This window comes from Sinohyriopsis cumingii, chromosome 7 (genome assembly GCF_028554795.1).
Source record: "Sinohyriopsis cumingii isolate HCF-2022 chromosome 7, ASM2855479v2, whole genome shotgun sequence".
NCBI classification, from domain to species: Eukaryota; Metazoa; Mollusca; class Bivalvia; order Unionida; family Unionidae; genus Sinohyriopsis; species Sinohyriopsis cumingii.
Window position 1 is genome coordinate 95,857,414 of NC_142967.1, and position 144,179 is coordinate 96,001,592.

General features: G+C 37.1%; 2 protein-coding genes across 2 annotated transcripts; one reads left to right on the forward strand and one right to left on the reverse strand.

Moving 5' to 3' along the window:
* The first annotated feature begins 19,615 nt into the window (after positions 1–19,615).
* On the forward strand, positions 19,616–42,062 carry LOC149795758 (large ribosomal subunit protein bL35m-like). Its single transcript, XM_089965664.1, has 3 exons — positions 19,616–19,701; positions 33,096–33,294; positions 41,631–42,062. Exons 1-3 carry the CDS (start codon positions 19,674–19,676, stop codon positions 41,992–41,994), a joined length of 591 nt encoding a protein of 196 aa, XP_089821790.1. The 5' UTR covers positions 19,616–19,673; the 3' UTR covers positions 41,995–42,062.
* Positions 42,063–52,849: 10,787 nt separating this feature from the next.
* Positions 52,850–112,294, reverse strand: LOC149795759 (protein O-GlcNAcase-like). Its single transcript, XM_089965665.1, has 14 exons — positions 112,068–112,294; positions 105,476–105,527; positions 101,076–101,173; positions 97,158–97,288; positions 92,233–92,401; positions 84,272–84,370; positions 83,601–83,885; positions 79,386–80,131; positions 74,833–75,007; positions 72,634–72,687; positions 69,313–69,398; positions 67,513–67,617; positions 60,676–60,960; positions 52,850–58,417 (listed from the first exon to the last, which is right to left on the reverse strand). Exons 1-14 carry the CDS (start codon positions 112,147–112,149, stop codon positions 58,121–58,123), a joined length of 2,664 nt encoding a protein of 887 aa, XP_089821791.1. The 5' UTR covers positions 112,150–112,294; the 3' UTR covers positions 52,850–58,120.
* Between the last annotated feature and the right edge of the window lie 31,885 nt (positions 112,295–144,179).

Sequence of the window (144,179 nt, forward strand, 5' to 3'; positions counted from 1 at the left end):
AACATATACATACATGGAAAGTCACATGCAACATATGCAGGCTATGGGAAAAGGGTGTGGGAAATAATAGAGCAAACAGAAAATGACGACCTTGCCATTGGTACTGTAAACGTTTCAGTAATGCATTTAGCTCAAAAACTAGATTGGATGCATTTTAGGTCAAATGATCAGTCTAATGTCGTTCAACGGACAAAATGAATCACTCTGCAAATTAAAAGTGTCTCATTAAACTTATAAAGAATATGTACATTCAAAATAAGCAGAAGATGGTATATGAGATTGCACGCACACTTGTATTTTTTTAAATTATTACCCTTTAATGGGGGTAAGAGAGAAAACCCCGAGCACTCAAAATACTAGAACAGTCCGAGAACACCAATAAATTCTGAAAATTAAGTTTCTCGTAGGGGATTTCGAGCACACTTGTAAAATTAAAACGGTAACTTCTTCATCATGGACAATGAATAACCACTTTGAAAAACATTTTACACAACAATAATAATGGCACAAAGTTATACTGCGATAGATTCTACACATTTCTGAGAGGTCATACAAATATTTCACTAATTTATAAAGTAATCATAAATCTTAGTAGCAAGAGATGATATTATTTGTTCAGAAGTATGAATTATATGAAGAAAGCGTAGTCCAAAGTTAGTGGTATGGCTAGCAAGTGAGATATACATACGCATACAAAAATAAATTATGTGACTAGGATGTTCAAGTTCCTAGGCATATAAGTAAATCGGCATTGTTCTCCTTACTCTCCATGTTCTCCTTGAATAGTTCTCGTGTGCATAGAATGCATCCACGCCCCCAGAACAAGCGTGATATGCAATACGTATCCTTGGTAACAATCTATTCATCATATAAGACATTCGGGCATTGGCTTAAAGTTGTACAAGACTATGGCCGGGCGTAAATTTTTATTAATCCATATAGACAGCCAGTGAAGGTTGATTCCCTAAGTTTCCAAATACATCAGAAAACAAGTTTCACTTTGAAGCAATAAACACTGGAGGCTAAACAGTTCAAGCTTTGTTTAACGCAATCTTTTTTGTAAATTTTTTTTTTTTTTTTTTTTTTGGTGTAGGATCTGTCTTGGTTTACAAAATAAACACAAAGAGTGCAATATCCGCATGAGCCCATTGTGCCCTAAGGATGTGCATAATCTTCTGCAGTGCTTCGAATTTTTCTCAGTTTTCACAGCTGCCATCTCAAATATCTACCATCTCAAATATCTACACCCTGTTTTCTGGCCAGTCTTCCATAACTTCAAGCTCCTTTACTGGTATGTTTAATACGCCCAGTAATGGCTCATATTGATCTTCAACATACACACTGGGAAAGGACCACTTTATCTTCTTTCCAACGGGTGTACAGTGGGTGGTCAACAGTTTGTGCTAATACTTGTCCTGGACTGACATAATGTATTCATGCGAATGACTTCCATATGAGTACGAAGAAAGGTAATAGTCCAGTAATGTGGACAATGATTTGAATGATGCTGACTAGAAACGTATGTTGCCCCAAAAAGTTTGTTATGATTATATTGTCTTAAATTAAGTAACAGAAAAGAGCTAACACCAATACGTTTTGTAAAATGCATCAAATAATTTAATTCCTTCGAATACAAAGTAAAAATAAAAGAAACTTCCATTACTGTAAATTAAATTCCAAGTAGTCCTAAAAGTTATATCACAAATCCGAAAGTATAGAGTGTTCTGAATGAATTCCAGTAATGTTCCAAATGAATTTAAATTCTGAATATGCTGATTTACCAATATTCTTAAATGTGCTAATGTGCCAACAGTCTTGATGTATCTTAATGATATAATCCAAAATGTTCTTGAATGAATTCATAATAATATAAAAATAGTGATGTATTCCTGAAGTCAATGAGTAGTACATAATTCCAATGAATAATTTAAATAAAGTTATCCTCTCAAATTATAACTGAACACATCCAAAAGACTGATTTCGCTGTAGATGTAAAGATGGCGTAACTAGTTCTGATGTAAACAACCTTAAGATAAAACCTTAGATGACCAGGATTAGGGTCAAAAGTTATGATAATGAGATGAGAGTTATCGCTTGTAATTGCGCATTAATAACTGAATTGTAATTAGCTAATACGGCTACTAACTTTGCGGCACAGTATAAAACCAGGTTGTTGTCGACTATGCGGCAGAGAGGGCGACGTCAGCGTTGATATACGCTGTTAATTGTGCTCCTACACATTTTGCCAGTCAGAAAGCACTGTTATGTTAGAACCAATCTAAATTTGTCAATGCAATCATTCACGTAACAGCCGTTATTCCTTTACAGCCGATTTTGAATTATCAGTGCATTGATTTATCCTTGATGCTTCTTAATAAAACTGAGGACACCTTTAGAACGCAAACTGATGAAATCAGACTGGTCTCTAAATCAGGAAATCACCTCATTCCCTCAATCAGTAGCTCTTTGCCTATAATAGGTTTCTAGCAACCCCCTGAGGAAAGTAAAACTATGTCAATTTAGGGCTTATCCCAAAACACGTAAACCATCATGATCTTTCCAACACAAACGCCAACTGGCGATACTAAGATGAGCAGTTCCGTCAGCTTTTCAGTTGCCAGGAAGCGGCATGAGACACAACACACTTAGAGTTGTACTTCCAACCAGTTTTAGATTTGCATGAAACTGTACAATCTCAACACCAATATCCCCTCAGAGTTAAGATTCCTGAGTGTGTGTCTTCTACTGTATCAGGGGTCATGACTGTTCGGAAGGCGCCTGGCCTGCTCATTCCAACATAACTGTTTCAGATGTCTTAGCAGGCACCCTTTAACATCATTCAGAAAAGCATACCGCAGCCTTTCAAAACCATCCGCCGCTACTCCCCTAGGTTGGAACCAAACGGTCTCTTGCTTTTTCGTAGAACCTGAAAACCAGTCTCTTCGCTTTTTTTCTATGCTAGGTACAGTCGTCTTTCGTTGTCAGTAGTAAATAGGGGCACTAGAGCCTCAATGGGAATTAGCATTACAGACCCCCCCCCCCCCGGCAAATATAGCCTCAAGGGAAATTTAACATGGAGAAAAATCGTGGGCAAATATAGCCTCAAGGGGAATTGAACATGGAGAAAAATCGTGGGCTACTCTAGCCTCAAGGGGAATTGAACATGGGAAAAAGTCTTGGGCCACTCTAGCCTCAAGGGGAATTGAACATGGGGGAATAAAGTGTGGGTCTATCTAGGGACAAGGGGAATTGAACATATGGAAATTGAACATGGTGGGTCTGTATAGCATCAAAGGGAATTGAACATGGTGGGACTGTCTAGGGACAATGATGGTAGAGGGTCAAACACAACAGAGACAGAGACATACATACAGTAGTACAAGCGTGAGATTTATATATAAAGCATTACCAAGACCTGAAATCTTGATGGGGTGTTCAAAAATTTGCATAATTGTAATGATGCTATAAATAGCTATAATCAAGGAAATGCTCAACGACAAAATGGATGTGACTAAAAGTAACGCTAAAATGACGAAATTGTCCCAGAATTTAAAGGAAAATAAACATATCCCCGAAAATTAAGTTACAACGGTTTAGAATAAAATGGATAAAATTAGTAACTACTTACAAAATCAACTTGTGTCACGATCGTCGATAAACACCCATGTATCTATTTATAGCTATAATCAGCTAAAATTCCCATGAAATTCCACTATCTATTTATAGCTCCAACTTGTGGGTTATTCCTTTGGAAAATCCCACTATCTTTTTATAGCCTCAGCTTGAGTGACGTTCCTGTTTATGAACTCTAGTATGTATGTATAGCTACAACCTGTGGAAATCCCCAAGTCCATATTTATAGTCTCGAAATTTCCAGCCTCAGTGACGTCACTGTACTGAACACTAGGGGATAAGTGTCAACAGTGTTGCAAGTGGCTGACCTGAATACGCGCTACTGTAGGTAGCTGGGTAGAATGTATTTGATAGGGATAAAGGGAGTTTTATACGGACAAACAGAGACCAATAGACACACACACACACACACACACACAAACACACACACACACAACGTACGCGTGCAGACATACTCACACACACATACACACATACACACACAGAGGGAAGAGGAAAAAACAAACCCCAAATATACTATCAACACAGAAGGGAGATAATACAAACCCCAAATAAACTATCCACATAAACGTACGCGAACGCATACAAACCCCAAATATACTATCCACACAACGTCGCTAACGCATACAAACCCCAAATATGCTATCCACACTCGGGAGGAAGAAGAAAAAAAACAACCAAATACACGATCTACACAACGTACGCGAACACACACACACACACACACAGGGAAGAGGAAAAAACAAACCCCAAATAAACTATCCACACAAACGTACGCGAACGCATACAAACCCCAAATATACTATCAACACAGAGTGATGAAGAAAAAGTTTTTTGAAAGCACCTAAGCCCTCACCTGCAATGACCAACTCTGCCAAACACCTACACCCCACCCCCTACTCCCAACATTACAAAACCCATTTAACCCGTTATTTTATGGCATCAGTGTGTGATTTAGGAAACATCAAGACACAAAATGATGGATGAATAGACTGACTATTGTTTACGGACTTGCATGCCTAAAGAGCGTGCGTGAAGGAAAACGTCCCTCCATTTCAATTCTAACTAAAACATGATCCAGAGGGATAGAGAGAGGTGAAAGAGCACAATTTCATAAAGTGTGAGTAAAGACAAAACACGCCATCCTTATTATACAATGTCAAGACCAAGAGACACTTACGTTTTCTTTCTGGTCTATTCTCTTTTACAATGTAGTATGAAATTTCACATCAGGGCCAACGCATCGGATCACATTGTCAATTTTTTCCATTTCCATGTCTTTACTGCCACAAGTTCTTCATCATCTTCAATTTCTTCTTCTTCTTCTGAATCCCTCTTCTCTGTTTCGTCTTGTTTCTGTTTCTTCTCTTTTCTCGTAGGACACTCTGAATTCCAGTGTCCTTTCTCCTGACAACGATATTAGGTATCTTGACTTTTGTCTCTCTTTCTTAGACGAAGCAGGTATTCTGGAGACAAATACCCATTTACCTTTGCAGATATAGCAAACTTCATTAGCACACACTTTCGTATGACTCTCATCAAATCAACGACCAAAAGAGTAAGTTTTGTTGCCACTTTCGCCTGTGAATTATGCTTTCGTATGACTTTTAGCAAATATTTGACCAGCAGGTCGATCTGTGCTGACTCTTCCATCTTCTTGATCGTTTGAGAGTGGAATGAATACTCTGACGCTAAGACACTCTCCTTATATACAGGGACCTGCTGCGTATGAAACCTAGTCAAATGTAATTTTGCAATAAGATGAAACGATTTCATTGAGGAAGTAAAAGGCAATGATATACCGTATCGCCTCACACAAAACCTGAAGTGTTAGCTCAGATCCGTGTCAGCGATTTCGAAGACGACATAACTGAGCTTTCATCAATGCTCTCCATTTATGCCACAAAACCGCGAGTCCTGATTCACGCCAAAAGAAATTTCGTTCGGTCCATAAAAAATAGTATCACATCTGAGAAACGCAAAAACGAACTTCCAGAAAACTGAGAACGACGGCTTAGACCTACAACGTGAAATGTATGAGTTCAAGTAGTGCGTAAAACTTAGTCAAATTAAATTTTTATAGTCAAGACGAAACGATCTCTTTTCGAAGAAGAAAGCAGACACCAAGCGACAATGGCGATCCGTGTCACACAACACTTTTCAAAATGTATATGATCAGAGGTTTTTTCTAGCGATCTGCACGGTTAAATTAAATGTTGATGTATTTTGCAATAAGACGGACACAATTTCCATGGGATCGCCCATGGAACCATTGTTCGTGCATTAGTTTAATTTTTTTAAATTTTTTTTATATAAATCGCCTATAGGATAGACCCAGTAAAGCATGGCCATTCTCGTCACTGTGTGAATAGCTACTCAAGTCAATTCGAAGTGAACGCGGTAAGAAAATAAGTATAGCCAATGAAATGGCTTACAACGGGTGATGCATTGTTTTGTTCTAGGACTGTGTGGCATAATAATCCCTATGTTCTTGTGTTGTTACCATTACAGTGCAAACAGACTGAAATGTGAACTTACAAGCCCTCTTTGTGTGTGTTGTACCATTTCTTCTTACCACATCAAAATACTGAGCGTCACAGTATTGGTTCGCGTTTTCAAGCTGACCATTTTTTTTTTATATCTCACTTACACATTTTAACATAAACGCTCACACTCACATCGGTAGAGTCAGAACAGACGTGTTATAGTATTGAGGGGCATGTTATCTTTTTTTTTTTTTCAAACTAATGAATTTGGGGTTTGTATGAAGTAAAGAACCGAAAGTACAGTGAAACTCAAGGATGATGACCCAATCTGTATGTCTATTGATGTATTTACTTAAGAAGAAATATGACCTCTAAAACACAAAGAGATACGGCAAGCATGATTAGAATGAACATAACGATGTTTTCCTTCACGCCAGTGTAATTTAGAGTTTCAATCCTCTTTGAAGACAAACTTGGTCTCCTTTTGTAGGGCTTGAAATAATAAAAAAAAACCTGAAAAAATCTTAAGCACTTTGCTATAGATAATTTCATCAACAGACTAAACAACATAAATACCGTTACAACACTAGAAAGCCTTAAATCTTCTATCAAAAAGAAATGCATCAAAAAATTAAAGATTAACGATAACTAACCAATGAAACCGAATTTAACAAAGGCAGTGACATGTGAAGAAATGTCTCTCACTTTGGAAAGGTAGGCGAATGTACTCTGTCATGCACCATCAACTTAAAAGAAATTATAAACAGAGAGAAACCTGAATTCAAAATTCAGTTGTTTTTTTCTTCAAAACTGTTTCGTTTTTTTTTTTCTTTCTTTTTTTGGAATAAATCTAAGCACTAATATAGAGTGGAAAATGGAAAATGCACATACAAGCTTTGATATTTCTGAAAAAATGAGGGGATATTCCTAACGTTCATAACCACCTATGGACTTGGACTTGTCTGTGACTTATCCACAAAACAAGATGTACATATTTCTGGTCAAGCTGCAAGTGTGTGCGTGTTTTTTGAAAATGGTAAAAATGGGATATACAATTTTCTCGTGACACTTATAAAGTGAAGAGTCTGTGCAAGTGTTAAAAGCCAAAGTCATATAAGTTTTGTATTTTGTACGGCTTGTAAAGATTTCCACTTTAGAAAATGTGAAGTATCACAAGTTATTATCACAAACAGAAGTGGAACATAGGGGCTTGCAAGAAAGAAAATAACCCAGACAGTTGGTGTCATCAAGAGTGCTAGAGACGGTACCCGAACTTGCTTGCTTGCTTACTTGAATTAAAGTGATTTCCGCTCTAATGGAGCATATATCACTGGTTTAATAACGCACCGCGTGATTTTTAATTACTCCTAGGGAAGGAAAGAGAGCCTCATCTCCCAGGCTTTTATGTACTCACAGACTACTTTTAAATTTAGCCACTCAGGTGTAGGACTAACTAGTCCTTAACAACCTGACTGAAAGGCTTTAAACATGAGTGGGAATAGTCTCACCACACACTCATTTTTCTGTCCGAGCGTGGTAAAGGAGGAAAAAGGTGCTCAAAAAGACAGCCATGGGTGTTAAGTACTCAACAAAACGCTAACCCGTACTTATTTCAAATCAAGTCGTGTCACCAAAAAAGACGACGTGTACGACATCAAAGGCATTGTCAAACGCAGAAACCGTAAAGTGGGCAAACGACGTGTCAAAGAAGTCAAAGGACGTTGGAAAGGATATCCACCCAGTTTTCATTCTTGCATCGACGCTTCGCACTATAAAAAGAGGTGACCATCATGCCCTTTCACACAGATTCAGCTACTGCGATCACTCCTTCACCCAATTCTTCTCTGCAAGATTTACAAACACAACCCTTGTGGGTGTGGTATGGAAAACGTGTGCCTAAAACGCAAATCGTCTTTTTCTGCCAAACCTTCGTGGTGTATTGTGTCATCGGTGCAACCATTGCCAATTTGAGTTTGCAACAAGGAGACAAACACTTGTGGACCATTGTATTGAGCAGTTACATCGGTTACCTGCTTCCTAATCCCTCCCTGAAATTCTCGTCGAACGGGAACAACGAGAACCTTGTGTCCAGTGTCAGTGCCAGTCACCACTCCAACAACAACCCCATTTTGGGCGGAGACACTCCTCTAACTTCCAGTATCGCCTCGGAGAGCCACAAATCTCTGGAATTATGAGCAATAACAACCAATTTTACTTAACCTTACCCAGTGACAGTTCCATGGAGGTGTTTCCCAAGAACACGTTGTGCTGTTACACGGTCAAATTACCTCAGACCATCCAGTTAGATCACGAAGCCCATTGGGAAGTGACTTTAGTGGAAATCATTCACCCAACACAAATCAAAAACATCACAGAAAAGCAAAACACTTTCGAGGTGGAAATCCTGAATGCCCAATTGGAGGAAGAAATCAAAAAAATCGGGTTTTTAGGGGACACAAGACCAGCCAGCAATCCAGCCTTCATTATCTACACTTTGAAAATTCCTTCAGGTTATTATTTTAGTGGTGAACATTTGGTGGACACTATTGCGGACAGGTTCAACTTAGCCTTTGGCAAAGCACTGAACAGAGCCAAAAAAAGTGTGAAGATTGAGTACAATAAAGTGGCTCATCGTCTCGTGATCAAATTTCAAGATACGGACACATTGTCCCTCAGGTTCAATGGTAGTTTGTTTGAAATTTTGGGTGGACATGCAGAAATGGTCGCAAACAATATGAGCCCCAAGATCAAAAGTAATATAGATTTTTACAGAGCTTTTGGAAACCCGGTAGAACTGAACCAAGGACTTAATTTGATCTTTGTGTATTCCGATGTGGTGGAGTACAACGTGGTGGGACACACCTCTGTTCCGTTACTGCGTGTCATTCCTTTCAAAGTGGATAGTACCACAAACAATGACCAGGAAGGTGCAAACACCTATCACGTACACCGTGAATTTGTACATCCTCACTATTTGCCCGTCAGTAAGTCGTATTTAGACACTGTCAACATTGCTATAAGAGGAGATCTGGGACAAAATATTCCATTCTCCAAAGGGAAAGTTACAGTGAAACTCCATTTTCGAAAACGGTTCTCTAACGAATTGTAAGTCAAGACAGCGAGGAGGGACCTTTTCACCCTATAAAATCCGGCCAGATTCGTGTGGAATTTCAGTTTGCAGAAAACCTACGCGCAGATAATACGGTGAACGTCATCCTGTATGCTGAATTGGACAATACGATATAAACCAACAGTTTGAGAGAAGTCATTCTAGACTATTAGAAGTCATGGAAGACTTTTATCAATGTTTGTATAGTAGGGATTCTTTGGACATGGAATGTGAAGATCCCTGAGGAAGGAGAACCCCAAGACAAAGACGAAGAAGTCATCATGATGAAGTCTAGATGGCCAGAACAAGAATCACATTTAGTTTCCTGTTATGCTATAGTCTTGACAGAAAAAAATTAAGGAATTGATCAAGAAAGATTGCTATGGATGTCAAAACGATCATCCCAGTCAAATTCAACACGATAAATGCCTGATGCTGAGTCAAGAAGAAAAATTGGACGAGTATCTGGACGATGCTTGGAGTCTCATCTCGGACTAAGACGTGTTGCATCAGTGGTATAAAGACTTGCGTGAACATTCTTGTCCACCATTAACCACTCAAGAGATCGATCGTATCGAAGCTCTCCTGAATCAAAGTGAGGAGACGAAACGAAGAAACGGTTATTTGTCAGACATTTTCAAGGAAAAAGTCAGGATCGAATTGATGACTTATTATTACCTGTGAAGAAGAAGAAGAAAACACACAAAACAATGGATACCTGGGAACTTTATTACCTTTTGAACCACAGTTCGTACACGGCTTCTTGGAATCCTGTCGTCTGTGCTAAAGATGAACTCCCTCATCGCAAACCTCAAGACCATCAAGCTTATGTCATCAACACGGACGACAGTCATCTCCCAGGAACCCACTGGGTGGCCGTTTACTTTCCTCAAGAAGGATGTGTGGAATATTTTGATTCGTACGGATTGCCCCCTTTGGAAGACGATATCATCGACCTTATGAGAAGAAATGCTCAGACCACCCGATTCAATAATGTGGAATTACAAGGCACAGATTCCTTGGTGTGTGGACAATATTGTGTGTATTTTCTGCATCATCGCAGCCTGGGCTATTCCTTAGAACATTTAGTGACTCATTTTGATCCTCGTTCTTCTTCTAGAAACGATGTGAAAGTAGATCGATGGTTTTGTGACCATTATGCTTATCTTTTGTCTCAAGCTAGGAAACGTAGTGTCCATCAATGGCCTAATGATTTCCAACAGTGGAAATCACAATTTCATTCACAACGTTGTCAGCCCTGTTTAAAGTAGAGTGTGAATTGAAAAAATGTTTGGTATTTGAAAATAATGTTTGATGTTATAGTGTTGGATTATTGTTAAAAAAAAAATGTTAGAGTTGTTTGTTAGTATGAATAAAAAAATGTTGTGTTTTGAAGAAAAAAATGCCTTTGTGGTTTGTTTGGCTATAAGAATCTTTATTCATGCTCTTTGACTTCTCTCTATCCCTCCCATAACACTATTTGAACGTTCCGGCTCGAAAACCGTGTAGTAATGTTTTCCTTCACGTCCGCGCTTTGACCATAAAAACGGGGCAGTCTCCAGTCTGCCCATCCATTGTTAAGTCATGTTCCTACGAAGATGTGCTCAAGATTAGCCAAGTTGAACGAAGCCTATGTGAATTTGCATAGGGTCATGACAAGTCTGATACCGAGACCTGAAGAGATAGACAATATCATAATGTTGAAAGTCACTGAAGACCTGAAAGAAGAGCTCTTCAAGGAGGAATTCAAAAAGGAGAAAGAAGAATGGATGGAGAAGTACAGACTTTATAAACAGCAGAGAGAGCAGCAACAGCAGCAGCATGAACCTGACAGGCTTTGTCAACAGTTGTATCGACACCAAAGAGTTCTTCTTCTCTTTTCCGAAGAAGCAGACCTTATCCTGTGAGAAAGCTTGTCGTCAGAGGAGGCCGCCATCTTATAACCTAAGCGATCGCCATAGCTTCAAGTTCCAAAAAAAATTTCAGGGCTACCCCATACTCTCGAAAAGAAATAACATTCCATTGCCTATGATATGTTAGTCAGTTAGAAGAAAAAATACAGAAGTGAGTCTATCAGCACATGATTTCTTTATCTTGGTTAGAAAGTGCAACTCTAAGTCCTTCGTTTCCGTCGCTTATCAAAATTTTAAAAATAGTAATGTTCTGTAAAAAAGTGAGTGAGTGTTTCTTTTAGGTTTGTGCGGTTTTTTTTTGTTTTTTTTTTTTTGTTTTTTTTTTGGTGATAATATGGACAATGTAAGTTCGGGTACAACGAAATTAAAAGAATTAGGCCCAGAACTCGGTGTGGAGGGAAGAAATATACGCAACAGTAGCAGGAGCAAGAAATGCAGACCTAGCCAGTTAGCACTCCACCCACCTCGAGAACACAAATAGCATCTAGTCAACAGCCGACTATACCTAACAAACAACCTGCCCCGGAAAGAGTGGTGGCAAAACAAAGGGCCAATTATGTTAGACAAACGGTCTGGCAAACTCAAATGTAATTATCGGAGGCACTACGTTCTTTTCTGGGGCCCCGAGTGGCCGAGTGGTCTAAAGCGCTCTGAGTTACGGATCACTGTCATCTCACCTTTGTCTGCGTGGGATCGAGTCTCGGATTCGGCTAATGTGGGTATGTGAGAAAGCTTACCAGTAGCTTCTCGTGGGTCTGTGGTTCTTTCCGGGTTTTTCCCGGGTTCTTCCTCCACCATTAATACTGGCCGCCATGTATAGTCTATCGCGTGCTGAAAAATGGCGTTAAACCCTACAACAACAACAACGTTCTTTACTCACTCCGATACTACAGGCAATCTCAGCTGAAAGAACAACCACAACAACAATAAAAGCGACAGACACCATAGCGGCGGATTTGAAACTATCTACCTCAACTAAAGAATTAGTATCAGAACCAGAAGAGGAAATTGAGGCGGTTGAGGAGGAAGAGGGGGACGCTGACCCTCGTTGAGAAGTACACCGAAATGGGACTAGATCAAGCATTGTATGACGTCAACAAAGCAGGGCAATTTATTAGAGCTATACAATACGTTGCCTACAAATCTCTAGACACCTTTAAACCAAGACCTTCTCAATGGGGATTAGGGTCAGAGTTCTTCCCCAATTCTACAGACAAACCTACACTGGATACCCCCTCAGTCAACTGGTAGAAGCCGCTGCTTACATTGCCGCCCATCATGGCTACGCATTTCCTGATATCAAGAATCATGAGACTAGGAGTGCGGGAAAGAACGTGAAAGCAAAAGAGAGACGTGTTACCTTCTAATAGAAAAAAGTAGCCTTTTTAGGGCTCCAAAAGATTGCTTTTTATTAAATAGGGAACCATATTTGGCTTGGTATCCCTCCTTGACTAAACTATTCTCGAAACAAACTTGACCCATTGGAACACTGCAACAAACTTAACTTTTTAAACCTAACAGTGACCAAACTTGTATATGTCTCTTAGAATAATTTAAATAAGATCAGTATGGCTATTTTTATGTACACTAAGTACTAATATTAGATAGATATGTTAGGAAGTAGGAAATTTAACAGACTCGTTAGATTTGAACTAATTGCACAAGTGGTTAACACATTATTGGTACTTTTTACTGTCCATTAACAAAAAACGGGACTTGATTTGAAATAAGTACGGGCTAGCGTTTTGTTGAGTACTTAACACCCATGGCTGTCTTTTTGAGCACCTTTTTCCTCCTTTACCACGCTCGGACAGAAAAATGAGTGTGTGGTGAGACTATTCCCACTCATGTTTAAAGCCTTTCAGTCAGGTTGTTAAGGACTAGTTAGTCCTACACCTGAGTGGCTAAATTTAAAAGTAGTCTGTGAGTACATAAAAGCCTGGGAGATGAGGCTCTCTTTCCTTCCCTAGGAGTAATTAAAAATCACGCGGTGCGTTATTAAACCAGTGATATATGCTCCATTAGAGCGGAAATCACTTTAATTCAAGTAAGCAAGCAAGCAAGTTCGGGTACCGTCTCTAGCACTCTTGATGACACCAACTGTCTGGGTTATTTTCTTTCTTGCAAGCCCCTATGTTCCACTTCTGTTTGTGATAATAACTTGTGATACTTCACATTTTCTAAAGTGGAAATCTTTACAAGCCGTACAAAATACAAAACTTATATGACTTTGGCTTTTGACACTTGCACAGACTCTTCACTTTATAAGTGTCACGAGAAAATTGTATATCCCATTTTTACCATTTTCAAAAAAACATGCACACACTTGCAGCTTGACCAGAAATATGTACATCTTGTTTTGTGGATAAGTCACAGACAAGTCCAAGTCCATAGGTGGTTATGAACGTTAGGAATATCCCCTCATTTTTTCAGAAATATCAAAGCTTGTATGTGCATTTTCCATTTTCCACTCTATATTAGTGCTTAGATTTGTTCCAAAAAAAAAAGAAAAAAAACGGAACAGTTTTGAAGAAAAAAAACAACTGAATTTTGAATTCAGGTTTCTCTCTGTTTATAATTTTTTTTAAGTTGATGGTGCATGACAGAGTACATTCGCCTACCTTTCCAAAGTGAGAGACATTTCTTCACATGTCACTGCCTTTGTTAAATTCGGTTTCATTGGTTAGTTATCGTTAATCTTTAATTTTTTGATGCATTTCTTTTTGATAGAAGATTTAAGGCTTTCTAGTGTTGTAACGGTATTTATGTTGTTTAGTCTGTTGATGAAATTATCTATAGCAAAGTGCTTAAGATTTTTTCAGGTTTTTTTTATTATTTCAAGCCCTACAAAAGGAGACCAAGTTTGTCTTCAAAGAGGATTGAAACTCTAAATTACATTGGCGTGAAGGAAAACATCGTTATGTTCATTCTAATCATGCTTGCCGTATCTCTTTGTGTTTTAGAGGTCATATTTCTTCTTAAGTAAATACATCAATAGACAGACAGATTGGGTCATCATCCTTGAGTTTCACTGTACTTTCGGTTCTTTACTTCATACAAACCCCAAATTCATTAGTTTGAAAAAAAAAAAAAAAAGATAACATGCCCCTCAATACTATAACACGTCTGTTCTGACTCTACCGATGTGAGTGTGAGCGTTTATGTTAAAATGTGTAAGTGAGATATAAAAAAAAAATGGTCAGCTTGAAAACGCGAACCAATACTGTGACGCTCAGTATTTTGATGTGGTAAGAAGAAATGGTACAACACACACAAAGAGGGCTTGTAAGTTCACATTTCAGTCTGTTTGCACTGTAATGGTAACAACGCAAGAACATAGGGATTATTATGCCACACAGTCCTAGAACAAAACAATGCATCACCCGTTGTAAGCCATTTCATTGGCTATACTTATTTTCTTACCGCGTTCACTTCGAATTGACTTGAGTAGGTATTCACACAGTGACGAGAATGGCCATGCTTTACTGGGTCTATCCTATAGGCGATTTATATAAAAAAAATATTTTAAAAAATTAAACTAATGCACGAACAATGGTTCCATGGGCGATCCCATGGAAATTGTGTCCGTCTTATTGCAAAATACATCAACATTTAATTTAACCGTGCAGATCGCTAGAAAAAACCTCTGATCATATACATTTTGAAAAGTGTTGTGTGACACGGATCGCCATTGTCGCTTGGTGTCTGCTTTCTTCTTCGAAAAGAGATCGTTTCGTCTTGACTATAAAAATTTAATTTGACTAAGTTTTACGCACTACTTGAACTCATACATTTCACGTTGTAGGTCTAAGCCGTCGTTCTCAGTTTTCTGGAAGTTCGTTTTTGCGTTTCTCAGATGTGATACTATTTTTTATGGACCGAACGAAATTTCTTTTGGCGTGAATCAGGACTCGCGGTTTTGTGGCATAAATGGAGAGCATTGATGAAAGCTCAGTTATGTCGTCTTCGAAATCGCTGACACGGATCTGAGCTAACACTTCAGGTTTTGTGTGAGGCGATACGGTATATCATTGCCTTTTACTTCCTCAATGAAATCGTTTCATCTTATTGCAAAATTACATTTGACTAGGTTTCATACGCAGCAGGTCCCTGTATATAAGGAGAGTGTCTTAGCGTCAGAGTATTCATTCCACTCTCAAACGATCAAGAAGATGGAAGAGTCAGCACAGATCGACCTGCTGGTCAAATATTTGCTAAAAGTCATACGAAAGCATAATTCACAGGCGAAAGTGGCAACAAAACTTACTCTTTTGGTCGTTGATTTGATGAGAGTCATACGAAAGTGTGTGCTAATGAAGTTTGCTATATCTGCAAAGGTAAATGGGTATTTGTCTCCAGAATACCTGCTTCGTCTAAGAAAGAGAGACAAAAGTCAAGATACCTAATATCGTTGTCAGGAGAAAGGACACTGGAATTCAGAGTGCCCTACGAGAAAAGAGAAGAAACAGAAACAAGACGAAACAGAGAAGAGGGATTCAGAAGAAGAAGAAGAAATTGAAGATGATGAAGAACTTGTGGCAGTAAAGACATGGAAATGGAAAAAATTGACAATGTGATCCGATGCGTTGGCCCTGATGTGAAATTTCATACTACATTGTAAAAGAGAATAGACCAGAAAGAAAACGTAAGTGTCTCTTGGTCTTGACATTGTATAATAAGGATGGCGTGTTTTGTTTTTACTCACACTTTATGAAATTGTGCTCTTTCAGCTCTCTCTATCCCTCTGGATCATGTTTTAGTTAGAAATGAAATGGAAGGACGTTTTCCTTCACGCACGCTCTTTAGGCATGCAAGTCCGTAAACAATAGTCAGTCTATTCATCCATCATTTTGTGTCTTGATGTTTCCTAAATCACACACTGATGCCATAAAATAACGGGTTAAATGGGTTTTGTAATGTTGGGAGTAGGGGGTGGGGTGTAGGTGTTTGGCAGAGTTGGTCATTGCAGGTGAGGGCTTAGGTGCTTTCAAAAAACTTTTTCTTCATCACTCTGTGTTGATAGTATATTTGGGGTTTGTATGCGTTCGCGTACGTTTGTGTGGATAGTTTATTTGGGGTTTGTTTTTTCCTCTTCCCTGTGTGTGTGTGTGTGTGTGTGTGTGTGTGTGTGTGTGTGTGTTTGTGTGTGTGTGTTCGCGTACGTTGTGTAGATCGTGTATTTGGTTGTTTTTTTTCTTCTTCCTCCCGAGTGTGGATAGCATATTTGGGGTTTGTATGCGTTAGCGACGTTGTGTGGATAGTATATTTGGGGTTTGTATGCGTTCGCGTACGTTTGTGTGGATAGTTTATTTGGGGTTTGTATTATCTCCCTTCTGTGTTGATCGTATATTTGGGGTTTGTTTTTTCCTCTTCCCTCTGTGTGTGTGTGTGTGTGTGTGTGTGTGTGTGTGTGTGTGTGTGTGTGTGTGAGTATGTCTGTGCGCGTACGTTGTGTGTGTGTGTGTGTGTGTGTGTGTGTGTGTGTGTGTGAGTTTGTGTGTTTATGTGTGTGTGTGTGTGTGTCTATTGGTCTCTGTTTGTCCGTATAAAACTCCCTTTACCCCTATCAAATACATTCTACCCACCTACCTACAGTAGCGCGTATTCAGGTCAGCCACTTGCAACACTGTTGACACTTATCCCCTAGTGTTCAGTACAGTGACGTCACTGAGGCTGGAAATTTCGAGACTATAAATATGGACTTGGGGATTTCCACAGGTTGTAGCTATACATATATACTAGAGTTCATAAACAGGAACGTCACTCAAGCTGAGGCTATAAAAAGATAGTGGGATTTTCCAAAGGAATAACCCACAAGTTGGAGCTATAAATAGATAGTGGAATTTCATGGGAATTTTAGCTGATTATAGCTATAAATAGATACATGGGTGTTTATCGACGATCGTGACACAAGTTGATTTTGTAAGTAGTTACTAATTTTATCCATTTTATAGTGTGTGTGTGTGTGTGTGTTTGTGTGTGTGTGAGTATGTCTGCGCGCGTACGTTGTGTGTTTGTGTGTGTGTGTGTGAGAATGTCTGCGCGCGTACGTTGTGTGTTTTTGTGTGTGTGTGTGTGTATGTCTGCGCGCGTACGTTGTGTGTATGTGTGTGTGTTTGTGTGTGTGTATGTCTGCGCGCGTACGTTGTGTGTTTTGTGTGTGTGTGTGAGTATGTCTGCGCGCGTACGTTGTGTGTGTGTGTGTGTGTGTGTTTGTGTGTGTGTGTGAGTATGTCTGCGCGCGTACGTTGTGTGTGTGTGTGTGTGTGTGTGTGTGTGTGTGTGTGTGTGTGTGCTTGTGTGTGTGGGGGGGGATTTTCCAAAGGAATAACCCACAAGTTGGAGCTATAAATAGATAGTGGAATTTCATAGGAATTTTAGCTGATTGTAGCTATAAATAGATACATGGGTGTTTATCGACGATCGTGACACAAGTTGATTTTGTAAGTAGTTACTAATTTTATCCATTTTATTCTAAACCGTTGTAACTTAATTTTCGGGGATATGTTTATTTTCCTTTAAATTCTGGGACAATTTCGTCATTTTAGCGTTACTTTTAGTCACATCCATTTTGTCGTTGAGCATTTCCTTGATTATAGCTATTTATAGCATCATTACAATTATGCAAATTTTTGAACACCCCATCAAGATTTCAGGTCTTGGTAATGCTTTATATATAAATCTCACGTTTGTACTACTGTATGTATGTCTCTGTCTCTGTTGTGTTTGACCCTCTACCATCATTGTCCCTAGACAGTCCCACCATGTTCAATTCCCCTTGACGCTATACAGACCCACCATGTTCAATTTCCATATGTTCAATTCCCCTTGTCCCTAGATAGACCCACACTTTATTCCCCCATGTTCAATTCCCCTTGAGGCTAGAGTGGCCCAAGACTAGTGCTGGTCGTTTTTTAATATTTCCATTAAATCGGCATTTGAAAATGTTATTATTGCTACTTCTAAACGAATGGTCATATCGACATGAGGTTTCCACTTAAAATGCGTCTTATGTTATCTAGTTCATCCAAATCGAAAATGGTGTGATTTGATCTCCAATGCAGCCTCAATGGTGGTCGTCTTGAAACTCTTGTTATGCTACTTCTCATGAATTAATAATTGTAGCGATATGAGGTTATCGCTAAAGGACTTCTTATGTAGTTAATCCTAAACTGAAATAGCTCCAGTTAGACCTACAATATGGTCGCCATGATAGCCGTCTTGAAAATTTTGTAATAGCTACTTTACCTGAACAGATTAATCCATAGACTTTTCATTAAAAGACTTCGTATAATATTTAAAGCGTATGCTTATCAGATATCCAACATAAAAGCAGTTTTGAAAATCTTCCTATCACCCATTATCTTGAAGATACGGTCTTTTCCACATTTTCGTTTTACTAGTACGTTTTTCAGTATATGTAGCTGGTCTTGTATGAAAATTATTCCAATGTGATCTCCCAAAGTGTGAAAAATCTCATTACAGCTACTTATTTTCAACACATTGCTATCCCCATTTTTTCCTCCTTTAAATCTCAAGTTTTTGCTATATACAGCTGTTACTATATTATGATGATACTGGTGCAATTTTAAAAAATGGCTATCCTGACGGCAGTCCTGAATTTTCACACGCCTGGTTCTACTGAATAAGTGCCGTATTGACATGGGATTTTACTAAAACGCTACAGCAAATACAAATTGGCTCTGAATGAAAATGGAACCTATCTGACATCCAACATGGCGCAAAAGTGGACATCTCAAAACACTTGTTATTGATACTCGTCTTGCACGAATAGTCGCACTCACATGGGTAATGAAATATTTTTCATAGAAATAATTCTTGCAAATATTGGTACAGACCTGACCTCTATCATATAGCACTTTGTGAAAGAGTTTGACAACCATTCCTAACAGCCTTCGGCTTTATGTTATATATGCAGTGATAACTGGAAGACACATAACGTATGTAACAGATTGTTGATCTTTTTTCTTTTTATACTATCTTGAAAATAACTCCAGGAGGAGTGTTGTGGTAATTATTTTAAAATTAACTTATTGCCGAGAATAAGAGATATGTATTATGTTGTTTAATTGCTTTATAGTCAAAAGGCCCCTCCATCAATCAAATACTATTTATTTATTTATTTATTTATTTATTAAGAGATTATTCATGATGTACCTGAGTACATGTGGGAGTGAGCCACTGTTTTCTATATATGGATATAATGAGCAAAGTAAAATGTCTTATTTTTCAACCTCCCAATACGTGATTTAAAAAAAAAATTAAAAAATTTAATTCTGTTACTTTCCATTGCGAAAAATGTCATATACCTATTGATTAGCAATGAAGCTGCTTTTCAACTAATTAAGTAAAACTCGAAAGTTTTATTTTATTTAGTCGTGTATGTTCATTAAGGATCATGCAGATCAAAATCTTGGCTCTCCCTCAGATTACGACATGACCTATACCGATATCTACAAGGCAGGCGCGCCGCTTTCTAAAAGGTTCTATCAATCCATTAAGCCAACAAATATGGCGGCCGTAGGTCATAGGATTATAGGTTTGTACTTTTATGCGACTGCTTATTTCTTCTTTGTGTTTCTTTATGGAATTGGATTTCAGTCTACTGAAAGATAATTTTAAATTCATTTCCGTATATTATTTAACTATTTATCCGTATAAAAGAACAGGAAATAATTGCACATATATCAGTGGTCACCCATTTTCAGCAAGTTCACCTGTTTTCGAACATGTTGGCACGAGCTGGAATTTTAATCAAACAAGTTTTTGTTATTAGCAAACTGTAACCGCTATCTTTTAGTTATGCGCTTTTCGATAACATGACTTTGTCAGTTTCTGATATCGTTGTAGAGCTATGCTGAAAGTATTTGAGCACTGCTATATCCTAAGTCGTCCTACCTGTAAGACCTGACGCTGATATTTATGTTTAGCACCTCAACAAAATCAAAATGTGCTATGTCTTACATGTAGGACTATACGCACTTAAGCACTTATACCCACAGGGGCTCGTTAAAAAGAAAATTAGGAGTATACCGTCAGTGATATGAGGGCTAGAGGTCTAACTTGTAACAGTGTAACACAAGGGAAGACCGAAAGGCAAGCAACAAAATACCTCTGTTCTGTAGTAAATATTGTACCTTCTAGTCCATGGTCAAATCCAGATGTTATGAAACACCCAAATCCACACCAAAATTTACCCAAATCCATACCAAAATTCACCCAAATCCACACCAAAATTCACCCAACTCCATACCAAATCGCATTGTGACCACCGTCTCAGGTTCTGAGTTAAAATAAAATGTGCTAAATTCCAAAAACAATTAGAAATTCGTTGTATGAAACCTAACAAATATAACATCTCCAATTACCATTTGCTCTGAAAATATCGACAGAGTCCTGTATGACATATATATCTCTAACGTGCATTATTAATTGCAGCTATCTATATTATAAAAGAATTACTTTATTTTGAAAACATTGTAATTAAAAGTTTTAAAAAGGGTGTTTTAATATTGGTTGAAAGTATAACTGGTACATATGCAACCTTAGTTATTTCCCTTTATTTCATGTATTCCGTACAACAATGGCAGAATTAGTATGACAGTCATGTAACCCAGCTTATGACAAAAGCAGACTCAGTGTGACAAATCCAGACTGAATAATTTTATTTTATAATTACAAAAAACTTTGTGTGACTTCCATGACTTTGCATGACATTGCGGTGCTTAGTAGGACTGTGCATTAGTCCTGCAATGTAAGACATAGCACATGTTGGTCTGGTTTAAGTGCTCCCAAAACATAAATATCAGCATCAAGGTCTTACCTGTAGGATTAGACTGTGCATTAGTAATTGAATCCTTTGCAGATAGAATATGATCAGAAAAGGAAATCTAGCATCCAAATGCCCTGTACAACAGTCATGTAAAATTTCTTTATTTGCAGATGATAGTACAGGCTCCTGTTGTAGTAAAAATATCTATTTAAATATTTATTTTGGTCACAGTTTTATTCCCAAGTTTCTGGAGCAAAACTCAATGTCTCAAAATCAAATGGACTGACCATAGGGAAATGGAAAAGTCAGAGTGACTGTGTATATCTAGTGAGCATGTCTGTAAGAACATGTCAATTGGATTGTCAATTTAATATGTACATATTGAATAAAGATTTTATTAAAAAAGAAAGAAAAAGAAACAAAAATGTAAATCATACCAAGGTCATTGAAAGCTAAATGTTACCCTGAATAATAGTTCCTTTTAAGTTTCCAAATATCATACCATAAACAAATCATTGATGTTCAAGACATGTGCGATGATATAATAGATTCCTTTGTCCATGTCCCTTCTATGTTACTCATCTGTAACTTCTGCCTTGTATTCCTTTGTTGGTACCCTTGTTTCCATCTCCCAGCCCTGCTTGTTGGTATTTCCGGTACCCTTGTTTCCATTCCCAGCCCTGCGCCTTTGCACAGCAACCTAATTCCACTTTCTCTCCTCATCTCCTTCTCTCTAATCTTCAGGTGGCATCCTTTCCCATCTGGAAAGCTTCCTGTGGATTAGAAGGGACGTACAGTTGTGCCTCCTTGTTGAAATGCAGGAAAATTAACACACTCTTACAGACTTTTCATCAGCATAATGGCAATTAAGTCATTAGGTAAACTCGTACACTCAGATCTAAATACTCCAAACATGCTTATTCTATTTTAAAGGTTATATCAATAACAATAACATCACAACTTCTGATACATACACGGATATCCCTAATTCTCTACATAGTCAGCTATCAACATCAACAATATTCATATGCATTTCCTACCTTACAAATTACAAACGACATGCAAATATAAAATGTCTTTACATGCACAAGGCCAACAATGCCTAACCCAGCACAATCCACAACTAATTATTCAAATAAAAACAAGTACAAGGCCTAACACTACTCCCCACTAAATTCGGTTATGCACCATTTATCATGATGCAACATAATAGCAAGATTACACCATCCACTTTGATTTTATCCTAACAACTCCATACATTAATCTTGAATATTATGAATTTGCTATATGCTACATTACGTTATGTTGATAATTCAGCTATACAAAGATTAAATTTCCACTAAATTTAATGTACATAATAACATATAAATCTATCAACACCTAGTTAGGAAAGTGAGACAGATTTGGGCGAAGATATTTTACCTCAAAAGCCTTTGTTCCAAATCTTGTCCGAAGTTCCTAGAACTCCTTTCCCACTCTTTGACTTTTTTTGGGGGGTGTCCCTCATCTGATCTTTTCAGACCATTCAAGGTAGCCCCCGTCCTAACTAATATTACCAGAAAGCTGTGCTTTTGTTATATAGTGTGTGCTATTATTAACTATGTTTTCCAAAACAGCAAGACCTAGCATCCTATGGATGTACAATATAATGTGCTTGTATATTATGATTCTCATTCAAAGTCTTATTTCACTATGTCGTCCAACTCATAGAAGTAAGTGAACTTGGTAAACAACACAAATACACATTCATAATGCATCACAACATTTAATATAACATTTAATTTCAGGAATTTGATAAATGAGCACACATATTTTTAACATTATACTCACACATTGTCGCTAAGTTGAACTTGAAGCATGTGCTAATATCACAGACACCTTATTTAGGGACGATATTAATGCAGATCATGAAGTTGTAATAACGCCAAACAAGAGAAAAACTTTTATATCAATATCTTGTCAATTTCAGTGGATTTGGTGTGGATTTGAGTGGATTTGGTTGTTTTGTAACACCGGTGAAATCCAAGACTATAGTATAAGTCACATAGCTCATGTAAGCACTAAAAGTCACTCTTTGCAGCTATGGGTGTCACTTTGGAGAATCTGATTACACATACCTTTAAATTGCATTTATTCACTTTATTTCACGCCTTGCCCATCAAAATGCCATTGAAGATTATTGTATAAATTCCTCAAGAAATGCTTAATGGCAAATTCAGTGATATCGTACTTAGACATTTATAGACATAGTCCCCAAGCAGTGATCTCATTTAAAAGGGTTTTGTTGCATGCATTGATGTAAGAGATAATGCATCTGCAATTGGGAAAAAGTTGTACTGCAAAGATAAACAAAGATGTGACAATGTTGTAATTTATAAACAAAGCCTGGGAAAACACTGGCAGGAAAACAAATTGGCACACATGTCCAATAAATTGGAGGCAGTTATGTAACTTTGTATATATCATCTCTATGGTACGTCTTGTCTTTTATTTCCTTTCATATGTAATACCTATTTTTCCTGTACAGATATGTGCTTTCGTACATGTAAAAGACTGTAAAAACTGCTGTGAATTCAAATTTATTTTAGTTAAATTTTATATGATGCTAAGTTATCATTTTGAAGAAATGTCATATGTACAAGCTAAGAATAAAACTTATTGTATGTTACTCCTCTGTCCCATTCATGGTTGAACATCCATACAGGGGATGAATTAAGATGCACGCGACATCTTGTTCATGCAATCATACATTGATTTCCCCTGCACTTGTTACAATATCGACTTTCTTGACCTAGTGTGATGCCGAACTGCCATTGTAAAAGTCCATAGCGGTCAACAATTTTCTTCTGGAAATTTGTTTTGACAATTAATGCGTAGATTGCTCAAAAATCACGACTGAATAAACTTTGTTATAACTATATTACAATTAAATTTTAAAAATAAAATTATTTTTTAAAATTTGTATCAGTAAATGTCCTTACATGACTTGTATGACTTGTACAATAACTGACTGATACTGACATCTTCCTTCCCAGTACTTGCCTATTTTCATCCAAATTGGCGAACAACTGTTGAATTTTCTCCATTATGTCACAAACTGAGCAAAGTGTGAGCTGTTTTGAAAATTGAATTATTCTTGACTACGGCTGACAAAAGCTGGAAATTAGTATACAAAATTAGGACAAACTAGCAGGGGTGGAACTACTGTGAATTATAGACTCATGTCTTCCCTTGTGTTATAGTGTTACAAGTTGGACATCCCACCCCTCCAACCCTCAATTCATTGACGGAATACACTAATTTACTTTGTACAAACCCCCTATGCTTATACCAGAGTGCTATGGTATTGTGGGTCTTTAAGTTTGCAATCAACAAATAAATGAATGAAAACACTGACCTTCAAGATATTATATACATGTATGTCTATTTTTTCGTGTTCTTTGCTCTGTATTAAAATGCATTTAATTTCCAGTTTCAATCAGATGAACACAGGAAATGATTGATAAAAAGACGCCATGTAGATTCCAGGTTATGCAAGGGTAATTACTCTGATATTGTACAGATATTTTGACAAAAGCATATACTTGTTCTAATGTTAGGAACTTAATGCATATGCTGCACAAAGTGTAAATCAACTTAAAAAATTGATGCTACTTCCTTGGCACATTCTGCCACCAGTGCCGTCCAACAGAAACTGATAAGAGAGAAACAAAGAAATGCATCTGTAACCGCCTGTGATAGAGTACAGGGATTGTCACTGAGAATGGACCACCAACATGAGCATGAAAGTACACGTTGACCACAGACTGTTAAAAAAACTCCTGGTGTTCCAGTGAAGAGTAATAAATTATGTGCAACAATGTTTTGAAGTCATTTGCAAAAGCCACCAGAAAACAACAACTGGCCATACTTCACATTTTGACTTTTATTTGCTGGCATAGATTCAGTCTCTTGGTTCTTGACAAATACAGTAATTATGTGATCTGACTCTTGCATAACATTATTGGCCATTAGTTAAACAATTTGTTGCATTAATAGCAATTTTAAGACGATATAAATTCTATTTGAAAACATGGAGCACAGCCATTATTTTTGGGGAAACAGTGATATTCACGTTGTGTATTTTTAAAATAGTAAACTGATCAGTAATCCTGACATTCTCCTGAAATCAACTGGTGATTCAGAACTAGCAAATTATGGTCATGTAGTGTATATAAGTACACGATAGGTGGCACTATGCAGAAAAAAATGCTAAAAAATCTGAATACCACAATTCCATAGAACCCACCATAGCATAACAGCCTACCATACTTTTACTGTTTTAGAAGTATATTCCTTTCATAGTGATATCTCTCATTACTTTAGAAACAGTTATTTTAGCAAAGGATGGATAATAAATGATTGATACATTCCCTCATATTCTTCTTGGTATGCTTTCAATCAGATGACCTCATGTTGGAAAGTTCGTATTATCTCACCATTTTTGATGCACGTCACAGAAGTTTATTTCTTCCTGTGACACCATTGTACATATGCACCAGTGAAAATAATATATTGCAGAGCAACATCAATAACACATTTGTGACTTTTTCAGTACTTAATTGACATTGTAAAAATGCAGAACCTCAATTCTTGAATGTATGTTTGTGTTTTGGTTTGAGGCAGCGACTCCAAATTTTTATGGGTTTTAATAGTTTATTAGTTTTGTCTTCTTATCTGTTATGTTTATTATATCTATCATGGTTTGCTCTTTTTTTTTTGGTATGTGTTTTTCCAGTCACTTGTTTTGGAAGCAAGAACTCTTTGATTTTCTTAACAAGCTCATTCAGAACATCATATTGGAGTGTCTGTCCACAATGTGTAGTCCCTATTGTTCAGAGCAATAGTTAAGACTCACTGTGGGCCATAAACAATGTCTACTTGGCGCCTCAGTCAGCATTGTGCTCCAGACTTAAAGATTTAGATAAAGATTTACAGCTGACAACATTACAAGAGCCTTCCTTTTCAGTCAGGACACTGGAAACAGACTGGTCGTAAAATCACAACTATTCCTCCTTCACCTCCATTACTGACCAATCTGCCTTTCAACAGTGCTTTCAAGACCTCAGACTCATGTTATGTTAACATCAAGAACTTGATACAAGTACCTCTCTACTGCTCTCTTTTAATCCCCAAAAGTATTAAGTATTACATCATTTAATAACCGATCAGTGGCAACACCAGAAATAAAACATAAATCTGAAATTTTATCATCCACCGTAGCATCGATATATTTTTTTTAACCTTGAATTTTGTAATTTTGCCAACAGCAGCTTAATGCTTCTAGCAGAATTCAACTTCCATTCTCTACAAACCCGCATATGTTAAAATTCTTGCACTATATTCACATTTTCATCTTGGTACAGTCTGATCACATACCAACCCACCAATGTGGCCACATATTAGACTGGATTGTGTTTACACCTGATGATGATATTTTGGGATGCACTACTGTCTCACGAGCATCATATGCTACCCTGATCTATCAGTCCCTGACCAACCACTCATTTACTTTCCAAAACGTGACATGCTCATCATTAACAGAACTCAAATAACCAATGACATTAGTTCATACCTAACAACTATGCAGAATCCCACTGCTGAACAACTCCACCTTTGCCTGCATTCATTGCTTGATAAGCATGCACATATAACCTTGAGTCGAGTCTCAGCAAAGAAATTTGCTGCATGGTACAACAGCGTAAGTGACAAGCTGCATGCCGCTAAGTGGGAACGCCGTAAGGCTGAGAGATGGTTGCTGTCATCTGCTCTAACTGTATATATTTGAAATTGCCAAAAGGAATGTTGCAAATATAGTTCATGCTGCAGAATCCACCTACTTCAGTACAATAATCACTTAGAGTACCAGCTGCAAACAGCTATTCTGTACCACAGACAAATTATTGGCAAGTAACAAATCTACACCACTTCCTAACACAGCCTCACAGGCAGTCTACCAGATCAGTTTGCTAATTTCTTCTATGACAAAGTGCAGACTATCAGAGATCAACTTAACAGTATCATACAATCTGACCCATCCGCACCTTACAGTTATGGTACAGAATTTAAACAACTCCCATTCACAAAATTTCAGCTGATATCTATGGATTTTCTATGAACAGTCCTAAAGAAGTGTCTCACTTATTTTTACATAATTTCCAGTCGGCTTATTGCTCCTGTCATAGCTCAGAAATAACCTGCCTCATTATCTCATACACCTTATCACATGCAAGAATGTTCTCTAGACACATCTTTTCCACCAGCAAGAATGAATCTGACCGTTGTCCATTTATCATTATTTTTTAGACTAAACTGCACTATAAACCCAGTTTGCATATTTGGTTATTTTTGTAAACCCATTTTATGTTTCATGTTGTTATTTTGTGTAATAATTCATTTTTGTGTTTGTGAGACATTTTCATGTTTTATGTTGTCTGTATGCAAACTGATTTTATGCCCTTATATATTATCTTGATGTAAATTACTTAGAGCTTTTTAAAAGATTAAGTATCTATTAAGTTGTCATTATTATTATTATTATTATTATTATTATTATTATTTACTGTTTTTGGAACTTCAAAACTGTTTTGCATCCTTCACAGATTATTTCTTTAGAGATGTAAATAATCAGAGACAGAAGACATAATTTTGCAGGTTTTATTTTTTTTTTTTCATTTTATAATCAAACAAATTTTAAAACAATAATTTGGTCAAAATAAGTTAAATATCAAGATTCTCATAAAAGCCTATAGAAAATTTACTGTTAAAAGTAAAATTCCCTATTTATCAGATAGCAAATTCTAAAACTTTTATTTCAGTAAGCAAAAACATAGGGATTAATTAAAAAATATATCTTTAAATTATGTAATTCATCTAAATTTCCCCAAATTATAATAACAAGATAACCCCCTCTGAAAATCAGTAATGATAGATCCACATAAAACTTTATAACATTGTACTGTAACGGTTACCAAAAAAAAAATTAAGTTTACAACAGAATTTTCCAAGTAAAAAAAAACGTTTCTTGATACTACAGTTATTCATGAAAATAACACTATAACATTTAATTTATACTGTAAACCTACAAATATACATTGATGATTGTTATCAATACTATGATTCCTACCACCCATTTAGTCAGCTATTAAGAATTAGATGAATCTGTACTAAACAATCAGGCTGAGAAACGTGACTCCAATTTAGTTCAATTTTATAAAGGAAGGGGCAATCTGACTACGATTCTAACTGAAGCTTTTCAAAAAGCAAGTTGGATGGATAATTCAGAACTACTGAAACCAATTTTAAAAAAATCCCCCAAAATAAATATGCAGTGCAATACCAGCTATCTTCAGATATGATAAACCGATTTTTGTACCGAGGATTGGGTATAAACTTAGTAACCAACTAAGAAGAGCCAAGTTTTCTAGGCATAATTGATAAAATATTCACAAATAAATTATTGGATTGCAAGACCATTAATTGCAGTTCCTGCATGAAAATGGATCAGTCTTGAATCTTTAGAAGCACATTTACAAACCTTGAATATAAATCAAAACTAAGAGGACATGGTACCACACATAATGTCATCTACATGTATTACATGCACTAAATGTGGCAAACAATGCTTAGGTGAGACTAACATGAAATTCAGAGTGATAATAAAATAACATTTGAGGGATATCCACAATCATAAAGATTCTCCAGTGTCAAGGATTCTTAATCTATCTGACAAGTGTGTGAAATATCAGATAACAAAAATTATTAAATCTGATCCAGAGCTCTTTAGTTGCACTTTTTATTGGAAAGATAAAGAACAATTTGGATGTACCAATTACTTTTCATCCGATAGGGATTACCATCTCTGTTTAAATGGGAATCCAGGCATTTTTAATTCCATATTGCTGTACAATGTATTAATGTCTATGGACAAAAAGGTACGGAATTTTGTTATTACAAGTTATTATTTCACCCACTTGATGCTAAATATTGCAGGATATTAAAATAAATGAGTATTTTAGCCATTTCTTCACAATCAAAGTATATTTACCGTCCCCCATGAACCTGTACTGAATTGTGCGATACCAATAGCCTGTATGGTCAATAAATAGGTTCCATTTAAATTGTCCACTGCCATTTAGGTTATATTATTATGTTGTTCTCTGCTACAATGCCACATGTACAATACCAATCCAGACCAGCATGGATTGGCTGTCATTGTGTGTGAAATGCACTTAGCTCTCATTTCCAAAGCATGATATGGCCAATAATGTGTCCAAAGTGTCGCCAAAAACCAACATTATCAACAACCATAATGCCACAGTATGATCCTACATCCAGCATATGTCTTTGTCAGCAGCTGCATTCCCGCTTACTGTCCAGATGGTGGTGGAGGGTTTCTCAGACAAATTTGGGGGCTTAAGTGATAGCAAGGGTTAGACGTTTTTTTCATGGTATTCATTCAGTCCTTTATTCAGTCTACTCCATGCTGGATGTGCTTGAGGTGATATAGCAGTTGTGCCTTGGGTATTGTTTACTGGAAGGTCCTGGTGTTGCCCATTGTACCCTTTTTAGTCTCCTTGTGATCAGGTACTGTTTTCGTGTCTTTTAGAGCTGCTGTAGCCTCAGTTTCAGTTGAAAGTTTTTCCACACATTTTCTCTGGTCTCTTGCCAATGTTTTGACTTCTGTATCCTTCTCTGTATACTCCTTTATTATCCTTTCTTTCAGCCTGGCAGATTTTGTATCCAGAAGACATGTCTTGGTCATTGTCCATTCTTTAATCTTCATTCATGTTATTTCCGAGATTAATTTTGGCTTCTTGCTTTTTATGTAGGCATCCTTCATTGCCTTGTTAAATCTGTATATTGTGAGCTCTCTCTTGTTCTTGGAGAGTGCTAAATCTGTCTCTGATGGCTATATTGAACTCCAACTTGATCTTGGGGCCATGAAGTTTGGAGTCATTGAGACACTGTTTTTTGGAGATCTTGAAGTCTGGTTTTTCTCCATTCAAGTGCCACTTCTGCCACCAAGAGATTGTGGTCGCTTCCCAAACCAGCAATCCACCAAGATGTTCCAGTGCACACGATAGCGTGATTTGTGCAAAATTTATACGAATTTGCACTTGGAAAGTGGTGATGCATGAGAACTCCTGCAAATTAATTTCAAGTTGCCCAAAATGAAAAATTAATGTACTCTGTTCAGTATGTAACTTTTAATTCAGCCGTTCACCCTTAAAATGCTTGTAGAAATGTCATGACATGTAGCTTTTGACCTAACTGTTTACACATCTGATTTCATCGGCTTGACACAAAAGGTTGTTAAACTAAATTTGATGGCATATTGGGCTCCATAACAAGCATTGTGTTGAAGTTTGAACCTTGCATCAGGGTAGTTTTACAAATGCACATTTATAATACGGGCTATTCAGAAGACCAAAAATGACAGATTCCCAGCATTGTTCATCTTTAGATGATGATTGGGCAAATACTGGCTGATGATAGTAATGAAGGTAATTTATTTGTAAAGTTAGGAAGTATATCAGATTATTGGAGCTGGGAAAGTGTTAATGGAGATACCAGTAATTTTGAACAGAAAAATAGTGTTCAATATGAATCCAATATACATGCTAGATGGAAGAAGAAAAAAACTGAGGGCATGATGGTCAACCCCTCATTTCACTGGTATTTCAAAATTAAATGTAGAGAAGGCAGACAAAGAAGCCAAAATAAGATACAGACAATTTAAAGTAGAGTGCACTTTTTGTTTCTTTTCTCATCACAATTTAGCCCTGCATGTGCTAGAAAACTATATAGCCCTAACATCAAGGTTATGATAAAACTAATAAGAATAAAATATGTACCTGTATATACCAGAAACTAATATTGGTATTTAACTACAGGGGGAGCTTGCATCATAGTAACTCTTGAGCAATGCTGACATGAAAGCTTTCACCATCTTGGCGCTCACAGCCATCTTGTCAAGGTGGTTCCAAAGCACAAGTTTTTTAAAGAAAGAGTTTCTAAATTGTTCTGCTCAAACTTTTAACAACAAAAAACGTGGAATTGTCAGTAACCTGATTGTCTACAAAGTTTTTAGTTTCAAAGTCTGCGTGGAATTTAGATATGATGCATCTTTTTGGTTTAAGTTAAGTTTGACTAAATAATCAGCAGTGTCTATTGCCAGTACCATACCCTATCACTGTCTTGAATAGGTAGGTGAGCTTATTGAACTCACATCGTTGTTGAAGGCTAGAGAGTTCCAGAACTTGTAGCATCCTTGATACACAGCCTTCATCATGAGATCTATAATCCTTTGGAATAAATTGTGCAGCTTGGTGCTAAATCCTTTTTATGGATTTTATCTCGTTAGTAAGGTAGGGGTCCCATATAGATGAGCCATATTCAAGTGTTGATCGGACTAAAGACATGTATATGCCATCCACCAACTCTTCGTGAGGTCGGTTCTTTAAATTCCTTTTTAAGAACCACAGTGAAGTATTTGCTTTACAGCGGATGTTGATACATATGCCCCATTTGACATCCTCTGAAATGAAACCCCCTAGTTTGAACCTGTTGGTACCTGTTGTAGAATGTCATTGGGGGGGTGTAAAGTTTTGAAGATTTGTTCCTGATCCTGAGTATATAGCATTTCTTATTGTTAAATTGCATGCCTCATGTTAAAGCCCGCCTTTCCAATTCATTAAGGTCGTTTTGAAGAATTTCATGACCGCATTGTCTACCAAATTGACCACATTGTTACACATTTTTTTCTTCACAGCTTAAAATAGTGATGGTGTTACATCTCAGTGTAGGGGCCCTGAGATGACAGGTGGTCTAAAGCACTCACCATTATGGCTCATTGCCATCTCACCTCTGTATGCGTGGCTTCGAGTCTCAGGTTCGGCCAATGTGGGAATGGGAGAAAGATTGCCAGTAGCTTCTCGTGGGTCAGTGGTTGTTTCTGAGTTTTCCTGGGTTCTTCCTCCACCATTGATACTGGCCGCCATGTATAGCCCATCTTGTGCTGAAAAATAGCGTTAAACCCTACTACAACATCTCCATGTAAGGGGAGATAACTCTTCAAAATTCAATTACAATACCATATTTCACTGTTGCATTTCTCAGGAAGACTGGTGACATGTCAGATTTTTCACTTAAGTTTCTTAACTAGAAATTATCTCACCATTTTGAAGCTTTTGGAAAATTTCAATTGTAGATTTTATAATACTGTATTCTCTGTATATCTCTTTGGAAATCCAACATCTGCTGAAGTAAGGTAATTGAAATAATTTATGTACTTTAAAAAACAATGGTCACAATTATCATTTAAACAAACCAATTACTTTATATGAAAACAATAAAATCAGTCCAAAAGCAACCATATGCAGTTAGGTTTTGGCTGCATTTTTCAGTATGTTACATTCTCTGAACATCTCCTCAACATTCAACGATGATGCCACTGTATGATTGATAATACTGAATGTAATCATGAGATAAAACTTATAATGTGTAATCAAGAGATAAAGCATATAGTAAAGAATACTTAATTTAATGGAGATAAAACATACAGCATGGCACACATCATGTAATGAAGGGAACAAAATATACCATGGAAATCTTCATGTAATCAAGAGATAAAGCATATAATATGGCATACTTCATATAATCAAGAGATAAAACATACAGTATACCATGCATGTACTTCATGTTAATCAAGAGATAAAACATACAGTATAGCATGCATGTACTTCATGTAATCAAGAGATAAAACATACAGTATAGCATGCATGTACTTCATGTAATCAAGAGATAAAACATACACTATAGCATGCATGTACTTCATGTAATCAAGAGATAAAACATAGTATAGCATGCATGTACTTCATGTAATCAAGAGATAAAACATATAGTATAGCATGCATGTACTTCATGTAATCAAGAGATAAAACTTGGTTAATCAGTTGATCATTCAATTTAGCAAACTTCAGATAATAAAGAATAAGACTAAACTGAAATACAAGGATATAGTGGAACTCTGCCAACTTAATTTGATGGAAATACAGGTTATTTCATAGTGGATGTATTACTGATGTCAAGATCCTCATTTTTAGGTTTTATTATTTCAGGTCTTGGTACCCAGATCCTAAAAGGAATAATTAATGGAACTGGACCTGCTTGGTGGAAGAGTATTCCAAATGGGAGTTTTCAACCTCAAGCTGTCAATTTCTCCACAAGCAGAAGTTGTGCTAGTCTGCATATTTCCCATCCACTTGGGACTTCAGCCACTGGTTATTCATCAGGGACAAATCCTCTACTGAGAACAGGGTAATTCATTTGTAACAATAAAATTCTTTAAAAGTGTTGATTAACAGTACTATTTTTGGAATTTTCCATTTGTGACATTTAAACTGTAAATATGTTATAAAGGTGTTAAATTAAAGTGTAGCTCACATGTTTTTTTATATGCCTTCCATAGGAGAGAGTTTCTTATGATATCTGTCTGTTGCAAGTTTCATTTCCAGACAGCAACTCAAGTTCTCCAGCATCTACACTTAATAAATTTTGGGGAATACCTTGCACTTGGGTAAGACTGAACCATATTGACTTTGCATTCAACAGTCCTGGTAATTGTGACTGAAAGAAGAAAAATAGTTTCCACACATAAATTTCAGTTCTCCATCATCAGTGGTTACTAAATGTTGTGGGGCCCCGAGTGGCCGAGTGGTCTAAAGCGCTCTTCGTTACGGATCACTGCCATCTCACCTCTGTCTGCGGCGGTTCGAGTCTAAGATTCAGCCAATGTGGATATGTGAGAAAGCTTGCCAGTAGCTTCCCGTGGGTCGGTGGTTCTTTCCGGGGTTTTTTCTGGTTCTTCCTCCACCATTAATACTGGCCGCCATGTATAGCCTATCATGTGCTGCAAAATGGCGTTAAACCCCACAACAGCAACAACTAAATGTTGTGGATGGCGAGCCTTTGGGGTAATGAAGAATATAGATTTTATTTAGTAGAAAGGTCAAAGTACCAATGTCACTCCGACTGAAAGATTTTTGCACAATAGCATTAGTTCAACACTGCATACCTGAATCAAACTTTGTGCATGACTTGTACTTGGTGTATTGAAGAAGCCTATTGGTATAAGGTTCAAATGGTGAAAGACCAAGGCAGCTATTACTAAAAGAAGAAAAACTGATTGTGCACACAAATTTTTTGTTATCAACAAAAGAGGACTATTAAAAATGTAGCAGGCATATACTGAGCTGTTCATGGTACTCATGTTGTTGTTTTTTTGTTTCCAACATGCATTATAATGGAGATGTAGAAAGCTATATTTTTATGTGGCGAAAGTGCCACACACACTACACATCCACATCGAGTCACATTGCAGTCGTGGTGGAGATATTAGTGTAGGCTTGGCTGACTTGCAAATCAGTGCACATGTTGCAAAATGAATATAAAGCATAATCAAATTAATTTCCTTTATTTAACATATTGTCATAACTTGATAGTTTCTGTCTTGTAGGAGCAAATGTACTGATTCAGTCATTTAGACTTCATGTGAAAAATTGGCAGTAAAGAATCTTTAAAAGTTTTGATGTCTATGAGCTTCATAAACAGTATCTTTATCACTCGAAAATACTGAATTTCTAAATTCAGTTACTTAAAACATGGTATATTTAGAGACAATAAGTCGCTAAAATCTATGCATGTAAAAATTTGCAAAATGAACACTTACTAATTAAAGGAAAATTTTAATGCACAAGACAGAAATATTTGAATGAAAGTTTTTTTAATATCGTGTAATAAGTATCTTTTGTTATCAGATTGTAAGTGGTCACATTTTACTGTGCATCTGTGAATTCATTGTTTTAAGTAAAGACAAAGAGACCATTTAAAATATCAGGTTACAGAATTTCGTTACAAAGATAGAGAAGTTACTTAAAACCTTTTGCACAGCTAACAAAACCATTGTAAATCCATACTCATTTTCTCACACTGCATGGAATTTTTTTGCTAAAATTTGTACATGTATAAACAATTCTGGATATTGAATGAAAACAATTTGTATGTACCAGTGGCTACTATTTTAACAACCAAAAAAAGTATGCATGCTCTAATGTCTCAGTACAACATAGTTATCTTCATATATTTTTGTGTTCGACGTGGAAGCATCAACAGATTCAAGTCCCATTAATAATGATGCTTTTATATTTGGTAATATATTTATATGCATATTTTCTTAAACTATGGGTTCAGAGACAGACAGACAGATAAACAGACTGTTTAAAACAGAAAAGTAGTGAGAGAAAATATGATTTGTTGTATGCATTTATTTTTCTAATAAATACATTAACCAGTTACATCAATGCTAATAAATAAACTTTGCTACTTCCCTGAAAGAAAATTCTGCCGTGCATATCATATAGACATTGAAAATAATGTCTATGGGAAGAAACTCTTCCAGATGATATTATGATTACCTCTCCTTGACAATGCAAGATGGACAGCTGTAAACCAAATAGTGCTCAGTTTATGCTTTCACATCGATATGATCAGCATCACATTTCCTCACAATATCCATCAGAATTCATCATTGAATCAGTAAGTAATGATAATTAAGGTTACTTAAGGTATTAGTACCTTTTTTTCATCATTTTTCATTGATATTTATAAGTTAGTGGACTTGTTCAGAAAATGTACATGAACTTTCCTGTATCATTGGTAAAAGAGAGAATGTCTGAATGCAGGAATTCCCCTGGAACAACCCCAACAGGAGATTATAATCTGTAGGGGTGAAAGACAATACACCTGTTCTGTGTATCAATACAATTAACGATACAATACATTATTGATACACATATTAACTTGATGGTCTTTCCATCTTTAGAGGGTCTGTCAGCGGTAGGTGGTGTCCTTTTCTGTGACATACTGGTTGTATTTCCAGTAAGCAGATTCCAGACAGACAGACATACACATACTTAGCATATGTTTATATGCCATTCTGATCCATTTCAAGATAACAAAAATATTTTTAAACAGACTATCTGTTAGTTGTCAGTGAGTTTTATTCAACATTTTAGGCCATTGTGGCATCTCCATTTGATCAGATGTAGGACTTACTTAGCCACCTTACGGAGGTACTTTGATTAAAGAAATATCTTTACTTTTTCATTTCATTTTTTTTTGCATTCTTATTTATTTAGTTTAATTTAAGGCCATTGTGGCATCTCCATTTGATCAGATGTAGGACTTACTTAGCCACCTTACGGAGGTACTTTGATTAAAGAAATATCTTTACTTTTTCATTTCATTTTTTTTTGCATTCTTATTTATTTAGTTTAATTTAATTTAACCTGAATAGAGATATACATTTTTGTAGCACAAGATCCAGTAGGGCTAAAATGTTTCAGAAAAGAAATGAAAATTGCATTCTTCTTTTAAATTGTCTGTATTTTAATTTGGCTTTGTGTTTTGTCTTGTCTACAATTGCAGAAAGGGTGATTGACCGGCATGGTGTCTATTTTTTTTTTGTCCATGCAGCATGTACCTTGGACTCGTATTTCAGTACCATTTTCAGGTTCAAAATGATTTACTGGTATCTGCATTAACACTTTTCCCAGCTCCAGTAATCTGATATACTTCATAACTTTAAAAATTATTGTCATCATAACTATCATCAGTCATTATTTGCTGAATTAAATCACGGTTCAGACTACAACATAATGCTGTTCCAGGACACAATGTGCAAATCAAATTTAGTTTAACAACTACAGTGGTATCATTTATTTTCATTGGGCTCAATTTTTGTGGTTTTGTATTTTAAAAAAGGGCATTTTCATGGGTACTTAAATTTGTGGTTTTGCTTGTACAAGTTTGCATATTAGTATGTATTTAATTTCATGGTTTAACCTCTACAGATACCCAAAATAAAGAATACAAAAGAATAAAACTATGCAGATGCAAATGTCAGTCACTTTAATGTTTAAAGCAATACTACCACCTGTATCAGCACAAATCAAAGACCTGGCAAATTCATTACTTACACCATGTTTTCGACCAAGTGAATAACATCAGTCGACACCGACACAGTCAACAACACTAAAACAATACTTTCATCTCTATCAGCACCAATAAAACACCTGTCAAGATTAATCACTTTCATCTCATTTTCATTTGAGTGCTCATCATCAAAGGAAGCTGACGCAGCCAACAACACTTGGCAAATCGGTTATTAAAAAGAAGAATTAAAGTCACACTTCCACGAGTGGTATGCTAAACAGGCCATGGATGCCATTACGGAAAAAGATGTTACTGGTGACGATTAGTGCACAGTATTAGTAAACCTTGCAACCTCATTAATCAAGCCAATTCACGCTGAATGAATAATTGCAGCTCCTGCGACAGTGAGTGAAAGATTATCAATCATTTTGAGAAAGCTGTACTTGTTTACTTCAGCAATTTGGGGATTATTTACCAGAGACATATTTGTGAGTACCATGAGACGTGATTGACACGATGTTGATACTGTGGCTTTGTCCAAAAATCTGTGAAGTGTAAGCTTGAATACTCTGCTGTAATTAGTGTATATACATAGTGAAATCAGGTATGCCTCATGAAAACACATGCAGACATGATTCAAGCTATCTTTGAACACCATTTTCGAATGCAATATTTCAATCCGGTACATTATTGAAATCATCAGCACAGTCTGTCTTCTCAAGCATCTAGCATCAAAGAGACAGGGATTTCATCTGGTGGATCTAGTGACTGAAGCCCAGTCAACCACCAGAACCCATTAATGACAGCAAAACCATCTCAAAGGTATGGGTTGGTATCTTTTGCTGAATCACCTGGAATTTCTCTTGGTAAGAAATAAAATGAGTTTCTCATTGCCTTGTCATGTGTCACATGACCTTAAGTTGTGTTCCGTTAACATAATGGAAGCAGTTATATCCATCATACAGGGACTACAGCCTTATTTCCCTTAAAGGAAATCCATTTTAGAAATTGGGAGCACATGCATTCTTCTTTCTGTAATCTGTTCTCCCAACATTTAAGTGATAGGGTAGCACAGAAAGGAAATCTACAGTAAATTATGTTTCTTAGAGAAACTTACCTGATCACATTAATATGAAGCCCTTCAACACCTCCCTGCAAAAGCAAGCATTCTCATTAATGTTTTATTGACACTTAACTGAATACTATAACTGGAATACAGGTAGACACCAAGTGCTGGGGAGTGGGAGTAATTATAATAGTATGTGGAAGAATAACTTAAGTAGATTTATATTGTCTATATGATATATAGATTGGAAAGGCACCATTTTTGTATCTTTCCCTGAGAGCTGGATAAATGTTAGCTGAGTTTATTTACTTATCTTAATGTGATTGGGATAATGTTCTTAGAGGAAAATAATTTACTATAAAATGTCTTTTCTGTAAGAAATATCAACAATTTTAATATTAGTGGTGATCTTCAGCACAGTAGCTTAGATAACTACACATTTTCCACTTTACACAAAATAAACTGAAAAAAGCAAACATTCATTTTATACTCAAGAGAGAGATTGTTGTAAAATAATAGCTGTACACATTAAAGTAGCCAAGTAGCTAAACTTCATAAATGAATTTAAATATTTAATGTGCACACTTGTATAAATGTGTGCGCTTTCTTTTTGCCCCACACATGTAAGTAAGGTGAGATGGTAGTAACTTTTCCAGTGGTGGTGGAAGCAGCAACAATTCAAGGTTTGTGCTAGATTTTTTTGAGAGTCAAAAGTAGTGGCCAACAAGCATATTCAAGCAGTTGAGGCACTGGGTTCCATAGAACCTGTGTATACACATGAAAGAAAATCAGTTTATTTAGTTATGTTGTCAGGCAATGATAATTCAGAATTTATATATTTCAAGCCCCCAAACAATCATCACTCAACATGCCCAGCCTGAAATCAAGAGAGTTGGTTTGGTTTGATTTTGGTGTTTTTTGACATAGCAGTATTTTCGAGGTTATATCACACCATTGTAAATAACGTCTTGCCTGAGGACAAACCAGGCTGATCTGATGGTGGGAATCAACCCCCACCCCATTCCTTTGATCAGGAATCCAACAATGAGTCACCATGGTTGCATGTAAGAGAGGTTGCCATCTTGAATTGCATAAAGTTTTATTCCTGAGACTATAATATAAGTGATCAAGCTGAAATGTATTTGTAAGTTGTTTATTTTTCAGAAAATAACAAAAAAAAGATATGTGTATCAACTAAGATTGTAATGTAATCTTCACCAAAAGAAAGAGAGTAATTAGTTTTTAAATATTGATTTCCTTCTTTATTATTTGTTCCAGTGCTAAATTTAATCAAGTTTTATGATGTACAGTAAATGCTGCATCTGTTGTTGTAGTGGGTTTAAAGCCATTTTTCAGCACATGATAGGCAATATATGGCGGCCAATATAACTGGTGTAGGAAGAACCTGCAAAAACTCATAAGAACCCCTGACCTATAGTAAGCTATTGTCAGCTTTTCCACATACCCACACTGGCAGAGTCTGAGACTGGACCCAAGTGGACAGAGGTGAGATGGCAGAGATCATTAAAGTTGAGTGCTTTAGACCACTTGGAAAAACCTGGGGCCCTGTTATAGTACACAGCAGGCACCAATGTAAGGCAGGTCCCCGCTACTTACACAGCAGGCACTAATGTATGCCAGTTCATTGCTACAATACACAGCAGGCACTATGCCAGTTCCCTGTTTAAGTACGCATTAGACATTGTTGTAAGCCAGGTCCCTGTTACATTACACTGTAGGTGCTGTTGCATCCGAGTCTAAGCAAAACCAGTACTCATCATTAAATTAGTGCATAAATGAGTTAAGAAATTTGTTTACTTTTGTTTTGAATGTATCCGTCCAATATAATTATATTTTATTTTAATTATTTAATTTTTTGTTTTACATTGTAACTCAGCTTGATACATGTAATATTTTCAAATAGAGTATCTTGTGTGTGCATCTATAGTCAGCTTTTGGTTGATTATGAATTGTACCTGACCTTCAATAGCCATAAGTAATTTTTGGGCACAGTTAGTCTCGCTGATAATTATATAATCCCTTCATAACTTTAAATATAAAACCATATCTTGCCCTGTAGATGCAGACAGTTTTAATTTGATAAAAGTAAAAGGCCAGTACAATGTTAAATCCATATTGCTTTTAGTAGATGGATCAGCCTAATGTAGTTAGTGAGCTTCAGAAGTGTAAAATGGATCTTTATGTAGGAAAAAAAAGAAAATGATGAAAAAAGGCAGTACATATGTATCGTATATACCATGCAGCATGCCTGCCACTTCAGAGGCTTTTAAAAGAAAGTAGAGTGAGATGATAGCACAATATCTAAAAAAGGCATTGTCAGTTGAGTATATATTTTTTAATCCTTTTTTATTGTATGCTGAACATTCCACAAAAATGCAATCTCAACAGGTGTCTTTGTATATTGTGTATTTATATTTAAGTTGTATGCAAAATGTAAGTGCCTTGATTACTTCACTTAAGAAGACTATTATTATTATTATTATTATTATTAAAGACAAAAGAACTGTTAACATATGCAATATAATCTAAGTGATAATTAAAATATTAAAATGAACAAAAGAATAAATGACAGATACTAGCAAAATTAGAAATAATATTTTTAAGTTATGGCTGATATTTTTTATCACAATTGCAAAATAGGATTTATAATAATAATAATAATTAAGTATTTTTAATTCATAGTCAAACTGCTGACATGCAGAACACCATCCAAATATATATATACTTATATTAGACTGCATTTTTGTGGAATGTTTGGCATAAAATAAAACAAGGAAAAATAAATCTATAATCTACAAAGGACATTTGCTTTATTCAGGGCATTTTGCAACCTTTTCGGCAGTAGATATCTTGCATGGTTATATAGTATATATGTGCTTATTACTTTTTATCAAGGGTCCACCTCACAGTTTTGCTGTTTATCATGTACATTAGGCTTGTCTGTCTCTTAAATATAACAAAGACTTAACATTGCACTCATCGTTGACAACTCCATTTTTCCCAGTTATAATTGTGCAGACTGTGCAAAAGGTATGGTTTGATATTTTTTACTTATAACATGATTCAGTAATTTTCAGATAGATAATAATTGTGCCCGATAATTAGTGTCATATAATCCCTGGAGTGAACAATATAATGTTTCAGATTTTTTAAAGAAAAGGCTTTCCACTTGATATTGCATGATGTATTTTGATATTTGCCACAAGTTATTTTTGCAATAAAAGTGCCCGAGTTTTCATTAAACAATATGCAGATGAATCAGGAGTATGCAGACAGAAAGATTTGAAATTACAGATTTATGTAACTCAGATTTGAAAAAGTAGGCAAAAATAAGTTGCTGAAATTTAAAAATGGCTTGAAAGAGAAAGAATTGGTATCAAATTTTTATGTGATTTCAGGAATATGAGAAACTCTCAATTCTGAATTTGTTTCTGACACTGTTAATACTAAGATTATCCTTACCAAATAGTTTTCTGCATCATAAATCACAATTTATTATATAGAATCAAGAGTATTAAAGGAGTTGTATTCATTTTGTATACCTTATAAAAGCAGTGCTTTTCTTTTTTTATAGATCCCTTTTACAGAGTTGCCTTCCTTTCATCAGTAGCATTAGAACAAAAGTTCGTTTTAGTAGAAGAAAAGGAAAGCCTGCCAATGTCAGGGCTGTAACACACCGATTTTTCCGATTAGACTGGGGAGTCTGGATACGGCCACGTGCAGGGAGATACAAGAAAGTGTACAAACAATCCCCTGAACAAAAGAGGCAGTTACGACAACACGTCTTTTGTAACAGAACTCAATGCAAGCTTTTAGACAAGATGACCACATTGTTTTGGAAGAGAAAGAGATATTATGTGGATGATCCATATGAACCCTATCAAAAAAGAGTTAATCTTCCAACTTATTTTCCAGAAAAGCCTCGTTTTGTACCATAAATGATATGATTGTGATTGTGTAATAATGCACTATACAAAAGGTATCTGAAATAAATATTGAAAGGTGACTTTATTTCTTTAAAATAGTTTTTTATTAGAGTCCCACTTGACAAAGTCTGTGGATCCCCATAGTGCTGATGTCTCTGACCTGCCATCCATCTATGTCTGACCATCCATGAACAGTTTGGTTTATGCAAAGATATCTTCACTGGTAATTATTGAATTTTAACCAAATTCTTGATGTAGCAATTCTTGGTAAGACCTTAGTAGAGCTAGATATCCACCTATCCATGTCATTTACAGGATCATGACACCAGATTGAAGCAATCAGCATTCAGTGTCATTTACAGGACTTACAGCCCCTGATTGCCTGTCCTCCTGATTTTGAATCAGCATTCAGTGTCATTTACAGGACTTATAGCCCCTGATTGCCAGTCCTCCTGATTTTGAATCAGCATTCAGTGACATTTACAGGACTAATAGCCCCTGATTGCCTGTCCTCCTGATTTTGAATCAGCATTCAGTGTCATTTACAGGACTTATAGCCCCTAATTGCCTGTCCTCCTGATTTTGAATCAGCATTCAGTGTCATTTACAGGACTTGTAGCCCCTGATTGCCTGTCCTCCTGATTTTGAATCAGCATTCAGTGTCATTTACAGGACTTATAGCCCCTGATTGCCTGTCCTCCTGATTTTGAATCAGCATTCAGTGTCATTTACAGGACTTGTAGCCCCTGATTGCCTGTCCTCCTGATTTTGAATCAGCATTCAGTGTCATTTACAGGACTTATAGCCCCTGATTGCCAGTCCTCCTGATTTTGAATCAGCATTCAGTGTCATTTACAGGACTTATAGCCCCTGATTGCCAGTCCTCCTGATTTTGAATCAGCATTCAGTGACATTTACAGGACTAATAGCCCCTGATTGCCTGTCCTCCTGATTTTGAATCAGCATTCAGTGTCATTTACAGGACTTATAGCCCCTATTTGCCTGTCCTCCTGATTTTGAATCAGCATTCAGTGTCATTTACAGGACTTGTAGCCCCTGATTGCCTGTCCTCCTGATTTTGAATCAGCATTCAGTGTCATTTACAGGACTTATAGCCCCTGATTGCCAGTCCTCCTGATTTTGAATCAGCATTCAGTGTCATTTACAGGACTTATAGCCCCTGATTGCCTGTCCTCCTGATTTTGATTCAGCATTCAGTGTCATTTACAGGACTTATAGCCCCTGATTGCCTGTCCTCCTGATTTTGAATCAGCATTCAGTGTCATTTACAGGACTTATAGCCCCTGATTGCCTGTCCTCCTGATTTTGAATCAGCATTCAGCATCATTTACAGGACTAATAGCCCCTGATTGCCTGTCCTCCTGGTTTTGCTTTATGCAGCATTACTTTACCACAGTTTCATGGTTTTAAACCAAACTTGATTTGTTTTTTTTTTGTAGATGCGACTTTGAAGGAGTTCGATTTCCAGTGTACCTCAAGATTTTGGGAGGGGGTATTATTTCAGCCAAATTCGACATGTAGGTTTGTACTGACGAGTTAGAATGAGGTTGATTTTAGGTGTTCCACAAGGTCATTTACAGGAGTAATCCATCCTTCCGATTTTTGGATTCTGCAACATTATTTAACTTAGGATTGTTTAATTTAAATCAAATTTAGCATGCACTTTTATATTGACATTTGTAGCATTCCACAACATTCTATGCGACCCTGCTATAGCATGGTAGTTGGGGTCCATAGAACCCAACCGTATTATGGACTGAACCATGTTATAACAAACCAAGTCAGCTAGCTGAAGAAAATGATGCATTTATCTAAATTATGGATGGCGGGGGGGGGGGGGGCATAAAAGCAGGTGCAACAATATGTGCTTATGATTAAATGAAAATAAACTAGTCTGAAAAACACTTGTGTATTACAGCCTATAATCTGTTAAGTACTGTACTTGTATATAATAAATCCACGAATTCGAGTATAGATCGCATGCTGTAAACTTCATGTATGACTCAGATCCCATTAGAAAACAGCAATAACACATTAATAAAAATGGTAGTCCTTGTTTTGATTTATATATGGTTGTCACTTACTTCACTACAGTTGTCACAAGTAGCACATGGCTATAGCAGTTTACATGCTACATGTACATGTACTTGAAATTGGCCTAGAGTTTGGTCAGCTGGAGCCTGTATTATCTTGCCGAGGCTACCCAGGAGAGGAAGCTGTTAATAGGGAAATTAAAAATTTGAACAAATTAAAAAGTTTAACAAACATCTTTGCAAGATACCCCATCTTCAATTAACTTGACAGCTATATACCTATGGTTTCAAAAGATTGTAAATTTAATTTGCATTTTATGCCACCATTGTAGCAACTGTAAGCATATTTTTTCCCTGCATAATTTTAACTTTCCTGGCACAATAAATGTATTCTAGTCACTTTGGAAAATGCAACAATCTATCAGATTCCTTTGCTTTTATTTACATTTGGTGCTGATTTCCTTTGATGAAAGATTATTCGTTTTTGTTGAAGATTGAAGTCGGCTTTCTTTGATGAAGGATGCATGTGTTATTGAAGTTACCGCTAAAGGACAGCTTTGAAGAACCAAACAGATGTCCATTTCTTATCGTGGCAGCAACATCAAAGAGTTGTAGAACATTGATTGGAGACTGATTTTTTTTATTTTTATTTGCTTAGTATTTATACAGAATGATCGATGCTTCAAAGGTGATCAGTTTTCTTTTAAGTGTTAGCAAACCTATTTTTTCTGGGTACATTCTAAAAACATGGAATTAGCTGTCGTTTGGTCAATTGTAGCAGTTACTTTTCCTGCCTTCAAAAGTTGGTCGATTGTAGCTAGTCCCAGTAGCATAGATAGACCAACAAGTTAATCTCTGTTTGGGTGGGAGGCGTGACATTTCTGGTAGCGAAGCGATTCTACCTTCCACACGTGTCAGAAATATTTTTTTTAAAAAGGCCAACAGACGATGAACACACAGGTATTCTGTTCTGACAGGGTTTACAACAGAAAATATGAGTGTTCCAAAGAATTTTATTCTACGAGTGAAAAGATGAGGAATTTTACTTACCATCCAGAGGTCAGTCAAAATAAATATAATTATTACAAGCGAGCAGCCGATAATCAGACACTATTTCGTCCAAAAGATCCTTGAGACAGGGCCTCATGCGGTTGATTTCCACTACAGAAATGTTAAAAATTAAATTCCGAGATCTCACACCATACAGTACTCAGGCCAGATGTCAGAATAAGCAGATTATGGCATATCCATGCACTGTTAACATGGTTTGTCAATATGAACAATTTGTTTATCTAATAATAGATCAATTCCATTGCATTTTATATCAAGTTTGCGGCTTCATCATAAAATGCAGAGACATCATGCATTTCAATTCTTCATTCCAAATCCAAGGTTGTACATACAAGTTTAAAGAGTCAATAATGCTGGGAAAATAAATCGCTAGATGGTATATTTTGTTGCCAGTAAGGAATATAAAACGCAATTTGCGACATTGGCAAAGCCCAGCGTTATCCTTGAATAAACTTTTTAATCGTTATTTTTTTGTACTTTACGACCAAAAGCTTTTTTTCATGTATGAGGAAAAATACATGTTTATGAAATCGCAGGAGCTACACCATGATCATCTTATATTAGAATTGATACACGATAGGAGTTATGGTCCAATCACTGCCACACCCAGACATGTGTTTTTCCTGTGCTAACTTTAGTTTCCAGAGTATTAGTTTGTACTTCGCAGCAATTTTTTTTATTTCAACCAAATTTGGCATACATCTTTATATTGATGAGGTCTTGAAATAAATTTAATATCCAATATTTTACATTTTCATTTTGAGTACTTACAACCCAGCTGATGTGCCCTGATTTTGGTTTCTGCTGCATTACTTTATGAGGGATTGCAGATTCCAACATAATGTGACCGGCAGTTTTATATTGATAAGATTCTGAAATTTTAATTTCCAGCATTCCACATTATCATTTTTAAGAGTTATTGTCCTGATTGCTTGCCCTCCTGACTTTGGCATCTGCAGAATAACTTGACCAAAGATTATAGAATTTCAACTAAATTTGACCTACATCTTTACGCTGATGAAACCTGGACTGAGTTGTATCTTATGCATTCCACATCATAATTCAAATAGTTATGGCCACTGAATGAACATTTTCTAACCTTATTTCTCAACACAAGTTTTCTATTTAAGGCCCAGCTAAGCAAATTATAGTCAGCAGTCTTCAGTAGCACTAGTTATTATTCCATTAATATTCCACCTTTTTTTGGTCAAATGTATATAGTATGTGAAATTAATCGTATCTAGTCAAAATTTATTCAGTTTTTGCCGTCTTTAAATGAATAATTCACTTAGATGATAAAAAGGATGTTACTGTTGCTACCATAAAACATGTAAACTCATGTCATGTTTTGACCCCAATCCAAGCCAATCTAAGTACTTCATAACATTACTATTATTCATAATTTATTGTAACATAAAAGTTTTGTGGGTATTTTGTATCCAAAATTATGAATTGTGGACTTGACCAAACTTAGCATATCGATATATCTTGAAATTATCTGACACGAATTAAGTGATTTCTATCTGAAATTAGGTTCATGGTAAAAGGCCAAGACAAAATATCAGAGATGAGTAAAGTGATCAGTCTCCGATATCACATTCATTGTAAAAAGCCATGACAAAGTATCGGAGATAAATTAAGTGATCTATCTCTGATATTACATTCATGGTAAAAGGCCATGGCAAAGTATTAGAGATAAATTAAGTGATCTATCTCTGATATTACATTCATGGTAAAAGGCCATGGCAAAGTATTAGAGATAAATTAAGTGATCTATCTCTGATATTACATTCATGGTAAAAGGCCATGGCAAAGTATTAGAGATAAATTATGTGATCTATCTCTGATATTACATTCATGGTAAAAGGCCATGGCAAAGTATTAGAGATAAATTAAGTGATCTATCTCTGATATTACATTCATGGTAAAAGGCCATGGCAAAGTATTAGAGATAAATTAAGTGATCTATCTCTGATATTACATTCATGGTAAAAGGCCATGGCAAAGTATTAGAGATAAATTGAGTGATCTATCTCTGATATTACATTCATGGTAAAAGGCCATGGCAAAGTATCAGATATGATTAAGTCATCTTCTGTCTGATATTAGGGTCACGATAAAAGGCCATGAAAAAGTATCGGAGACAAGGTCATGACAAAGACTATTTACTGCACAATTCTTAACTCAGACATTAAAGAGCATATCTGCATTGTCAGTTTGGTATAATGGAGTTTTTTAAGAATATCTTGGATGATTTTTAATATTCAGCAGTTAAAAAGAATAAAAAGAATAAAAGAAAAAACCTTTGAGTAAACTCATTTTGTTTGTTGATTACTTGAACAACTAGTGTTCTTTCTTATGACCTCACCGAGAAATACAAGTCCACACAGTCAAATTCCTGAAAATGTAGGATCCAGGGCTAGTTATCTGTGGTCAACAGAATGCAGGACCACTGAACATCAGTGGGGTCCAAAACCTGTTTTTAAAGGGACCAGGATACACCAGAATCACTTGTGAAGACCAAAGAAATTTGCTTTCAACCATTGTTCCCGTGACTTTCAATCAGTCTGATGATGAGACATCAACTTTTCATTTAGAATTTAGCATAATTTGGTATAAAAAAATTTTTAATCAGACAGACCTTACAAACTTATGAACAGATTTTATGGTACTTAGCACAACAAAAGCTCTTGCAGGACTCAAAATGAAGCTGGTCATTTTAAATATCTGTATACAAAAGTCATGAAATATTTGTTCAAACCTGGTGAAGTATATATAATTATATTTGGAAGAGGCTTTTTTGTAATATGAAATTTAAAACCATGAAAATAGTTTATGGAATTTCCATTTGGCTGGGCTTATAACAGGACGTGCATTTTTGATCAGAAATAAAAAGAGAATTAAACACAAAAGGTGGTATGTGTGTAAGTTAGAGTTTTAACATAGCTTTAAAACAATTTCAGTCATATTGCTAAGATATCTACAGAGTGTCAATTTATAGTGATGTCTAGCACTGGAGCATCATGCCACATACAAGTAGCACCATGTTCCAGTCACATTATCCTGACAACAGGCCAAACAGTCGTAACACTTATCAGCAAACTGAAATTGCTTGCACATTTAATATTTATGTGGGCAGAACCACTTAATATAGACCTTTCCATGAATGTATTGAAACACAGCTACACTGAAAACGTAAACTACAAAATGCAGAATACATCCAAAGCTAGATAGAATGGCAGAAGAAAATAGATACAAACACATTGCTGATGCTAACCAATCTTGTGGGAGCCCCGAGTCGCCAAGTGGTCTAAAGCGCTCTCTGTTACGGATCACTGCCATCTCACCTCTGTCTGTGTGGGTTCGAGTCTGGGATTCAGCCAATATGGGTATATGAGAAAGCTTGCCAGTAGCTTCTCGTGGGTCGGTGGTTCTTTCCGGGGTTTTCCCGGGTTCTTCCTCCACCATTAATACTGGCTGCCATGTATAGCCTATCCTGTGCTGAAAAATGGCTTTAAACACCAAAACAAAAAACAACAACAACCAATCTTGTACAGTATCTCGTAAGGGGATCGAATAGATACACTATAAACACAAAGATAGTAAGGTAGTTGGCTATGTGGAGTTGTATCCTATCCTGCTGACAGTGTCAGTCTGTTCCACTTTAAAGGAGGGATGCCATCTTCGCTTATTGGAACATTCTCTGTTACATGTAAGGAAAGAAGTAAACAGCTCTCTGCTGAAGGGAGCAGTTGAAAAGGTGCAAACAATCCAACTCCAAGTTTCTATTCCTGGAACTTTTCAGTGTTGGAGTAAAGGCAGAAAGTTTTGATTTGTCATAAATTTTTCCACCTGAAACAAATTTCTCTGGGAAGAATGCTTAAAGATGAAAAACAGTGCCCCTGTCAAAAACTCAATAAGACCCTACGACTGGGCAGTCTCCATAGATCTACAGGATTTTGCAACTTCACATTCCTACCCTACCGCTTGCAGGAAATAATACCAGCTTTGTATCAACCAGAAGGTAATTCATTTTTGGGTCCTTCTGTTTGGCCTAGCCTGAACCTTCCAAACCGTTATCAGATTGATGGGTATAGTAGAGACCCACTTGAGGTCTTAGGGATTCCCATCTTCCAGTATTTTGATGACTGTACAATGCACAAAATTCTAAGAGACACTCTTCTAAAGACCTAAAGAATATCCTGTTTACTGATGGCAACGTATCCGAGTCTAATGCACAAAAGGATCCAGAATCTGCAGTTTGAAGATTCCTCTCTTGGTCTCTAAAACCACAGACTCTTGCAAACTAGCAAAAGCATGTGCAAGTGAGACTTGAATTGGGGCCTCTTGTTTCTTTTTGTTATGGGTGAAGGCTGATCTCATGGGGCTCATGTTGCTGGACCTTCAAATCCTGCAACACCACCTAAAGGATGAGACCTCTGTAGAATGTATCCACCTTATGCGGTACAGCCCTCAACAGGTACATGCTGTGATCCTGCAAGACCTTAGATATCTCTAAGGCAGAATATTTGAGGAGGTGAAGCTCCACTGATGGTGCCACTGACATTGAGAGGAGTGATGTTTTTGCCACAGCCTCCAGCAAGCGCCGAAGCACAGCATCGAGACACTGATTCCTCCTTGAAGGAACTGAAGCAGGCAGCCAAAGAGATCAACATAGGAGGTGATTATCACAAAGGTTCAAACTTTAATATCTGCAAGGCTTTTACCAGGAAACAAGCCCAGCTCAGCCAATATGACATCCCCACTTGAAAGCGCTTAAAGAGGCCAAGAAGTAAATGAACCCGTGTTTGAAGGCAGGACAGACCAACCTTCTACCTGGCAGATTCTTGGCCCCAAGAAAACCTCTAGATATGATCCTGAACCATAGCCCTTTACCTCATAAAGGTGCCTTTGGACGCCTCTAATCCATTCGCATGGAAGCACTTTTTGACGCCTGCTGTAAACATCAGCCATTTTAAGCCGGTTTTTGTAGCGTCACCTTCGGGGAAACCCCCTATTAGATACTACATTCATTTCTGCGAATGACAATTACGTCAGATCACATGGTCACTGTTTATGCTCTGGTCGATATCTGCTATTTAAAGTAACTGGGTCGTAATCTCCACTCTCCAAACTGGAGGTCGCAGATTCATTCAGTACTTACAAAGTTTTCACGATTAGAATCACAACTATGAAAGATTCAATAACTTAGGTAAAGGCTCTGATATTGATGTAAGCAGCAATTAGTTTTTATAAATTATGAAATTCAGGTGACTTAGTGATGTAGACGCAGACAAAAAACTAAATTTCGAGTATGAGAAATGGCAGCTACGGTTGGTCACGCGGCCTCACCGACATGATGGTGAATGAGTTCTCTCAAGATTTTAAAGCACATAAAAAATTCTTCTGTGAAAAATAATTACATAGCTATAACAATCAGACTTTAATCTTAAATTTAATAGACGTGTACCAAAAATGTAAAATGGTTAAAATTGCTGTTAAACATAACATACACTACATTGCTTAACAGTTAACAGGCAGGCCTATGTGTATGGAGTCGAATAGGTAACGGGTGTTCTATTTATAGCGCGCAGCACTGGGCAACTCTGCTCTATGAGGTAAAGGGATAGAGAACGAAAGCAGCATAGTGTCGGAGTGTGTCTGTGATTTGGATTATTAACCTAGCTTTACCAATTTTTCCGTCATATTGCTGTTGTTGTTGTGGGGTTTAACGCCATTTTTCAGCACGATAGGCTATACATGGCGGCCAGTATTAATGGTGGAGGAAGAACCCGGAAAACCCCGGAAAGAACCACCGACCCACGAGAAGCTACTGGCAAGCTTTCTCACATGCCCACATTGGCTGAATCTTAGACTCGAACCGCCGCAGACAGAGGTGAGATGGCAGTGATCCGTAACAAAGAGCGCTTTAGACCACTCGGCCACTCGGGGCCCCCCGTCATATTGCTACAATGTCTGCAGCGTGTCATTTTATAGTTTTGTCTAGCAGTGAGGCATTATCCCAAAGACATGTAGCATCATGTCCCACCCAGTCCCATTAACCAGACACCAGGCCAACCAGTCTTAACACTAGTCTCTTAATGCTTGGTGCCTAGCAAGCAGTTGTTAGTACCATTTTTATAAGTATTTAGTATGACTGGGTCAGGGTTAGAACCCATGACCTCCCGCATCCAATGCGGACACTCTAACCACTAGGCCACCAGAGCAGTCAAAAACAGTTGAAGTTCTGAACAAAAGGATAACCCTTAAAACGTCTCCAGACTGGAAAAATTCTTAGGTGTCCTCAACCCCAGAAGGCTTTGGGCACAATTCTGGATGAAGCCAACAATAAATAAATCTTCTGCTATTCCAACACCGGACCTGAAAGGTAGCAAGTACAGTTGGACCTGAATAAATTGAAAGAACCTGCTGTAACCAGGTTTTCTAGAAACTTCAGTCCACCAGAATACAAGGGGCATTGTCAACCTGAACCCGCTATCAAGGTGAGACAGGGCAGTTCACCTGGAATCCCTCACCTGAGAGGGAGACATTGCATTAGGGCTTATATCTTCCTGTAAACATTCACCAAGGGGTTGAGGTGAATGGGACCAACCTGACAAAACAGAATCGCTGATCCTTTCTTAACCATACTGGATGAGTGGTGTCCCACCTCTTTTTATTTTAACAAGGCTGGATGCAAATGAACAAGTCCCTGGGTTGGTCATGTCTGCCATATCTTCAAATTAAGGTTAAGGTCATCCATGATGTCATGAGGTGCAGAAAATTAATTTATTACCATGTAAAGAGGGTCCACATATCCCATTAGGATTAAACGGGAACAAAGGCAATGAGGGGATGCTGATCCAATCTCCTTCCCAGATGTGCAAGGAAAATCTACCTCCCTATCCCCAAAGTGATTGGATGGGAACCAAAAGATGGGAGATATCATTCCGATTGCTGTCCTTTGCCTGATGACTGAAGCACCGTGTTCAGTTGAAATATGGGTGTGTTAAGGTAACCATAGCTCAGAGTCTAGTGAACTGTACTGTTGATAGGCAGAATACTTTCTCCCAGATTTAGTTCAATCAGGATTCTGGTTTTGTATCAGTTGGACTGCTCTGATGGCCTAAATGGTTACATCATCCATCTCAGATGCGGAAAGCCACAGGTTCGAACCCTGGCCAAGTCATATCAAAGACTTATAAAAATGGTACTAGCAGCTACATTGTTATCAACTGCCACACTGCAGACACTGTATTGATATGAACATTTTTTTTAATGCTATGTAAAAATCCAAATCACACAAACACACACTTGTTGCAGTTGAAAAAGCACATTTGGACAGATGAAAAATGCAGGAACATATAATCTCACTTGACCTTGCCTGGTAAGCCAACCAGAGTGTGATCAATTACACAGTCCACCTCTACAAACCTTTCAGTAGCAACTGTAAACATTAATTATCAAACAGAAAATAAAACATAACACTCTTTAATAATTACCTGGATTTGCCACTACAGATGAGGTTGCACACTAAAAGTATACCTGTTAAACTCATGAGAAGCTCAATACAATATACAATGAATAAAATAATCATTAACATGAAATGTTCAACATAGAATAAACATACTAGCATATATCCCTATGTGAAACTGCACAGTCTGAAAAGACCTTTAGAGTAGGCGCAATGTATACAGGGTGAAAGAATACCTGTGTATGAAGAAAAATATCTGAAGACAACATATTTTTCTAAATTATTTTATTAAATATGATCAGAATACGCATGATTCAATATCAGCACATACAAAACATGGAAACCTGGTTTCTACATTAGCTACTTAGTAGTTATCACAGTACAAATTCTGTTGAACACGTATCACAGTACCTTCTGTATATTCCCAGCAATACCATCCAAACATTATTGAATTTACCATCAAAATCATTTTCTTGCCACTTGAAACTTTCTAAGAAAATGTATTTGTTTAATATGCATATTTTTTTGCTAATTATTTCATTGACAAAACCATGTTTAAAAAGAACCCCCACCCCAACTCTGCACCATACACTTGTAAAGGTATGAAAGAACATTCTAATTATCATAACCCATAAAAATTTACCCCATTTGAGAAGCACCATCTTATATCAAGTGCCATGATGACTAAGATTGCTGGTATTTTGATTACTGCACTACCTCTGTTCATCACAAGAAAATGTCAAGACACTATGCCAATGTCAATACTTAACTCTGCATACTTCCTTAAAATGTCACATAATTGGCACACATTTTTTCATTAATGTTATGCTGCATGGGACACTGACAAAAAAAAGAGGAGGCACATCCTAACCAGCTCCAACTGCATGGGGTCCAGATTAATCAGGTCAACTTATCAGTAGTCACAGGAATAAGGTTAAAACCACAGAAATTCTACTTGTACATAGGTACCAGTTCAAGCAGCCATTTGAGTTAAGTAAATCAAGTTAGAGCTTGCACATTGTTACTATATATCAAATAAATACAAAATGAGAACTCCTTTACAAGACTAATTTTAGACACATTTAGCCAAGTTCCAACATGTAGAACAAATGGCCACTGAAAAATACAATGTTGGCACATTTTCACAAGGCTTATAAAATGATAATAATACATACAACATAGGGTTGTTGCAAAAAAATTCTTATTTTGACTTTAAAAAACATAAAAGAGGACCAAGTGGGCCTGACATTGTTCCCCTAGCTGACAACAAATGGGCAAATGCAAGTCTAATCACCATGAAATCAGGATGAGTATGATGCTTTCTGAATTTTAAGTTTTTTAATTTGTTAATAATGACAGCTACATTGGATGGTACATCAGCATCAATTGTTCAACTTGAAAATTAATTAACATATAATTGGTTTCATTTGTTCAAAATTGAAAGGCATTAGCAAAAAATTGCTCAACATAAACTTTGTTGAATTGTTGAGGAGTCATTTCAAGTTTTTTTTCTACTTTTAGTAAAAGTGGCCACAGATGGTGGCATATTGTATTAAATAGTAAAACCCTGAAAACCATTAAAGACAGGATGCTTTCTGCTTACGGTTTTTCTATTCTAATGGCAGATCATCATCATCTTGAAAGGTCTTTATGTTAATAGGCTCTCTGCCATGTTTGGTTTAAACTGACTGCTTTTTCTTCATAAAAGAGGTTAAAAATGGCAACTGAATGATTGATGCACAAGGAACAACACAAGACAGATGCAGCGCCAAATCGTATATTGACTTGGCCTAATGGTCAGATGAGCTTAACATGTGCTTCATAAGATATTTATAAACGCTAAAGACAACATCTACATTAAAAGTAACAATGATTTCATTTCCTCTTTTTGAAGTATCAAGTACTGTTATTTTTCTTGAGGTACCAATTTTCATGCTTTTAAAGGTAACTACAAACCATAAATTCAAAAGCCAACACAAAAACAATTCTGTGATAAACAATATGACCCCTTCACTGTGATTTTTCAATTTAAACAGGCCCAGAGATACAAGGAATTGGGAACTGTTATGTGTAAAAAGGTCACATAAAAATTTAAGAGTTTATTTACATACTTTTAATTTCTCCTCTTCACTTTTTCTCTGACTTTATCAAGAGATCAAAAATATTAACTATAACTTAGCTGTATGTGAGTATCTGACAGCCATATGTTTTAGAAGTTTCGTGCTCAGGTAAATCCCTAAATGAACCCTCGCACAAACAAAGCTGTTCATCTATCCTTATAAGTTGGACAGAACATCAGTTTTTACATATATAGCCACCCTGAACAGAATTAAAATACAACGAAGGAATTTTGGAGTCACATACAATACTTGGCAATAATCTAGCACAAGACCCAGGAGTACATTGCTCAGATTAAGAAATATAGTTTTGTTTATTCCCAAGTGCTGGATAAGTGCACCATCTCCATCATTATCATGAGCTTGTTTCTCCTCTGCAAAGATTTTTATAGGAACTGATGGTCTTGAATAATGTCTTCAAACCATCAACCTCAGGCCATTTCCATTTCACTTGTCAAATTCATTATGACTGGGTATCATCCCCCAAAAGAGAGGTCCTGATTAATTTTTTCTTTTTAACAATTCTTTTTTGTACAACATTTAAAATTATGAGTCCTTTATGTCTCACATCATATCCACTGTACACACAGAAATTTAATTCAATCAGGCATTTTGTCTTTAAACATCCTATTCAGAAAATTGTATCTTTGTGAAACAGAACAGATCAACGTTTAGTAAGATGCTTTTATTCATCCTGTGAAATTGTACATCTGCTGGAGACTTATGGGCAAGGGAAGCAACTAGTGAACACCTTGTCTGTGCATTCCATTTTCATTCAGGTGTCTAGAGCTTGAACAAGACATATTTTCTAGGCAAAGTGCATTCTGCTTTTTCTAAAAGTTCTGATTGGAAAGTTTTTTTTACACTCAAAATGGGAAAAATGGACAGGTTCTGGTTTTGGAAATGGACCAAATTTCAGCCACCAACTCCATCTACCTTGCTCCCTCCTCTTTTCCAAATTTAAAAAATATAAGTACTGACAAATGTCATATTTTGCAAAACCATGAAAACTGATTTTAAAAACATTCAATTCACAGTAATCTGCAGTTAGCATATGATAACTTAATAGTGGCTCATGGTTAAAAACCTGTTTTAGTTACATTTTATTTTCAAACAAAATAGATGATTTATGCTTCAACAAGACATACACAATTTAATGTGCAATTCTGTACAAAGGAAATAGCTAAAATTCTAGTCTGTGATTTAAAACAGCTGAATATGGTATCCATATTTATAAAGTGAAAGTTAATTCAAACATTTAATAAAAATGTCATGGAATTCTATGTCTACATCTGTTCCACTACAGCACAATCAGAAATTATTGCAAAATCTAGCAAGCAAGAAAAGTGGGTCACTTTGACCAACTTTTGCTCTTACTGAATAGTATCTGAGACGCTCCCAGGATTTTATAAGGGGGTGGGATTTCCCCCCTTGTCACAAAAATAAGGGGAGAGTAGAACAAAACTGAGGGGGAGGAGGAAATAGCCATAGTTCAATAGTTATATCGATCACTCTTTCTTCCTGCTCCACTCAGTAAGATCCCTACAGAAATAAAAATCTTTTGAAGATGTCGTCTCTAGTTGCATAATTATTAATCTGTTGATTTTTTTCTGATCTTAATCTGCTCCTTATCTCTGTCTGAATACTGTTCTGTACTGAACTGAGAACCTCCTTTCTGTCTGCTGTCCCAAGGGGCATATGCATAGCTAATTTAGCCAGCTAGAACAAGTTTGAAAACTGTTCTTTATGGTTAGGTACAATTTTCCAAAGCTTATAGGCATAGTCTTTTTAACACTTATGCTCCAAAATAAGATTTTTCACTAACATAAGCTTTGCCAAAGTTTATCTTTCTTGAAATAGCACTCTACAGACTACTACTATGCCAGATTTATGTTACCATACTGCTTTATATGGGTTTTAAGTCCATTAATGCCAGTCTACTTGTTCAAAAAGAGGTATTTTAATCAAATAAGTATCTTTACTTCTAAGTTTCATTTTTAGATTCTTATTTATTAGATTTGTCATAACCTTTATGTAAGAGCTATGTGGGTTTTTTATCGCATGACCCTGCAGGGCTGAACTATGATGAAAAACAAAATAAAAAGTACACTCTATTTTTAAAATGTATTTTAATTTGGCTTGTTTGTCTGCCTTTTCTACACTTAATTTGAAATATCACTAAAATATGGGATGTGATTGGCATGCTGTCTGCAGCATGTACATCTGACTCACAATTAACACCACTTTTAGGCTCAAAATTACTCATTGACATCTCCACTAATACTTTACCAGCTCCAATAATTGAGACACTTCCTATCTTCAACAATAAACTGCCTTCATCACTATGATCAGCCAGTATTTGCCAAACAAAATCATGATCTAAAGATTAACCACAATGGGGATCAGCCATTTGTTGTGTTTTTTTAACAACCCATATGGTAAATGTGCATTTGTAAAACTTCCTTGATGCGAGGCTCAAGTGGATAGACTGCTTGGTATGGGCTCAATGTGACAATTAAGTTCAGTTTAACAATCATTCATGTCAAGCTGAAAAACCCAGATGTGTAAACAGTTACAATAAACATATGCTACAATATTCAACCAGCTTGACTGTTATCACAACAAGCACTTTAAGCGTGAATGGCTGAATAAAACTATACTGCGCAGAGAACATACGCATAAATGCAACCTGAAACTAATTTCAAGTTCTCATGCATCACTGCTTTCAAAATGCAAGAATTTGTAAGAATTTTGTGTGAATCACGCGATTGTGCACCCATGGAGCATCTCTGTAGTATCTGCTACGATACCAATCAAGTTTTGTAACTGCACTTAGTGCATAATCGGAAAAACTTTATACACAAAAAAAGGAAAAGTAGGTCACAATATGACCTATTTTTTTGCCTGTGGAAAGTAGTCCCTTTGAAGGTGACTATACCCAAGATTCATGACTAAATACAACAGTGTCAGAGGAACTGAGAAAAATGCAAAAAATGTAACGCACTTGCAAGAGTGTTAAAAGTCATTATATTTTACCATGGTGAGTAGTTTTTAATTGATGATGAACATACTCATTAAATTTCATAACCATACATAAAGTGTAAGAAAACTGACCTTAAATGTAAAATCCTAGTGCTGATGCCCATGGCAACAATTATAAAAAATTATGGCACGAAAGTGATCCTTATGTTTCACCTATGCTTTGCAGGTAAAACAAAAGCCAGAAAGTCTCGTCATCGTCACAATTAACGAAAGGCTTACAACATCAAAATTATGTAAAGATACATCTTTCAATTCAACAGAAAAATGATGTAAGATTTAAAATTCTCAAGAATGGATGGTCACCGATTGCCTGGAACGGTTCTGCATTCTGGTCCCAGTGGGCGCTCTTGTACCACCGACTCTCACCTTGCCCGTGCATCCTATAAAAGCCGTCCTAGATACATGACATCGTCAGTAGATGCCTGTTGTGGCAACACAAAGAAACCAAGCATTCTGTAGAAGTCAGCCATACATTTATCTCCAACATTGAGCTCTACATGAACACCCACTGAACCACTTGTTTTCAAAGCTGCTAAAGCACATGCAAGCAATCTCTTCGGCATAGCTGGGTCCACAACACGACTTGGGAAAACATCAAGTCTAATTACTGATGGAAAACGGGTGTATACATCCTCTGGCACAAATCTCTGTTTACCATGAAAACTGATAATCAACTCCTGAAATGGAAATGAAACCTACTGAAACTACTTGGCCATGAACTAGCCTGAATCAGAAAATGGTATAGAAGGCCATACCTCCATAAAAAAAAATTGGTTCTGCTTTAAAAAGATGCACATAAAAATACAGTGAACATGTAAATTAAGTCTTGATGCATTTTTCCTTTACCTAAAAGATGAAAAGTTTTCAAGTTTGTTTTATGTTAAGTAAATATTAGTTTATGTTTGTGGTCTATTTCCTTCTGTTAAATAGGTCATGAGAGCTTGTTCAACTATTAAATGGTCAGCCTTCTGACAGCATTTTTGCAGCAGAAGCTAACATCCATGCTTAAATGAATCCTCCTGGCAAGCTATTATTTAAACTAATTGTGTGCAAGAGGCAAAATCTACGCAATAGATACGGCCCTTAAATTACTGGAATGAGACATTCACACAGATTGCATTATTGCAACTTAAGCTCTTAGTTATTTATACCATGCCTTGAAACTCCCCATTCAATATGGATGTTAATCCCCACTCAATGGAGATCATGGAGCAGGCATGTCAAAAAATATTCTCTACCTCTGCATTTAATATCAAAACTATAAAAAAATCTGGGTCTGACAAAATAAATGATGATTGATACTGAACACAATCTAAGCTGCAAACGGGTAAAGTATGGTGTTTAGATGCAGAGGTTCTTTATTTGTCGGAGTATTCCTGAAGTGTTCCTCACTTCTCACTAGAAATCAAGTTTTACTCTCACCTAAAATATTTATCACAAGTTGAACATGCAAGTAATTATGTTACTAGCAAAGATGAAAACAAGTTATTGTGCAGAACAATTTTTCTTCGCAGTCTGTTTCCCTCACCTTGAAAAGGCTTCTCCTTCTCAAGTATAGGCCATCCATAAAGTTTGATAACTGAAGTTGGCAGAGAACTTTTTAATGTGCAGAAACCATTTTTTTTTGTCTTTCAGTCACATCAACCATGACTTTCAACCTCATGATTGATAGGGTTCTTCCTTACCCAAAGTGCATAACATCCACAAAATTTAGTAACTATTGATAGTTTATAGTTAATGTGCACACATAAAATTGTTTACAGAAAGATGGACTGTGACCCCAAGATCAAAGGGGTGAGCAAGTATGTCCTATGTTGACTTGTCTTAGCTTCATCATGATTAACCACAAGTATAAAGAAAGAGCATTTAGGAAATATAAGCAAATGAAAAACAGCATCCAAAACCTTAACACAAGAATGTGACCATGACTCTAAGTATCACGACTCTATGGTCTTAAAATAATTAATATTAAGAGCAAAAACCAGCATGCTTTGTAAAATTCAACAAATAATTTATTTTCCTCGAAAATAAAATGAAAATTTAAAAAGAACTTAAAGTTCTAAAAAAATTTTAATGGCATTTCAAATAATTTCTAACACTGACAGTGTTGATGTGCCTGTAGTGGCCTGTAGTCTATAATGTAGTGATGTACCAATGTCCTGAACTGTAATGATATGCCAAAAATCTTTTGATGAATCACAATAATACAATCAAAGAAGTCCTTGTTTGAATTCATTATAATTTACAGTTAATATCTCCATCCAAGATTTTTGCAGTTACTAAAATTATACTAAAGAACATGATTAACATAATGTCCTTGACTCAGATTACGATAATAATCTTAATATTTAACCTACACTCACAGAGAAATACAAACCACGTATTAGTTCTTTATAGAATTTTAAAAAATCAATGATTCTGGTCAGGTAAACGATGAACTTGATTTGGGAAAAAGTCACAGCATATTATGAATTAAAAAACAAACGAACAATACAATTTAAATATACCTAACACTAAGGTCGACAGGGGAAAGCATACATATCACACAACGAATTGTCTCTGCTTCATAATGATTCATGTGGGAACCAAATCTATCAAGTAGTTTAGGAAAGGTAAGCAAATGAATAGACTAGAACCTAGACCTTTACAAAAAAATTCTATAACTGTGACATTGATCTCAAGGTAAATGAAGCAAGCAAACATCTGAGCAATGAATTTCATTGCATGTCATGTCAAATGTGAAGGAGTTCATGAAATATAAGCAATTCATTTGCTGATGTTGATGACAATGCTGCCTGAAAAGAGATGCTATTTCACACTTCCCACGTATGTGGGCTCAACAAGTTTCTTAGTCTTTCTTATATCACAAGCAATTAAAGACATATCATATAATGTCATACTTTTAAAAGGATAAATTACATCGTTCTTCGCTTACCTCTGCTGGAGTTAACTCTCCTACTTTGTCAGGTTTGGGGTATTTTTGACACATTGCAGGTATCCATGCCATCTCACTCTTTTTCTGTAAATCCTTTGTATCCAAGGCTGCCACAGCATAGCCACAAACACCTTCACGGTCTTCCACCACAAAACAGTACTCTGGGCTCAAGGTTACAAGACTTCCAATCAAACGGTCCCCAATCAACAAAGGGTAGTCTGGGAATACTTCTGTGCCATCAACACCATCATCACAAGTCTTCAAACAAATGTCATATAATGCAGACTGAAAGTAAAAAGTTTTAACTACTTAGAATAAATGACTGGTCCAGTAATACGCTTATTCTCCCATTCTCCCCCAAAACAATTTAACATCCAGAATGCATGCTTAAAACTAAACAGTAAACTTATATGTGCTTAAACATTAATATTGAGAAAAACAAATAATCAATGTATAGATGTTGTACAACATATATCCATGCACGCCATTTCTTCCACCACAAGGTCACTCTGGAGGAGCACACTATATGTAAAAATTGAAAATTTCACTTCGGGGGGGGGGATCAACATGTAAAGAAGATGGAAACAATAGTTTGGGTCTTTGGGTGCACTGGATCACAAAAAGTGCCATCCTTTGGTCTCTTATACAAGGAAAAAAAGTAGGTCACAATTTATTAAATTAGGTTAATGTCTTATTCCTCATTTTCTACGGCTCTGATGTATGGCTGCAAATCAGTAACAATTCAAACCAAATCTGCCATTTTATAAGATTAAATACTAAACTAAAATGGTTATTCAGATCAGATAAAAACAGACTGGCACTTTGAGAAGATTATTTTCTAAAACAATATACAACATACATAAGCTGATAATAAAATAATATCAATGAATTTTTACTTTCAGCCATAGGAAACTCTGAAATGTTTGTTTGGTCATTACTAGACACACCTGGTACAACAGTACCCTTTCAAGGGTCAGAAAGATAGCCAAATACACCAATCTCTCTCCAATATTCAGTAAAAAAGAAGGAGCATGCAAAATTTTAAGTGAGGCAAAGAAAATTATAATTTGGTTAGCACCTCATTTGAGAACCAAACAAACCTTAAAAGAATGTCATGTTGACAGATTTCTTGTCATACTGAAATATTCATCTTTTACATTAAAGTGCCCATACACAAGCTCAAAATGCTATAATTCTGTCCAAAATAGTCCGAAACTTGTTAATATTTTATGCCTTGTTAACATTAGCAATGATTCTAAAAAATAACTATTGTTAAATTCACACTTTCTTTACAAAATGAAGTTCAACTTTTATTTGTAAAACGTTGAACTACTTATAAATCACACGTCCCAAATGGAGATGCAGTCCAAAAATTTCAATGAGACATGCTTTGTCATGCCTGTCTTTTATTTAGCAATAAAGCAAAAACCTTCAGTGATGCCAGCAGTATTTAATCTGAAGGGGGATGTCTCCCGGCCCCCTTGTCACCAAAACAAGGGGAAGCACACACAAAAACGAGGTTAGGAGAGAGAATAGCAAGCCACCTTAGTTTATTATTTACCCAACAATAAATTATCCTTCTCTTTCTTCCTGTTCCACTGTTTGATCTCTGCTGTAATCAAAATTCTCACTATATTTTCACTATAGTTGCATAATCATTAACCTTTTGACTGTTTCTTAGCTTAATTCGTTATCTGTGTACAGTTAGTGCTCTGTACAGAGAAACCCCTTTCAATGTCTGCCTTCTGAATGGGCAAATAGATACATAGCTTAACTGGTTTCCACAATTTGGGGACACTGTCCTCTATGGTTGTTTTGTAACAATTTCTGGAGTTTACATGTACTGTCTCATGGATAACTCTGCTCTAAAATATATGTGATACGGTGATTTGGGGTGCTGTGTACAACATCCTAAAATTCCAACAGCCAATTTCTGATGAAAAAGGTACATTTTTCCCACAATTTTGGCAAATGTTACATAAGATACTTCTGATCCTGGTGATGTATTTTAACCATTTGTACAGTTAACAGCAAAATTTTTGAATCTTCTATTCAAATTTTTCTTTCCTCTGTGGCAGTTCATCTAACCCAGCATCTGACATGGTTTTAGTTATTATCCTCCTCTTGGCAAGAAACTTATTCTACCATTCACTTTGCATACAAATGCGAGGCAAGGCAATGAATTACAGAACCCCTCAAGTATACATGCTTATCTTTTATAAATAATTAGCCAGATTTCCAAACATCCTTTTGATTTAAGCTACATCTGCATACTTTGGAATGGGCAGAGGCATTTTGTTAAAAAAAACAGCTCCTTACTTTACTTTTAATTTTTTTTTCTTTCTATGTTCATTTCATCTTATCCTTACTTTAATTTTTACATTTTTTTTCTATGTTCAGTTTATCTTATCACAGTATTTTGTATTTGTGAGTACTCATGTATCAGTTCTTTCCAAGTGCACAGATTCATGAAATCTTTGCATGATTTGTGCAACTGTGCACCCTGGCAGCAATTACTGTGCACAAACTATTTTCCTTCTTCCAGTCAGTGACCTAGGCTTGTGAACATTTGACCCTACAATTGATAAGACTCAAACTAATCCCAAATGAATGCCATCCAAACAATTCGTAACTGTAGATGATGAATAAGTTTATTGTGCAGAATTTTTTTTTTTTTTTTCAGTCAGTGACCTGGACATTTTAACCATAAAATCAGTAGGGATTTTCCTTATCCCAAGTAAGAAATTCACAACGTTTCATGGCTCATACTGCCCAAAACATTTTTAGGATCTTTCCAAATGCTTTTAAGGATCATTTTTTATTTAGGAACTGACCCTTCTCTATAATTAGTGCACCACATGAGCAATGGATGTTAATCCAGGTGGTAACTACCCATGTCATGTGTCATTCAATACACCCAATTTAGCCCATGTTATGTATTTATCTATTCGATAGTTCTTTTAAAATACGTAAATAACTAAACTTCTGAAATTAACAAGTCATATATATATATATTTTGTTAGCAAAAATAATTTGTATTCCCTAAGATAAATTCAAGAGGCTGTGGGAAGAATTCAATGGAGCTTGTCAAGAAATTCAACGAGTTTTCAAGAACAAAACCACTTGTTTAAAATTCATGGAGTTTTCGAGCCAACGTCTCAAATTCAAGACTTATTCAAGGCTGTATGCACCAAGAGTGTTAACTGTACATGGTTAACATCTTCAGTTAGTCTATTGAAACTAATTTCATAACTTACAGCTGGACCAATCAAAAGACAGATCAGCATATAGACAGTATAAACTAATTTCATAACTGACAGCTGGACCAATCAAAAGACAGATCAGCATATAGACAGTATAAACTAATTTCATAACTGACAGCTGGACCAATCAAAAGACAGATCAGCATATAGACAGTATAAACTAATTTCATAACTGACAGCTGGACCAATCAAATGACAGATCGGCATATAGACAGTATAAACTAATTTCATAACTGACAGCTGGACCAATCAAAAGACAGATCAGCATATAGACAGTATAAACTAATTTCATAACTGACAGCTGGACCAATCAAATGACAGATCGGCATATAGACAGTATAAACTAATTTCATAACTGACAGCTGGACCAATCAAAAGACAGATCGGCATATAGTAAGTATAACACAATATGCTCTTTCACATGCAGACATGATTTTGGTATTCCGCAAAAAAAGCTGAAAATCTGAAAGCAAGGTTTGGGGGTCCTCCCCTAACGGGGTCTCAAGAGGCAGCGCCCCTGATCTGACAGTCCAGGTGGCCAAAGGCCCCCGGCCAAAACTGCATTTTACAATCATAAAAAACTGCTCCTGGTGTAACTTAACATTATAATATATGACAAAGTAATAATCTGAAAAACTAACAAACTTACAAAAACTTTTCAACTTGACTTGAATAATTTCACAATATTTATTGTCACATGAATTTGTTCTCCAATACTACTGGTGCTCAAGTTATTTCATGTGCATATCAGTGTTCACATCATAATTAAGTCACAATAATTTCTCAATTTTTGCAGCAATTTTTTTTCTTTCTTTTCATAACAAATCTGTAAAATAAACACCGAAGAACATTAACTATATACAAATAATCCCAAACATGCCACTTGTCTTTTTCTCCAATGGACACAACCTGTTGATATGCCAGTCAAGCTCTTTTTGCAGATTTGGCAAAGATTTCTTTAGACTTCTGTTTTGACAGACTTTTTGGTTCAATGTGCAATCGTCTCTTTTCCTTCTCAATGAGTCTTTTTTCTTTCAAGCTGGTGCTTGCATTGACGACATGCAGTGCACATATTCGGACAGAGAGCTACATCTGTTCTCTCATGCAAGAAATCTTTCTTCTTATAGTAATTAACTGAACTTTTTCCAGATGCCTTCTGAGCTTCAATTTTTCCATATGCACCTTATTTTTGGAGGTGTTGTTCCAAACACATCCAACTGCAATTACATAGAGCAGAGGTCTCAAAATGCCAGTCCTTTGGCATTCAGTTTTCTTATAAACCGACCAAATAAATTTCTGTCGACTTTTCACTCCACCCATTCCCATATGTTTTTTAAACCTTTATCTAAACTTCTCATGTCACGATCTCTCTCAACAACTCGGGATGCTATTTTTTGCAAGCAAGTTTCTTCTTTCCACTGCCATCAGTTTCCATTACACGAAGATTCATTAGATGAATTTAAAATTTTGACCAATTTAGAATACTCTTTACTAGAGTCGCGGGGGCCCCAAGTGTCCGAGTGGTCTAAAACGCTCTTCGTTTTGGATCACTGCCATCTCACCTCTGTCTGCGTGGGTTCAAGTCTCAGATTTGGCCAATGTGGGTATGTGAGAAAGCTTGCCAGTAGCTTCTCAAGGGTCAGTGGTTATTTCTGGGGATTTCCAGGGTTCTTCCTCTACCATTAATACTGGCCACCATGTATAGCCTATGTGTGCTGAAAAATGGCGTTAAACCCTACAACAACAACAACCAGAGTTGTGGGAAAACTAATAAATGGAATGAATCCGTTACAAAGGTTGTTGCAGAATGGGAGCGAACAGACCATTTTTAAAGAACCGAATCAGAGATGATAAAAAAAAACGAACTATATCAAGAAAAATCGGATTCAAGTCGGGAGAAAAGCGGAATTCGTCATTAAAACAGAGAAACATCATGTCTGCACATGGCAAAGCAACAAAAAAAACTTGAACAATGTCCTTAGTCTTACACAACTGGACAGGCAGAGGCACAGACATGACAAGTGATCTCAAATAAATGAGCCAGAAAATTGTACAATATTTCTGCAAACTGCATGAAAATGTGCTAAAGCATCTAAAAATATTTATAAACTTGCATGCCAAATTTCATTTGCCCAAAACATTTTTAATGTGCCAAAAAAAAAACAAAGATTAAAATCATTAACGACCAGAAAGTTTAATGTCAGCTGTATGTGAATACAAATATTCCCATCAAATTCCACTGGTCTACCAGATGTGACTGTTAAAACTATAAACAAAAAAAAATAATCCTCAAAGGCACTAACATGCTGTTAAGTGTTAAAACCATTGCAGATATTCTTTAACAATAACAAAATATTGAAACTAGCTGCTGTGGTACACATACTGGATATCAACCTGTCACCATTTTCATTTAGGACACTAGATATTAGAAGCCTTTCAGGGAAAAAAACAGTGTCTGGTATACAGTCCAACACAATGTGGATAAACATACAAGATATGGCATTCCAATGCCTTGTAGCATTTACCTATTAAAAGTAATTGTTTCCAATGTAGTCACATGGACCATTTCAGATTCTCCGATTTTGCTCTTCAGGTAGTGAGGTAGCAAGTTTATGTCACTACCTTCCACCAACACCCCAACACCCTAATTTTAATGCATATTGACAAATTGGTCGGTGATCACACTTACCATTTTTAAGACATGCAAGTTCTATTTTTGTTCTTTTTAAACATACTTTTACAACATTTTTGCCTATAGGAAATGAGAGCTAAATGCATATGCCAAAGACAAAATGAGGCTGCCAACCCTGGCCAGTATCAAATCAACAACAATGGGATTACAAATCTAATGCTCTACCAACTCAGCTACAGCAAATCCCCAGACATGCAAGAGTAACAAGGAAAGGCCTTTTTAATTTTATGCAACAATACCACCCATCAGTCTCATCCAAAGAAGATGGGTGAAATATCTGAAACTCTGGTCCTAATATAAAAAGCATACTTATGTTCTCAAGTCTATATTTGAACCTCACAGTTGTATGACTATTAATTTATGCACAGATATTAAGGATTGCAATAATTCCTTCATTTATGTTCAAAAAGCACTGGGATGAGAAATCAAAATTACAGGTAGAAAAACACAGACCTGCAGGAATCCACTATCTGAAATACAATAAAATACTCAAAACATTTTGATTTATCCAAACCAACACTGTGTTCTCCAAAGGTTTATAATATACCCAATATCAGATTCAATAATCAGAACCACCAATTACCTAATTACCTGGCACATTCTCAAATACCTGCCAATTCTGGTTTTTGGCTAACAGCATTTCACCAAATTATGTTTAACTTCAATTTAGCACAAGTAAATTGGTTTACCTGAAAAGACAGAGACATAACACTGGAGTGGATCTTGGATGGTCATGGTAGGATTCAAACCAATAACCCACTGATTACAAGTCTAGTTGTGGAATTCTGTTCCTTTCTGCTTCAATTTTGGGGGGTTTAGAGAGGGTGGGGGTGGATATGGTTCTATATACTGTATACCTCAAATAGTCATTATGACAATTACCTCATCTGAGGGCTTATATGGCCTGTATCTGTAGTAGCTCTTTAGTATTTGTTCTGGAGCTCTGATGTAGAACAGATCATGTGCACCACTGATTGGCAGTAATCTCTGAAATTACATAAGAAACTATTTTAAAATAAATCAACACAGTTTAGACGCGCCTGAATGGGACAAAGTCCACTCATTTGCAAGTCGCAATGGCATAGCATTAGCCCTTAGTCAATGGGAACTTAAAAGCTACAGCTGTGAACAATATACATGTTACAGCATGGTAGTTATCATGAACTGGCAATGCATCATGGACAAAAACAAGAGGCAAATCACAACAATTCATCATGCAAACCATACAATTCCTAATGTAATGGCTGCATATTTCAATTACAAGAACTATGGCAATATTTTTCATGAACTGCAACATACTAAACATTTTTTATTTTTTGTCAACAAGCTTTTTTTGAAAATAAAAAATAAAAAAAACAAGACAGTTCCCATGTCAAAGAGAAGGCTGATGCTATTGCAAGTAAGCGCAGACCTGAAAAGAAATATAATCTTTACATGTATGACAGCATTAGCTTTGGAACTGATCTTAATGCTTCAAAATGAATACTTAAATTTTCTTACTGGGGCTCTGTAGTTTAATATTTTCAATATAGGGTGCAGATGGCCAGCTGTCATAGCAGTGTTTGAGCCTTCCTAAATCTCAAGTGTTTCAAATTATTAAAACACTGTAATAAAGGTACACTATTCTGGTCTGGATGATGATACACTTGAAATACTGGCAAAATTTAAAAATAAATTTTGACAGTTTTCACATCTTTAAAAAGCCAAAAGACACCAAAAACAAAAGAAAGGGAGAAAACCTTCTTGCAGCATTTTAATGTTACAAGAATTCACTGGCTATGAAAAAACATTTGATTTTGATTAATTCTTACATCTGTTTAACAGTTTCATCAAGACAAGAATGTGCAGTGCATGTTTTGTGCGCACAGCTTCTGCAAGAGAAAAAATTGTTAACATCAAAAGCATGCTACAGTATGCTCCATGTTAAACTTTACATATCTGTACCTGAACAAATTTCAAACTCTATATATGTGATGAAATGGTTTTAATTTAAAAGCAAGCTGTAGATGACAAATTTTTCATGAGTTTAAATTCACCATCTAATCTGCATTGCTCATTTACATATAAATAAGAACCTTGTAAATTTTGAACAAGTTCATCAATTTCCTTGGAAAGTTTAGCACGTTCATGAACAAAATAGCATGCTTTTGGTACATGTACATTCAAATATGGTTATGCACCCATGCTAGCCAAGAGATGTTTGAAGTAACCTGCAAGATCAGGATCATGAACTTGATTTTCATGAGTATTTACCTTTCGCATAGACTCTACTTGTATGCAACAATTTTGACGCTAGACATCAAAAACATTTCTATTAATCAAGTATTTCGCGTTCAGCTTGATCCATAAATAAGAAACTTGGATAAATGAATAATGAAATCAAAGAATACATGCAGAAATATTAACACTCTCTTGGCACACATGAATGAAGATTAAACGCAGCGCAGACCTGGAAATTAACTACACTTGAGATAAGGAGTTCAAACACTGAAAAGGTACAGAGCATTTCAATATTTAGGCCCTTTGATTATAATCAAAATTATCATCAGGCAGATATAAAGAGATACACATGATGAGTGACATGAACTTCAGTCTTCTACACTTCTACAGCAAGGAAACAGGTTATCAATTCTCAGGAGTGTTGATGTAGTGCAGCGCAGCACAACGTCCTGCTATACATACTTGGAATTCTCCCTGAATACCACCACGGAAGCACCAAGGCTCAAGCTGACCTCCAGAAAACGCATCTCGGTATTCTTTACATGACCCTGTTATGTTAGCAAAAGAAAAAAGGAGAGAGCTGATTAGACGATTTTAAGAAAAACATGAACTACAAAGTTTCTACATTTACAGTTTTAGTTTTTCTTACAGAATATTGCAAAATTTATCTCGACTGTCTTTAACTGTGGTAATTTGTACCTTACAATATAATTATATTTATGTAATGACTGATAGTTTCCATATAATTACAGAAGAACTTGAAATATATTCAACAAGTGGCTTTCGGTAAATTGTGTAAACCTGTATGCAAACTACTACTCTTCTGACTTTAATCAAGGCACATTCAAGGCTACAATGTTTACCAGAATTCCTAAATGTGTACATGGTAAACAGTAATTGAAATGATTCATCCATACTGACTCTAAACTTAACCTTTCCCACAATTTGCATGCTATGTCTTGCTTAACTTGCAACTGTTCCTTTTGCAGCACATTTTTCACTGCTATTGAGATGATAAAGCTTATAAGATGCCACAGGTAAATATGACAATTCAGGTAAAACACCCTTATGATCATCAATTTTACACTTTTAAATATACATTTACATGATGCAAAATCAATAATGCAACAAGCAGCAATGCCTAGATATACACATTTGCAAACACCATATGTACCATGTACATGTTTATTTACACAGTAACCAATTTTATAAATGTTTGCAGACAGTAAACTAAAGCTGTTAACACATGTAAACATTGCAGCCTTAGACACATTTATCCAAAACTCTCCTTTCTGTTTCCTTTGTCATGATTCTGTCTATGATAATGAGTAATCAATCATCTTAAATTTAGAGTTGTCCCAGACAAAGGCTCTTAGAGATTTCCCCATGTAGGCAAAAAATGAAAATACTATGGAAAGACTGACCATCACCTATTCCTATAAGGAAAGATAACTTTGGAACAATCCTCTTTTGCTGAAGACAGTCTCCAAAACATTATACAGGGCTAGAATTTAACTTTTTTTAACTACTTGCCTTATTCATAAGAAAAAAAATTAACCATCAAAAGCAACTGATATAGTCAATTTAGTTTTTAAACTAGTTACTTTGAGATGGATACTTTTAATGTGTCAGTTGCAATTTTTTTATCATTTTGAATATAACAAAACAAAAGTACATGACCTGCTGAATTGATTTTATTGTTTATAATTTCAGCCTGTTTTATGCACATGCCAAAGTATGTATATTTTTGATCATACAAGTTTCTTAAACCCCATCTGCCTCAACAGTATCTCTGGGGAGCCATTTCATTCTGTTTAGACAGGATAATATGCAACAGAAATATCTGATTCACCTACCTATAAAGAACAGAAAAACCACTTCCAAAGCGAGAAATGAAGACTGATTTATACACACATCCAAGTGGGCTCTTTTTTAATCATACAAGATTCAAGAACAATAAGCCTCATGAGTATAATAGGGACATTAATTTTTGAGACAAGATACAAATTATAAAAATATGTCATCTGCCACAATCATCTGAAATAAGTGCAGAGTAATAACTCGCATCTGATTTAAACATACATCCAACTTTGTATTTATAAATCATAAAAGATTCATGAACAATCAGCCTCAGAAGTTTATTAGGGACTGACATTTCATTTTTAAAGATATCATATGACTAAACAAATATGTGTGATCCAACCATCCTACAAAAAAAACACCTGAATATACAGATTTGACCCAGTATCAGACATATCTTTCCCTCTTTGTCAATGAAATACCCGAGAAAGATATCCTGCTTCCAAAAGAATGTATTAAATTCAAGCCCTGACATATTTATTTTCTTTAAACAAATTTTTCACACAAACTGCAGTTTTACATTTGAAAAAATCATTTTAAACTTATGAAGCGCTTCTTCTATCAATAATACATCTGTCAGATTGGCTGACCAGCTTAAGACTGAACTGGTAAATTTTCAGTGAAGCTAAAAGAGAGAAAAAAATTAAGATAGACTGCACAGAGATGCCAGACTGATTTCCTGCATCCATTGCCATTCAGTTCCTCTAGGCTTGATCATTAAGAAAAATTAAAATCTCATGAACTGGCCAAAAGTGGAGACCTTAGACTAGAAAGCCAATAAATTTGAATAAATCAAATAATTAAACGGAGGGTTAACTTGTCTTTATTAACTTGCAACGTGATCTGAGACAATCAAACTTTCTCTAACTTGGAAGTCAATGCCTTTCCAGTTTTCAGATGTTTTCACAAGTATCAGTGCCAGAGAAAGTAATTCCACTTCTGTCATTTATCTTAACATTACATACAAAAAAAATCTCAATGCCAACACAGAAAGAAGACTTCATTTCTAACAGTTTTAAGATGCCATAGCCAATCAGGAAATTCTAATTGTTTAATGTGAAAATTAAAAACTCTAATAAAACAGTTTTTGTGATGAAGTCTATTTTTCCTTCAACCATTACACATTTGAGTGGCTCTTTCCCTGAACCTGACTGACTTGAATGAAAACAAAAACACCTGGAAAGGCAATTTATCCACTATGAAAACTTTAGGTGTCCAACAAGAGATCCCTTTTTGGTGAGCCTTCCTTCATTGTTTTTAAGCAACGTAAAAATCCTGAACACATAGCTTAATTTAGGGACAGACATATAGTCACCAAAGTGATCACTATGTCGAACTTAAACCAAGGCAGGCTCACCAAAAACAGTTTAAAGTAATGTAGACATCTCAAGTTCAATGACAACAGCTGGAAATGTAGTACCATTATGCCATTTTCCACATTTGTATTCGTCTGGACATCATGGGCTCACTGCCATCATCTTCTGTGCCACCAAAATTGTCCATTTAATCACAAAGGTCTATCCAAATTTGCATTAAGTATGATTTTGCCAATGATAAGGATGAACAGGATACTAACAAACTTTATCCTGAACATGGGGGTGGGGGGGGCCACAAAGTGAGCAAACTGGATGTGATTGCATGCCTCCATTACAATAATCAGTTTCTGGATTTAAATAATCAAAACTCAAAACTTGTTTGCAGAACATGTTTGTTCTCCTTTTTCAAAGAATAAATTCTAGAGACAAAACCAAAAGCAAAGAACAATGGCAGTAAGCTATAATGAACTTTTTTATGAAACTTTAGCAAAGGAACTGAATGAAAATTAGTGCATATAAGCATAAACATGATTGTACATCAAAGACAAATGGATGTGAGCATGACTAAGGTTAAAAAAAATTAATAATAATCCAAAGAAATACATACATGATGCTGGTCCTGGAATTGGGCATACTGATACATAAGGGACATGGCCAAGACCTAAAAAGAGATGACAAATGTATATAATTACCTGGACAAAGTCATCTACAAATTACCAACAAATACAGTCGTCATGTTCCATGTACCAGTTTTCTATAAATAATAAAGTATTAAACAAGACCCAAAATGCTCACCTTGCTGACATTTACCAAATAGTCAAAACAAACTAGTCACTAAAATGCATTCTACATAAATTTCTGCCAATGCCGTTGATTGTATATGTTATGGAAACAAATGCTAAAAGTTTCTCTAGAGTTCATAACTTCATCTCCACCTGAAGGCACAATAGCATCATTTGTCCAATATTAAAAGCCCTCTACTGCCAAGAAACATTCTATCAAACTTAGTTTACAATCTATTCAGCAGGTTTTTTTAAAGTGATTAAGTGACATAATTGGCTCTCTATTTATTTTGTAATGGTGACCATATCTGATAGTCTATTAGCATTGTCGGTATCAATTTTAAGGCCTTCAGCTACGACACTTTCAGTTACATCTGGTCAAATTCTTTTGTGCAACTTTCATTAGGTCATTAAAGGTTTTTCTTGTTTTAGTAAGAGCAACTGTATTTGACAGCAGACTCATGCTTTCTTTCAAATTCCATCTTTTCTAACCAACTGTTTAATGTCATTTAAAGAAATTTTAAATTTTAGTAATGGAACTATATTTGATGTCATTTGTACAAAATGAATGCTCTTAATATCTGAATGAATTTGCAGATAGGGTAAAATTATTTTAAAAAAGCAGTAATCTTTTTAAAGGTTATTTTTTTAGTACCAGCAGCCACATTTGATGGCAGATCAAAATCAAATCATGCCAAAATTCTTTCAGTCAAATTTTGTCCAATTCTGTTCAATGGTTTTCAAAAAGCTGCTGAAAGCTTTTCTACGTTTTGTAACAGTGGCCCTATTAGATGTGTCAGCAACCACTGAATAAATCTCAAAGGCCTTGATATCAGAATGCTCCCTGAAAATCGCATGCAAATTAATCAAACAGCTCTTGAAAAGTTATAAATGAAAAAGCTAAATGGGCGACAGATGACATCTCAAGTGCCATACCCCATTCAACTGTGGACAGCATCATTTGTACAAAAACTGAAAGGCTATCATGTCAGGATGCTTTCTGTCAGTGATGGTTTAAGTTGATGGAGTTGTTTTTTTTTAAAAATGTCACTTCCACATATCGGTTTTCATCATTAGGTATGAAGATATTTGATCACATACTGACATAATTTTTGTACAAACCTGACAGGATTTCTTTCATAGATGATTTATACCAATTGGTCATACTCTAATCAGCAGTTTGAAAGTCTCTATGCCAGAGAGACTTTTGTAAAAACTGGTTAAGTTTTACTTGAATTGCTTGTTAGATAAAATCATGTACATGTTTTTCTATTTTTAGTAGCAGTGGCCATATTTAAAGGTGGATCTTCGATGTTTCTATAAACATGACCAAATCCAAGTAAGAATGCTTTCTGTCAAATGCTATAAATTTCTGTATGGCTGTTTTGGAAAGTCATTATATGGTTCTTCTATTTTTAATAATGGCAGCCGTATATCATGACTGATCAGTATCATTTAAACAAATTAAAAGATGATGCCAGGATGCACTCAAAGTTTGACAAATCAGATGGGTGATTTTTGAGAAGTTACTAAAGGTTTTCTATTTTTAGTAATTGTAGTCATATTGAATGATGGACTGGTATCTATGTAACTCAAGTCATAAATGCCAGAAAATCATGTGCAAAGTGGTCATGCAGATTTTATGAATAATCTGAAAATAGCCATGGTAAATATGTAGACAACAGATGACGGATAATGGACCACATCATAAATACACTTGGCCTTTCAGCCAGATGAGCTAAAAAAATCAGCTAAAACCTTTAGAGTATTTCATTTGCCAGCAATATTTTAGACATTTCACAGGATCAATAGACCAATCCATTAATTCAAAATTATGTAGATGTGTAATGTTTGACATGAATTACATTCTGAAGTTAATTTGTATGAAAATACAGAATTTTGACTGAAATGGTACTAGATCTTTACTGTCTGAACATTTGCTCTACATAAAATTACCTAATACATGTCATCATTTGAAAATCTCTGAAGAACATATCTCTGTTCGTCTTTTGGGAAAAACTCACCTAGCCACTGGACATAAGCACTGCATGATTGGAGAACACCAACCAGGTCCCACAAGTAGACAAAGAAGTAGTACATAATTGACTGATTGGGAATCTTGTGCAGAGCATCAAACAATTTGTTGATTCTTGCAACATTAGCTTGAAACTTCTTAGACTTTTCCATCCACTCCGCCAACTGCAAAACAAGTACCTTTATGACTCTGTCAGCTTATCTGTCCTACATCTGGTTTGAAACTCTGCTGCAAATTGCTCAACATAAATATGCCCATGTATGTTTCAGAAAAGATTGTGGCAAAAATTATTTTGCTTGTATTCCAACTAAAAAATACCAGTAAAAGTCTACTCAAGATAACTCAACTTTGCACAACAAAATTTAGACATTCTATGAACAATTATATAACAAAAAATAAAGTCATTGCTAAACTCAGTGCTAAAGCATACATGCCAACCCCTGGCGAGGAAAAAGTGTAATACAAATAGACAACAAAATAAAAGAGTAATCTGAGCAGAAAAAAGAATAATCAACAAATAATGATACAAATTCAATGACCATATGTACAAAATGATTTTTTTTTACCCTCTCTGGTCTTTTAACATAAATTACTGCTTCAAGTTTTCATACATAGCACTTTTAGATTTAAAAAAACAACTGACTCTCATGTTGCATTTCAAAACACTTTGTACCAACTGAGACTATGAATACTTTGCACACCAGTAGAGCACTAAGTACTAGATTACTGAGCCTGGATCTGAATTCAGTTTTATTTTTGTTAACAAAACTGAACAATCTCTCACAGCGAGCATTTGAATGGTAAAAAACAATATTCCTTTCATAACCTGACAAAGAGGAGGAAATTTATATCTTCCAGTTATTGGGTCTTTTAGCTAGCTGGGAAATAAGATGAAAAAAAATCAACTGTCTGCATGAAGTACATTGTCAGGTAGAATGCCAACTTGATACTTCAGGCATTCTCCTTCTAATTTATTGGCAGCCTTTCATGCAGCAAGGTGCATCAAATGACAGACAACCTGTGCTGTACACTGATGAGACATTTTTCAAAATATAGAATACAACTCCTTTATGAATTCCAGTCATTACTGACACATTATCAGCTGAAAACCCCATAAGTTCTGCCAATTTATATTATGTTTATTCAAAGCATTATCACACAAAGCAAATTTGTTTTCTAGAGTGGAATCTACTGTTAATTCTGGTAATGAAATAAGAGCACTCTGTCTTCGCCCTTTTCATTGTCAAAGTCTCTTAAACAGACTGAGTACAACGTTTTGTCATCATAATCACTACTTCCATCTGTGGCAATACTAAATGACCCAATTTTCATGGCTTCTGCAATTTTAAGTGAAGTATCTCAGCTAAACACCGAACAACATTAGATGATTTTGCTCTTGCACATGCATATATTCTGCAATTTTGAAATCAGGAAACATCCATTTGAACAAAAGGCCAACAGAGTCTTCTACCGCTAGGGGTGGTCCATGTTCAATTAAGAATTCGTTAAATAACAGCTCTGCAATTATAACAATCGTGTCCACAATTGAGTTTTGCTGTAAAAAAAGAAGTTTCCTTAGTACTGGAGTTAGTATGACAAGCTAATTCAAGGTTTCTTTAGTTTTCAAGTGTTGCTCCACATCAAATTTACCACCACAAATAATATTAAAATCCTTTCCACACAGCCTGCAATGGGTGTGAATCTGCCCTAGAATGGAACGCAGTATTATGCAATTCATGTATTCATCTCTGAATCGGTTTTTCGTCTTTATTTAATCCATATGTGAAATTATTTGAAAAACATATTTGCTCTAGCACACGCATCAACTAGAATAAATCTGATGACTTTTAGTGCCCAATATCTACAGACTGGTTCTATACTAAATATGAATTAGAACAAAGAATCTGCAAGCAAAGATTAAAAATTAGAAAACCAGTTTGTTCTCTCCAAACTAAGCCATACAACTGCAATAAAAAGAATCAGAGGTCAAAAGTTTGAAAATAGAAACCAGCATGTTTCTTGGAAATAGGACAGATGCTATAAATAGAACATAATACTGTTAGGAAAGTGCATGCAAGTCTACAGACAAGCATACTCTTATGTCTTAGTTACGAAGTAGCCATCTTTTGTATTCAGTCTGTGGGATTAATGGGATGTTAATAAAAATGAGAAAACAAATTATTTTTTGGGAGGGGGATATACCAAAATTGCATAATCCACATACATTTACGATTAAGGCGCAATTTAGTGGAAAAAAGCGTAATGGTTGGCATGTATGCTAAAGTAATCTGACAGCCTGATGCATCTATAATTTCAGATTGGACCACTCCAGTATTCTCAGCGAGGTGCCCACTGAGCATGTCGAAAAAAACATTTGTGCAAGAAAACTTGGATCATGTTGATGAAATGTGGAAATTTATTTTCAAGATGTTGAAAGACAAATTATTAATATTTATCAGCATGCATGTCCCTATTCTTATTAAAAGCTGTAAGCTTTGATTTCAAAGTGAAGTATGTGATATGGAACAGATTGCACGTGTTACTGTACCTATTGCTCACATAGCTTTAACAGACATATGATTCTAAAATACCTTTTTTTGACAGTTATGTACCTGAGTCAGAACTAGTCTACTGAGAACTGGAACTTTTCCAGCTATTGTTGCAACCACTAAAAAAGATGCATGGCTACTAAATGGGATTAAGGCTAGCATTTATACACAAGCTGTTGACTGATACCTTTATTATAACCTGAGGAGTTTAGGCCAAATATAGGACTTTTTTCTTAGAGATTATAAGTAATAAAGGAATCAAACATGGTCATGTTGGCTTTTGAGTCTTTAATTAAAAATTGGCCATCCTTTAGCAGAACTGAGATAAAAAGGAAAGACCTACTAAAAATGATCTGTAAAAACACTTAAGTATTTTTATTTTAAAATGGTTTTATTTAATTTCCTTTGTACTGTTCAAGATGTTTCAAATTACAGTTTAATAATTCAGCTGTCCCTTGCTCACGCTTAAAATAGCACAATGAAACTGGTTAAGCATATTAAGCAGCACCTATGAATAAAATTAAACGTGTAAACTGCATAAATCAAGACATGCTTCAGATGCTAATGAACTAAATACTGTTGATCCATTGAGTAAGAAGGACACTAATAGAGCAATTAGATAACTGCTGACATTGGGAGCTGGAGAAAAACTTTGCTTCACCTGAAATTGTTTGAAATCCAAATAAACATACCAATCAATTTATAATGATTTTGTTTTTCATTTCATATTTGAAGTGTATGAACTGCAACACTGTGAGACTTAAAATATTAAAAAAGGTCAATTTTGGGCATATGGAAATTGTAGTCTGGACTAGTATAATTTGAATCAGGGCTTGCGATTTGTTTTAGTCACCAGCCCTGGGCCCATGCCTAAACATTTTTCTTTCAGCAATGCAAGTCCATAAATCATGCCCAATAACTATGTAGTTTTTAAAAATAACAATAACATTGATAATATCAACAACAACAAGAGTTTAGTGGATTTATGTATCTCAACTGCATTCCTTACCATCATGTATCCCCAAAGGTATCACTTGCATACATTAACAGAAAACTTTGACAGAATCAGCTGATGTGGGTCCAATGGTAATCACCTTTCCAGCCATGTGACACAAGATCAACACTGATGTCCACTTATTGTAATAGTTGTCTTTCCTGACCTTTTTTCCCCCCAAGAATCTGAATATTCCTTTTTATTCTTCTGTATTATTACAACTTTTTAAGAGGTTTATTGTCTTTCATCCTCACGTCACTTGTTGGATGCCATTTTTAAAAAAAGCAACAGATTGATTTTCTTTCCCAACTTATGACATACTCAAATCAAGGTATGATGTCCACTTAACAAAATAGACACCCTTCCCTACTTTTTTTTTAAAACCAAGAATCAATAAGAGGTTAAATGTCCCCTTTGTCCTGATAAGTTATGTGTTGGATGCCATTTAGAAAATAACAGCATGATCATACAGATACTTAGCATCACAAAATATATTCAGTTTATAGCTTCGGAAAGACTCCAATATAGTCTGGGTTCCAAGACAAATTCCACTGAATCTATTATGAAACCTAGATCTAAATAAAACACAGACAAGCCAGTATCCAGATTTTACCACAAACAATTGTATTTCCGTAATTTGTGATTTTATTCCTCAAGGCTATATTTTAAAGGCCATTTCCGTAAGACTTATGGCAAAGAGTTAGCAGGTCTGGTGAGACTGCCTTACCAGCTGCTTAAAAAAGACATTGATTTTGATATACTACTCCCTTCTTCTAACTTGTTGTCCATTGGAGCCAGACTATACAATCTTACATAAGATATATATAACATTGCCACGAACTAATAAAATGCTAACCACAACAATATTCAACTTATAAAAGGGATTATTTTATAATGAAGGGTCTTATAATGCGTATAATAATGGAGTGCTGTAACAATAATAATAATGATAATAATAATAATAATAATAATAATAATAATAATAACAATAATAATAACCTCTGGATCATTGCCTTTTTCATTGCTATTTGCAACAACAAAAGCGTTGCTCCTCAGCCAGCTCAGGTCATTCAACATCTGTGTTGCTTGTGTACCATATTCAAAAGGTAAATAAAACAAACTTATTAAAAGTTCCAGATCATCTTTTGTAACAAGTTCTTTTTCCTGTGAAGTTGTAGTTTCTACATTATCCATTCTGTTTTCAAGTCCCACCTCAACTTGCATTAGACTGTCCAATGATGGATTTTTATGAAGATTTTGTTCCACTTTATCCTCACTGTTGATACCTGGAACTGGAGAAGGTAAACATTCCATAGGTTCCAGGTCATGTGTTGATGATACCTCTGATTCAGAATCAGAAGACGAAGGACTTGGATCAACAAGACTGTTGACTAATGTTGTGGTCACTGGTTGAAGGAAGGAAACATTCTCAATTGGCAAGGTGCAGGCAGTAAGAGGTGCGTCTGTTGGAATCGTATCAGAACATGGAGGAACTGGCACAGGAGGGGTTACAATTGGAGTGGTTGGAATCAGTGGTACCTGAGCAAGTTCCTGAATTAAGGGTTTGCTGGAAGTGACAATCTTCTGGGACTTTCTTTCTATCTTAAATTCCTCCAACCAGTCATTAATGGCAACTCTCAAAGCCAACTTAGGTTGGTAACGTGTATCCAAGGATACAAGTCCTTCTTCAGTGTCTGTTTCAGTTTCTAATTTAATATCAGAAACTACTGGACTCAGGCGGTTCTCTGTAAAACAAACGAGTAAGTAATTTAATGGTCAGATTTCTGTAAAATACTTCATAAATGAATGACAATTATTGCATCAAAAGTTACAAGACAGGTAGCATCTCTATTGTGCAGGTGACAAAAGGTGAAAAGAGTAAAAAAACACAGGTATTCTAAATTATCTTTATAAACAAATACACTGCAGGTGGATTTTGAACATGAATGATGATATAACTTCCTTCATCACTGACCAGTATTTTGCTGCCAATGTTAGCACAATTAATTTTGTTTTGCCCTTATCAAGTCAATAGAAAACCTTTTGCAAAGATGTTTCTCTTAAATATCGTCTGCACTATTTAAGATAATTCTATTGAAACATTCTATTATAATTATGCATCAAATTTATGTCAAAAATAATTTGTCTCATGGCTAAATAGCACGACTGGCCTTGTCTACCATATTTACTGTATATATTAGTATATATTTAGACACCATATTTCTTGGGACAACATCAATTTTTAAAGTAATTTTTTTTGTGCACTATGTTCTGAGACACAGTATTTTTTTTTTCAAGTCGTAAGTTGTTGGAAACCTTTAAAACAATTCGAAAATTACATATCAAGACATGCCCTCAAACTTAAATTTTATTAAAGTAAACTTTTTTAACAAAATGCAGTCTGTTGTTTATTTACATTTTTCTTCCTAACAGCAAATTTGCCAAGAATAAGAGTTCAGGTAAGAATGAATTGTTTGTGAATGAGTTAAACTTTTTCTGATTTAAGGTTGAGCCAAGTTTCTTCTTGATGAAATGCTAAGGTTTATTTGCTCATTACACGATTTATTTGGCCAAATGACTTCTGATGAACAGAGAAGAAACTATACATTGTGATTAATTGTAGCTGATATGAATGCCTAGATTACAATATTGTAATTACAAATAGGTGATAAGGCCAATATACATTGCTGTTGTAGGGTTTAACGCCATTTTTCAGCACACGACAGGCTATACATGGCAGACAGTATTAATGGTGGGAGGAAGAACCCGGGAAAACCCCAGAAAGAACCACCGACCGAACATACTGGCAAGCTTTCTCACATACCCACATTGGCTGAATCCAAGACTCAAACACACGCAGACAGAGTGTAATGACCAAGATACATAGTGTAATGACCAAGATGGGCACAAACCTTATGTACTTAAGTAAAAATAAGAGAGAGAATGTATGAATATATGGACAGAGAGATTTATGGATGAAAGCTACTGAGCTACCAGTATACAGAGATGGTAGAGAGTGATAGATAAACATGCTATTTTCAAACCGAAAATCTTGTATTTACACAGCAGAGGTATTCAACAAAATCCAAGTACTGCTGAACAAACTTGAATGCCTCTACTATATTTAAATCCTTCAAGCTGTCAACATTCTCAATCGCCCACTCAATCAAAGACATCATTGCTGTCAAGTATTTTTTCCATCTCTAGTCATAATCCGCTATCAAATCTCAATATACTCTTTCAGAGCATTTTAGCAATTGGATATATTTAGTTAAATACATACAACACCACAGCTCCATTCTACTGGCTGATTAAGGAATATAATCCAATCAATCAAGCTCTTTGAACAAAACAAAGAGCAATCGTTAAGGTTGATTTGATTAAACTATTCCAAGTGCTTGAACCAATAAATAAAAGTATAAATTGCTTAGGGCTATTTCCAGTAAAACATATATCCCTCCCGGGGATGGCACTTCAAAAAAACTTCTGTAGGAGGTTGTGTTTCAAACTATTCTGATTCTGACAGTGGAAGGTTGGTTAGGAGAATCACATCTGTTGTGGGTTGTGTTAACAAAATGAGAAATCACCGGTGGGGTTTTCAGAACAACAAAAAAAAAAACCAAAAAACCACCAACCCAAATTGGTTGACTTGCGACAAAACCTCTGTGAGATGAGCAAGTGATGTAAAAGCAAGCACCTCAGTACACTTGGGTACATGAAGCCTTTGTTGATTTGATGTTTATCTCATCCAGCCGAAGCCATTTAGACATGAGATCTCAGGTTTTGGTAGATCATTATGGCCTTTACACTATTTTCCGATGAAGACTACTTACGGCAGCCAGTTTTACTGCTGAAGAAAATCAAAGTACTTTTGAGACACCAAACACCAATTATGTAGAACCACTGACCTTCCATAAGTAACTGACAACATTCTCATTTACACACTGAAGGCAAGTAATTACATGACAAGCATCTTGTACCACTCGGCCATGGAAGCCACTCAGATCTGTATCACAAGACAAGCATCTTGTACCACTCTGCCATGAAAGCCCCTCAGGCCATAGGTATAAGTCTCATATGAAAGACCAGAAGTGGGAGACAGAACCTGTGACAACTGGATTGAAAGTGCAGAATGTTACTGCTAGGCCATCAGTGATTATGATGATGCTGTTGATAATGCAGTTAACTGCAATGACATTGATTTTACAAGTACTCTGGGAAAAATGATACCATGACTTTCATCAATTGTTTTAAAACCTAATTAATGAAATAAAAATGTTTGACTTGCTATATTTCTTTTGTTTTTTTTTAAACTTTATATTAGTCTTGCAACAAGCATAAAAATAAGACACTGGTAACTGAAATATATGTTCTTACAAGAAATGATACAGTGTAAAAGTAGGTAGAAATAATGCAACATCACTTCCACAGACATTAATGTTTTTTTTTCTTCTGACAAATCATGTATTATAAGTTTACCAAAACATTTATTGAAAAAAATAGTAACAAGGAATTATAGCATCTGACCACACATTTAAAGCAATACAAGATTTAATATTATTCTAATCAAAAGCAGCATGCCTGAGAACAAAGAAAAATAGCAAAACATAGTGTTCGCCTTAGTAAACACACAGTTTAGTAAGGATACAAAATTCATGATGTCTGTATTAGAATAGAAATCCCTATTATAAAATCTGTACTCCTGGATTTAAATTAGTAGGTATTAAGGGACTGATCAATGACATCTACAAATAATAAGCCACCATGAAAATTTGTGATTTCACAGTATCAGAGACATACATGGCTGACAAACAAACAAAAGGACAAAAGATTGATTATAATGAATGAATACAAATAAAAATATGCAGTAGATTATATGATCTATACGAATTCAGTAGATTACCTCCAGCCAGCTGTCATTTAAATCGCTTCTGTCCCCAACCCAATATTAAAATTGCTTCAACTGCCCACTAACCCACAGCCAGAAATTATGTTTAAAAAATATGCTTCTGTAGGGGGGAGTGTTTTTTATTAAAACATATGTGATGGTGGATCATATTTTTTTTAATTGCTTTAATTGCTTCTGTTGTGGGTTGGTTGAATTTGAAAGTGCCTTCCCCCCGGGGTATATGTTTTACTGGAACAGCCCTTATTCAAACACTGAGGGCTGAGGTTTTTTATAACTGAACTCATGTCCCTGCCCCTGTCAATTACCTGTAATAATGTCTTTCTTGACTCCCTTCGCATTTGACCTGTTCCACTGACCCATTGTATGTAGAGCTATGTAATTGGCTTCAAATTCACAATTTGGATTTGTCATGACTCCACGTAGGTATGGTATTATCTCAGGGGAGCGACCATCATATGGACCCAAAAAAATTCTTCTAGGATCATAGTCATTAGCATGGATATTGTCCCAGATAACTGGGGGTCTTCTTATGACAGCAGTTACCTCCTCAATTTCCTGGATAACTATGTGCTTGCTGATTACCTTGGATCCTGCATTAAGAAAAAGATAGAGATTACGATCACAAGATCAATGACTCTACTGACTCTTTTTACTGCATGAATGACTAGAAATTTAACTGAATGAACCAAACTGAACTTGCAAATTCTATCATATCAAGGGTTAAAACAAGTTAATCTGCCAGTTCATCTGTACACAAAATTTTAATGACAACCACCATGACCATAAAATTGAAGCCAGTTATTAAATCTACTTAAAGTGAAAAGTAACTATTGAACTGGTATGGCCACTGCATGTAGAAAAACATAAAAGGTGGGTTTATAATAAGCATTAAAGAAATCTTTTCTCTTCAAAAGTTATGAATGAAAATAAAATCCTTGCATTTTCCTTGAAATCACCCAATGGTCTCCATACTCACCAGTCCACATTATGTTGATGGGTGGTAAAAGTTTGGATCCAATGGTGTTCAGGTATCCAGATGATGTCAAAGTTGGCATAGCTCTTGCAGTGCAGTACTCTGTTGAACAAAAAAAGAGGATTTAGAGATCCATCAAGCAAAATAGAGAAGACCTTCCTACCAAAGCAAAACAGGAGGTATTTCCTGAGAGAAATTAAGATGTGGATGTGAAGGTACACATCCTGAATACTGATGAAGACCACCCATTCTGAATGCATTCCTCCAACAGAAATCTGTTTTGGAAGGAATGTCTTGAACTAGATGGGAATTTCCCCCCGTTCTTGGTTTAATGAAAATCTGGGAGAAGACAGCCAGAGATTTGTCTTTTGAAGGCCTCTCCACTGCACCCTTGAGAAGGCCAATTAATCCGAGTCAGCTAGATGATTTCTGTTGAAATTTCCTCTAATGCACTTGATAGTGTGTGTTATAAAACAATGGTTCAATGGTTTCTCTACTGTTTATATGTTTACCCATATCCAATGGCACATCAAAATCATTTGTCCAATATTCAATGGCCAAGATGTTGCATATCATAACTGGTCAAATTCTGATTAGCAGTTTATTTTTATAGATAAAGTTGCATAAATATGAAGATTGGCATCATCTGTTCAAATCTTAAAGCCCTTTATGTCATCAGTCTTACCGTGAAGTTTGGTAAAATTCTGTTTAGCAGTTTTTCAAAAGTTGTTTAAATACATTTCTATTTTTTTAGCAATAGTGGCTATATTTGATGACAGTTTGGCATCATTTATTAAAAATTAAAGACATCTGGCAAGATGACTGCTGTGCAATTTGGTGAAATTCACTTAAGCAGTTTTTGTGAATCTTTAAAGGTTGTTCAGCTTTAACAAATGGTGGCAATATTTGACGACAGATCAGTATCAGTTGTACCTGCTTAAATGTTTTGCCAAATATGGTAAAATTTTATTCCATGTTTTAAAAGATGTCTTTTAATGGGTTTTCTAATCTCAGAAGCTGCAGCCTTATTTATGGACAAGCCAGGATCTTATGAATAAATCCAAAAAGGCTTTCATGCCAAGATGCTTTATGTCAAGTTTGGTCAAATTTTATTCAAGAATACTGGAAAAACATTATTTAAAAGTTTTTCTTATTTTCAAAACGGTAGTCATATCTGACGTCAGATCATCATTTGTTCAAATTTTCAAGTCCTCTATGCCAGAATACATTATCAAATTATGTCCAATTCTGGAGAAATCCTCCGTAAAACAGCTTCCTAGTTTTCATGCTATGATGTCAAGCTTGTATAATATTTGGAGAAATCGCTTAAAGCATGTTTCGTTTTTAGAAACAGTGGCCTTCTAATTTTTTTAACAGTGACTATATTTGAAGGCTGATCAGCATCATTTGCATAAATCTGAAAGGTCTTCCTGCCTGAATGATGCTGTCAATTTTCAGCATCTTTTTATAAAGTATTTTATAGGACTGGAGGGGGATTTACTATTTTTAGTAATGATTGCCAAGACTGATAGTGCATAGGCATCGTTTGTGCAAATTTGGAAGACTTTTATACCATGATGCTCCAATGCCAAATTTGGTCAGGATTAGTCTGGGTTTTTTTTAAAGTTTAAAAAAGCAATTGCTGACAGATAGACAATGCATCCAGGGCCATTCCATAAGCTTGGCCATAAGGTAATAATACCACTAAAAAAAACCAATGCTAACTGTTCAAAAAGAAATTCACAAAATTCAATCTAGAACCATTTCTTCTTTTTAGCTGTCAAGTGTTGAAACCATCTAACAAAATTTTTAAATGCTGCTATGGCCATATTGGCTGTAAGATTATTCGTTCAGGACCTGCTAAACAACAATACAAATCTTGTTATGCAAATATGGCAAATCTCTTCAGGAAGATTTTAAAGATGGCCATCATGGGAGAAATATTTTATACAAGATTTACATCATTTTCATTTCACACCAGCTAGATATCATATGAAGTCTTTAGGTGAAACCCCCATGTCAATACTTGAAGCAATGAGAACAAGAATTTCAAGATGGCTGCTACACTGTCAGATCGAAATTATTTTCATTCAGGACAAACTAGACACATAACAAGTCTTCTGTTGAAAACCCAATATAACTTTCCATTTCTTTAAAGAAGTGATAACGTGATTTTCAAGATGGATTCCATTTTGTAGGTCAGATAAGCACCATTTTCATGCTAACATAAATTCCTTTTCAATACGACTTTCATTTAGGAATAGCATTAACAACATTTTCATGATGACTGCTATTGTGTAGCAACCCCAGTCAAAATTAGTCTTCATATTTGCATTTTAATGATTGATTCTTAAGGCTCATTCAGACCTTTTCACAACAGTTTCAATTTTTGAAATATGTTGATTAGTTCATAAGTTATGACTATTTGAATCTTAGCAAAAATAATCTTTTCAGTGAATTTGTTCCATATTTAAATGTATATTTAATTCATTGAAAATGCAGGCCTTACAGGTTTAAAAAAAAATATATTTCCATGATAACTTTGGATCTAAAAAAAGATATCTCCATGGAACTTGGCAGTCTTATTGCATTTTTCCTGTAGAATTCAAATATCTACAGTAAATTCAACTCTGTCCACTATATTTCAGAGTAGGAAAGAAAATAAGGGGTTAAAATCTTTATTTTTCTTCTACCAGACAATTCACATACTGGACAACATATTTCTTAACAAGTCATTTAATTCAGAAGAAAACATTGGCATACATTGTTAACAGTTCATCAAATTTCCTATGCTGTGAGAATGCTTAATGACGGCCATAATTTAGACATTCTGGAAGCATTCCAGTCGCTATGACAAATTCAGGCTTAACTTCCAGAACATCGTCTCTGCTGGGCCATATAAAAACTCTTGATTTCCTACATGGTGCCATGAATTTAACTATCAAATTATTATTATTGTCACTTTTAATTTCATGAACACATCCAGGGTACCAAGCATCCTGGTATGTTACGATAACATAATCATTTTCCTTAAGCTGGTCTAGAACAGGCAACTGTTGACACAAATGTACCCAGTTCATCTATTTCACTTTCACAGAGTTCATCATGTTGTCTGGACAACTCATCCTAAAAAGCCATACTGGTCTACCAAAGATTTCTTCAGTACTTTAATGTCATTACATATATATCTATGAAAACCCAACAATACATGGGCCATACAATGTAAGTTTTAAACAGACTGTTCGTCAATGTCATTCTCACAACTTTTTAACATGTCATCCCTCCACTCATATAAAACAGCCATCTTCTCATTACTAGCATGATCACTCATTGTGAATGCAAGCTTAGCAAGGGAAATGACAATAAAATCCACAGTAGGTTGTTTTCTGAATACTTTGCTTATGTCGGCTATTTCGATTAGGTGAGTTTTTGTTAACATCTGTGATGATTTTGGCTGTTCCTCTCGAAACATGGGTGAATCCCAGACAGGCAATCTCACCGTTGTCTAGTGTTACTTCTGTGTCAATTATTTTCTGTTTATACCTGGTAGTCCCCTCCCGATTAAGACCCAACTGTCTAATTTTCAGCAATGTATTCCTTCACAATGAAATGTCCTTCATCTATTATTGTTTGCACCACTTTTTTCAAAAAGTATTTCTGATACAACTTCAGTGACAGGTGTTACTTTCTCTGTGGCAACTTCCAGACCTGCCAGCTGGATCACACACAACCTTAGTTTATCACTGTAAGTTCCATCTGTATGTTTTGTTTTGATTTGACTTTCTTTCACTTCAGTCTTCAATTTTATCCTGTAACTCACTCACCATTAGGTCTTTTTCTGACAACTTATCAGTCAATGTAGCTAGTTTCAAATTTGTCTCTTTTTTATGTCACATTTTTCATTGCAATATCATATTTCATTTCAGATATAGACTGTTTCAAGTTGAAAATTTCACTTTGCTTCTGAGCTTACTGTTTGATTTTTGAGCAGTTACTTTTGGAGAATTTTCATTTTCCATTTTTTTTGGTGAATGGTTGATGCTGCTCTTGAGGATGCTCAAGGTCTTTTCTTAACAATTCTATTTCCTCAATATGTTTGTGACATTCACCTTCCACTTTGTGAAGCTTTGATGTTGTATTTTTGTTAAGTCGCTGAAGTTAACGAAAACAATGAATATTGATTTTTGATGTGTAATCTCTTTTTTTTACTTTTTTTTTTACAGATGAGTGACCGATTCAATTATTAACTACTGAGTCTAGTTTTTGTGTGTACTGAACTTCCTGGTTTTTTAATACATGCAGTTTTCTTAATTATTTGTTGCACAAATACTTTTTCATGTTCCACTGTTTTGTGATGTCATTTTCTGTTTCATTTTCATTTTGCATGCCAACATTTTTAGAGCTGTAATACATGGCAAATGAACTTCACTGATTTGACATGCTGTGTCTTGACTCTTCCTCAATGCAGCATCTGTTTTCTGTCACATATGAATTTTTCATTGGCACTGTTTTCTTGAATTCCTTCCCTAGAAGTTCATTAATGTTTTTTTAAACCTGGCATTTTTTTTACTCAAGTTTTTTTCTTCTGGTCAAGTACACTATTAACTCTGTTGGAAAGAGTAGATTGGTTAATTGACTGACACCCATCATTAATGATAGCGTGTCGCAAAATTCAGCAAATGTTTGATTATTTTTCTTACAAAAGTTGAAAATTTCAATCCCAATTCCATCTGACAGTATGTCTGCTTTTTTTTACAAGATCTGAAAGATACTGTATCAACACTTATTCCTGCCTTTTGGCAGTAAGGACCAGGAAAATCCATACTCATATTTCTATACTAAAAATGAACAAAAAAAAGTGTTTTAGGTACAATTAAATAAAAAACATATTTCATCATCTAAAATTGCTGAGCAGTAATTTATCATGGTACTAAACGTCGAATGGTAAATCACGTTTTTATACTCTATTCGTACCATCAATCTTTGCGAGTTATTGGTTGAATTTCGTTTACATAGATTTCATTCTAATATTAACATGTTTTAACATCATTTGCATACAATAATTTGGCATTAATTGGTATTTAGATGAAGAAAAGTAAACTAAAATAATTTGAGAGTAAATCTGTCAAATCTACATACATGTCAACATGAGGACGATTATTTATGATAAAACTAATGCTATATTTCACAAAATATTTAATAAATAAATAAATATACAAAATAATTACTTACCAACACAAAACATTCTAACAGTATACATATATCACAGCATTTGCCTTGTTATCACCGATTTTTCACATCAAAGTTATGTTTATCACGAAACAAATATGGTGACTTTGCCTGCATGTCTTATGATGTCAACTTGGTGAAAGGCATACTTTCAAAATTAAATGTGGGTACTTAAATATTTGTTTTGAGAAACAAATTTGGTATCGAAAGAAAGACTAGAAGATGTATTTTGTAACAATATATTGAAATATGTTTGATGAGTTGAAAACAATTAGCAAGACTTTAGGGACTATTTTCTCAGCACAGGGTCATCATGTGCAGATTTTCAAAACACCATCAAAGACGTCATTCATTTCCCCGTTCAACTGAAAAATACCTCATCAACATTCATGAGGCTCTAGTGACCCACATTTGCATAACAAACAATGGTGTCAATTAGCACACATATTAAAAAGCAATTAACTGAGAGCCATCAATTTTGATAACTGATTGATAATTACATGACCATATGGTTATAAAATAAAACATACATATTAATGAAATTTATATGCATTATATAATTTAAAGCCCTTTTAAATAAAGTTTATTTCATAAAAAATGTTTTTATCAGTATTGATTTTAATACAAATTTAGTGCACACAGTACAAGAAAAAGATTTTCACCAGGTTTACTGATACGGAATAGGCACTGTCTCGGGTTGCTATATGGTGGTCATATCAGAGCAGCACCATTTTCATTGAGGACCAACTATAAATAATAAGAAGTCTTTTGGTGAGAACCCCATGCTGGTATTACAATCCATTCAAGAGGAGTAGTGATGACTTTTAAGATGGATGCCATGGTAACCATACTGGACATCAGTGAAAAAAACATCTCAACATGACCATCCATGCAGAAAAAGTAGTAATAACAGGATTTTCAAAATGGCCATTGCGTCATCCATACTGGATACCTGAGGGGCACCATTTTCTATCGAAACCCATGTCTATGTTTTTACGTTCAGAGGGAATAGTGATAACAAGAGTTAAAGATGGCTGGATGTCAGATCAGGATTATTTTTATTTAGGGCATCAAAATTTGTTTTAGTGAAAGCCCTATGTCGATACAGTCAAACCCGGTTATCTCGATTACATCGGGGGTGTAAAAAAATCGTCGACATAACCGGGTCCCGAGATATCCGGGTTCATAAAAACCGGTAATTTTAAAAATGTCCTTGAGCATTACTCCTGTCTCTTGCTGGTGTTTACTGGAATCCCCTCCCACTGCATGTTACAATAAAATAAACAAAACGCTTAATTGATAATAAAATGAAATGAACTAACCTGGTGTTGTTATCATTTATTCCTTTTTTATCATCATAAGTAATTTATTAAAGAAAAAATATATCTATGAACTCCTTATATCACATGTAGCGTATGCATCCATTACTGTAGTGTGCATCACTTATGTCAGATAACTCACGACGCATTTTTATAATTGATGTGAATATTGAAAAACAAATCATGTTTGGTTGTACTCAGAGGTTTGAATATGTTATCAGATTGAAAAATGGATCAAAGAAAATCACAAACGAGAGAGTGAGAGAGAAACATCCACCGATTGCTTTCAGGCACCCGCCATTCACGCATAACGCGGTGTTAGGTGCAAAATAACCAAGATTGTATTATATCCAGGTTAATATATGACAGTATCTCGCAGATAAAGATCAATAAATGTTTTTGATAGGTCTTCTCTCCCCGTTGACTATAAAAGCCAGTCAAATAGCTGGATGACAGGTGATATCTTTACCAGCTGGTTACGCAAGTTAGATCGCCACTTACAGTTTGAAAAACGAAAGATCACATTGATAATAGACAACTGCCGTGCTCACCCACGTGTAGAAGGGTTACAAGCAATCACAGTGTATTTTCTTCTTCCCAATGCTACCAGTAAGCTTCAGCCACTCGACCAAGGAATAATTCAGGCTTTTAAAATCCATTATCGGAAAGCTTTAGTTTGCAATTATTTGCTTGCAGTTGAGGAAAAGCGATCCTATAAACCAACTCTGCTAGATGCCATCATGTATGCCCGTGCAGCTTGGAACAGTGTATCGCCGAAAACCATTCAAAACTGCTGGTTCCATTGTATTTTTCCGGAAATTTCTGATGAAGAATTTCACCAGCAGTGTTTAATTGCACAAGAAATTAAAGAGCCTCAATCAGAAATAGGTCTTGAAGCGATGGCTGATGAGATTGCGGACTCCATAGGCGTCGAATTAAGCGGGTCCACATGTTACTTCGGACCGAAACTTATGCCCGACATAACCGGGTTATCGACTTAACAGAGGTCGAGATAAGCGGGTAAAAAATAGCATAACAAAGAAGAATTTTTTCGGGACCGGACCAAAACGCTCGACATAAGCGGGTTGTCGAGATAACTGAGGTTGAGATAAGTGGGTTTGACTGTATAACCATTTTTTTAATAGAAGAAGCAATAACAAGAATTATAAGATGGATATAGTGGCGACCAAGAAGTCTTGCGGTAAAAATCCCATGTCAATATGATTTTACATAATAATAAATCTGAAATCAGCTCAATTTAATTTTACATGTACCAATACCATCATTTCCACCCTCTTCTTGATAATTAAAGTTATCCCTCATCCCCACCCCTACCCCCAGGTTGACTTGGTTATGCAGAAGGAATCCAGCAAGCTCCTCATCCTGCATTTCGTAAGATGCATACAAGTTACATACCTGTAGGACAGAAGAAAAATTCTGGCTGGCCCAGATGCTCGAAGACTTCATTGGTGATGGATGCTTGGGCATGGGCGGATGACTGGAAAGCACTTTTATCTATTTCACTCAGTTCAGGATCAATGTCGTCAAACAACAACGCAAAGGCATTACAACCAAAAGTAGCAACCTGTAACATAAAGCAACATAATAACGACTTCAACTTTATTCCATCATCTTACAATATTCTATAGAACACACTCTAACACCAGATGATTACATGGCAATGGCAAGACACAAACTCCATGCATAATGCACTACAAGGAATACACAAATGCTCAACTATAAAGAACAGGGATACCACCACCCTACCCACCAAATATTCAAGCCTCTGGTCTGTGCTTTTCTTTGACCCCTATTCTGCACTTTCGGAAATCAACCCTCTGCCTCCCTAAAATATGTCTAAAACTTTGTTGTCCATTCATTCCATACAATTTTGAGCTATATATGCAGATTTAAACGATTTTCTCTGGTCCAACATTTATTTACTGGCAGTAAGTCCTTTAATACTGGCCGCCATGCATAGCCTATCGTGTGCTGAAAAATGGCGTTAAACCCCACAACAACAACCTTGGTCACAAAAAATGCCCCTCTGATTCATCAAGTAACCCTTCCTTTGCCTAAGTGCCCTTACCACAAATGCTATCACTTTTGTCCCTTTCTCTTAAGAAATTCCTAGTCTGGGGCAATGAGACATGAAGTATTAATCTCAAAAACATAACCAACAATGTGGAGACAGAGTCTCTGGTTGGGTCAATGTGGGTATTTAAGAAAGCTTGTCAGTAGCTTCCTATGGGTCAGTGGTTCTCCACTGGTTCTTCCTCCACCAGTTATAATGGCAGCCATGTATAGCCAATCATGTGCTGAAAAACGGTGTTATCCCACTACACAAGATCTTGAAGACAAGATAGCATTGCTGATAATGACACCATCAATCTCAGATAAAAATATATCTATGTCTCACGATTCACTGGCAAGACAAGAAAAACAAACAAGGTTTTGGTGATAATCCATCTGACACAATCAATTTCATTAAAATTTCTATTGCTGAGAAATAGTTTTAAAATTTTTTAAAACTCACCACAATGCATGAAAGTTCAAAGTGCATTTATTTTACTACATCCTTGGTTCAGTTCAATTTCTCTTAGACGAAATCCTATCATTTCTCATCTCCCTCTCTCCATCTCCTACCCCAGAGGAAAATAAATTATAAAACGATATGGGTCTTTCCAACAGATTGATCTACATTATTTAGCATCTTCTTAATATTACAAGGTATGAGAGAAAGTTTGCCAGTAGCTTCTCATGGGTCGGTGGTTCTTTCCGGGGTTTTCCCATGTTCTTCCGCCACCATTAATACTGGCCACCATGTATAGCCTATAATGTGCTGAAAAATGCAGTTAAACCCTACAACAGCAACATATTACAAGTATCAAATGTGAGCTACAAACTTAGACCTGGTGTGAACAGTTACAAATGCTAGTCTTTTCAGTGGAATTAGCCCTAGAATGTGCCATAAATATAAAAAATAGATAGTAAGAGTACTGTGAAACAACTCAAAATATGTCCACAGTTATGAATCTGCTTACATCTGGAACATTTTTAAAAATGTATTTCCACAGCTACATACCAAAGCAGTTATTACTGTGAAAGAAATAATGAACAGTCTAATAATCAGGTGCCACAACACTGCTAAAAGATGTCACTGCATGATAAACATGTCCCTAACAATGACAAACTTAGATGAGTGGCATATATTCATTTAATCTGTCAACAGCTCATCCCCACACCCTTTGGATTCAGAGATACAGAATAGGCTTGATATGTCTTCCTGTATGTTTCAAGTGAAAACAAATGAAGGCAGCAGCTGAATGTGGACATGAACCCTCCCATCTTTTGGGGTGTCCTAGTCACCCCCCCGTCCCTGACCAGTTTCGTTACTATTGTAACTCATCAGAGGGAATAATAAGGGTTGATTTGTTTGCTCAAATGATCACTTTGTTATGTGTGAGGTTTATATACCCCTTTGTTGCCAATGCAGTCGCTGGTATAGCCGGTATAGCTATTTGTAAGGTCATGTGACTAGTATTGTCTGGACTTACAGATGTATCATCTGAGTTCCGAAAGAATGTGGAAATGAACCCTCCCATCTTTTGGGGTGTCCTAGTCACCCCCTGTCCCTGACCAGTTTCGTTACTATTGTAACTCATCAGAGAGAATAATAAGGGTTGATTTGTTTGCTCAAATGATCACTTTGTTATGTGTGAGGTTTATATACCCCTTTGTCGCCAGAGCAGTCGCTGGTGCAACCGGTATAGCTATTTGTAAGGTCATGTGACTAGTATTGTCGGGACTTACAGATGTATCATCTGAGTTCTGAAATAAACCATTGTCTCGTAGCCCTGTTTTTTGGAAACTGAGAAATATTATTGAAAGAGGGGTATAAATAATGAAATGACTAGCAAACTCTTATGAATTTTTATTTTGATTTACAGAAACTTAGTACTATAAAGTTAATTTCTGTAATGCAAAACATAATACAGCCATGCTGTTATATCAGACAAAGAGCACTTCAGTTTATGATGAGACTGGTCTTCTTTTCTCTTGAAGATTTTTCTACAGTCACTGCAAGATATTCTGATACCAAAATATGTGATTTTGATGTTGTGCTAAAGATTGGAAACGTTTAAATTTGGCATCGCAGCACACACATTGGTAATTCATTTTGATGTGAAGCTGTTGCACAGCACAATGATTGCATATAATTTGTGACACAATTTGAAGCTGTAGCAGCATTTTGAGGGTATTGATTTCATCAGAAGAGTGGAATATTCCAGCATAATGACAAATGGGCCAAAACATCCTCATTTGCATGGGAGGGAAAATAACAACAAATTAAGTTAAAAATTACTGAAATCCGATTTAGACCAAGATTAATCCCAAACGGCTGTAGAGTATGTAATTGGTATATCAAAATATAATCCTATAAAAACCATGCAATTATTACAGGAATCAAGAATCTGACAAACAGCAGCTGAAACTTTGCCACATAATGAAACAGCACACTGACAACAATATTAGCCAAATTTTAAAGAAAATCAAGCTGCACACCTGGTTGAAATTAAATAATCACTGTTCCGGATCACTGCCATCTCACCTCTGTCTGCATGGGTTTGATTCCAAGGCTCGGCTAGCGTGGGTACATGGGAAAGCCTGCCAGTAGCTTCTCGTGAGTCGGTGGTCCTTCCCTGTGTTTTCCAGGGTTCTTCCTCCACCAGTTATACTGGCTGCCATGTATAGCCTTGGCCGCCATGTATAGCATCTTGTGCTGAAATATGGCATTAAACCCTAGAACAACAACTATTTGGAAACAAAAGTGGGTGGGTCTGATAATCAAAAGATACATTTCCATTACACTTCGATACAGAATGCAGACCAAAGAATTCACCCAAGGTTTTATATCAAACTGCATATAATTTTAATTAATAAAAAGTCCCCAAAATGTATGCTCCCCACAATTCTTCACTGGCTTCAATTTCAATATCAGACGCCTATAAAATCAGACCAAAAGCTAATCGTAATTAAGGATTTATTGTCTCTAAATGAAAACAATTGGATTTGAAAATAAGGGCTTGTAACTCCGCCAAGTAAACACAGATTTTTGAAAACTCAACCAAAGTTTCTTCAATATCAACCTGCATAATAGGGTTGAACTGAAATTCATTCATACTTCAGCTAGCTACTGTGCAAAAATTGAAGTGGCATGGATGGACAGAAGGAAGAATAAAGATGGAAGGACTAACAGACCAGACTTAAATACCAACCCCATTTTCATTTTCAACAAATACTTGGGAGACAACCAAAAGAACTGACGCTGACATCTGATTTTGGGGGCCCCGAGTGCCTGAGTGGTCTAAAGCGCTCTCTGTTATGGATCACTGCCATCTCAAATCTGTCTGTGTGGGTTCAAGTCTAGGATTTGGCCAATGTGGGTATGTGAGAAAGCTTGCCAGTAGCTTCTCGTGGGTTGGTGATTCTTTCCCGAGTTCTCACGGGTTCTTCCTCCACCATTAATACTGGCCACCACGTATAGCCTATCATGTGCTGAAAAATGGTGTTAAACCCTACAACAACAACATCTGATTTTGCCCAGAGCCCCAGGTGGATGAGTGGTCTAAAGAACTTGCCTTTACCAATCATTGCAATCTCACTCTGTCCATCTGGGTTTGAATATTGTGCACAGCTAATGTGGGTATGTGAGAAAGCTTGCCTGTAGCTTCCTAATGGTTGGAGGTTCTTATTTGGGTTTTCCAGGACATCCATATCAGTTATACTAACCGATATGTATAGAGCCTATCATGCACTGAAAAATGTCATTAAAGCAACAATCAAAAAATAACAGCTCAACTCATGTAAAAACTGCATCAATTTTGCAAACTGTAATGGATAAATGACAAAAAACTACCTTTTGATAAAAGCTAGTGAATCAAAGGGTTTACACTGAACAAAAAACCTTAGATATACCAAGGCACAAAATACTAAGTTTGTAACAAACAAATTTATAAGTTTTACATAGGCAAGACCAGATCTCATGGCTGCTAGTCTGGAGTAGTCTAAGACACCTGCTTTTACAGATCACTGATATCACACCCGTCTGCATATCACACCAGTCTGCATGGGATAGAGTATGTGAGAAAACTCGCCAGCAGCATCCCATGAACTGGAAGTTCTTCCTCCACCAGCATACTGGCCATCATTTGTTAAAATATGGCATTAAGCAAACAAATAACAAAAACTTGCAAATAAACACAAACTTTACCAATAACAACTGAGATAAAAAGCACACATTTGTACAATTAATTTATTATCAAATAACTTATTTGTACCTGTTCCAGTTTTCTTTTAAGGTACTGCACATCTTTGGCACTAGAGAAAGAAATGTCCAGCCCTGGTGAAATGGCATATACAAAGGTTACGTTGTTTTCCTTTGCCACCTTAATCAAGCTTGTTAAATTCTCTGAAAATAAAGAGATCTGAATGTTCAAACTGGGTTTTCTGAAGAATGAATCCTAAATAAAATTATTCATACCCTTCAATGTGTAGTAGGAAGCTATTCTGCATCAAGGCTACTGAAGTATTTGTAGATATTTTACTTCTTTTGGGATAATATATTCTACTTCTTTATAATGTGATATTATAGTACCATAAACAAATTCTCAGATATATTAAAATGCAGATATTTCTTCCACAGAAAATATGGTTTGTACAGCGCTTTAAGGATTATTTTTTTGCAAGGACTGCCATGACTTTTTTCAGACTTTGTATTTTTCTTAAAAGAATTTAACTTTCTCAATATTTTACTTCATTTTCTCACTGCACAAATAGGTACAATCATGAAAAACACATAAGTAAATATTATACTGTTATTCTTAAATTTTTTTATGCCGAACCTGCCAATCTAACAAGACCTCAGCATGCATGCCAACCACTGATGAGGAAAAAGTGTAATCCAAGTGAACAAAAAGAGTAATCCAAGCAGAAAAAGAGTAATCCACATTTAACATGCTAAAAATTCAATGAACAATGATTTATTTGCCCCTCTGGTCTTTTAATAGCCTTTACTGTATCAAGATGTAGCACTTTTAGCTTCAGAAAGCAACATATTATTATGTTGCATTTCAAATCACTTTGTACCAGCTGAGACCATGAATGTTTTGCACACCAGTAGAGCACTAAGTACTGGGTTACAGAGCCTGGATCTGAATTCAGTTTTATTTTTGCTAACTACACTGAACAATCTCTCACAATCAGTATTTGAATGGTAAAGAACCAAGATTCCTTTCATAACCTGACAAAGAGGAGGAAATTCTTCCAGTGATTGGATCTTTTAGCTGGGAAATAAGGTGCCATTGTACATCAACTCTATCTGCATTAAGTTAATTGTCAGGTAGAATGCCAACTTGATACTTCAGGAATTCTCCTTTAAGGTGATCCAAGGTAGACAAGGGTGGCAATAGAAAAGGATATCTCTTGATAAAGAATCTAACACTTTTAAAGCTATCTGACTGTCTCTCATTTACTTCAGCAACTGAGGCACTTCATCTCCATATGGGAATCTCTGGAGCATGTAATCACAGGCTGTAGCATAATAATTTCTAACATTATCATAGAACATCTTCACAGCAAGAGAAGAATTGTGTTCTAGGAATTTTCTTGCTTCTGTAACCAACAGCAAGATCTTCATTATCTTTCTGCTTTATTCTGTCATGAAAGTCTATATCAGTTAAAACCTTGGTCGATGAAATGATTTCTGGCTTAAAAAACCGTATTAGCAAATCAGACAACTAGTTTGACAGAATCTTGTGCATAATATGAATGTATGGTTCTTCTTTCTGTAAGACAACATTTGCTGCATCAAACAATGGAATGGCGCTCTTCATAAACAAGCAATACAGCTTTGTAACTGGATTATTAAGTATTTGAAAACCATCTCTCGCTTTGATTCTTCCAAACAGTGAACAGATTCTATTTCTTTCTGTGACATCTTAGCATCCACTTTGCTAGTTTTGCCCTTAGAAGAGTGAGAAGATACAGTATGCTTTGTACTCAATTTATCCTCTGAAGAACCAGATCCAGTTGGTGAAGTTTTCTGTCACATGATTTATCTTTCACAATCTTGGTCCGAGCCTGGAGGCCCTCAAGCTGGATAGATAAAGGCTTCTCAAAAAAAATTCCATGGATTTAAATTTCTTCCTTTCTGATAACCCATCCTCTAGTCCGAGTTTCCTCTGACCCATGCCACCCCATTTTTGATATTTGGACACTGAAGTTGGGGTGTTGGATCAGAGTCTATTCCCTATCGAAAAGTTGGAATTTGCAGACACCATTTGGTGTCAGCATAGGGTAGCCACTTACTAGCCGGCATAGCAAACTTGAACAACCATTCATCAAGATATACCTGCATGAAATCGATAGGAATATGATTTATTTTCTCAAAAATCGTGTGCACAGCATACATGATGTCTTTAATCTAGACAAGACAAAAGTATATCGTTGCTGAAATTTTACCTGGATCTTGCGATTTGCATTCCGAGTCACATTACTATACAAATTTCGCAACCTACATGTCAATGACATCAGAGGTCATATAGTCAAGTACCTTAGTATTGGAGTTAGTAAGACAGCTAATTTGTTTTCAAGTGTTTCTCCACATCAAATTTATGACCAATATTAAAATCATTTCTGCACAGCCTGCAATGGGGATGCTGCTGCCTTAGAATGGAACACTGCATTATGCCATTCATTTATTCATCTTTGAATCTTTGAAGGATTCAATTTTGTCTTTTTCTGATCCATCTGTGAAATTATTGGAAAAAACACTTGTGATCTAACACACACAACGACTAGAATCCATCTGAAGACTTTTAGCGCCAAATATTAAAATTCTTTTGACACAGCCTGCCATGGATGTGATGCTGCCCTTGAATGGAATGCTGTATTAGTTCATTCATGTCTTCATCTTTGAAGGATTGTTATTTTTTGTTGCGTTTATTTTTTGCCTTTATCTGATCCATCTGTGAAATTATTTGACAGAAAATATTTTTGCTCTAACACATGCATCGACCAAAATAAGACTTTTTAGCACCAAATACATATAGACTGGTTCTGTACCAAATATGAATTAGAACAAAGAATCTGCGAGTAAAGATTAAAAATTAGAAAACCAGTCTGTTCTCTCCTCACTAAGCCATACAGCTGCTATAAATAGAATCCAAGGTCAAAAGTTTGAAAACAGAACCAGCATGTTTCTTGGAAATAGGATAGCTGCTATAAATAAAATATAATACTGTTAGGAAAGCGCTTGCAAGTATACAGACAAGCTTACTCTTATATCATGGTTATGTAAAAGCCATCTTTTCTAGAATACGGTCTGTAGGATTAATGGCAAGTTAATAATAACGAGAAAACAAATTGATTTTTTGGGGAAGGTGGATGTACCAAAATTGTGTAATCCATATATGTTTAAGAATAAGGCATAATTTAGTGGCATGTATGTCTCAGTAAGACAGTCATTTCTTTCCAGAAGATGTACGTTTTCAGTTAGGTTTTCATGTGCTGCTATTGTTAAGGTAAAAACATCAATTTAAAAGTCCACAAGTGTGATTCATGCAGCAACAGTAAACATTGTGTTCAGTTCAAAAGTTTGTAAAGTTTACCTGGACCTTAATTACCTCCAGTAGTTTCACAAACTGCAGTTCCAAACACTACAGAGCTCAATGGCTCCCAACTTGTCATAATTCTTATAAAATTCCTGCCATTTTCCCCAAGAATCATAACATTCCCTTTCATTCTTCTGCACTATTAAAGCTTTTAAAGAAGTTTATTATTGCTTTCATCCTCATATGTTGCTTGTTGGACACCATTACTAATTCCACTACCCTTTGATTTTTTGTGAACTCTTTCAGTAATCAAAGTACACTGGCATGTATTTTTTTTAAATGCCTTCCCTAGGTAGTATTTATGTCAATATTGAACAGTCCTTAATGATTAATAGTATATGCATACTTGTTTCCACTGAATGTTTGATATAAAGCACACATAAGCAACCTTAAATACATGTTAGAATCACAAAAAGTGAATCTCACCACCCAAACTTCTATTGCATGGGTGAGGGGGAGTACATCACAGTGCATAGTAATCAATACTTCTTGATATCTGAACCAAATTCACAAAACCATGGATCTTTCAATGAAGGATTAACACACAAACTGAATTCATTCATTTCAATGTATTTAAATCCTTACCAGCTTCCTCCACAGAGTATGGTTCTCTCCAGTAGGCCCGGTGGTTACAGTCATCTTTTGGTGCATACATGTAGGTTGTCAGGCTCATTTTTTTCATCCTATGATATAATAAACAGCAATCATATATTACTACATGAAGCACTTTCTTCATTATTTCTTGCTCAGACAGATAATGTCTGTGGTAAGACACTATGTATATGATCACATGATTTTACATCAGCCCGCATCATATGGTCCCACTTTCAGTACGTCTTTAAATTTAGTTTAGAGTTAAAACATCTGATAGGCCATCTTATATATAATCAAGATTTCTGCCTAACAGCTAACAGGATTCTAAATGTAAATGTCATCAAGTACATATATGTTTTCTTGTGAAATCTAAATTAGCACTTGTACTGATTTAAGCACAGACTCCACTCCATGGGCCATTTGTGACCTTAAAAATGTGCAGAGCCTGCAACTCTAAATATTCAGATTGTGTAAGATTATTTTGATGCATGCAGCCAATTTCATATAATGTTTACATAATAATTAGTGGAGATAAACACTTACTTTCTGACAATTAAATGGATATAATTTAAAAAAGGGAAATTGATGAAGATTTTACAAATTTAATGAACCTGTTTCACAAATTTGAGTGTACACAACACTCCTCGAAAAAATAAAATAATGAAAGAATTCATTGATAATGGAATATTTCACAGGGGACTTAGTTTTGGCTTGTTTTCATACTGGATGGATTCTTAAATCTGCATGATCACTTTAAGTGCAAAAGAAGCTGAAATAAATAGTTAAGATATATTAAAACATGATGACAATTAAGTTAGCACAGTTCTGTTCTTGGTTATTTAATTTTCAGTATCAACAACTTTGTCTACCCATCCATTTTTCTCACCCATGCGACAGAGAAATCTACTCATTTTGCTAACCATACTTTTCTTGTCTCAGTCTAGTCATCTCAGACCAGTCGTCTCAGTCAAGGTGTCCACGTGCTCAGAACTACTTTATAAAAAAAAAGAAACCCTTGTTGTCTTCTGCTGTGCTTGATGTAGTTGTACTAAAATCAAACAACAACAACAGCAACAAATATATAACAAAAACACAGTAACTTAAGTTAAATCCATCTTTGAGAACAAACCATACAAAAACAATTCTCGAGAGACAAAGACAAACGCATATGATGTTGAGCTTTTTGGTATTATACTTGTTCATTCCACACAGCATGGTCAATTTTATCATATTTGCAGGCCTAGCTCAATACATTTTTAAATCAGCGTCATTAAATGTAGCTAAAGCTACCTAACAAGTTTTAAATACTTCATGTGAAACAAATTATATACTGTTAGCTACATTTAATGATGCTGACCTGAAAATGACTGTGCTACAGATAGGACGAAATTCTCAATGCTGTGTGAAATGAACAATATAACAGAAAACACTTATCCATGCATATATACTATAGACCTATACACTTCATAGCCTCCCTACTCTCTTAACATCTACGGAAAACTTAGTAACAGCCAGAAAAGTGTTATACAAAACATGCTTTTTTATAATTTTGTTAAGCCATCAACACTGTGCCCCGGCTGAATCAAAAATATACCTACAATATTTAATGACAAATAATACACTTACCAGCCAGAAGGAATAATTTATTCGTCAGCACATTAATCCATAAGCAAATTTCACTGTAGCACTTGCCATATTTCCAGGACAGAAAATTAATAGTCAAAGAATCCATGAACTTGAAAGTTCAGCACATGGTTATCAGCTAGAGTCCATTTTTGGAGGGTCTATTATACACGGGGGTAATTTTACAATCAATATTAAGGACAACACAAGTATGTCACACACAGTTTCACCTCCTCCAAAGAAAAGAAGTTATATATGATAGTGACACAGATCTCTAATTACCCATGAACAATCAAAAGAAAGATGTTACTCTTCGTTACAGCTTGTACTAAGTATAACTACAGTAGAGCTGAGTAGCCAATATCTTTTTATTATTTATAATATAACTTTTAAAAATTGGAACTTATGAAAATAAAACAGTTTCTTGTAATAAATATTAATTATTTATTGTCAATTTCATATAACATCCATATATTAAATGTGATAATACCTCATTATTATGCGATGTTTTATGTTATTTTTCTTTGCTCATGTGTATAAACTGTGTACTTCAGATCCAACGGTCACACCACAGCCCTCATTAACATATTTATATTAATGCGCCGCACGTAAACATTGGACATGAACACTAGTGCAAATTCTTTTTACTTTAAAGGAAAATATTGGGTGAGAAAAATAATCTATGTTGGGGTTTGGACTGAGACAAGGAAATCCCAGTCGTGGGTTTATATTATATACAAATAATACAAACCCTTGCCTGGGATTTCCTTGTCTCGGCCCAAACCCCAACATAGATTCTATATGTCTATATACATGTCTGTCTTTGCTCTCACTAACTGTATCAATATGCTAACACTTCCTTTTTTTGTCATCCACATTATGATATGTACCATTTACATTTTTTTTTCTGACACCTTTAATCATCAGGATATGGTTTTGAGGTGCCAACAAAGCTAAAACAAAAACGAAAGTTCTTTACTTATAAACAAAACACAACTTCCTTAAAATAATCCTGAATTTGTCTGATCTTGTTTATATACTTTAGTTCTGATATTATGTCATTTTTGGAGCAAGGTCCGATCTCCCAGCCATAAGTTTGAATTTATACTTTCATAAAATTTGTCATGCCCTGACAACACATTCAAACCGTCATTTTGTTCCCAACTAGTCCCAAAATAATTTTTCTGAAAAGATGTGACCAGACACATCTGACCGTATGCAAGTTGATAAATCGCGCAGCCTACCAAATCATGTGACATGACCACCAGTTTAGCTCTGACAAACATGCAGTATCTTGCAAAGACAAAGGTTTCAGTATATGTGATATGTTTACTAAAAATGTTTTTGTAATTTTCTTAAAAATGTAACATTACAAACATGCATAAATTATATCAGAAGACAATATTTATATTGAAAATTCAGTTCGTATAGTAATAACCTAAGTGTTTTATCTCAGTAAATAATAAAAATCAATTTTATAGCTGCTCAAGAACTTATTCAAGTAAAAGGAAATTCGCTCCAAAAGATGTTATGTATCTTTTCGTAATTAATTTTATCTGGCCTATGTGTATGCTGCCTTAGAAGTAAATAAATTATAAATTAATAACAAAATCATAACTAATTGCTGTTTAGGAGTACTCTGTTGTACACAACAATTTTAAAGCTCATCCATGTTCGTCAATGATGTATGTTGATGTAAACATGTAAATGCATGCTTAATATATAGGAGGATAATCATCTGAAACCACTGCTTTTGTATTTCATTATTATAACATTTTTGTATTCCCTCTCCTCCTTCAACCAATGAGAAAATAAAAAGTCACTCAAGTGTCTGAAAGATCAAGATGATAAATTATTATTTTTGGGACAAGCCAACATTAAAGGGTAAATTTTCAATCCTTAAATTAATGCAGTGCTTCCTATACAGGAAAAATAATATACATCAAAGCCTGAAAGTTGGTGGGTTCTCAACCCATATTCTAGAAACTTATATTTTTACATTTTTTTCTTCAAGCCATCAACACGACATACTTTTCTACATACTTTTGCAAACAAACGTTGTAATTGACATCAGTTGTTTCTGTATTCAAATTATTTATCCATCAAAGTTTTGTATGTTTCGGGAAAGCAATAAATCTAATTCCTCCATTTAGACTATCTGGATATCAACTATCCTAATTATAAGGCTCCCACGGACTTTTTTCACCCTTACCCTCTGAGAAATCAACAAATCATTGCAAAATTTGTAAATATTTATCATAATTAATTCATTATTGCCACAAGCAGCTTGTCAGAGGAAAATGGAATATAAAAGCAATGTCTGGAGTGTCTAATTTACACTTGCTGATTTGTAAATTGACCAACATGGCAATAGGTCAATTCCAAAATAAACAAGAAAAATCTTTTACAACCATTCCGATATAAACATAAATGACAATCATAGTTCACAGATGGGTCTTTTTTTATTAAGGGTAAAAATAATTTCTTTCCAGCTGAAGCTGTGGATTTTATCTTTCTTTCTCTCCTTTTAATCCATAAAACAACGTCACTCCAATTAGCCAATTTCAAGTTTGCATGCACACGTTCTGTAACCTATTAATGTTGGGTACTGAGCAAAGGGATGTATTCAGTTCTTTCAATTTTAAGTAAATATAACAATTGTGTAACATGAGATATATGTTCTTATGCATTTCCCACTGTGCAAGCACATATCTTTGACATCAAATATGGTGAAATTTTATATATTTTTTTCCGTTATTAATACACACCAAGTAAACAAGAGCTTTCTCTGTTCTGTTGACCACGGTCTTCCATAAAAACCTACAAAAATATAAGAAAAGTATTAACACAAACTAAAAGAAAGCAACAACTCTAAAGATTTAACGACAAATATCTATAAGGTTAAACAGTCCTTCAAGAAATTGACTAACAATATGCTCCTCAGCCAATCCTGTGGGACAAATACTCTAAATTTCAAATGCGTCATTCTCACATCAAATTCGTTATAAATCAGTGGTCTAGTATCCCTTCTTCTATAAAATAACAGTTGGAAGATAACTCTTTTCACATCCAAATATTGCTTGTCAGAGCATTACTGTGATTAACGTTGATTTCTTTTATTATCTGGATAATAATTAGTATAAATCAATTAAAACTACATAATCAATTAAAGCAGCATCACCATCTGTATAGCAGAGTGCAACGCAGGGAACACATGAACCAGACTAGCATAGGCAATGTTATGACGGAGTAGCTTCACATAATCTTGCGAGCTCTCATGCAATTTCCATTGAGCTCAGCATGTTGGTCTATTTGCATGTTTAGAGAGAGAGAGTGAGACAGTATGTTGTGCAAGTTGCATTATCCTATTTCAAGCTGAAAAAGTACGAGTCAGATAAAAATTTGTCAGTATATTTTTGACCCCCCCCCCCATTTTCTATCTGACCCCCCAGTTCTGACACCAAGGGGTTTTTTTTACCCTCAATTTTACACCCCTGGGGGATACACTGATTGTTACATATGTTTCTGATCTATGTGATTAATTATTGAGGCTAAATCTGCTATCACATAATATTTTGACTTTGCTTTCATCGAATTATAAATAATTTTTTTGCCCAATCATTTACAAAAACAATTTGATGATGTATTTTACAGACACAGCAATGTCATCCAAAACAGGTTCACTTACAGTTTCAAACTGATTTTTTAAAGAAAATAATACAATCATGGCAGTTAAAATCATTTTAGCATATATTAATTGCAAAAGTGCTCTTCATCGATTATGTTCTTCAAAAATGTTACTATTTATATACTGTTACTATTTACATACCGATGTTTAAATTTTAAAACAGAAGTTGGTATAATTTCATCATCAAATAGTACAGTAGTCCTAACTTTAGGCACTGAACACTAATGTCTTGATTCGAAAAGGGTTATTGGTCAGTTAGCAATGGCTCTTGTACTTTTTACCTCTGTGAAATATCACACACAGTGATATCAGTTCTAAAAATAGCCATTCAGACAAGGCGAACCGGTGTAATGGTGTTCTTTACCATGTTATTGTTCGTATTACTGTTCTTAATGAAAACCATGCACCAATATTAAATTTGTTCATCTGAATATCGATGCACATTCCAATATTTTGTTACAGTGGTGCTTAAGCTTGCAGACTGTATAAATCATATAATCAAATCTGATGAATCTTTCAGGAACACTATAATACACAAACTGCTTGCATTTCATTAGATATACCCTGAATATTTTGAGTTGAAAATGCCAACCTCACCCCACCCCATTAAATAATGCCAATGACGTATTCTAATATTTGATTCATGTTTTAACATATACATAGAGAGGGATGTATATAGGAAAGTGACTATTATATTTTGTTTAGCACATATATGTACACTGCTTAGTTGAAGTGACATTATGCATGCATAATCTAGAAATGTTTCATATTTATTCCATAAGTTTAAAAACAATGTACCAATGTCTTTTTTATTATGCATTAATGATTTTATTAACATTTTCCGATTCTGATGTGTTAATCAGTAACAAAGTTAAGATAAGAGAAAATTTATATGCTTATTTCAAGGTTTTTTTTTTTACAAACAAATCATAATTTTAAATGACAGTTTGAACATATAAGAATGCATTATGTTCATTACAGTTGTGGTGTTAAAACGAGCAGTACTGGTTGATTATATTTATACTATGTGAATAATACATTTCCTTAATTAAAAGATATATACAATTACATTTTCCAAAGGAACTGCCAGCCCCCGCCCATTAAATAATGTAGACGAAGTATTCTTATATGTGATTCACGTTTTAAATAGAGAGGTGTGTATGTAGTAAAGTGACCATTTCTTAGCGCATAAAATTACACTCTGCTTATCTGATGTGATATGCTTGTATAATCAAGAAATGTTGCATAGATATTCAATATTTTTAAAAACAATGCATCAATGTGTGTTTTCAGGTTTTATTTGTTTGTTTTGTTGGTATTATGCATTAGTGATTTTATTAACCTTTTCTGATGCTGATGTGTTAATCTGTAACAAAGTTAAGAAAAGAGGAGAGAAAATTTATGTTTATTTCAATGTCTGTTTTACAAACAAATCATAATTGTGAATGACAGTTTAGAACATATAAGAATGCATTATATTCGTCACAGTTATGGTGTGGAAAAGAGCAGGACTGGTTGATTATATTGATACTACGTGGATAGTACATTTCCTTAATTAAAAGAGGTATACTTTTCTGCACGTATTGATGGAAACAGCAACAAAAAAACTGCTCTCCCTAATGACAACAGCCACCCTTAAAATAATACACATTTTACACACAAACATTAACTGAAAAGAAAACAAAGTAGATAATAAACAAATATTATCAGTTTCAATACATTCAGTTGGGATACACACACATACATGCATACCGCTCAGGTGGCCTAGTGGTTAGAGCTTCTGCCTCAGATGCAGGAGGTCATGGGTTCAATCGCCCCCAGAGTCATACCAAAGACATAAAAATGGTACTAGCAGCTACCTCGCTAGGCACTCAGCATTAAAAGGTTAGTGTTAGGAATAGTCGGCCTGGTGTCAGGATAATGTGACTGGGTGGGGCATCATGCTGCAGATATACAGCATGATGCCCCAGTGCTAGACATCACTATAAACTGCCACACTGCAGACACCGTAGCGATATGACTGAAAAAGTGTTAAAGCTACGTTACAAAATCCAAAATCACACACACACACATATATAATATGCACATAGGAGAGTTTTACTAAACAAAGATTGGAAAACAATACAAATGGATGACAAAGAAATAAAATGTACAAAATTATTACTGTACACGCTCATATATTATAGCTGAATATATGAAAACATTACATGGTGAGGGAGGTGCAAATAAAAATGACAAGGTCACAAAATGCCAGTCCTCTAGCGTTCAGTTTTCTTATAAACTGACCAACTAAATTTCCGTCGACTTTTCGCTATGGCCATTCCCATACATTATTTTAAACCTTTATCGCAACTTCTCATGTCATGGTCTCGCTCAACAACTCAGGACACGACTTTTTGTTGTTGCTGCAAGCACGCTTCTTTCTAAAGCCATCAATTTCCATTACATGAAGATTCATTCAATGAATTGAAACTTTTGATCATCAGAATACTCTTTACGAGAGTCAAGGGTTAACTAATATATGGAACGAATATGTTACAAGGGTTGTTGCGGAATGGGACCAAACAGACCATTTTTAAAAACCTGGATCGGAGATGATATAAAAAAATCGGACTATATCAAGAAAAATCTGATTCTAGTCAGGAGAAAAGTGGAATTCCGCTTTAAAACGGAGAAAAATCATGTCTGAATATAACCAGACTGTTCTTGAGGCATAATTTACAAATGTATGTGGTATATAAAACGAAATTTTGGGGAAATGCGCCTCGGCCAATCCAGAATTTGCACCTTTAATTACTCCGAATTTACAATTATAAGTCCATGTCCAATCCAAAAGCCATCTTTTGTTTTTATTCATGTTTTATTCATGGGAAAGTGAAATCCAAAAGAGATTGGTAACATCTGTCTCCTTACTTTTCAAAAGAAAATCTATAAGGACAATGTAATAGTACAGGTATTTATTACTTTTAAATGCCTACATGTATCAGAATTTTAAACTAATCTAAAAATATTGTTTTTATGACTGAAAGCTTACATAAAATATTTATTTTTCTCTAATATTTCCTGTGAAAAGTTCAATACAGTACTGTATATACTTTTTATTTAGCAGTAGCAATGATATTTATATTCACTGAGTATATAGTTGCTACTGAAGGAGTCTGAAGCATTGTCAGTAAAGTACCTTACAATAAATCACTTTAATGTACTATAAATATATGTATATTTATTATACTGATAAGATGATTTTGTGTTGTCACAGATTTTGTTTGAATGTATTAATAAAACGTCAGACTATGTGCTTGCTACCTCTACAAGGAGCTCAAGAGAGAGAACTTGCACACATTTCCAATTCAAGATGAGACGGATGGTATGTTATATTATAATACAAAGACATTCCCACGAAAAGAAGATACGTAAATAAAACCTCTCCTGCATGAAACCCTCCATGAGCTACATCTTTTGTGGATTTTTCATGAAAATATTCTGAGCCATATCAAATTCTTACCAATAACGTATAATTTAAAAGAAAAGCCAAATGGTTTCCTTTGCACAAGTTATCACGTAAAATGTTCCCACTATTCATGAAATTATCCAATAAAAGTTAAAAGAATGGCTTACTTTGGATTTATTAAGCCCTAACACAATAAAATAAATTAGCATTGTTACACTAACCTCAACATGTCCGCCATGACAGATAACACGAGACTCATGCTGTGACCCCATTTCTACGTAATGCTTGCCAGACCATATCTGGATATTCTATGCTATGTTATTAGCAATCAAGTGGCAAATAATGGCTTCTTGTTGGAATTGCAATGTTGCAGATAAACCGTATTTACTTTTAATGCACAGAATTTCTGACTCGAACCGTGCCATATTTTTACTACGATTTGTTTACGTTTCCATATAAGGCCTCAATGTCCTTATATGGCACACAAACGAGGCCAAGAACAGAAGTAATCATTATTTGAACTAATATGGCAGACGATCTAAACGAAAATATCAGATAAAAAGGTAAACGAGATTTTACAACTATTGGTATTAAATAAGAGGACTACTCAATTTATTGGATTATATGCAAGAAATATATTCAAATTAATGATATTAGTCTAAAAGAGCACAGGGTGTGAATCACTTCCGGCTTGCTCCATTGACATATATATGCTCGTTAGTACCCTGTCCACGAGGTAGGAGTAAGGGTACTAATATTAGTACTATAATCAGACAAACTTTGTCACTTGGTATTAATCTTATCCTTTATGCTATTGATTTTTTTTCCTCAACATTTAGCTTGCGTCAGCTGCATGTACCCCCACCAATAACCTATGCAAGGTTAATGACCTAAATCGGTGTGCTTGCGTGATTACTACCTTCAACAGCACCGCATATAAATTTGCTGCCATTTCTGCTGTCCACATTATCGTCATCTTGAATCATGCTTGTCTCCTTCATATTCTCTGACCCTACACCCCAACATCAATGTCCAAATATCAAAAATGGGGTGGCGAGGGTCAGAGGAAACTATAGTCCTACCTGTAAGACCCGACGCTGATATTTATGTTGTGGGCGTCAGGGTCTTACAGCCTAACTAATGGCGCTGTGTAGTGTGTTTTTAATGTCAACTAACATCGTTACGAAAGTAAAATTTTCAGGAATATATCACACAACTGACAACTAAAATAATGACACTTTTCTACAAAGTAAAGTTATATTGTTTTAGTCAGACTTTACTTACTATGATGCCTTTTCTCTAATAAATTCAAATTCTCACAAAAGAAATGGGCCCGTTTTCAAGTTTCTTTGGCCTACTTTTCATTGGGCTGGAAAGCAATGAAAGCCAAGAATGCCGAAATCGGATAAAGTTGAAAAATTATTTTTTAACGAAACGAATAAAAAATACTTTGTCTATTTCAACTGTAAGCAACGTTTCGTTTCGTTCAAGAAACATATCCTAAACATCAACCTACTTAAACTTACTTCGGCATACCTCGACTACCGTCGCATTGCAACAAATTCAAATGTATGTCAACAGAATGTGAAAATGCATCCATTTGCTAGTGTCATATTTTCATTCCACTAGGATAAAGACAGCACAGTAAGTATATTAATTACACATAAATTAGTGGGAAAATGTCGATATAGGCTGCCAAATGTGTGAGATGTTCCTGAAACGTTGATTACTCATTCCGATGTCAACGACATCGGAACACACTATACAAGGCCGTTATTTGGACAGTAAGACATAGCACCTCAACAAAATCAAAATGTGCTATGTCTTACATGTAGGACTAAGGAAACTAGGACTACATGAAAACGCGTTTTTCAAAATACCTTGTGCATAGCTTTTTATAGTACGATAGACAGGGCCATTTGTCATAACGGGTGCTCGGGGTTATCTGATGAAATTTCGTAACTCAGTATGATTTTTGTTTCTTTCAGGTTATTTGCTTTTCTAACATTAAGCTCGCGCCGAGCACCTGTGTATCGAATGACAGGGCTCGCTGTCAGAACGGAACACAGAAGTAATCGGATGAACTTTTCACTTGGTATGAATCTTTTCCTTCATGCTACTGAATTTTTTTCAACATTTAACTTGCGTCGGCTGCATATACCCCAGCCATAACCTAATCCAAGGTTAACGACCCAAATGAGTATGCTTGCTTGACCATTACCTTCAACAACACCGCAAATAAATTTACTGCCATTTCTGTTGTCCACATTATCGTCATCTTGCGTCATGCTTGTCTCTTTCATATTCTCAAACAAACAAAAAAGTTACAAGAACAAATATTTATAATTTTCGCAAGAATAAGTTAAGATCATGGCTTTTCGTCCTTCAAATATGTAAAATGGCGTATGGAATATTTTTTAACCCAGATAGAACGAGCCTCACAATTGGATGAATTTACACACTCATTTGGTATACTTTTCTTTTTATCACAAACGAACCCTCGGCTGTCAACTATTCTGGATAAAACCAGTTTCTCCTGCTTGGTCTGGTTCCCAAATTAATTATCATATGTTGCGGCACAGGATGCTTCGGCTAAATATACCAATTACTTTCATGGTCTGATTGTTATAGTTGTATATTCGGACAATATTTGTGGGGAAACAAACCGATATAAATAAGATGTTTTTCAGCAAATATACGAACATAGATGAACATTAAAATATATTCGTCATATAGATGAAAATTAAAATATATTTCTTAATAATAATAATAATAATATGTTATTTATTAGCATGTAAGTTGTATTTATCGTATGAAAAAGAAGGAAGATGAAATCACTGTCACAAGCTGTTTATACACACATTATAACACCAACAAATCACAACCACAAAGAAATAGACACACAAATTACACACACACAATCACACTCCCTCGTCGCTGCCTAGAGCTGACGTGATATTAAACCGCCACAAATCATATCATTCTTAAAAATTATTGTACGAGAAATTCCGCGCCTTCTGTCATTACCGATTTATGGGGGGGGGGGAGGCGCTGAGGGTATGTCCCTCGCCCCAGTCATGCCCACCCCCACCCCCGGGCGTGGATTACATGTACTTCTTTATAAAAAAAAATATTAAAAAAACTATAAGTATAACTCATTTATATGGTAGAAACTGTATGTCTGATCGCTAACTGAAATGCCGCATTTTCTTTTCTTAATAAATATATTGACATCAAAGTGCATCCCCTATAACGCCTCTACCATCCACAACCCCCTACTTTTTAAAGCAAAACGACCATCCCATTTACTGTTCTCATCATCAATATAATTTGACCAGGCAAGAGGGCATGCGCATTTAGCCTTCCTTGCTGTAAAGATGACCAGCAAAACTGCGTCAGGGGCCAGTTCTCCTGGTAAATAATCGTGCAGCAGGGTATCAATGCGCCCAGTCACGCCTTTCTGGTCTTAAAGAACGTCAAACAGCTATATATAAATAACAGAAGCACAATCCGATGGTGCTTGGAATGCTCGTGGTACTACTACAGGTAACGCTATGCATTTATGTCCACCAGGAGCAGCAGGGGGGGCGAATCCGACATTTTGTCCAATCGTTATTTTGCTTAATTATTACTTTCTGTACTCAGCGGATCCGGTGTAGTCAGCGCTGGTAAAAAAAAAACGACGACGGTCCATCCTACACGACGGTGACGTCATTTAGTTTAATACACTTTTCTGCGCGCCGATCCCAGCGTCGTCAGCGTCCGGTAAACACAGCGACGACCGCGTCGATGTCATTTCCCCCCCCCCCCCCTGCTGCTAAGTAGTTATTTACAATGATCTTATAAACAGAGTGATCACTAACTCCTCCTCTTGTAGATCAATTAGGTTATTTGACTGATCAGTAAGTCTAAAATTAATTCTCGTTAAAAACCGATTATGGCATCGCATATAGACCGGATTAATCGGGCTCTCAACGATTAAGAATCCGGGAGGGGCTGTTGGTGAAAATGAATAAAGGATATACCCCTGTTGAGCTTGATTTGATTGCTTGGTATCTACCTGGTAACTCCCTTCGATAACATCACACACTAGATTGATTGCTATCACCGATGCGATATTTACGTTGTATGGAGCAATATGCCTACCACCATCTCCGTTATCGTGTTTGAGGATAATTAATGGACCGAGAAAATCATTAAGAGACTTTCTTAGTTCTGGCGCGTTGTATCCTGGAAACTTGAAATCGGGTAAATCGGCTTCTGTGATATTATACTCGGTTAGGAATTTTTGTTTATTATCATCGTTGTTATCGGATATCATTTTAACGATTCGTTCATTGATATATTCCATGTCTGATATAAGTTGATTTAACACCTCATCGTGTTTTCGTGCTTTTGTTTTCCGTAGTTGTTCTAGTTGCAATTGGTAATAATGATTAATCTCGATAAAAGCATTAGTGATATCATTTAAAATAACTGTTAATATGTCGATCGATTCAGGGGTTTTTTCATACCGAAAAAACCACTGCATGATATTCCTGTTTTGAAATAAAAACCAACTGGATAATAACGTGCCTTTTATAATAGACAAATTATCTCGATAACTGGGAATAATTTCATGATACGATTGCACATTTGTGTGCAAATACGCGGGGATTCCATTAGGTGGATTCTCGGGCCAACCTAGTATGGTTCTTATTGAACTGTTATAAATATCACCCATATACCCCGGTGTGCTTATTTCAATCGTCGACGATAACGTCGGTTCATGAACCGTAATATCGATTTTTGATTATTTTCCTGTGATCGATTTTATCCTGCGTTGAAATTCTTTATTGATTTGTTCTACTTGGTATGACCCAGTTGGTATTGTAACCTCATTCCAGTCTGGGGTCCCATCGGGTTTATTTGTCCATGCAAAAACCAGCGAGTTATTAGGTTGTTGTCCGTTAAATGCTTCCGCTCGGATATTAGGCCAACTGTGATATATTCGCAATTTTGCCAGCGCTATTTCATTCACTGGAATCGGAGAGGGGAAGTTTACACTGAATTCTGGCTTCGTTGATGTTATCGATATCATGTTTGTTTGTATCGGAGTTGTGTTCTCCGCGATCCGTTGAAGCAGTTCGAGTGACATTATTGTTATTACTAAAGTTATTTTCAATTTCTAATTTCAACATCGCGGAGTTATACAACTGGACCATCGTGGAGAATTCATCATCGGATATAAACGAATTATCTATCGCCAACGAGATCAACCCGGATAATTTCGAGTACGCGTCGGATACTATTTGGTGGCGAACTGTATACTCGCTGAGTTTTTTCTGAGCACACGATGATATCTTTCTAGTGATTGCGTTGGCGACTCCAGCAATTGTTGTCGCCGCGGAGATAGCGATTGGAACAGCGATCGGGGCTATCATGGTTACCGTGGATAAAATAACACCGGTACCGGCTACTATACCTGACACCGAGTACACGGCCACGTCGATGGCGGTTATTTTACGACGGTATTTTTTTATTTTTGCGCGGTATTGTTCGGAAAGCGTTTTTAAGCTCGCGGAGAATTCTATTGCGGTATCGAATCGATATTGATGTGACGTCGGTGATACCTCTGATTCAATTACCCTGGTGGGCATTTTATTTTAAAAGAGCTAGTGTTTTCAATTACTTAGATCCGCTACAAATTCCACATACCATGTGATGTTTGCCCTAAATAGACTGCTATCAACGGCTTCAATTGTAAATTGTTCAACTGTGTCCTTGTCTATAATTGTTGATATTGTATTGTTAAACCCAGATGAACTCGACGATGATATATTAAACTGCATCGCTGAAATCAATGTCAATCGATAAATACCCTTAACAGTTGCGGTGATATTTACTGTATTATTCGTAGGAGTCCAATCGAATGATTCATGATGAATCGTGTATACGCTATTGCCGATGCTCCCATGAGGTGTTTTCATTTTTTCGAGTTGCTCTGTCATTCTAGGTAGTCTGTCTTTAATCTCTGTAATATCTGTTTTGATTGTTACTATTTCCCCTGTATGCGCGTCTACATTATTTGTGATCGATGAAACACTAACGAAGATTGTTTCTATTATCCGTCCATGCGCGTCTATATTCCCTTTGCTCGCTGAAACATCAATTTTGATTGTTCTTATTTCCCCTCCATACGCGTCTACAGCAATTTTGTTCGCTTTAACATCATTTTTGATTGTTTCTATTTCCTGTCCATACGCAGTGATATCATTTATAGTTATTGTAATTTCATCCGGTTTGGTATTTTTTTTACCAAAGAATTTATCAATGGCGTTATCAGCCCTGTTAAAATTTTTTCGCAACGTGTAAAATTGGCCCGACAGCGTTGTAAACTCCGAAATAGTATTTTTTAACGAATCCGACACGGATATATAATTGTTGCCAAATGTACTTATTTTTCCATTTATCGTCAAGATGGATTAACCTGATTTAAGTCGTCCGTCGCTGGAATACAACGCTATGGCGTTTTCAGCGGCATCATTATTTCGTATTAAAACGTCATTCAGCGACACATTACTGGATTTCAGTTTACCCTGGCGGTCTTGAAATACAACTATTTCGCCCGGGTCAACACTGGTTAAATTTAACGTATCAGCGATTTCATCCTCAATTAGTTTTTTATGTCATCGGTGGCGAGCGTTTCCGTGGGTTTTTTCAGCGCCGAAACCGGTCGTCCCCAGATATCAATCATTATTATTGTAAAAAAAAACGGTGTTTTTAATTAACCCGCCGGGCCTCTACGACCCCACTAGTGTATTCGTTTACAACCACATGAGGTGGTTTCCGCGATGATGAAATCGCCGCGAGTACGTTCAATACCTCACGGCCGCATATCGGTGGGTCACTTAATTGTTGTGTTGGCAGCGTGGAATAAAAAACCGGGGCTGAACACGCCCGGATATACCGCATGAACTCGTTTGGCGGGGCTAACCCGTATGAATCAAAATAGACGATCGCACGCGGATCAATTGCGTATGCAACCCAATGAGTTCCCGCTCCGGAGGATTTATCGAGGTTAATTATACCGGTTTCAATATTCCTTGGTTGCGTCGGTAATTGATCCCTCATAAAAACACCTCTGAAGTTTTTTATCGCTAACGCGTTTGCGGCATCTATTAAATCAAAATTAGACATTGGAGTCATTGACTCTTGAGTTAATAAACGGTTCCCGGTAGTCTTAGACCCTTCCCCGAGTACCATGAATACGGGGTTCCCGGTAGTCTTAGACCCTTTCCGGCTACGGGTCGTTTTTTTTTTATAGCCTTTCCCGGTTGCCTTCTTCAATGCCATTCCCGCCGCGGTACCAACGGCTCCTAACGCCGCCGCCTTCGCCACTGCTGGGGCCGCCGCGGCAATCAACGCTGGAATCGCAGCTAACAACGGAAATATCCCACCGGTCTTTTCCATGTTTTTAATCGCTGCGGCTGAAAAATCTATTTGAACACCCTTTTTATTCTTCATCGCATCATTGAAATGTTTTATTTGACGCGCCGTCAACGATATCTTATGATTACCACCTGCCATCTGTGACGGCTTTAACGTTATTGTGGTTCCACATTGTCTAGCCGACTTTGATCGTAATTTCTTGACTTGACCATCGGTCAACTCTACATCGACAACATTATACGACATTTTTATTGTAAACGCGTTTATGTTTTCAATTACATGTTTTCCACTGGTGCATCAACGATTCTCATTCGTCCACCAACGCCTTCCAACAGCATTGATTTATCGCTGAGAATGACAGCAACCGCTCTATAATCGGCAATAACGCCGCGAGTTACATTAGCTCTGAAGTGTATATCAACGACGGATTGTCTTGTTAAATCAAGATGTTCCAGCGAAAAGTAATAGATCGGATATAGTTCTTTGAAATCATGTTGTGATATTTGCAAACCAGTGTCGACGGTTTGATCACGACTCATATACGACAGCAACCGATGGTACACGCGTGCAATATGGTTTTGACCGTAATTAAGTTGTATATCCTCAGATGGTTCCTGCTGGCCGTTTATTCTCAGCGAGACGTCAGTAACGCCTAATCGATCAAATATCATATGGCTGGATAGTTGATTATCAACTCTCGTCATATCCTGCAACGCAACAAATATATGACGCGGAGCCGAAATGCCTTGTTGTGATGCCAGGTTCCATGTAAATATACCATTGATATTTGATTGCTTAGTATCTGTTGTTGTTGTTAGCCAACTTAGTAATGATTTTCCTCCCTGCTCCATAAAGGATAGCAATCGTGCCTCTGTGGTAATGGATGGAGTCATTACTGGCATCCACAATAATATTTTAGTTAAAACGACTTTACCAGAGTCATTATTTGGATTCGCAAGATCCGCTGAAATTCTCCAAATTGCATTTCTATCATCACCTTTTCGCACAAGCACCACGGTATGCTTTGCTCCGTAGATAACTTTTCGCACGTTCCTACAAAATCCAAATATATGATGCAGTGGAATCGCGCATGAGAAAGATCTACGCGGCCCTGTTAACATTGATATGCGTGTTGCAGCTCCGATGTTAAAATTAGGATCGCTGTTTATAATCATATTCTCAACATCAGCGTTAGCGCTATCAGCATTATTTCTTGGTCGTCTTACCACAAATTGCGACTTTCCAGCAGTGTTTCTAGTATCCTTTGCAAACATCATAGATGGACCCGCTGATCTTGTATAATCGTCGGAATATCTTGCTAGCCCGATTATTGTTGTAGCAACATCAACATCGCGTTCTATAGACTCGATCTCTCTTCCATCAATGAGATATTTTGCGCTCTCAAATAGCGCCATTACGCCGTTATTGACTAAGCCAACTTTGGTACCATCTGGATACGGTGCTGGTACAGCAGGAGTATCGGCCTCTGTTACAAGTTCTCCTTCGATTTCAATAAACGCTTCACACGGTAAAAAATATTTACTGGTATCATGGACTTGAAGTTCAATTCGCGATCGTATGTTGGGTTGTACTGCATGATAGGAATAAAATTGATAATTACGGACAGAATCATCCTTGTGCACTGGTGCGTCCATATCAAACGCCGGGTCAGCTGTTCGTTTAAACATTTTATTTAATAATACGCTGATGCATCTAAATCATCGTCGTCGTTTTAAACCACTTCCCGCTATTATGTTTGCGATGTCATCTTGATTATTGTTTACCAACGACGCTAGGTTTTCTTCCACGGCGTTATTTATTACTTTACTGACATTTGCAGGCATCACTGTCGTTGATGGCATCACCGGTGGTTTCTGTTTTCTTTTTCGTGAAAATCCTTTGGATTTTACCAACGACATTAGTTTATCTCGTGCTGCAGAAATCACCCTTCCGGCAACATCTCCAATAGCACTAATACCCTTATCACGAATAACATCAATAGCCTTCATTCCTAATTGTTTGGCTAACGGCGCTACTTTTGGAGCCATTCTTGTAAATAACCCCGCAATGGTGCTACCGAGACCGTCTCCGTACCACGCGCGGTATACAGGTAATCTTGAGTTTACCACGTAGACGCTGACTGGTTTATCATGGTTGTAGTGTATAATCATCTTTATTATAAAAAACACCAGTGTTTTCCAATTAGTGGTTGGTCACCAGTGATTGACCAGTGGTTGGTCAATCGCTGTAATGACCGTGGTCCACGAGTTCGTCTATGAGCGTTCGATATGCATTAATGTCCATGATACCACCGGCAAATAACCGCCTGCAAATATCAGCGGCCTCATTGATTATTTCCGGAGAGTTATTTCCGGCTCGTTTTCCTCCGATTAGTATTTCTAGCCGTGATATATCACTGAGAACACTACCAGGACAAGTAACGTCTTTACCAACAGAGTATCCTTTTCCGTGTTTTGGTCTTTCACTTTTTACTTTATTGTGGAATATTATATAATTATTATCACGCGGTGGTAATTCATTTTTATGTTTATTTGCCAAATACACTATTCTTGTCCAATCCTTTAACGACCTTATATTTTTCTCGTAGCCGCTATTGATATGCTCATCTCGTGTGTCCTTATCAAAATTTGTAACAGTAAAATCAATCAATTCTTCATCGCTGAAGGCTCTGATTTGATCTATTGTGCTCTTTTTAAGAACATTACGGGGTATATTCCCCTCTTTCCGTATTTCTTCCGGTATTTCTTTCGGTATTTCCTCCGGTATTTCTTCTTCTGGTTCTCTTGCGGTGGCGCCTAGTTCTTCCTCGTCGGCCATTGTAACATAAGGTTCTTGTGGGTCCGTTATAGCGAGTGGTGGCGGTCTCCGTGTTGTAGCAACCGCTATTTTCGCAGGGAGTATTTCCAGAGACTTTTTTGTTTGTTCGGTCTGAGCCGCTATCTTTTCAAGCGCACCGAGGACGGGCACAGTTACCGCTGTAACATCTTTGGTCGCTTTAGTTACCGGAGCAAAGAGTTGTTCGCTTCCAACAGCAAAATCAGTTTGTAGTTGTTGCCGCGTTTGAAGTTGTTTTCGGACCCTGTCTCGTAACGGTATGAACTTTTTAAGCGCTACTAGCCGCTCTCTGGCTAGCCGAGTAGTAAGTGATTCGCCTACCATTATTGCAATTGCTCCGTAATTTCTAATTTCGCGCCGAGTGTGGCGGGGATATGTCCCAGGGGCTCCACGGAGTTTTCGTCTATAATCCTTCTAATGTTTTTAATTTTATTAGAGATTTCTCGACGTCGTTCAAAAGCCTGTCCGAGTTTTTTTCGTACTGTCTCAACGGCAGTGAATAGTCCAATAAATGCATTTACGTCATTGCCATACAAGTTTTCATTGATCGTATATTGTAATCGCTTTATAAAAGAATACTCGCGTGGCAAGGTATATCGACCTTTCTTTGATTGCTCATTAATAATTTCATAATCGGACAATATTTTTTGGTTATCAAGCTTATCAGATAATTCAATTCCTTGATTTTTTAATTTTAAAATCTCGGTTAATATATTATTGATGTCTTCGATATTCATATTCTTATAAAACATCTTATTTTTAAATAAAAAAAAAATGTTTTACAAAATGAACCCCGCGTATCAATCCCGAGGTGTGTTAACATTCGATGAAACCGTAGGATAATTCGTTTTCTTCCGGTATTTCTTCCGGAAGAGACAATTTATTGTAGCGTTCGCACTGTCACGGTGACCTTGTCACTCGCTGATTTCTGTTACATATGAAAATCGAATTCTGTGACCCGTCTTTTTTGAGATCGCTGAATTCTGTATTCCTTCTGCAACAAATCGTATTGAGGCGATATAAATGTCAAAATATTTTCCTGCCTCATTCATCGACTGAAATATTTTTTCCTCGTGAATTGTTGTATCAAATGACTTTACGGGTTTTGCTTTCTTTGAAAACTTACCAGTTTGGCCTTTTTTGGTATTCTGACTTTGCGAGATAGCTTGCAAGTTTATAAGAGAATTATCAGTCTTATTATTATTAATATGATCAATCACAAACCCATTTTCGATTAATCCGTTGAATGCTTCAAATACAATCCTGTGAACATAATAGCTTTTTCCTCCCGCAGTAAATTGCAAGTATCCCTGATTATTTACGGTACCAACCGGCTTCTTCAGTCTACAATTTCTAACAACGCCGTCGCGAGATACCTCGTAATTAACGAGGACGGGATGCGGCTGAAATACTTGGTTCATTTGTATAATAATACTACTTGTCTAATTCATTATTTGGTTTAATTATAAACCTTGCAATGTAGTCCTGAGGAGTTTTGATGACGAAGTCTGCGGTGGGGTCAATGACGGCATTTTTTATTCGCTTGTCGTAATAACGTTTTAACTCTCTGTATCGCTTTCCGCCACAATTGATACACAACTGCGATTTTCCTCTTACACCAACGTGGCAAACCAAACACGGTAGGGGGCCAAGAGAACCATTACGAACGCTTTGTAAATGATACCCGCAGAATTCACCTCTACATGATTTATTGCACGGGGTTATCGACCCAATCATCAACCATTTGCAGTGATTCATTATACTATATTCTTTCATTTAAATACTTGTTTTAATTATATGGATGAGTTCGAGAGATTAGCAGCAATTAAGCCCTGGAAAAATATTAAGTTCAATCTCGATAGAGCCCTCAAGGACGCACCAAAAGCGTCAATAAACGATAGAACCCTGTTAAATAAAATACGCGATTGTATCAATGAATTCAAGCGTGATGGTGCATCTCATAGTTGGTCAACATTTCGAATTGATGGTGTTGTTGATGCTACCATGAACGACAACCGCGCAGCAACGATAATATCACAACTTGACGGTAAAAGGTATTTCTTCAGAGTAAAATTCATTGTCCGGGTGGAATCAGGTAATTGGATCATACGTGATAAATTTGAACCGGTTCTCAGCGATAAGAAAACAGTCATTGTTAGCCGCGACTCCAAGCCGGGGCTGTTAACCGGAATTGACAGACCATACTATGAACGAGCGTATCCTGAAACAGCAGTTGTCTATGGAATATACTCGTTAAATAAGAAACCTGATATCGGAAAACTAGCGCCGATGAAACAGTCAACGGGGATAAATTGTGTAGCAGAACGAGTAATAGAGCATTTTACAAATGCGTGTCGAGGAAATAAACTGACCGATTTACGACGTAGCAAAATAAACCAATGGGAGGAGACAGTGCGCGAGCGAGGAGCAACCATCAGCGACATAGCAAGATTAGAAACGTCGTTGAGATTTCCAATAACCGTTACAACGATAACCGGTGAAGTATTATACGAATCGAAGTATAAATCAAATGGAGCCCCAATCAAAATTATTGATCATAACGAACACGCGTGGACGCCCGCGGTCACAATATTTCCACGGGATAGAACAGTAAAGTATATCCCGGGGGAATTCATGGAAGAGGATGGTTTTCTCGCGGAGAGGAAACTATTTGATGCTATTGCCTGCTTGTGTAAAAATGACCCTGTATCAGTGTGGTTACTTCGCAGCGCTGAAAACGACATGGATACCTTTGATCAGTTTGTAAGACCAAACGGTGAATTATATCGCACTGAAGCGTTTCACAACAAGATGAAAACAACCGCCATGGAATTTGAAGAGCATGATGAACAACTGCTAACAAATTGTTTTACGATTCCATCGGTTGCGGCTCATGTTGCAGCAAGGAAAAATGCGTGGAGACCAACGCGCAAGGAATTTCTACCGGATGTTCAATCCAGTTGTTTGGAATACTATCACGGTGGACTATGGAACACTGAATACAACCGCGACGCTATGATTTCCGTTGATATGGTTGCCTGTTATCCAGCGAGTTTTCTCGGGTATGGATACGCCGCTGAGTATTTCAAACGATTTGGACACCCCAGACATGAAATGACTCCTGTTGCTATTAATGGACCACTGCCTGATTTTGATTTAACCGGATTCGCTCGCATAGTATCATTTGAATTCGCGGCAGGACTTCATCGCTGTTGTTATATTTGGATCGGTAGACACATGGCTGAAAAGAGATGGCTTCCAATAGCGCTGCTACGGTATATGATTGATTGTAGCATGCTTGTATCGTTGATTGTCAGTGACGCGATTATATCATATCGGGCGCAGACTGAAGTCTGGTTACCAGAACCAGAGCGTCTAGATAGCATAATTGACGAGTCCAGAAAACACATTGATGCCAACGAGGAATATATCATCGAATGGTCCAAAAAGATATTCAACCAACGAAACAGCGAGGCAAAAGATCTCGGTAGAAGAATAATCGGTAAGTTCACACAAGGTGGAAAATACTGCGACTACAAACGATATTGCTCACGGCTGATTATAGATGACGCAGAATATGATTTCGTAATCAAGGATGCAGTGGCAAAAAATAGATACGTGAACTGCAAAACAGCTTTCTTGTCCAATGGAACAAAGTTGGGTACAGTTGTTACCTACTTCGATGGAGACAGCCCCGCGTATCCACATTTGAGGGCGTCTATGTTGGGTTACGCCGCTATCAATTTATTCTCGATGATAAATAGATTTCCCGACACCGCGGTTAGAGTAGCCGTTGATTCATTTTATATTGACGTAAAGTACAAGGGAAACTTAGCCGAGTTTACTAGTCCGGACGAGAGTTGGAGTATATGGAGAATTAAAAATGAAATACGACGCGATTATTCCCAGTCAGCAGATGTCACCGTTGAAAACAATTACTTACGCGGTGATAATTTATCAGAATGGTCTAATGCACCACCGTGTTCTGATCCAATTTGTAGACATAAAACAGTTTATTTAAGCGGCTGTGGCGGGTCAGGAAAAACGACTCGGGCAATTGAATTATTTCGAACGCGGGCAAGTATAATCGTGCTTACACCGACCCATAGACTAGCGCGAGAGATAAAACAACGAAATGTTGACGCCGTTACTTATCACAGCTTTTTTCGATACAGCGGCGGTGAGTGGACTCCTGATCGAATGGGGGAAAAATTTATTCCTGAGGTTATCATCTGGGATGAGATATGTACTGTTTCGTTAGATACTTTACAAATGTTTCTTGAGTGGTTGCTGCGCGCGAATACAGCGGTAATCATGTGTGGCGACCATGGCCAACCACCACCATTTGTCGGCGAGGGTCCACATGATTGGTTAAAGGGTTTTGTGGACTATTATGAAGAAACCGATACTGATTACCGAGCACTTGATGAACAACTGCGCGAGGTTAAAAAATTAATCAGATTACAGCCGGATAGAGTTCAATGTGAAATAATCCGCGAGGTGATTCCGGAAACACCGTTAAATGAATTCTGGGAAACATGGAGACCAAACGATTTGATTGTAGCGAGTAGAAAGATAGTCAGAGACACACTTCAGCGGAAGTTGTTTGCGTTGCATAAGGAAAAGTTTCCAACGCGCCCAGTGCCGTTATGTTATAGACCCGCGGATACACGGCGGCAGAACATTGAAGTTGAAATCCCGGGCCCGACGGCGTCAGGGACAAAAAAAACAAGTTCTCGTGCTGAATGATATCGTGCTCGTTGATATCAGCGTCGTCGAGGACGCGCTACGTGCTGATAAATCCCCGTGGACGCTAGGATACGCAACGACAATACATTCCTCGCAGGGATTAACTATCACGGATACAATTGTTTGGATGGTTGATAATCGCATCGAATGGTCAAATCTAGTCTATCTTGCAGTGTCCCGAGTACGGAGAATGAATCAGCTTCGAAGAATTGTTATTGACGAAACCACCGACGAAGCCGGCGACAACGATGACATTATTGATACTAGCGTCATTGATAGAAAACTCTCGGGTTACCGCCAACAGGATAAAAAAAAAACAGCGGCGTTTTGATATTGATGCCGAATTAATAATTGCGTTACGACAACAACAGAATAATCACTGCGCGAGTTGCAATTGTGTAATGCGCTGGCGTTATTCGGATAAAGACGCTCGCCAATTTACCGTGGACAGGATCGATAACAGTTTCGGTCATATCCGTGGTAATGTGAGGTTAACTTGTCTTGAGTGCAATAGACGCAACGGCCCTAGTTAAGGCCACGTGGGGGCAATTGAGTATCGTCAGGTATCACTTGTAGTTGCTCGCGAGTAAATCCGCGCTGAGGAGCAGTTGAATCCAGTCTATAGATCGGTGGTCTACCAGTTGATCGTGTTATCGTTGATATGTTATGCGTGGTAACACTCCAAATAGGATCAGTAGCTCTTGCTCTGCTGCCTTCAAGTTCTCCTGGTTCATACAGATATCTAACAGTGACATTGCCGAGAATCGGCTTGGAAACGCTATCTATTTTTGATCTTCCGGGTATGTACTCGTATTTAATCGCGTCGCTGGGCTTCATGTTAATTGCTCGGGTAATCTCGTTATTTAACGCTGCAATTACGCCTGGCAACCTTTTGACCCATTCACGAGATCGTTTTTCTTGAATGAATTCCTTCGCGTATTGATACCCAAATAACCGTTCAGCAAGAGTCCGATTGAATCGTTCAACAATTGCCTGATCACGATGTAGCGCAGTATGACCTCGTCGTATCGCGACGCTATGATGTTTCAGCGTTGATAAAACAGCGCCGCGAAATTCACTACCAGGATCAACTTGTAATAGATTTGGCCAGCGCAGAGGACCCCTTCGATAAATCCGCTCAAACGCATCGGCTACTTCAGTTGCTGACTTTGTTTTCAAGGGCTCCGCTTGTTTGTATCGACTCGCAACATCAACTACAGTTAGCGCGTATTTGTAACCGTTGTCATGCGGCAGAAATAGTATATCAGCCTGATGAACTTCATTAGGTACGCTGACATCAAAGCGCGAAAAGTTGATTTGTTTAGGCGGTGGTAGATAAATTTGCCATATAGCCTGTTTGGATAACCAATTAGCCGCAACGGCCTTTGTTACCTTTGCAGCGCTTGCGAGTTTACCAATTGCGGCCTTCCCCTTCCAGTATCCTCTCGGAGAATAATAGATGGATTCCATGTTGTTATTATAAATGCTAGCGTTTTCAATTACCAGCGCGAGAAGCTCCGCTTCCAATCATTAATTTACCTTTCATAGCCGATTTTACCAACCATGAAGCCAATTTTTCTTTGAATGATTTATCAAGAATAGCATTTAACGCGTGAATTAATTTTACATCCGCGATATGACGCTGTTGCAGATCACCGCTACGATAAGCTATATCATGTATCCGACATGCTTCGTCGATAGCGTTTATTGGATACTCACCGGGTCGCGGCTGATTTTGATCGTCGAGTCTGATATCTAATCGTGTTCTGGGGCCACAGTAGCTATATCCTGGGAGGTGCTTTTCTCCTGGATACTTTGCCCAGGGAGTACCGGGGAGTTTTGATAACTTGGCTGCAATATCACCTCCTCGCTTTTTTTTAAAGCATCCCCGGGTCTAGCAGAAATAAATCTAAATTTTTTTGTACCACATGTCGCACACTTACCAGTAAGCGCCGATCTGTTATTTTTTGTGGTAATTGTTGTCATATCATTTGTGCCAGTACGCACTCTACACTTCACACAATATAGATCCATAATTTATGTATAGAGATATGAATATAATTGATTTTTCGGCGACTAAAACGAGAGAACCAGTTAAGCATGTTGCAGCGTTACCAAACTCGATCCGGATGATTATCATCGGACCATCTGGATCCGGCAAGACGCAATTGTTACTCAATTTAATAATGAGATGGATGAAGTGGGATAAGTTGTATTTAATCGCCCAGCAGCAGGGGGGGGCGAATCCGACATTTTGTCCAAACGTCATTTGGCTTAATTAGTACTTTCTGCACTCAGCGGATCCGGTGTCGTCAGCGCCTGGTAAAAAAAAAACGACGTCGTCGTCGAGGGGATTGTCCGGACGTCATTTGGTTTAATTAATACCTTCTGCGCGTCGATCCCCAGCGTCGTCAGCGTCCGGTAAGCACAGCGACGACCGCGTCGATGTCATCGCCCCCCCCTGCTGCTAAGTGGTTATTTACAATTTAACCGAATATTTGGTCAAGTCCGATACGATATCGTGTCCGAGGATCATGTAAATTTATCGTTACAAATCCATGTGGGGTCGACTGAGCATGACTAAAAAAGTTTCGAAAAACATTAAAGTCCATGTCACCGCCGCACCATGTCTGCCAAATATTTCGTAGCGTGTGTGTATCAACGCCGTTGAATACAGCAAGAATATTACAGTTGTCTCTGATTACTTTTGGAATCTGAGTGTATCGTTGAGTGACATATATCACGTCAGTGTTTTTATGCCTGCCTCTGGAAAATATCCTAGCTGGGTTTTTTTGATTGTCTAACATAACATCATCGTACACGACTAGATTGTTGACGTCGCCATCAATATCATCGATACCTGGTGCATCATTGATATCTGTAATAAACTCAATAACATTTTTTTTAGCGATCGCTGATGCATTCTCGTTGAAATCTTTCAACACCTCGTAGCATCGTTGATCATCTACGCTAGGAGCAACCAAATACAACTTATCCCACTTCATCCATCTCATTATTAAATTGAGTAACAATTGCGTCTTGCCGGATCCAGATGGTCCGATGATAATCATCCGGATCGAGTTTGGTAACGCTGCAACATGCTTAACTGGTTCTCTTGTTTTAGTCGCTGAAAAGTCAATTATATTCATGTCTCTATACATAAATTATGGATCTATATTGTGTAAAGTGTAGAGTACGTACTGGCACAAATGATATGACAACCGCTACAACAAAAAATAACAGATCGGCGCTTACTGGCAAGTGTGCACAATGCGGTACAAAGAAATTTAGATTTATTTCTATTAAACCCGGGGATGTTTTAAAAAAAAGCGAGGAGGTGATAGTGCAGCCAAGTTATCAAAACTCCCCGGAACCCCGTGGGCAAAGTATCCAGGAGAAAAACACCTCCCAGGATATAGCTACTGTGGCCCCGGAACGCGATTAGATATCAGACTCGATGATCAAAATCAGCCCAAACCCGGTGAGTACCCAATAAACGCTATCGATAAGGCGTGTCATGCTCATGATGTTGCTTACTACAAAAGTAGCGATCTGCAACAGCGTCATATCGCGGACGTAAAATTAATTCACGCGTTAAATGCTATTCCTGATAAATCCGTCAAAGAAAAATTGGCCTCATGGTTGGTAAAATCGGCTATGAAAGGTAAATTAATGATTGGAAGCGGAGCTTCTCGCGCTGGTAATTGAAAACGCTAGCGTTTATAATAACAACATGGAATCCATCTATTATTCTCCGAGAGGATACTGGAAGGGGAAGGCCGCAATTGGTAAGCTTGCAAGCGCTGCAAAAGTAACGAGGGCCACTGCGGATAATTGGTTATCCAAACAGGCTATATGGCAAATCTATCTACCACCGCCTAAACAAATCAACTTCTCGCGCTTTGATGTCAGCGTACCTAATGAAGTTCATCAGGCTGATATACTATTTCTGCCGCATGACAACGGTTACAAATACGCGCTAACCGTAGTTGATGTTGCGAGTCGATACAAACAAGCGGAGCCGTTGAAAACAAAGTCAGCAACTGAAGTAGCCGCTGCGTTTGAAAGAATTTATCGAAGAGGTCCTCTGCGCTGGCCAAATCTATTACAAGTTGATCCCGGTAGTGAATTTCGCGGCGCTGTTCTATCAACGCTGAAACATCATAGCGTCGCGATACGACGAGGTCATACTGCGCTACATTGTGATCAGGCAATTGTTGAACGATTCAATCGGACTGTCGCTGAACGGTTATTTGGATATCAATACGCGAAGGAATTCATCCAAGAAAAACGATCTCGTGAATGGGTCAAAAGGTTGCCAGGCGTAATTGCCGCGTTAAATAACGAGATTACCCGAGTAATCAGCATGAAGCCCAGCGACGCGATTAAAGAAAAGTATATACCCGGAAGATCAAAAATAGATAGCGTTTCCAAGCCGATTCTCGGCGATGTCACTGTTAGATATCTGTATGAACCAGGAGAGCTTGAAGGCGGTAAAAAAAGAGCTACTGATCCTATTTGGAGTGTTACCACACATAACATATCAACGATAACACGATCAACTGGTAGACCACCGATCTATAGACTGGATTCAACTGCCCCACAGCGGGGGTTTACACGCGAGCAACTACAAGTGATACCTGACGATACTCAATTACCCCCGCGTGGTCTTAACTAGCGCCGTTGCGTCTATTGCACTCAAGACAGGTCAACCTCACATTGTTTTTGACATGACCGAGACTGTTATCGATCCTGTCCACGGTAAATTGGCGAGCGTCTTTATCCGAATAACGCCAACTCATTATACAATTGCAACTCGCGCAGTGATTATTCTGTTGTTGTCGTAACGCAATTATTAATTCGGCATCAATATCAAAACGCCGTTGTTTTTTTTTATCCTGTTGGCGGTAACCCGAGAGTTTTCTATCAATGACGCTTGCATCGATGGTGACTCCGTCGGTGACTCCGTCGCTGACTTCGTCAACAACAATTCTTCGAAGCTGATTTATTCTCCGTACTCGGGACACCGCAAGATAGACTAGATTCGACCATTCGATGCGATTATCAACTATCCAAACAATTGTGTCCGTGATGGTTAGTCCCTGCGAGGAATGTATTGTTGTTGCGTATCCTAGCGTCCACGGGGATGTATCAGCACGTAGCGCGTCCTCGACGACGCTGATATCAACGAGCACGATATCATTCAGCACGAGAATTTGTTTTTCTGTCCGGCCTGGAATTTCAACTTCAATGTTCTGCCGCCGTGTATCCGCGGGTCTATAACATAACGGCACTGGACGCGTTGGAAACTTTTCCTTATGCAACGTAAACAACTTCCGCTGAAGTGTGTCTCTGACTATCTTTCTACTCGCTACAATCAAATCGTTTGGTCTCCATGTTTCCCAGAATTCATTTAACGGCGTTTCCGGAATCACCTCGCGGATTATTTCACACTGAATTCTATCCGGCTGTAATCTGATTAATTTTTTAACCCCGCGCAGTTGTTCATCAAGTGCTCGGTAATCAGTATCGGTTTCTTCATAATAGTCCACAAAACCCCTTAACCAATCATGTGGACCCTCGCCGACAAATGGTGGTGGTTGGCCATGATCCCCACACATGATTACCGCTGTATTCGCGAGCAGCAACCAATCAAGAAACATTTGTAAAACATCTAACGAAACAGTACATATCTCATCCCAAATGATAACCCCAGGAATAAATTTTTCACCCATTCGATCAGGAGTCCACTCACCGCCGCTGTATCGAAAAAAGCTGTGATAAGTAACGGCGTCAACATTTCGTTGTTTTATTTCTCGCGCTAGTCTATGGGTCGGTGTAAGCACGATTATACTTGCCCGCGTTCGAAATAATTCAATTGCCCGAGTCGTCTTTCCTGACCCGCCACAGCCGCTTAAATAAACCGTCTTGTGTCTACAAATTGGATCAGAACACGGTGGTGCATTAGACCATTCCGATAATTTATCACCGCGTAAGTAGTTGTTCTCAACGGTGACATCTGCTGACGGGGAATAATCGGATCGTATTTCATTTTTAATTCTCCATGTACCCCAACTCTCGTCCGGACTAGTAAACCCGGCTACGTTTTCCTTGTACGCTACGTCAACATAAAACGAATCAACGGCTACTCTAACCGCGGTGTCGGGGGATCTATTTATCATCGAGAATAAATTGATAGCGGCATAACCCAGCATAGACGCCCTCAAATGCGGGTATGCTGGGCTGTCTCCATCGCTGTAGGTAACAACTGTACCCAACCTTGTTCCATTGGACAAGAAAGCTGTTTCGCAGTTCACGTATCTATTTTTCGCCACTGCGTCCTTGATTACGAAATCATATTCTGCGTCATCTATAATCAGCCGTGAGCAATATCGTTTGTAATCGCAGTTTTTTCCACCTTGTGTGAACTTACCGATTATTCTTCTACCGAGATCTTTTGCCTCGCGGTTTCGTTGGTTGAATATCCTCCTGGACCATTCGATGATATATTCCTCGTCGGCATCGATGTGTTTTTTGGACTCGTCAATTATGCTATCTAGACGCTCCGGTTCTGGTAACCAGACTTCAGTCTGCGCTCGGTATGATATAATCGCGTCACTGACAATCAACGATACAAGCATGCTACAATCAATCATGTACCGTAGCAGCGCTATTGGCAACCACTTCTTTTCAGCCATGTGTCTACCGATCCAAATATAGCAACAGCGATGAAGTCCTGCCGCGAACTCAAATGATACTATGCGAGCGAATCCGGTTAAATCAAAATCAGGCAGTGGTCCATTAATAGCAACACGAGTCATTTCATGTCTGGGGTGTCCAAATCGTTTGAAATACTCAGCGGCGGATCCATACCCGAGAAAACTCGCTGGATAACAGGCAACCATATCAACGGAAATCATAGCGTCGCGGTTGTATTCAGTGTTCCATAGTCCACCGTGATAGTATTCCAAACAACTGGATTGTACATCCGGTAGAAATTCCTTGCGTGTTGGACTCCACGCATTTTTCCTCGCTGCAACATGAGCCGCAACCGATGGAATCGTAAAACAATTTGTTAGCAGTTGTTCATCATGCTCTTCAAATTCTATGGCGGTTTTTTTCATCCTGTTGTGAAACGCTTCAGTGCGATATAATTCGCCGTTTGGTCTTACAAACTGATCAAAGGTATCAGCGCTGAGAAGTAACCACACTGATACAGGGTCGTTTTTACACAAATAAGCGATAGCATCAAATAGTTTCCTCTACGCGAGAAACCCGTTCTCTTCCAGGAATTCCCCCGGGATATACTTTACCGTTCTATCCCGTGGAAACACTGTGATCGCGGGCGTCCACGCGTGTTCGTTATGATCAATAATTTTGATTGGGGCCCCATTTGATTTATACTTCGATTCGTATAATACTTCACCGGTTATCGTTGTAACGGTTATTGGAAATCTCAACGACGTTTCTAATCTCGCTATGTCGCTGATGGTTGCTCCACGCTCTTTTACGGTTAGTTCCCACTGGTTGATTTTGCTACGTCGTAAATCAGTCAATTTGTTTCCTCGACACGCATTTGTAAAATGCTCTATTACTCGTTCTGCTACACAATTTATCCCCGTTGACTGTTTCATTGGTTTCAGTTTTCCGATATCAGGTTTCTTATTTAACGGGTATATTCCATAAACAACTGCTGTTTCAGGATACGCTCGTTCATAGTATGGTCTGTCAATTCCGGTTAACAACCCCGGCTTGGAGTCGCGGCTAACAATGACTGTTTTCTTTTCGCTGAGAACTGGTTCAAATTTATCACGTATGATCCAATTACCTGATTCCACCCGGACAATGAATTTTACTCTGAAGAAATACCTTTTACCGTCAAGTTGTGATATTATTGTTGCTGCGCGGTTGTCGTTCATGGTAGCATCAACAACGCCATCAATTCGAAATGTTGACCAACTATGAGATGCACCATCACGCTTGAATTCATCGATACAATCGCGTATTTTACTCAACAGGGTTCTATCGTTTATTAACGCTTTTGGTGTGTCCTTGAGGACTCTATCGAAATTGAACTTAATATTTTTCCGGGGCTTAATTGCTGCTAATCTCTCGAACTCATCCATATAATTAAAACAAGTATTTAAATGAAAGAATATAGTATAATGAATCACTGCAAATGGTTGATGATTGGGTCGACAACGCCGTGCAATAAATCATGTAGAGGTGAATTCTGCGGGTACCATTTACAAAGCGTTCGTAATGGTTCTCTTGGCCCCCTCCCGTGCTTGGTTTGCCACGTCGGTGTAAGAGGAAAATCGCAGTTGTGTATCAATTGTGGCGGAAAGCGATACAGGGAACTAAAACGCTATTATGACAAGCGAATTAAAAACGCCGTCATTGACCCCACCGCTGACTCCGTCATCAAAACCCCCCAAGACTACGTTGAAAGATTCATAATTAAACCAAATAATAAATTAGACAAATAGTATTATTATACAAATGGACCAAGAATTTCAGCCGCATCCTGTGCTCGTCAATTACGAGGCATCTCGCGACGGCATTGTTAGAAACCGCAAACTGAAGAAGCCGGTTGGTACCGTAAGTAATCAGGGGTATCTGGTGTTTGGTGCCGGAAAGAAGAAGTACCATGTTCATAGGGCGGTATTTGAGGTATTCAACGGATTAATCGAAAATGGACTTGTGATTGATCATATTAATAATAATAAGACTGATAATTCTCTTATAAACTTGCAAGCTGTCTCGCAGAGTCAAAATACCAAAAAAGGCCAAACCGGTAAATACCCAAAGAAAGCAAAACCCGTAAAGTCATTTGATACAACAACTCACGAGGAAAAAATATTTCAGTCGATGAATGAAGCCAGTAGATACTTTGACATTTGTATCGCCTCAATACGAAAAGTAGCAGAACGAGTATATCAAACAGCAATCTCAAAAAAGACCGGGCATAGAATTCGATTTTCATATGTAGATACGAAGTCACCGGCGCCCATGGCGCTGACGAAGTCGCCATGACAATAAATTGTCCATTCCGGAAGAAAACAAAGTATTCAGTATTGTTGAACACCTCGGGATCGATACACGGGGTTTCATTTTTTTTTATTTAAAAACAAGATGTTTTATAGGAATAATGAATATCGAAGACATCAATAATATATTAGCTGAGATTTCAAAATTAAAAAATCAAGGAATTGAATTATCTGATGGTCTCGACAGTGAAAAAATATTATCCGATTATGAAATTATTAACGAACAGTCGAAACGGGGGCGTTTTACCCTGGCCCGCGAGTACTTTTTTGTAAAACGATTACAACATACGATTAATGAAAACTTGTACCACAATGACGCAAATGCATTCATTGGACTATTTACTGCCGTTGAAATAATACGAAAAAAACTCGGACGTGTTTATGAACGACGCCGGGAGATTTCTAGCAAGATCAAAAACATTAGAAGGATTATAGACGAAAACTCCGGCGAGAAATTAGAAATTGCTTCGCAATTGCAATAATGGTAGGCGAATCACTTACTACTCGGCTAGCCAGAGAGCGGCTAGCGGCGCTTAAAAAGTTCATACCGTTACGAGACAGGGTCCGAGAGCAACTTCAAACGCGGCAGCAACTACAAACCGATTTTACTGTTGGAAGCGAACAACTCTTTGCCCCGGTAACTAAAGCGACCAAAGATGTTACGGCGGCAACTGTACCCGTCCTCGATGCGCTTGAAAAGATAGCGGCTCAGACCGAACAAACAAAAAGGTCTTTAGAAACACTAGCGGCTGCTGCAACACGGAGGCCACCACCACTCGCTATAACCGAACCACAAGAACCTTATGTTACAATGGCCGACGAGGAAGAACTAGGCCCCACCGCAAGAGAACCAGAAGAAGAAATACCGGAAGAAGAAATACCGGAAGAAGAAATACCAGAAGAAGAAAAAGAGAGGAATATACCCCGTAATGTACTTAAGAAGAGCACAATAGATCAAATTAGAGACCTCAGGGACAGGAGGGAAGAATTAATTGATTTTACTGCCTCCAATTTTGCTAAGAGCATACGAGATAAGGAGCATATCAATAGCGGTTACAAGAAAAGTATAAAGTCGTTAAAGGATTGGACAAGAATAGTGTATTTAGCGAGTAAACACGAGAATGCATTACTACGTGGTGATGGCCCCGATTACGACGCATTCCACAATAAAGTAAAAAGTAGAATACCAAAAAAAGGAAAAGGATACTCTGTTGGTAAAGAATCCTACGGCGTTACCTGTCCTAACAGTGTTCTCAGTGATATATCACGGCTAGAGGTACTAATCGGAGGAAAACGAGCCGGAAATAACTCTCCGGAAATAATCAATGAGGCCGCTGATATTTGCAAGCGGTTATTTACGGGTGGTATCATGGACGTTAGTGCGTATCGAACGCTCATACACGAACTCGTGGATGATTAAAAAAATTATAAAATTATAAAATTATAAAATTATTATCGTTTTTGACTGTTTTTGGCCATTTTTTGCCATTTTTTGACTGTTTTTAACCGTTTTTTGGCCATTTTTGGCCATTTTTGACCGTTTTTCGAGGGCAAAAACCCCAGGAAATCATTTAGAGAAAATCGATGTTTTTGCTGAAAAATCGAAAAAAAACGACTATAGGCAACAAAAAATGACCAAAAATGACTAAAAATCAAGAAAAAACCGGAAAAAAACCGGATTTTTATCGAGGGCAAAAACCCCAGGAAATTTTGATAAAATTTATTCCGGTTTTCCACACGGCGGTGGGAAAGGGGAAAGGGGTGATCACAATCACTGGTGATCACAATCACTAATTGAAAAACCGGTGTTTTTATAATAAAGATGATCATACACTACAACCACGCTAAACCAGTACTCGTCTACGTGGTAAACTCGCGATTGCCTGTTTACCGCGCGTACTATGGAGATGGTCTCGGTAGCACCATTGCGGGGTTATTTACAAGAATGGCCCCAAAAGTAGCGCCGTTAGCCAAACAATTAGGAATGAAGGCTATTGATGTTATTCGTGATAAGGGTATTAGTGCTATTGGAGATGTTGCCGGAAAGGCGCTTTCAGCCGCGCGGGATAAACTAATGTCATTGGTGAGAAAAAGAAAACAGAAACCACCGGTGATGCCATCAACGACAGTGATGCCTGCAAATGTCAGTAAAGTAATAAATAACGCCGTGGAAGAAAAACTAGAGTCGTTGGCGACGACTTCGCCATCCGCCGATGCGGCAACCAACGCGCTCATGAACGCGATAGCGGGAAGTGGTCTACGACGAAAACGACGTTGATGGATTTCAATTGAAAACATCAACATGAATAATAATAAAATGTTTGCGCGAACCGCTGATCCCGCGTTTGATATGGATGCCCCAGTGCGCAGGGATGATTCTGTCCGCGATTATCAATATTATTCTTATTATGCAGCGCAACCTGACCTACGATCGCGAATTGAACTTCAAGTCCAAGATACCAGTAAATACTTTCTGCCGTGTGAAGCGTTTATCGAAATTGAGGGAGAACTCGTGACAAATGCCGCCGATAATGCACCATACGCAGATGACCATCGTGTTCGAGTTGGCTTCGTCAACAACGGTATCATGGCGTTATTTGAGAGCGCCAGATATCTTATTGACGGGCGAGAAATTGAATCAATAGAACGCGAGGTTGATGTTGCAACGACGATAATTGGGTTAGCGAGATACTCGGATGATTATACAAGATCGGCGGGCCCATCTATGATGTTTGCGAAGGACACCGCTAATAGCGCTGATCATCTTCAGTACATCAACGTGCTGGCGAAAAAAGATATCGCAGGTGATCAGGCTGAAGCAGCCAATCCAAACCGCAGAGCAAAACCGGACGCTGATTTCACTGTTACAAAAAGTCTTAACGATAATTACAATATGGGATTCGCAGCACGAGTAGGAATGTTGCAAGGACCACGCCGAAAGTTTTCATGCGCGATTCCACTCCATCACATATTTGGATTCTGCAGAAATGTTAGAAAAGTCATCTATGGGGCTAAGCATACAATTGCCCTGACGCGAAGGGGCGATGATAACAATGCAATATGGCATGCTGCTGGCGTCGCTGCCGGTAAAGTCATTTTAACTAAAATGGCATTGTGGATGCCGGTGCTGACTCCATCAGTTACCACGGAAGCACGATTGTTAGCATTTATGGAACAGGGAGGAAAATCGTTGTTGAGTTGGCTAGCGGTAACAACTGATGCTAAAGAGGATAACGTCACCGATACGTTTACATGGCACCTAGCATCAAAACAGGGTGTTTCAGCCCCGCGTCATATATTCATAGCGCTACAGAATAGGGAACGATTGGGCAGTCAAGAACGCAGCCATATGATATTTGATCAATTAGGAGTCAGGGATGTTTCGCTGAGAATAAACGGACAACAGGAACCATCCGAGGATATACAGCTTAATTACGGCGACAACCATATCGCACGTGTGTATCATCGATTGCTGTCGTATATGGGTCGTGATCAAAACGTCGACACTGGTTTGCAAATATCACAACTTGATTTTAAAAACCTGTATCCGATTTATTATTTTTCGCTGGAACATCTTGATTTAACGAGACAATCCGTCGTTGATATACACTTCCGAGCTCATATAGCCCCGGGTAATGTTAATTATAGAGCGGTTGCTGTCATTCTCAGCGATAAATCAATGCTGCTAGAAGGTGTTGGTGGACGAATGAGAATCGTTGATGCGCCAGTGGAAAACATGTAATTGAAAACACAAACGCGTTTACAATAAAATGTCGTATAGTGTCGTCAGTGTAGAGTTGACTGATGGTCAAGTCAAGAAATTACGATCAAAGTCGGCTAAACAATGCGGAACCACAATAACGCTGAAGCCGTCGCAGATGGCGGGTGGTAATCATAAGATATCGTTGACGGCGCGTCAAATAAAACATTTCAATGATGCGATGAAGAATAAAAAGGGTGTTCAGGTAGATTTCTCGGCCGCAGCGATTAAAAACATGGAAAAGACCGGTGGGATATTTCCGCTGTTAGCTGCGATTCCAGCGTTGATTGCCGCGGCCGCACCAGCAGTGGCTAAGGCGGCGGCGTTGGGGGCCGTTGGTACCGCGGCGGGAATGGCATTAAAGAAGGCAACCGGGAAAGGCTACAAAAAAAAACGACCCGTGGCCGGAAAGGGTCTAAGACTACCGGGAACCCCGTATTCATGGTATTCGGGAAAGGGTCTAAGACTACCGGGGACCGTTTATTGACTCAGGAGTCAATGACTCCTATGTCTAATTTTGATTTAATAGACGCCGCAAACGCGCTAGCGATAAAAAACTTCAGAGGTGTTTTTATGAGGGATCAATTACCGGCGGCACCAAGGAATATTGAAACCGGCATAATTAACCTCGATGGGTCCTCCGGAGCGGGAACTCATTGGGTTGCATACGCGATTGATCCGCGTGCAATCGTCTATTTTGATTCATACGGGTTAGCCCCGCCAAACGAGTTCATGCGGTATATCCGGGCGTGTTCAGCCCGGGCGTTTTATTCCACGTTGCCAACACAGCGATTAAGTGACCCACCGATATGTGGCCGTGAGGCATTGAACGTACTCGCGGCGATTTCATCATCGCGAAAACCACCTCATGTGGTTGTAAACGAATACACTAGTGGGGTCGTAGAGGCCCGGCGGGTTAATTAGAAACGCTGTTTTTTTTTTACAATAACGATGATTGATATTTGGGGACGACCGGTTTCGGCGCTGAAGGAATCCACGGAAACGCTCGCCACCGATGACATAAAAAAACTAATCGAGGATGAAATCGCCGATACGTTGAATTTAACCAGTGTTGACCCAGGTGAAATAGTCGTATTTCAAGACCGCCAGGGTAAATTGAAATCCAGTAATGTGTCGCTGGATGATGTTTTAACACGACAGCGTGATGCCGCCGAGGACACTATCGCGTTGTATACCGGCGACGGACGACTCAAACCGGGTGAACATATATCGGCGGTAACATTAGTCAAAGACGGTTTTATAAGGTTGGATAGATCGGTGACCGAACTCGACGCGCAGGTGAAAAAATCTGCCACCGAGGTGAAAAAATCTATCACCGAGATACAGCTCACTACCGCTAGTTTTTTCGGGACCCCGACGGTAACCGAACCGAATATTACAACAATAAGGAATACTATTTTGGATTTTGCAACGCTGTCGGGCCAATTTTACACGTTGCGAAAAAATGTTAACAGGATCGATGACAACTTTGATAAATTCTTTGGTAAAAAAAATACCAAGCTGGATGAGATTACAACAACTATAAATGATATCACTGCGTATGGACAGGAAATAAAAACAATCAAAACTGATGTTGCAACAAACAAAAGGAGTGTAGACGCGCATGAACGGGAAATAGAAATAATCGGCGCTAATGTTGCAACGATCATAAATAATGTAGACACGCATACAGGGGAAATAGGAACGATCAAAACTGATATTGTAGCGAACAAAAGGAATATAGACGCGCATACACAGGACATAACGACAATCAGAGCTGATATTGAAGCGAACAAAAAGGGTGTAGACGTGTATAGAGGGGAAATAGGAAGGATCAAAACTGATGTTGCAACGAGCAAAAGAAATATAGACGTGTATGGACAGGAAATAAAAACAATCAAAACTGATGTTGCATCGAACAAAAGGAATATAGACGCGCATACAGGGGAAATAGAAACAATCGAACTTGATGTTGCAGCGAACAAAAGAAATATAGACGCGTATACAGGGGAAATAGAAACGATCAAAACTGATATTGTAGCGAATAAAAAAAGTATAGACGTGCATGAACAGAGAATAGGAACGATCAAAACTGATATTGTGGCGAACAAGAATAATATAGACGCGCATGAATGGAGAATAGAAACAGTCAAAACTGATGTTGCAGCGAACAAAAAAGATGTGGACGCGCATACACGGGAAATAGATACACTCATTACTAAGGTTGCAGCGAACAAAAAAGATGTGGACGCGCATACACGGGAAATAGATACACTCATTACTAAGGTTGCAGCGAACAAAAAAGATGTGGACGCGCATACACGGGAAATAGATACACTCATTACTAAGGTTGCAGCGAACAAAAAAAATGTGGACGCGCATATACAGGAAATAGATATACTCATTACTAGGGTTGCAGCGAACAAGAATAATATAGACGCGAATTTGCGGAGAATAGAAATAATCGGAACTGATGTTGAAGCGATTAAAGACGGACTACCGAGAGTAGCAGAGCAATTCGAAAAAATAAAAATCCCTCATGAGAACATCATCAACACAGTATACACAATTCGGCATGGATCATTCGATTGGACTCCTACACAGAATACAGTAAATACTACCGCAACTGTTAAGGGCATTTATCGATTGACACTGGTTTCAGTGATGCAGTTTAATATATTATCGTCGAGTTCATCCGGGTTTAACAATACAATATCAACAATTATAGACAAGAACGCAACTGAACAGTTTACAATTTATGCCGTTGATGGAAATTTAGCCCGGGCAAACATCACATGGTATGTGGAATTTGTAGCGAATCTAAGTAATTAAAAACACTAGCTCTTTTAGAATAAAATGACCACCAAGGTAATTGAATCAGAGGTATCACCGACGTCACATCAATATCGATTCGATACCGCAAAAGAATTCTCCGCGAACTTAAAAACGCTTTCCGAACAATACCGTGCAAAAATAAAAAAATACCGTCGTAAAATAACCGCCATCGACGCGGTCGTGTACTCGGTGTCGGGTATAGTAGCTGGCACCGGTGTTATTTTATCCACGGTGACCACGATAGCCCCGATCGCTGTTCCAATCGCTGTCTCCGCGATGACAACAGTTGCTGGAGTCGCCAACGCAATCACTAGAAAGATATCATCGTGTTTTCAGAAAAAACTCAACGAGTATACAGTAAAACATCAAATAGTATCCGACGCATACTCGAAATTATCCGGGTTGATCTCATTATCGATTGATAATTTGTTCGTATCCGATGTTGAATTCTCCACGATGGTCCAGTTGTATAGCTCCGCGATGTCAAAAATCGAGGATTTTTAACTGGAAGCCGGAACCACCTGGTTGCTGAAATTAGACACTAAAGACAACGAATAATAATAATGTCGCTGAACCCCGAAGGGTTTCAGTTGCTTCAACGGATCGCGGAGAACACCACTCCGGTACAAACAAATATGATATCGATAACGTCAACGAAACCCGAATTCAGTGTGAACTTCCCGTCGCCGGTTCCAGTGAAGGAAATAGCGCTGGCAAAATTGCGAATATATCACAGTTGGCCTAATATTCGAGCGAACGCATTTAACGGACAACAACCTAATAACTCGCTGGTTTTTGCACGGACAAATAAACCCGATGGGACCCCAGACTGGGAGGAGGTTACAATACCAACTGGGTCATACCAAATAGAACAAATCAATAAGGAATTTCAACGCAGGATAAAATCGATCACAGGAAAAGAATCAAAAATCGCTATTACGGTTCATGAACCGACGTTATCGTCGACGATTGAAATAAGCACACCGGGGTATATGGTTGATATTTATAACAGTTCAATAAGAACCATACTAGGATGGCCTAAGAATCCACCCGCGGACGCCCCCCCATCAACTTATATCCTCAGACACGATAACGGAGATGATGGTAGGCATATTGCCCCGTACAACGTAAATATCGCATCGGTGATAGCAATCAATCTAGTATGTGATGTTATCGAAGGGAGTTACCAGGTGGATACCAAGCAATCAAATCAGGCTCAACAGGGATATATCCTTTATTCATTTTCACCAACAGCCCCTCCGGGATTTTTAATCGTTGAGAGTCCGATTAATCCGGTCTATATGCGATGCCATGATCGGTTTTTAACGAGAATTAATTTTAGAATTACCGATCAGTCAAATAACCTAATTGATCTACAAGAGGAGGAGTTAGTGATCACTCTGTTTGTAAGATCATAGCAGCAGGGGGGGCGATGACATCGACGCGGTCGTCGATGTGCTTACCGGACGCTGACGACGCTGGGGATCGACGCGCAGAAGGTATTAATTAAACCAAATGACGTCCGGACAATCCCCTCGACGACGACGTCGTTTTTTTTTTACCAGGCGCTGACGACACCGGATCCGCTGAGTGCAGAAAGTACTAATTAAGCCAAATGACGTTTGGACAAAATGTCGGATTCGCCCCCCCTGCTGCTCGCCCCTAGCGTGGATGATCAACGATGCTACGAGGTGTTGAAAGATTTTAACGAGAATGCATCAGCGATCGCTGAAAAAAAATGTTATTGAGTTTATTACAGATATCAATGATGCACCAGGTATTGATGATATTGATGGCGACGTTAACAATCTAGTCGTGTACGATGATGTTATGTTAGACAATCAAAAAAACCCAGCTAGGATATTTTCCAGAGGCAGGCATAAAAACACCGACGTGATATATGTCACTCAACGATACACTCAGATTCCAAAAGTAATCAGAGACAACTGTAATATTCTTGCTGTATTCAACGGCGTTGATACACACACGCTACGAAATATTTGGCAGACATGGTGCGGCGGTGACATGGACTTTAATGGTTTTCGAAACTTTTTTAGTCATGCTCAGTCGACCCCACATGGATTTGTAACGATAAATTTACATGATCCTCGGACACGATATCGTATCGGACTTGACCAAATATTCGGTTAGTTGTAACTAATTTTCATTGTAAATAACTTCTTAGCAGCAGGGGGGGGGGAAATGACATCAACGCGGTCGTCGCTGTGTTTACCGGACGCTGACGACGCTGGGATCGGCTCGCAGAAAAGTGTATTAAACCAAATGACGTCACCGTCGTGTAGGATGGACCGTGGTCGTTTTTTTTTTACCAGCGCTGACTACACCGGATCCGCTGAGTGCAGAAAGTAATAATTAAGCAAAATAACGATTGGACAAAATGTCGGATTCGCCCCCCCCCCCTGCTGCTCCAGGAGCCCTACAACGCTGTACCAAAACCAACTGGTGTCCTCCTCCCTGCGGCTCTGCTTTGCAACCTTAATGGGCGCGAGTAGTGAATGGGGTCACCCTAGCGACAATGGGAATTAGCATTACAGACCCCCCCCCCCGGTCACTCTAGCGACAATGGAAATTTAACATGGGGAAAAATCGTGGGTCACTCTAGCGACAAGGAATATTAACATGGGAATAAATCGTGGGTCTGTTGAGCGACAAGGGAAATTAACATGGAGAAAATTGTTGGGTCACTCTAGCGACAAGGAGAACTTAACATGGAACTATAGCGTGGGTCTGTCTAGCGACAAGGGAAATTGAACATGGGATTTTTTTTAAAAAAAAAATAAAAAATAAAAAAATAAAAAAAGGGGGAAGGAAATCGAAAGTCATTCCCTTTTCGAGTCCTATGAGTGGTCCTGAAAAAGGCCTTTGGTTTCATGTTAATATTAATATTAACATAGATGGCATCTGTCACATCTTCTTCTTCTTCAACTCCTTCTAACTGCAGGTCCATACACAAGTACCCTCTTGAGACATCCTTGTCTTTCTATGTAAACTCTCCTCATCCATAGACTAGTATCTGTCCTATCAACAACAGTCCACTTGGACCGGACATACATGAGCATGTCCGTCCTAAACATCATTGAAGACACAAGGGTGGATGATTCGACTGTGGTCCACATCGTAAGGCGACGAGAACAGGTGAATCAATGCAGTGAACTGCGCTTATTTATAGGTAGAGGAAGGATTGAAACGGATTGAGTTCATTCACCAATCCGAACACGCGTTACAAAATTCAGTCAGCCCGCATCCAATCCGAAGAGAGTAGTCTGTGACGTCACGTGGTCTATATAGATTCGCTAGCGCCTGTGTGCAGTCAATCTATCCGACAGTGATTCAACATGACGTAAACTCAGAAAACGATCCATTGGGGTGCACCAGCAGGAGAGACCGCCCAAGGGAACCCGGACTTACTTTCAGAAGAGGTGAATTGGGATTTTGTGGATTTTCTTACCTCGCAAGAATTTGTTCCGGAACCTTCGTTACCTTCTTCATTACCGCAATTGGAGAATTTTAGACAGAGACAGAAAGAAGAATTGGAGAAATTTATACAACGACAAAAGGAAGCGGAACAAGCTTTTCTCCTACAGCAACAGCAGCAGCAAGAAGAAGAGGTAAGAAAAAAACAACAACAACA

Bases quoted from the DNA above. Each gene is read 5' to 3' on its own strand.
- LOC149795759 (XM_089965665.1), bottom strand. From the start codon at position 112,149: ATGAAAGAGACAAGCATGACGCAAGATGACGATAATGTGGACAACAGA. The intron at 97,289-101,075 runs GTAAGGATTTAA...CTTTATTTTCAG, and splicing joins ATACTCTGTGGAGGAAGCTG to AGAATTTAACAAGCTTGATT. The intron at 80,132-83,600 runs GTAATTGACAGG...TTTGTTTTACAG, and splicing joins CAAGAAAGACATTATTACAG to AGAACCGCCTGAGTCCAGTA.
- LOC149795758 (XM_089965664.1), top strand. From the start codon at position 19,674: ATGGCGGCCGTAGGTCATAGGATTATAG. The intron at 19,702-33,095 runs GTTTGTACTTTT...TTATTATTTCAG, and splicing joins CGTAGGTCATAGGATTATAG to GTCTTGGTACCCAGATCCTA. The intron at 33,295-41,630 runs GTAATTCATTTG...CTTTTTTTATAG, and splicing joins AATCCTCTACTGAGAACAGG to ATCCCTTTTACAGAGTTGCC.